At 34.8% G+C, this 138,454-nt stretch overlaps 9 protein-coding genes, 2 long non-coding RNA genes and 6 pseudogenes across 15 annotated transcripts; 6 read left to right on the top strand and 11 right to left on the bottom strand.

Moving 5' to 3' along the window:
- Positions 1 to 17,277: 17,277 nt before the first annotated feature.
- LOC146936518 (secreted RxLR effector protein 161 pseudogene) lies at positions 17,278 to 17,946 on the bottom strand (annotated as a pseudogene).
- Positions 17,947 to 20,112: 2,166 nt separating this feature from the next.
- On the bottom strand, positions 20,113 to 21,306 carry LOC146936517 (uncharacterized). The gene is made up of 2 exons (XM_085749230.1): positions 21,154 to 21,306; positions 20,113 to 21,060 (listed from the first exon to the last, which is right to left on the bottom strand). The coding sequence occupies exons 1-2, from the start codon at positions 21,304 to 21,306 to the stop codon at positions 20,113 to 20,115; spliced, it is 1,101 nt and encodes a 366-aa protein (XP_085605356.1).
- A 20,043-nt stretch (positions 21,307 to 41,349) lies between these two features.
- LOC146936516 (anthocyanin 5-aromatic acyltransferase-like) lies at positions 41,350 to 43,050 on the top strand. Its single transcript, XM_085751303.1, has one exon. It carries the CDS (start codon positions 41,586 to 41,588, stop codon positions 42,990 to 42,992), a length of 1,407 nt encoding a protein of 468 aa, XP_085607429.1. The 5' UTR covers positions 41,350 to 41,585; the 3' UTR covers positions 42,993 to 43,050.
- Positions 43,051 to 49,411: 6,361 nt separating this feature from the next.
- On the top strand, positions 49,412 to 49,756 carry LOC146936515 (uncharacterized). The gene has a single exon (XM_085749229.1). The coding sequence runs from the start codon at positions 49,412 to 49,414 to the stop codon at positions 49,754 to 49,756; it is 345 nt and encodes a 114-aa protein (XP_085605355.1).
- Positions 49,757 to 51,596: 1,840 nt separating this feature from the next.
- Positions 51,597 to 59,763, bottom strand: LOC146936514 (zinc finger (CCCH-type/C3HC4-type RING finger) family protein). Of its 3 annotated transcripts, none has more exons than XR_015030631.1 (8): positions 59,404 to 59,763; positions 58,313 to 58,400; positions 57,426 to 58,204; positions 56,761 to 56,830; positions 56,081 to 56,169; positions 55,944 to 56,004; positions 53,641 to 53,721; positions 51,597 to 52,031 (listed from the first exon to the last, which is right to left on the bottom strand). XR_015030631.1 is itself a non-coding variant. In XM_085751302.1 (8 exons), the coding sequence occupies exons 1-8, from the start codon at positions 59,412 to 59,414 to the stop codon at positions 54,899 to 54,901; spliced, it is 1,260 nt and encodes a 419-aa protein (XP_085607428.1). In that variant the 5' UTR covers positions 59,415 to 59,763; the 3' UTR covers positions 54,884 to 54,898. The 3 variants fall into 3 exon arrangements, 2 of the variants coding, with proteins under 2 accessions (XP_085607427.1, XP_085607428.1); XM_085751302.1 differs by lacking the exons at positions 51,597 to 52,031; positions 53,641 to 53,721 and adding exons at positions 54,884 to 54,960; positions 55,141 to 55,285 and having other exon boundaries at positions 55,989 to 56,004; XM_085751301.1 differs by lacking the exon at positions 53,641 to 53,721.
- Positions 59,764 to 62,925: 3,162 nt separating this feature from the next.
- LOC146936513 (putative protein FAR1-RELATED SEQUENCE 10) lies at positions 62,926 to 64,330 on the bottom strand (annotated as a pseudogene).
- A 1,564-nt stretch (positions 64,331 to 65,894) lies between these two features.
- Positions 65,895 to 71,534, bottom strand: LOC146936512 (putative RING-type E3 ubiquitin transferase C3H69). The gene is made up of 5 exons (XM_085751300.1): positions 71,433 to 71,534; positions 70,711 to 70,795; positions 69,722 to 70,458; positions 69,550 to 69,619; positions 65,895 to 66,724 (listed from the first exon to the last, which is right to left on the bottom strand). Exons 1-5 carry the CDS (start codon positions 71,441 to 71,443, stop codon positions 66,179 to 66,181), a joined length of 1,449 nt encoding a protein of 482 aa, XP_085607426.1. The 5' UTR covers positions 71,444 to 71,534; the 3' UTR covers positions 65,895 to 66,178.
- Positions 71,535 to 75,013: 3,479 nt separating this feature from the next.
- Positions 75,014 to 75,983, top strand: LOC146936511 (thylakoid lumenal 19 kDa protein, chloroplastic pseudogene; annotated as a pseudogene). Its single transcript, XR_015030630.1, has one exon. The product of XR_015030630.1 is annotated as a thylakoid lumenal 19 kDa protein, chloroplastic pseudogene (transcript).
- Positions 75,984 to 78,233: 2,250 nt separating this feature from the next.
- LOC146936510 (uncharacterized) lies at positions 78,234 to 85,760 on the bottom strand. The gene is made up of 9 exons (XM_085751298.1): positions 85,390 to 85,760; positions 83,605 to 83,705; positions 83,128 to 83,488; positions 81,350 to 82,183; positions 81,095 to 81,149; positions 80,779 to 80,840; positions 80,564 to 80,670; positions 80,391 to 80,478; positions 78,234 to 78,875 (listed from the first exon to the last, which is right to left on the bottom strand). Exons 1-9 carry the CDS (start codon positions 85,525 to 85,527, stop codon positions 78,561 to 78,563), a joined length of 2,061 nt encoding a protein of 686 aa, XP_085607424.1. The 5' UTR covers positions 85,528 to 85,760; the 3' UTR covers positions 78,234 to 78,560.
- Positions 85,725 to 86,263, top strand: LOC146936509 (thylakoid lumenal 19 kDa protein, chloroplastic-like; the record flags this gene model as incomplete). The annotated part of the gene is made up of 1 exon (XM_085751299.1): positions 85,725 to 86,263. A coding segment is annotated over one exon (426 nt), but the record flags the coding sequence as incomplete, so codon positions are not given.
- A 1,831-nt stretch (positions 86,264 to 88,094) lies between these two features.
- On the bottom strand, positions 88,095 to 95,754 carry LOC146936508 (uncharacterized). Its single transcript, XM_085751297.1, has 9 exons — positions 95,363 to 95,754; positions 93,647 to 93,747; positions 93,180 to 93,540; positions 91,449 to 92,282; positions 91,150 to 91,204; positions 90,861 to 90,922; positions 90,646 to 90,752; positions 90,472 to 90,559; positions 88,095 to 88,946 (listed from the first exon to the last, which is right to left on the bottom strand). The coding sequence occupies exons 1-9, from the start codon at positions 95,498 to 95,500 to the stop codon at positions 88,632 to 88,634; spliced, it is 2,061 nt and encodes a 686-aa protein (XP_085607423.1). The 5' UTR covers positions 95,501 to 95,754; the 3' UTR covers positions 88,095 to 88,631.
- Positions 95,755 to 99,977: 4,223 nt separating this feature from the next.
- LOC146936507 (uncharacterized) lies at positions 99,978 to 102,900 on the bottom strand. The gene is made up of 3 exons (XR_015030629.1): positions 102,341 to 102,900; positions 101,474 to 101,669; positions 99,978 to 100,164 (listed from the first exon to the last, which is right to left on the bottom strand). It is a non-coding gene; the product is annotated as an uncharacterized LOC146936507 (long non-coding RNA).
- Positions 102,901 to 109,136: 6,236 nt separating this feature from the next.
- LOC146936506 (uncharacterized) lies at positions 109,137 to 109,917 on the bottom strand. Its single transcript, XR_015033193.1, has 2 exons — positions 109,810 to 109,917; positions 109,137 to 109,665 (listed from the first exon to the last, which is right to left on the bottom strand). It is a non-coding gene; the product is annotated as an uncharacterized LOC146936506 (long non-coding RNA).
- Positions 109,918 to 111,767: 1,850 nt separating this feature from the next.
- LOC146936505 (zinc finger A20 and AN1 domain-containing stress-associated protein 5-like) lies at positions 111,768 to 112,587 on the top strand (annotated as a pseudogene).
- A 6,469-nt stretch (positions 112,588 to 119,056) lies between these two features.
- LOC146936504 (pentatricopeptide repeat-containing protein At5g40410, mitochondrial pseudogene) lies at positions 119,057 to 122,790 on the bottom strand (annotated as a pseudogene). The gene has a single exon (XR_015030628.1). The product of XR_015030628.1 is annotated as a pentatricopeptide repeat-containing protein At5g40410, mitochondrial pseudogene (transcript).
- Positions 122,791 to 124,147: 1,357 nt separating this feature from the next.
- LOC146936503 (pentatricopeptide repeat-containing protein At5g40410, mitochondrial pseudogene) lies at positions 124,148 to 124,810 on the bottom strand (annotated as a pseudogene).
- Positions 124,811 to 128,712: 3,902 nt separating this feature from the next.
- LOC146936502 (uncharacterized) lies at positions 128,713 to 132,300 on the top strand. Its single transcript, XM_085749226.1, has one exon. It carries the CDS (start codon positions 128,749 to 128,751, stop codon positions 132,253 to 132,255), a length of 3,507 nt encoding a protein of 1,168 aa, XP_085605352.1. The 5' UTR covers positions 128,713 to 128,748; the 3' UTR covers positions 132,256 to 132,300.
- Positions 132,301 to 138,454: the final 6,154 nt, after the last annotated feature.

The raw sequence follows: 138,454 nt of genomic DNA, 5'->3' as shown, positions 1-138,454 counted from the left end.
CAAACATTGACAGCACAATTGAAGCTCCAATCATAGCCACAGAACTTGCAACAGATCCGGCAGCTCCAGGATCAGGACCTGGTGCTGGAGCTAACGACGGACTAAGGTCTTGGGCCGAGACTACAGCGGCGAAGACGATGACAAAACCAAAGAACAACTTCATAGTGGTGGCTGATGATGATGATGCCATTGTAATTGTAAAACTACTTAATAGAGAAGAAAAAGTGCAAAGTGTTGTTGAAGAAGTTTTTGGTGTTGAAGATATTTTGATTATGGTAATGAAAGGGAGTGTGGGAAGTATTTTATATAGAGATTAAGGGAGGAATGTGGGACCCACAGAAAACGTGGACAGCTGGATTTGAGAAAGAGGTGTTTCGGTGTTGTTAACGTATGAATGGTTTTCTGGTTGGTGCCGTTGTGTTGGTTTACGTTACGTTATTTAGCTGTTTGTGCTTTTCGGTTATTTTAATTAAACAGCCTATCATCCTATGGTGATTTGGTAAAGATTTTTTAATTTATTTTTCCGTAATTAATTAAAGCTGCCGACAAGGAAAAAAAACCAGACATTTATAGTTTTCTTTCAAACATTTCAGAGTTTTTTTTTATAATTACTCAATTTTTATGTATAACTTTGAACTTTTTACTTTTATGTCTTGCTAACCATTGCCCTCAGGACAATGGTTAAGGTAGCCAAAAATAGCATGTTTGCATTGCTTTCAACAAAATTTTGACTTTTGGTAAGTTAAATTTATCACTTTTCACCATTTTCCAATGCTATATTTCTATTTTTATCCCCTTATCCAATGCCCCAAGGGCAATGGTCAGCATTCTCCTTTACTTTTAAACCAGAGAATGCTAGCAACACTCACTTTTCAACACTTTCTCTAACACTTACTATTTTATCGGATGAAACCAATGTATGTCCCACCACTTTGTGTGGGTTCAATTTTCAAAGTGTAGACCCACAATGATTTAAACCAATAAAAGAGTGAGTATTAGAGAGAGTGTTGCTAGCATTACTCTTTAAACAATACCTAAAGGTTTTTTTTAGCGTTACCGATTGTATTTTTTTAAAGAAATGTTAACTAGTGTCTTATAGACGTTAATTAAGAAAACTAATATAAAATTTTTGTAAGAAGTGGTGAAAAATGGAATATTTAACATTTTAAATGTAAAAAAATTGTTATTTTTAATTAAAAAAAAATCAATTTTTACCTTTTTAACTAGTGTCCCTTAGACACTAATTAGCATAACACATATTTTTATACACATATCATATTTCTCAACACAAAATCATCATAAAATATTTAAAAGTTGAAAGGATAACAAATATAATGTAAAGCACTAACAAATACCTTAGGGTATTATTTAAACATTCAAAACTAGAAACTTATACATTTTAATTTATCAATATCTCTCTCCTTATCTAATCACAAATCTATCATATTATTCTTGGTTTTTTTTTCTCCTTCTAATCATATTACCGATCTTTACTTTCAGGGGTGGAGCCAAGTTTTAACAATTGAGAGGACAAAGTATAATTTAGCAAATAAACACTAAATCTTCAAATGATATATATATATATATATATATATATATATATGAGAAGGGATCCATTAACTCCAAGAGTAAGTATAAAGACTTACTCCAAATCTTGACCATTAATTTTAATATTAATTGATGGTTATGATTAATCATTAGTATTCCTAGCATAAGATTTTACTACTCCTTCTTCTTAAACAACCCAACACCTACACAACAATCTGGCTTCTCAAATAAACAGCTTACTTTTTGGAACGTACCATATGCCTCTACCTCAAAGAATACTAGATCAACGCTTATATCACCACCAAAAAAAAGATCAACGCTTATAAGGTTTGGAAAATCATACAATTTAGTAATACCTTTATGATTTATTCAATGACTTTCTTGCATATTAAAATTCTGGGTTATATATATATGAATAAGTTAAAGATCTGATTCAATCAAAAACTGATTCAATTAAATGGCTGGTGGAGTTAAAAACTGGTTCAATTATATTGATCTTCTATCGAATAAACAAAAAAACTGATTCAATTAAATTCATATTTTTGTATCGGTTTAATAAAAGGTTGTATTCCTGCAAAGTTTACAATTGCAATAGTTCACAATTGAATCACATTTTTTCTTCATTTAATCTTCTATGGAATAAAATGGCTGGTGGGTTACGTTTTAATTTATTTAATAGCAATCAAAACTGCCATTTATTTGGATTGTTTAGGAAGAAGGAGTAGGAAACCTTATGCTAAGGATTTGTAGTGATTGATCACAACCATCAATTAATATTAAAATTAATGGCCAAGATTTGGAGTAAGTCTTTATACTTACTCTTGGAGTCAATGGATCCCTCCTCTATATATATATATATATATATATATATATATATATATATATTTCAATTTTTAAATTAAATTTAGAGAAAGTAGAATATTTCACAGAGTTTTCAATTTAAAAATAGTGCAAATAAATATAAATATATCAATCCAAAAGGAAAATTCTTTAAAGAAATCAATAAATGAATAAGTTATTAAATAATTATGATGAAGACAAGTTTAGGGGAACCACCAAGAAACACAACTAGTTTAAATGACAAGAACCTTAATCATCAACCACAAAATTGCTCTAAAGATTATATATGTTGATTAATAAAGAGGATTTATGTCGGATTTATCAAAAATAAAATCTATTGAACCAAAGAGACCACCTTTGGGCCGATTGTTCTTAACACAAAAGAGTAATAGATTAGAATCCTAGCTATTTATATCTAATCCCGACACAAAAGAGAATTTAGTTAGAGCATAACTAACAAAGAAAGGTTGATAGATGAAGGAAAAGAATGAATAAACTTGTTTCCAAGCTCCTTAGCTATCAAATAATGGAACCTTAACATTCATCTCTATGTTCTCTCTCTCTAAAGTGTGTTAAGTTACAAGTGAATACCCAAAAAAAATAGATTGCACTCCTATTTATAATGTTTCTACAAGCGTACTTTTGTTGGGCAAAAGTAATGCTCGCGGAGTGAATCAAGTTTTCTTCAATGGATGGAAAAACCATTCGTCCTTTGTCCTTTTCTTAAACCGTTTCGTTCGATGAGAAAACCAATTCTTGCCAAGCAAACATACTATAGTTTTTATCACTGGATTATCTGTTTTTGCTTGCTATTCATTTCACTGCAACTTGCCTAATGAATCGGGCTATTTCCATATCTTTAAGTTTCTCTGACTTGGCTTCCAACGATTGTACTTGCATGCCATTGTTTTGTTCTACTGTAATCACGTCAAAAACCTACGAAAAGGTGTGGGAAATAGAAAGTAATAGTTTTTTTTGGCATATTTTATAATTAAATTTATATTTACGTACATATAACTTCTATACTGGATTACTTGCAACAAGTCGATAAGTACTATTGAAAATAAATATATTTTGGCACTTACCAAATTTCCACAATTTATAACTTTGTTTGTCCTCAAACAAAAGTCCTAAAAAAATTTGACCCACTTGAGAATGAAAGAAAGAAGAATGAATTTATAGGTTTTTAGTGAATCAAGCAATTTGTTTTGAAAAGGATTTTGATGCATGACTCAAACTAAATCGCTTGTGCAAGTCTTTATATTTACGATTGTCCTAGAATTAGATTATGAATGTGAAACAAGTCCTAACTGCAAATTAAATTTCATTCATTCTAGATCAATAACATGTTTAAGTTTGAACACACTAATTAACACCCTTTTTACAAGTAAAATGTGGAATTTAAATTCATATGTAAAGTGGGACTCGCATCTAACGACTATGCTAGCATCCTGATCAATTTAGGCATACATCCAAGCATACTAGTTTGAAAGCATCAAACATTGAACATTAAGATCTTGTAAGGATTGTAGGCTACAAGAAAATATTATTTATCTGGGCATTGATTCAAAAAGGTTTTAGAACAGGGGATCATTACTTAAGTATTACAAGTGTACAAACTAATTATCTTTCCAGAGGGCTATATCTATAGCAGTCTGTTTCACCTTCTCAGCAGAATCAAACATATCTGAATCCATTGGAGACTTACTGTTATTATTCGATCTGATTGGAATCGAACTCTCCAGCATCAGATGTATGTCTTCCTTCAAGACTTTGGCAACCTTTTTCGTAGTTAAGAAAAATAACATCTTTAGTTGCTAGCGTTTGGAGTGACTGCCATGAAACCGAAATAGCTTATTGAAGTCAACAATTGTTCCAGACTTGGTAATTTCTTCGGTAGTCGTGGTGGTTTTATAAACGTCTTAAAATTGTTGTTTTCGGAATTAGAAAAGTACCATTAAAAAGGAAAATAACCACCGAAGAGATTATCGGGTTCACTCGCGATCAAATTGCTCTCTTTAAGACGTTTTGTGGCATTACCCGAGTTTGTGCAAGGTAGTATCAACCGCGCCACCTCCAGAATAAAACATCCTAGTTTAAACTGTATGATTACGTACTTCACCATAGATAATCATATGAAAAATAACACCCTCAATATGATATATATATATATATTGTACTTGCAAAAGTACGGTAAGGACTCTAGGATTAAGAATCGTATACTAGGGTTTTAGACTGATTATTGGATGCCTTGAGAATGCTCTCAAGAGTAGTATTTATAGCCTGCTATGGGCTTGGGTTTTGGTTGCTTGGTTCCCAAGCAACAGGGGTATTTGTGTATTTTAGGCGGTTTCTAGAGGTTTCTAGAAGCTTAGAAGGGCGGTGCCTTAAGATGAGCGCGCCAGAGGCTCGGGAGCCCTTCTGGAGGGCGCCCGAGCCCTTCTAGAGGTCTTTAGAGCCTTTCTGGAGGTCTTTAGAGCCTTTAGGAATATTATGACGGTTCACAGCCCCCCAAGCACGAGTCTTGGGACAAGTCGAAGTGATGATAGCATGGAGCTGGACCTTCTGGAGGTCATCTAGTCTTCTAGGAAGGTTTTGGTGGTTCATAGCCCCCCAAGCACAAGTCTTGGAACAAGGCGAAGTGATGATGATGTGAAATCCTGCCATATAGCTTTGTTATTTCGAAGGATTTTCCCAAGGCGATTTTGGAACGTTCTGGAGATCCCGAGGGTAGACCTGTGTCCTGAACTTTGGAGCATTGCTATCACGAAATGCTTTAACAGTCCCCGAAGGTGTATGTATTCGCGGTCTACTGGTCTCTATAGCCCCCTAAGCATGAGTCTTAGGACAAGGCGAGATGGTTTGTGACCTATGGGTGTCTTGGGTGTGTTTCGTTCAAAGGAGGACGCCTAGTGGCGGCTTTGTGTGCTTCTATTCGTTTGGGCGGGTTTATTAGGGCGCCTTCCGTGTAGCTACAAACTCCTTGTATTTCCACTACTCGTCGATGGCCGTCATGTTAACTTCGGCGGCTTTATGAAGCGCCTTTCCGAACACTAATTATGTGCTTGATAACTTAATTCCAATATTTTGAGCTGTTACTTTGAATTATGTGTGATGAAAAATTGCTTTGTTTAATATCATCATTTATTTGCTTAATTCGTATGCGTGATCGTGCGTAACTACTCCGATTGTCGCTTTAGTATTTTGGCGCCTAATTTGCGGGCGATGTTGATTTGGCGAGACCCTGTCAGAGCCTCTCCTTAGAGGTTGACGTTTTTCGACTTGGCGAGACCCTGTCAGAGCCTTGCTTGAAGTTTGACGAGCTCGCAGATCATTGGGATCTATCTTCGACTTGTCAGAGCCTTGCTTAAAGGTTGACGATTTTCGACTTGGCGAGACCCTGTCAGAGCCTTGCTTAAAGGTTGACGGGCTCGCAGATCCTTTGGATCTATCTTCAACTGGTCAGAGCCTTGCTTAAAGGTTGACTAGTCAGAGCCTTGCTTAAAGGTTGACTATTTTCGACTTGGCGAGACCCTGTCAGAGCCTTGCTTAAAGGTTGACGGGCTCGCAGATCCTTTGGATCTATCTTCAACTGGTCAGAGCCTTGCTTAAAGGTTGACTAGTCAGAGCCTTGCTTAAAGGTTGACTATTTTCGACTTGGCGAGACTCTGTCAGAGCCTTGCTTAAAGGTTGACGGGCTCGCAGATCCTTGGGATCTATCTTCAACTGGTCAGAGCCTTGCTTAAAGGTTGACTAGTCAGAGCCTTGCTTAAAGGTTGACTATTTTCGACTTGGCGAGACCCTGTCAGAGCCTTGCTTAAAGGTTGACGGGCTCGCAGATCCTTGGGATCTATCTTCAACTGGTCAGAGCCTTGCTTAAAGGTTGACTAGTCAGAGCCTTGCTTAAAGGTTGACTATTTTCGACTTGGCGAGACCCTGTCAGAGCCTTGCTTAAAGGTTGACGGGCTCGCAGATCCTTAGGATCTATCTTCTAATTCTTTGTTTGGCGCCCGAATTCTGCGTAGTGGAGTTATATCATCCTTATTTGGCGCCCAGTTGATTTGTAGATTTCCATGGGTAGTAGTAGCACCTGAACAAAATAACAAACAGAAACGGCAAAGTATTTGTAGAAATTAAGGTGCCTCGTTAAACAACCTGCAAGACAAATCTCAAAGGTTGAGAAAGGTTAGAATCTTCGTGTTTCATCTTTCGAGTTCTAAATGGTGCGATCAATGCTTTCTACATTTCATTTTTATTTGGCGAGTTCTTTCCTTTTGCTTAATCGTGCCTTTGGCTGGCTTGTTTTGCCTCCCAAACTTTATTTATCTGAAATATAACAATTCTTCCATACTTCCAAAGAAATCAAAATCAAAAATAAAGGGGCCTTTAATCATATGCAATCATACTTAATGAGGACTAACTATTTAACTCTTATTAACTCGCCCATATTTCTTACTCCTTTTCCTATTCTCTTTCGCTTTCCACAACTTGCTCTTAATATTTTTCTATCTTATTAAATTGGAATTAATTCTTCAATTCAACTTTGGTCGCTTCTCTTAAATCGAAACTCGCTTACTCCCTTCTTAGATTTGAACTAACTCGCCCAATTCATTTTGTTGTTTTTATGCTCATCTTGAAACTTATTAGTTTTGTTATACTATCTCCAATTTGTCCTATAAAGCTGGAAACTAGTTCTTCCATCCAATTCTATTCTTCTAACGTGGGTCGATTTTGTCTGGGTCTATTACTCCATTATCTATGTATCTACTAAGCAGTTAGTTCAGTTTGCAAAGTAAATGGTGCATAGAAGGGGTTCCCAGGAAAGAGAGGTGGGTCCTTGAACCTCTTAAATACCAAGGCTTTCCTTGCCAGAATCCCTCATATGTGACCTTTTAGCAATACTACACTTTACTTTCTGCCACGGGGTACCTAGAGCAGTCTTTCTTTTAATAACTTGGTCCTATGTCTTGTGTTTTACTCATTTTTCTCTCTTTATTACATTGTAACTAAATCGCCCAACGAAAATTAATACCAAGTGAAACGAAGTAAGTTAAAGCTAAATTATCTATAAGACATGTTATCCATATATGATGTATATGCACCAACAAATAATTACAAAATAAACAAAATCGATAAGAGCCTTCGAAATTAAGGTTGTAAAATATATTTTCTCAAAATATATTGGGCAAGAAATTTTCTTCTAATCAAAAAGTGGAATTATATTGTCTTATTTCTTCTACCTATCTTTTATTTTATTTTATGTGTTGTTCTCTTTTCTCTCATATTAGGTTGTGACTTAATCATCTAGTTAAATTGGAACTAACTCCCTCATTATCTTATTTTTTACTCTCCTTAAACTCACTCGCCCATCATAATAGATATGAAATATTGCTGCTGAAATGATATATTAGTGACGGATGATAACCAGATCGTCCATATTATATGCATCAGTTGTTCTATGTGTAATGATCATGAAGATAAAACCTGATTGTTAATTTTCTCTTGAGTCTGGAGTGACGTTGTTGCGTCCTTTTGGAGTGTTTCGACGAGTACCTGGTTCTTTGGAATTGACGTTTTTATACACTGATAAAGCTTGTTAGAGAACATTCAAATGTTAAGAAAAATAGATTGTCATCGATCTCTTGCTATATATAAAAAATTGACTATGCTAAACCTCATAAAGTAATTGGAGACTGATCGAATATAGAATTATACGCTAATGTGACAAGTTGTGGTGTCATCATTCCAAAGGTTTATGCACTTCTTATAATCGAAATTACGCCCAATTAAAGTTGACAATATGTGACAATAGCATATATCAATTCAGTTCCCATATATTCTTTGAAATACAAATAACAGCGCTTTAAACTTTAGTAGCCAATTACATAGAAATCTGACAACAGGGAACATATTACCAAACTTTAAATCTCATTGTCATGATTAAATATTTGGGTCTAGAAATTAGAGTGAAATTGACATGTATACTACATGATTTTATCAAACATAAAATAACTATGAGACACTAACGTGCTGTATTAATAAATTTCCGAATAAGAGTTGCAAAGCCCAAATCACCGATGAAGATAGAACAATTATAAAGTGAGAGGAAGTACCTTTCTTTTCAAAAGTAGTGCTCAGCAAATTTTGTATGATTAATCGAATAATAGTACATGATATATACACCGCCGCCAATTTTATCGCAATCTCGTGGTTGTTTTATTGCACCGCTGGAACTTATTCATAGCAATTATAGTAAAAGTTATTTGAAACTAATGTTATCGCAGAGAAGAGAAGCGGTCATGATATACATATAATGAACAAGATTAACAAAGGATAAAACGGTTGATATAGAGTAATTGTTATGTGGCGATTGAACCATAAATATTAGAACCTGATTATAAAACGATTCTGAGATGCGCTGTTGGGGGTCCCTAGCATATCACCATGAAAGGTTTCTATCTACGACTGCCATGCTTGAGAAATCTTGAGGCCGATGATGGTCTGGTCTTCGCCGGCTATTGTTTTCAAGGTCGCCGAGAAGGTTTTAGGTTTAGGGTTTCTAAATCACGATTTGTCATTTAGGAACGTGGTCAAGGTTAGTTTTACTTTTTCCCACAGACGGCGCCAACTGTACTTGCAAAAGTACGGTAAGGACTCTAGGATTAAGAATCGTATACTAGGGTTTTAGACTGATTATTGGATGCCTTGAGAATGCTCTCAAGAGTAGTATTTATAGCCTGCTATGGGCTTGGGTTTTGGTTGCTTGGTTCCCAAGCAACAGGGGTATTTGTGTATTTTAGGCGGTTTCTAGAGGTTTCTAGAAGCTTAGAAGGGCGGTGCCTTAAGATGAGCGCGCCAGAGGCTCGGGAGCCCTTCTGGAGGGCGCCCGAGCCCTTCTAGAGGTCTTTAGAGCCTTTCTGGAGGTCTTTAGAGCCTTTCTGAAGGGCTCCTAAGCCTTTAGGAATATTATGACGGTTCACAGCCCCCCAAGCACGAGTCTTGGGACAAGTCGAAGTGATGATAGCATGGAGCTGGACCTTCTGGAGGTCATCTAGTCTTCTAGGAAGGTTTTGGTGGTTCACTATGAGACACTAACGTGCTGTATTAATAAATTTCCGAATAAGAGTTGCAAAGCCCAAATCACCGATGAAGATAGAACAATTATAAAGTGAGAGGAAGTACCTTTCTTTTCAAAAGTAGTGCTCAGCAAATTTTGTATGATTAATCGAATAATAGTACATGATATATACACCGCCGCCAATTTTATCGCAATCTCGTGGTTGTTTTATTGCACCGCTGGAACTTATTCATAGCAATTATAGTAAAAGTTATTTGAAACTAATGTTATCGCAGAGAAGAGAAGCGGTCATGATATACATATAATGAACAAGATTAACAAAGGATAAAACGGTTGATATAGAGTAATTGTTATGTGGCGATTGAACCATAAATATTAGAACCTGATTATAAAACGATTCTGAGATGCGCTGTTGGGGGTCCCTAGCATATCACCATGAAAGGTTTCTATCTACGACTGCCATGCTTGAGAAATCTTGAGGCCGATGATGGTCTGGTCTTCGCCGGCTATTGTTTTCAAGGTCGCCGAGAAGGTTTTAGGTTTAGGGTTTCTAAATCACGATTTGTCATTTAGGAACGTGGTCAAGGTTAGTTTTACCTTTTCCCACAGACGGCGCCAACTGTACTTGCAAAAGTACGGTAAGGACTCTAGGATTAAGAATCGTATACTAGGGTTTTAGACTGATTATTGGATGCCTTGAGAATGCTCTCAAGAGTAGTATTTATAGCCTGCTATGGGCTTGGGTTTTGGTTGCTTGGTTCCCAAGCAACAGGGGTATTTGTGTATTTTAGGCGGTTTCTAGAGGTTTCTAGAAGCTTAGAAGGGCGGTGCCTTAAGATGAGCGCGCCAGAGGCTCGGGAGCCCTTCTGGAGGGCGCCCGAGCCCTTCTAGAGGTCTTTAGAGCCTTTCTGGAGGTCTTTAGAGCCTTTCTGAAGGGCTCCTAAGCCTTTAGGAATATTATGACGGTTCATATATATACCACTCTAATATGGTACAAATATCACTCAAAACCGATGGGACAGAAAGGGAGTAGAAGGAGAGGAATGACCCGTTAACACAAGTCAGAGAGAGAGAGAGAGAGAGAGAGAGAGAGAGAGAGAGAACTTGAAGTATCAGAGTGCGTTTTGGTGTGCGGAATGAGTTATGCGAGCTCTTCTTTCATAGAGAGAGTTCATACAAATCTGGACCCGCTTAAGGATTAAGCTAACTTGCGGATTAAACAAACTTAATAATTAAGCAATTTGCGGATCGGTTCACGTAGCAGATATATCTGGATATTTTGTTGGATCGGATTATAACGAAACTTATTTGTTAAGAAAGCGTTTTCAGATAATGATTAAATTAATAAAAATTAACATTTTTGGATAATAAATAAATATATTTATTTTGACCCAAGCCCACATATATTTACTTAAGAGCTTACTATGTACACAAAAGTGGGTAGAACAAGGGAACATCCTTTAGAGGTGACCCCATCTTGTTATTATAAAAGCTTATCTTACTTAATATTAATCTAAGGTGGTCTGATTGTCCATAATCCCTAACCCTAATTGAAGCTCTCATCCCACCTTTTGCATTTTGGCGCTAATCTTACAACCCTATCAGCCAACTAATCACCTTAAATGCTGAGTTTAGTTGCGCCTCCCATTATTAACACTGACCTTGCTTCTTGAGCCTTATAATTGCCTCAGCCGTAATTTTGCATTGACCTACTCCAAAGTTGTTGTTAAGACTAAGCTTCATTAATTAATTTAGTGGCTCTAGATAAATGGTACGTTTTTTCACCCTTTTTCAACCACTACTATATGATTTCATTAATTAATTTAGTGGCTCTAGATAAGCTATGTGTGCCTAAGATCTAATGTCTCATGTTTCTTCATAAATAAACAAGCATATTGTTGCACATTTTTCTCTTTTAGCAAGAAAATGGCATGCTTCATTATCAAATTTAGTTGCTCAAGAAGACCTATATCTGCCTATGATTAGAGACTTTGCAATGCCATTGATTGATAAACGTGTGCTCAATGTGACAATGTTCATGATATAAGTGCATATTTATACTCATTAATGAGTATTAGTCTATAGTTTGTGTGCTCAGTGTGATGATGTCCATAGAAATTGCAACTTCTCCAGCAAACATCATTTATTGAGTTGTTTTGGACGTGTTTGCCTATACTAATTTGGAAGTGTGGAGTGCTTTCTATAAACCTTTCCTATATATACATCCCTAGACTTAGTTATTTTTTGCCATTATTAACTCATAAATCTATAATCATTAGTCCATATTAGATATCAAACCATCTTCACTATCGCAAATGGCAAGCAAATGTATACTTTTTTTTACATGCATCATGACCTTTGTCCACACACATTCTATTTTTCTTCGTAAGAATTTTGATCCAACGCTCCAAAGATAACAAAAATCTCATACATTGTTGGTGGAAAGATTTATGCTTCATTGAACCATTGCTAAATTATGCTTCATTATATATATAGGTTGTAAGAAATATATTGATACTAATATATAACAGACCCGTGCGATAGCACGGGGCCAAAAGTCTAGTTATTATAAAAGCTTATAAGGTTAAGCTTTTGCTTAACCCTAATCATAAGCTTGATTTCCCTCCTAAACATCTTTACCTAGCTTCCTTAGTAAGTTTCGCATCCATTTAATGAGGTATATCATGCACATCTTGAAAATTGATAGAACTAATTGTGATATGTGAAGCTTTGAAACTCATCCCTATTTCTAAGCTTGATTTGAATTCAGCTACAATTTGTCTTATTATCGAGGCTAACTTATCTGAGCTAATGTAAACGAAAAAAATTAATTCAATCTATTTTCAAGGAGCTCGACCGTACCTTAGTGGTGTTGGAAACCTCTTATATTGCACACATGTAAAATAAGCCTTGCTCAAATACCTTTGCACCACATCTAAAACTAAAACATCTAAACTCTTTCATCCATAAACACAACAATTTTATTCACCCACGTTTCTAAACCCCGCCATCTCAAGACCATCGTCAATGGAGGTATGCAATTTGTTCATTCTTAATTTTTTATTCTATTTGTTCTTTCTCAATTTGATGTGGATTTCAATTTTAATTGATAGTTTCATGATTTCATAGACGATTCATTAATTATACTATTTCAACTCGGTTTTGATTTCGGTATGATTTTCGATTTTGATTCGTTGTTACTGCTGGTTTCAAATCACATCACACACCATGTTGCAATGGATGGAGGATCAAGGCTTATAGCGCGTTTTTTGGTGTGAAAGTTTTGGATTGAATGTGGTGCACGCCATATCTGGATATTTTTTGCATGCTGCAATGTAGCTGATTTCCTCCTTTCTTCAATCTTTTGGCTTGCTATCTACTTATGACTCATCACTTTTTTAATGGCCTTAGAACTTATCTTATGGTTCCACTGATTAAATAAAGCAGGTTTTTTTTTTTTTGAAACATAATAAAGCAGGATTATTCTACAATATTTTCCAAATGAAACCATTATTTATTATACTCTTTGGATTGTGAAGTTCATAAAAGATAAATTTAATGTTGCTAACTACTTTAAATATATGAATAGGTCTTCTATATTGTTGAGTTGATGAATTTAACTCTCAATTGATGAATTTAACTCTCAAATTTTATTTTGTTTATTTTATTTTAAAGTTTTAGTGTTGCTAATTAACTTCACTAAATATATGACAGGTACGTAATCATGCTTAAGTTTGTTTCTATGTTTATTTGTTTGTTTTTTTCAGCCGAGGTTTTGCATAATCACTTTCAAAATGACATAGTTTTATCGTTATTGTTTTTTCAGTCGATGATAAAGTTAACATAGTCATTGAGATAGTTTATTATGATTTCATTGTCGATGTTTTACATGTTGCTATTAGCCAGACTAATAGAAGTTGTATAGTTGTAAAGTTAACAAGTTCTGCTGCATTTGAAATTGATTCCCAATTTTAAGCCTCCTCCTCTAATCATTCCAATTTTTTTGAAAGCTTCGTGCCTTACTTGGTTAATGGCTAACACAAACAGTTCAGTTCTTGGCACCATGGCTCTTACGGAAGTATTTTTCAAAATATTTCAATTTTTAGTAATTTTTCTATCATGCACGGAGAGATTTTAGCCATTATTATAGCTATTGTCTAGGGGTGTATATAGGTTGGGTCAACAAAAAAAACCGGTCAAACCCACCAATTTTTTTTTAAAAAAAAGTGGGTTAGGTTAAGTCTTTGGGTGGATATGATTTTAAAAAATGTAAAACCCATAAAAAATAATGGGTTTCAGGTAAAATTAGACCCAGACCCAATAAACCCATTTATCCAATAATATTCATACTTTAATTATTATTTTCATTAGAAAGAAAGAGAATACCAAAAGTTTTGGTCATAAATTAAGTCTAATTTTAAAAATTGACACAAGGTATCATGTATATTGGAAATTAAAACCGTTAGAGTTACAAATTAGGATGTTGCAATATTTGGTTATTTTGATGCTAATGAAATTTTATGTTATTCAACTTTAGTTTGTTGCAAGTATTTTATTATGAAATTTATTATTTGATATTATCATTTATTATTTTATGACTCTAAAATGTAGTAAAAATAGGTTACATAAATTTTAAAAATAAATAAAAATAATAGAGTAATTTTTATGAGAAAATATGATGACTCGTCATTTAGTCATTTAATATTTAAAAAAAATAATAATTTGGGTAATCCATTACCCAACCAAACTAAAACCAGAAATTAGTGGGTTTGCCCAACCTAATCCAATAATGTAACAAGTGGTTACACTACCTCACCCAAACCGGAGTACCCTATATGGTTAGGGTCTTAGGTTTGGCCAAACCCAACCCAAACCGACCCATGTACTCCCATATAATTGTTGTTGATCAAAAGTTATTCCCAAATTGTGATAAAGGTGAAACTAGGAATGTCATACAGGTTGGAATGTCTTTTATTCTCTTTGATGTCATTATGCTCTTAATTTATCAGAAAAAAATATTTTGATAAAAGAATTTTATGTGGAATCAATTTGTTTATATTATTACCACTACTAATGTGTTTGTCTTTTCCGCTTTTATAGGCAAGTAATAGTTAAAAGGTAAAAATAATTAAGTAAAGATAAAATTGGAAGGAAAAATGTTACACCAAAACATATTTTTTTTACGTAAGTTTAAAATAATGTTTTCATAATGTCTAACATTGGTTTTCATACCCTATGTTGGGGTGGCTGAGTCTATTCACTTAAAATTTCGTTTCTTTGTTTATATTTTGTTTGTTTACCCGTTAGGGTTGGTTCACGGTTGTATTGCCTTTTAAGGATTGTTACACTTTTTTTTTTTTTTTGAAGGAACGATTGTTACACTTTTGTTTATTCTTATTTGGTTAGTCTCTTGTACTTTTATTTTTATTTAATCTATTCTCTCTTCGCTTAAAAAAATAATATCTAATATTATTCCTATTTTTGTGAATTGTTTCTTCTATTATTGTGGATTGTTGTTATTTTAATAAGATCCAACTAGTTTTAATAAATGGTAAAATTGAAAAGAAAAAATCCAACTCAAAATAGTGTGTACCCTTTATATATTAGTATGAGTATTTATTAAACGCACTAATATAAAAAAATAAAAAACAATTAGAGAAATAATAATACTCTTCCATTTAGAAATAAATGTATGATTTTATGGATGAAAAGTTTTAAATTTAATTTTACTTCAAAAAAAAAGTTTTAAATTTAATTTGGTTCCATGATATCAATTCCCAACAAAATTAAAATCGAGAAGATTATCACATTTTAATTGTTCGATTATCACTTCTAAAAATAAAATATAAATATCCAACAAAATTTCATGGCACCAAATAATAATAAATTAATAAAAGAATCCCTCAAAAAAAAAAATAATAGAAGAAGAAAACTAAAAAAGAATACAAAAATCCTATTTTTTTTTTTCTCTAACATATACAATAAATAATTAATTTGTAAAGATCACTCAATATATCCGATCCGCTATATATACAACCACATACATAGATGAACTCTATGTTAAGCAGTTCAATAATTGAAAAACAACAATAAGAATCATATGTGCTGATAAAGAATTAACAGTGTTCCCACAAAATGGACTATTCTCAGTTCTTGAAGAGAGCGATCATTGACAGCACAATTGAAGCTCCGATCATAGCCACAGAACTTGTAACAGTACCGGCAGCTCCAGCATCAGGACCTGGTGCTGGAGCCAACGACGGACTAAGGTCTTGGGCCGAGGCCACGGCGGCGAATACGATGACAAAAACGAAGAACTTCATTGTGGTAGATGATGATGATGCCATTGTAATTGCAAAATTCTGCAACAGATAATGAAAAAAGAGTGCAAAGTGTTGATTAAGAACAAGTTTTTGTGTTAAAGAGATTTTGATTGATATTTTGGTGATGAAAGGGAATGGGGAATATTTATATAACGTGTTAACGTGGACAGCCGTGTCGTGTCGGTGTTGTTAACGTATGGATGGTTGGTGCCGTTGTGTTGTTTACGTTACTTAGTTGTGTTACTTTGTGGGTGTGCGCTTTTCGGTTTTGTCAATTGTGATCATTGATGTTTTTGTAATCTAGCCGCAATTCGATTCTATTTTTAATAGAATATGCTTTGATTTGCTTTTTCCAAACGCAATCAATTTTTACGCCTCATATTTCACTACATTCTCTCTTCTTGCTACATGAAGAACTCATTTTTTTTTCTTCAATAAATTGTTTCTATTTATAGTATCCTTAACATGTATTCTAAAGAGTATATGATGCATATGTTAGCATGACCTTTAATATAAAAGTGAAAGGTGTGTAAAATTGCACTAAATATGGGATCCAGATTTCCTAACATTGAAGTGGGGAGACATGGTGCCTTTAGGCTAATCTTATTGTTTCATCAATCTCATGCAGTAAATCATGTCACGTGTTATGCTCTTAATTGTAAGTAGAAATATCTAAACCCAATAACAAAATAAAAAATGTGACCACCTCATCCCATCTGTGTTGATCAAGCCTGTGTATCTCCTTCAATTGTCGTGGTTCCTTCTTTTCGAAGACGTCGCGTCGACAACGTTTACGTCTCTACTTTGTCCATTGCCTCTGATTCGCCCTACTGACACCGACATCTACTCAATTGCAGACCCATATTTAACATCTGCTCAGTCACTCACAAACTAAGGATCTTGTGAGTTGTAAAAAGCCAAAATTTTCTCGGATTTTGTTTATTATATTTTCTATTTATATGTTAAATGAATAGTACAAGAAAACCAGGAACAAAGACCCATGAAATGAAGACACTATCAACATTTGAAATGGAGTGTTTGAAATTTGACTCAAACAAATTGTTTGAACAATCACTATGTTCTTTGCGCAGCAAAAGTGCTTATGAAGAATAAGCTGTTTTAAGCAAGATGAGAAATAACAGAATTATTTGTAAAACTGAAAGAGAGAAAACTAATGGAATTTTTTATTGATTCACACACATTCTCTCTTTAATATTTACAACATATGAGTGAGTATATATACAACTAGACGTTGTAACAAACTCCTCTGACAAACTAACTCCCTTGGTTAACAAGCTAACCAAAGTTTGTTACTAGACCCAGCTTCTGAACACATCAGAAGCTACACATCAGAAGCTAGCTGATGTACAGAGGCTGCACTTCAGAAGCTGCTGTTCAGAAGCTTCACTTCAGAAGCTACTGTTTCAGAAGCTGCACTTCAGAAACTGAACAACAATTATTGATTAATATCCTAATACTCCCCCTTAATCATAACTGCTGAATATTAAAAACACCTAATTTCTTCCTCAAGAATTCAAATCTGGCAAGCTTTACTGCTTTTGTAAAACCATCAGCAATTTGCAGTTCTGTGGGGAAGTAGTGCAGCTCAATCATTCCATTAGTCACCTGCTCCCAAATGAAGTGGAATCTGGTCTCAATGTGTTTACTCCTGCCATGTGAGATTGGATTCTTAGCAAGACTTATAGCTGATTTGTTATCAATCTTCAGTGTTAAAGGCTTCATCACTTCACACTTAAGTTCCTTCATCATTGAATCCAACCAAAGTGCTTGACAAGTAGCAAAAGTTTCAGCTATGTACTCTGCTTCACATGATGAAAGTGCAGTGACTGGTTGCTTCCTGGTGCACCATGAAATTGCAGCATCATTGAATTTGAACACATAGCCTGAAGTGCTCCTCCTATCAGTCAGATCCCCACACCAATCACTGTCAGAATATCCAATGAGCTCATTCACTTTTCTTTGAGCTCCATATGGAAATAACAAACCAAAATCTATGGTGCCCTTTATGTATCTGAGAATCCTCTTTGCTGTTATGAGATGAGATTTCCTTGGATCATGCATGAACCTGCTGATCACACTAACTAAGTAGCATGTGTCTGGCCTGCTATTACACAGATACCTCAGAGATCCCACCATTTGCCTGAACATTGTGGAATTCACTTTCTCCTCTTCAATGCATTCATCCAGCTTTGAGTTTGTTTCTGATGGATTTAAAAAATGTATTGCAGTTTTTCATTTCAAACTTATCAAGCAATTCACCAATGTATTTCTGCTGATACATCACTATTCCAGCTTTCAATTTCACAAATTCCATTCCTAAGAAGAATGAAAGTTCACCCAGATCAGTCATTTCAAACTCCTGCTTTCGTTTCTTCTTAACCTTCTCAATCTCTGATGTTGAGCTGCCAGTGATGAGTAAGTCATCAACATACAGACAAATTATAACAGTTCCTCCATCAGAAAGTTTCTGAACATAAACACCAAACTCAACTAAACACTTTTCAAAGCCTATTTGGGTTAAAACTTGGTCAATTTTTTTGTTCCATGCTCTAGGAGCCTGTTTTAATCCATATAGTGCTTTGTGCAGTTTATACACCATATTTTCTTTCCCAGCAATTTCAAAACCTGGTGGTTGTGATACATACACTATCTCTTCCAGTGGGCCATTTAGAAATGCTGACTTCACATCTAAATGGTAGAGTGACCACTCATTCTTACAAGCAATAGCAGTGACTAACCTCACAGTTTCAATTCTAGCAACTGGAGCAAACACTTCATTATAGTCTATGCCTTGCTTCTGAAGAAAACCTCTAGCCACCAATCTTGCTTTGTGCTTAGAGACTTGTCCATCAGGGTTCAACTTCACTTTGAATACCCATTTGACATCAATTTTCTTTTTCTTGTCCGGCAAGTCAACTAGCTCCCAGGTTTGATTCTTCACAATTGACTGCAGTTCTTCAACCATAGCTCTTTTCCATACATCAGTCTTCAAAGCTTCTTTATAATTAACTGGTTCAGCATCTGCTAATAATGCAAAGTGAATTAAATCACCTTCATCATTCACTGCATTATCAGAGGATACTTCACAATCAGTCAATCTGGCAGGTGGATTTTTGTTCCTTTGAGGCCTTGTCGGTACTATGATTTCCTCTTGATCATCTGCAGTCACTTCATGATCATCTTCACCTTCTGATTCATCACTTGAATCAGGGTATATGTAGCTTTGCTGGATTTCACTGTTGTACTCAGGTTCATTTTCCCATTTCCACTTCTCAGCTTCATTCACTATCACATCTCTGCTGAAATGAACCTTCTGATTCCAGGATTGTACAGTTTGTATGCACCAGTAGGATGATACCCTATGAGTATCATAATTTCACTTTTATCTTCTAGCTTGCTTCTTCTAGCATCTGGTACATGCTTATAACACAAGGAACCAAACACTTTGAAGTGTTTAACACTGGGCTTCCTTCCACACCAAGCTTCTTCTGGCACCTTCAGATTTAGCTTCTTAGTGGGACACTTGTTTAGAATGTAAGCAGCAGTAGTTACTGCTTCACCCCAAAACTTGTGTGGTAAATTCTTCTGCTTAAGCATGCTTCTGGTCATGTTTAGTAGAGTCATGTTTCGTCTTTCTGCCAGTCCATTATGCTGTGGAGTATATGGAGCAATCACTTCATGAACAACTCCTTGACTTGTGCAGAAAGCTTCAAATTCCTTTGATGTATATTCTCCTCCACCATCTGTCCTCAAAATCTTAATAGATTTATCACTTTCCTTTTCTACTAAGACTTTGAATCTTTTGAATGTTTCTAAAGCTTCACTCTTAAGCTTAATAATAAACAGCCAAATCATTCTTGTGAACTCATCAATAAAGGTAATGAAGTACTTACTACCACCAAGAGTAGGTACCTCAAATGGGCCACAAATATCTGAATGAACAACTTGCAGTGCTTCACTTGCTCTTTTAGGTGCATCGGATACAAATGGCAATCTACTTTGCTTGCTCTTCACACATATTTCACATATGGATTTCTTGGCATTCAACTTTGGCAAGCCATTCACTAAATCTTTAGAACTCAATTCACTAAGACTTCTAAAGTTTAGGTGCCCATACCTCAAATGCCACAATGCTTCAGCATCTTCAATGACAGCTGCAGACATACACATCATCTTGTTGCTTGATATGTTGCATCTATAGGTTCTGTTCTTTGACAAAGTAGATTTCAACACTAGATTCTTCTTTGGATCAAACAGTTTCAAAGATTCACCCTCCATTGAAACTGAGAATCCTTTCTTGACTTATTGACCTATGCTCATCAGATTACACTTCATATCTGGGACATAGAACACATCTTCAATTATCACTTTACCACCAAAATTGCTCCTCATCACTATGTTACCACTACCTTCTGATGCAAGCTTCCTATTGTCAGCCAATTTGATACTAGTTTTCTTGCTAGCATCAAAATTAGTTAACCACTCTCTATGAGTTGTCATATGATTAGAACACCCAGAGTCAAGGTACCACTCTTCACCTTTCATCCTATCTTCACATGTGGCAGCCATTAACAACACTGCATCAGGGTCACCTCCATGAGCAATATTGGCTTCTTCAGTATTCTGATCTTTCTTGAACCAACATTCATCAGCAAAATGTCCATACTTGTCACAATTATAACACTGAACCTTACTCTTGTCAAAATCCTTCTTCTTGTTCTGATTTTTTCCAAAACCTCCTCTTTTAGAAGATTCAGTTTTGTTATTAGTCTTGGATTTTGAATTGTTGGACCAATTTGATTTGCCCTTCCCTTTATTGGAGTTCTTATGATTTCCTTCTTTCTTTGTTGTTTGAGCTTGAAGGGCTTGCTGAGATGATCTTTCAGAACTTCTATCAATCACCAGAAGTTCATGTGCTTCAAGAGAACTCTGCAACTCTTCAATCTTCATAGTTTTCACATCCTTTGCTTCTTGGATTGCTACTACTATGAAGTCAAATTTTGGGCTTAAAGATCTCAACACCTTTTCAACTACCATCTGATCAGAGATGTTTTCACCACAGTTCTTCATCAAATTCACGATTTCAATCATCTTTGAGAAGTAATCACTCACCTTCTGGTCTTCTTCCATCTGCATCATTTCATACTTCCTTCTATATGATTGCAGCTTGACCTGTTTCACCTTTTCTCCCCCATTGTGATAATTCTCAAGAATATCCCATGCTTCATTTGATCTTGTTGCTTTGGCTATCTTCTCAAAGTGTTAATTATCAACATTCTGTTGAATGTAGAACAGAGTCGTGCAATCTTTCTTCTTGTTTTCTCTAAATGCAGCTCTCTGCACATCAGTAGCATTTGCAGGAGGTTCTTCAAACCCATTCTGAACAAGATCACTCACATCTTGCGCGCCAAAAAACGATCTCATCAAAGCGCTCCATCGTTCCCAATTCTTGCAATCAAGAATCAAGATATTTGATCCAAAACCATTTGTGTTCATCTTGCTAAATCTCAGAAAAACAGAGAAATCAATACACACACCTCACTCTTTGGTTCCCGATGATGATTCCCCTCACTTTCACTCGTGTTTCCCAAGATTCAACCAGGCTCTGATACCAATTGTTAGAACAATCACTGTGTTCTTTGCGCAGCAAAAGTGCTTATGAAGAATAAGCTGTTTTAAGCAAGATGAGAAATAACAGAATTATTTGTAAAACTGAAAGAGAGAAAACTAATGGAAATTTTTATTGATTCACACACATTCTCTCTTTAATATTTACAACATATGAGTGAGTATATATACAACTAGACGTTGTAACAAACTCCTCTAACAAACTAACTCCCTTGGTTAACAAGCTAACCAAAGTTGGTTACTAGACCCAGCTTCTGAACACATCAAAAGCTACACATCAGAAGCTACACATCAGAAGCTAGCTGATGTTCAGAGGCTGCACTTCAGAAGCTACTGTTCAGAAGCTGCACTTCAGAAGCTACTATTTCAGAAGCTGCACTTCAGAAACTGAACAACAGTTATTGATTAATATCCTAATACAAATAAGCTTTGCAACCATTTTAAAATTTGAGTTGTGATTAACACTACAAAACAACTTCATTTTATGCATATTTTAAGATAATATATCATTCAATGTAGAACTCTCAAAAATCTATTTATAAAGACTTGTAGTGGAACATGTTTTTCAACACCTATCAAATCGGTGATTCTTCATATAATTACACTATTAAATACTATTTTCATCCCTAAATACAAGACGCTCTTGAATTTTTATCAATCCTTTTTTATAATATCGTCTTTAAAATTTTAACCAAAATTTATCAATCCTTGCTAGAATACGGAGTGGAGTAAAAGTGTTTTTGTCCCTTGGCGCCATGGTACTTAGAGATCTTCTTGTTTTTTCGATTTAAAAATTATACCGAACGAAATTACTGGGTGAGTCACGACCAGGTCGCTTTCTTTAAGACGTTTCGCGGCACTACCCTAGTTTGTGCAAGGTAGACTAACAACCACGCCGTCTCCAGGATAAAACAGCCCAGATCACTGTTACGAGTATATACTGCACAGTATATAGTCGCTCGAGAATTACACCTTAAAATATGGTTCAATCGTTTGATCGAAGCCACTCGATACGGTACGTGACCGCTCTATTCGAAACCGTATGGTTCAATCGTTCGATCGAAGCCACTCGATACGGTACGTAACCGCTCTATTCAAAACCGACGGGACAGAAAGGAGTAGAAGCAGAAGAACGATTTGTTAAAATCGAAAGGGAGGAGAGAGAAAACCGCACAGGAAGCATCAACTGTGAGATTTTGGTGTAAAGAATGAGTGGGGCGAGCTCTCCTTTTATAGGCAGAGTTCGTGAGAATTACTTGGGGATTAAGTTTGCTTAATCCTTAAGCAAACGCGTTTTACGCGTGACTTGGGGATTAAGTTTGCTTAATCCTTAAGCAAAGCAAACGCATTTTCTTAATTGGAAATATCCGGAAGTTTCTTGGATCGGGTCGGAATGTAACACATCAATTTGTTACGTGTAACGCTTTCGTATAATGAAAAATTAATTAATTAATTTAACATTTCCAAGTGACAAAAAATATATCAATTTTCTGACCCACGACTCAAGCCCAAGCCCGGCCCGGCCGGTCGGACGGACGGCGGCGTCGTCGTCGCGCATGATATATATATTTTGTAAGCGTTCACCCGTTCACAAAAATGGGTACCCCAAGGGCACACCCTTGGAGGTCACCCCACCCTTATATAAACACTTACTAGTTGGGGTGACTCTCCAATGTGGGACATTTTTAAGTCACATACCTACACACTAGTTTCTCATAGTGTTTTTCTTTCTTTCCAATTTTCTCACTAGACTTTAACTAGTGTTCCAACAATCCCCCACTTGACTTCAAAATGGTTTCGAGAAATAACGTAAAACGTTTCCATAAGATTTGCTAATATACAAAGGTGTCGCCAATAACTTGAACCTTTGCATAGTGGAAGGTATTCTGATTTAACAAGAGTTGCTTACAGCATTGAACTCTATCTCAGACATAGAATCCACACACAAACCTTTTCATAGGTGTATTTTAAAAGCCCGTGCGTTTTAAGGCCCTGCACGTGTATCCCAGTTTTAACGAATGCTCTAGGAATTCTGCCTCAAAATTCCATAGGACCGGCCTAAGTTCCACATTCGTATAGGTGAGTCTATCAAGGGTACTCCTGTAGCTGTGTACCCCACTCAACATAGAGTATAGATCTCATTAAGAGTTACTATTACGTCATCCTTCTTGCGCTGCAGGATCATGCTTTCTATATTCTTTCTCTCATAGCATGTTCTACCACTTCATGACTTGTTTTTACCCATTGAACCTAAATCTTGGGATCTCCAGTCATATAGGTCGGGTTACCATCATTTAGTGGGCTATAGACATTAGTCCCATCCTACTGGATGTTTCTCGGACTTTCTCTCTATTAAGTCCTTTCGTCAAAGGATCAGCTAAGTTTTCATTCGTACGTACAAAATCAACTCTAACCGCTCCATTAGAGATACACTCTCTAATCGTGCCGTGTTTTCGCCTTATCTGTCGTCTCTTACCATTGTAATAACAATTCTTAATCTTTGCAATAGCCGCGGTACTATCGCAATGAATTAACACAGCTGGCAACGGTTTATCCCATAAAGGGATTTCAGCTAGCAAGGATCTTAGCCAACTTGCTTCTTCACTAGCAGTAGCTAGTGCTATCATCTCAGATTCCATTGTGGACTGAGCCAGAATGGTCTGCTTCTTAGACTTCCAAGAAACAGCTCCTCCAGCTATGCTAAATATATAGCCGCTGGTCGCTTTGGAATCATCCGACAAGGTGTTCCAATCTGCATCACTGTACCCTTCAAGTACAGCAGGATATTTTTGATAATGCAGTCCAAATGTCATAGTCCCTTTCAGGTATCTCATGACTCTCTCAATAGCATGCCAATGCTCCTTGCTTGGCCTACTTGTAAATCTGCATAAGAGTCCCACGACATAGGCAATGTCGGGTCTAGTACAATCAGTGCCATATCTGAGACTGCCAATGATGCTCGCATATTCAGTTTGTCTAACACCATCTCCAGTGTTCTTAAAAGGTTTTACATTTGGATCATAAGGTGTGCTTGCATGTTTACAATCAAAATAGTTATATTTCCTTAAGATCTTCTCAACGTAGTGAGATTGATCCAAGGAAATTCCCTTATCTGATCTAGTAATCTTGATGCCAAGAATTACGTCAGCTTCTCCTAGGTCTTTCATATCAAAGTTGTTACTCAACAGTGATTTCACAGAATTTATGGCAGGAATGTTTGACCCAAATATGAGTAGGTCGTCTACATATAAACATATGATAGTACAAATGTTTTTATCATACTTGTAGTAGATACATTTGTCACTTTCATTCACTTTGAACTCATTCGTAATTATTAAGTTGTCAAACTTTTCATGCCATTGCTTAGGGGCTTGTTTTAGACCATACAGAGATTTGTCTAACTTACATACTTTGCTTTCTTGTCCATTGACTACAAAACCTTCAGGTTGTTCCATATAGATTTCTTCTTCCAACTCACCATTCAAAAAAGCAGTTTTCACATCCATTTGGTGTACTATCAAGTTATAAACAGCAGCCAAGGAAATTAGTACCCTTATGGATGTGATTCGAGTAACTGGTGAGTAGGTATCGAAAAAATCTATATTTTCTCTTTGTCTGAAACCTTTGGCTACAAGGCGTGCCTTGTATTTGTCAACAGTTCCATCAGGTTTCAGTTTCTTTTTCAAAATCCATTTACAACCTATTGGTTTGCAGCCTGGAGGCAGTTCAGTCAAGTGTCAAGTATCGTTAGACTGTAGAGAATCCATTTCATCATTTATGGTTTCTTGCCATAAGTCTGCATCCAAGGAAGACAAAGCTTCTTTGAGATTTGATGGATCCTCTTCTAATGTATTGACCACATATTCAGGTCCATACTCTTTAGCAGTTCTTGCTCTCTTACTTCTTCGAAGTTCTGTAACATCAGTTATGATGTTTTCATCACTATTTCTGATTACTGGATTGTGATCAGGTGTAGTGTTCATGTTTGCGCCCCCACTATTACCCCCACTATCTTTTGATAGAAAGGGAAATTTCGTTTCATAGAAATCGGCGTCATTTGATTCTATGATCACTTTAGCCTTTAGGTCATAAAATCTATATGCTTTACTGTTCAAGGCATACCCAATGAATACACATTCATAGGCTCCACTGGCTAGTTTGACTCTCTTGGGATTAGGAATCCTTACATCGGCTAGACAGCCCCATGTTCGAATGTAAGACAAATTTGGTTGTCTTTTCTTCAAAATTTCATAAGGAGAAATTTTGTTCTTAGTTTTAGGTACTCTGTTTAGCACGTAGTTAACAGTTAATAAAATTTCCCCCCACCAATGAGGCGCTGCACCGGAATTAAGCATGATTGCAACTACTAACTCGGTAAAGGTTCTATTTTTTCTTTCCGCTTTACCGTTCATTTCAGGAGAGTAAGGTGCAGTAGTTTCATGAATGATTCCGAGCTCTTTATAATACTCATTGGATGTGTGTGATAAGTATTCGGTGCCTCTATCACTACGATAGCGCTTGATTCTTTTATTGAATTGAGTTTCAATTTCTTTGACAAAAATTTTAAACATATCAAGCGCATCACTTTTGTTTTTCATTAAATACACATAAGTGTAATCAGAGCAATCATAAATAGAAGTGATAAAGTATCTTTGCCCGTTTTTAGTCAGACTACCATCAAGTTCACATATATCAGAATGTACTAATTCAATTGGTTCGGTTTCTCTTATTACAGATTTATGAGATCCTTTTTGTTATTTTTGCTTGACTACAAAATTGACATTTTTCAAAATCATTTAAAGAAAAAACTGACATTCATTCAAAGATAACTTAGGAATTAAACAGATATTGCTCATATTAGAAATGATTCGTTTATTAATGTGACAGAGTTGTGCATGCCAAATAAGAACCAACCATCAGATTCACACACCATGTTGATCCACCAATCATCAGATCCATCCACCATGTTGACTTCAGTTGTCATTGCAGTATACGGCTGCTCCTCATTTGTTGTCAAGTGAGTCTGAGCTTGAGCCGGTCTAGTGGATGGGTTTCTACACTTTCGTGCCATATGACCTGGTTGTCCGCAATTGTAGCAATTAACCGGTTGAGCAGGGTCATTCTTTGATGGTTGAGCTCTTGGGACCTTTGGTGGGTTCCCATTCATATTCCGATTGGAATTCTTATTTGCAGGGCGGTTCTGATTCTTAAATTGTTTGCCATTAGGCTTCAGAACAACACCCACAGATTTCTTTTTAGTGTTGTTGTTCGAGACAGCAAACACCTCTTCATTCAATTTTTGTTTTCTTGCCTTTTCTTCAATACGAAGTCGAGTAATCAGACTTTCAAGCGACAGTTCCTTAGTCTTATGCCTAAGGGCATTCTTGAAGTCCTTCCAAGCAGGGGGCAGTTTATCAATTATCACAGCAATCTGAAACTGCTCAGGTAATTGAATCCCTTCAACAAAAATCTCATGAGCTATATTCTGAAGCTCCTGAGATTGTTTTTCGACAGATTTCTCATCGTTCATCTTATAGTTTAGGTACCGGCTCACAGCAAATTTCTTTGAGCCAGCCTCTTCAGTGTTATACTTATTCTGAAGAGAATCCCAAACATCCTTAGCTGTCTTATGAATAAGATGCAGATCATATAGATGATCCGCAAGACAGTTCAAAATATAATTCTTGCACATGCAATCATCATGTTGCCAGAGGAGTATATCCTTTTCAGCCTGTTTCACCTTTTCAGCATGTTCGGCAGTAAGCCTTTCCAACACAGCATTTGTCGCAGGTACAGAAGCATCTGTAGCCACTGCTGTCTTACCGTTACTAGTCGTTTCCATAGGAACTGACATCGATGGTATCACAGGTACGTTGTTCTTCAAGACGTGGGCAACCTTTTTAGTAGTTAGAAAAAACATCATCTTTGTTTGCCAACGCTTGAAGTTACTACCGTGAAACTTAAACGGTTTGTTGAAATCGACAGCTGTTCTAGATACAGTAATTTCGTTGTTGGTATTCATGGTTTCCGAAACGTCTTAAAATTGTTGTTTTTTTGATTTAAAAATTATACCGAACGAAATTACTGGGTGAGTCACGACCAGGTCGCTTTCTTTAAGACGTTTCGCGGCACTACCCTAGTTTGTGCAAGGTAGACTAACAACCACGCCGTCTCCAAGATAAAAGAGCCCAGATCACTGTTACGAGTATATACTGCACAGTATATAGTCGCTCGAGAATTACACCTCAAAATATGGTTCAATCGTTTGATCGAAGCCACTCGATACGGTACGTGACCGCTCTATTCGAAACCGTATGGTTCAATCGTTCGATCGAAGCCACTCGATACGGTACGTAACCGCTCTATTCAAAACCGACGGGCCAGAAAGGAGTAGAAGCAGAAGAACGATTTGTTAAAATCGAAAGGGAGAAGAGAGAAAACCGCACAGGAAGCATCAACTGTGAGATTTTGGTGTAAAGAATGAGTGGGGCGAGCTCTCCTTTTATAGGCAGAGTTCGTGAGAATTACTTGGGGATTAAGTTTGCTTAATCCTTAAGCAAACGCGTTTTACACGTGACTTGGGGATTAAGTTTGCTTAATCCTTAAGTAAAGCAAACGCGTTTTCTTAATTGGAAATATCCGGAAGTTTCTTGGATCGGGTCGGAATGTAACACATCAATTTGTTACGTGTAACGCTTTCGTATAATGAAAAATTAATTAATTAATTTAACATTTCCAAGTGACAAAAAATATATCAATTTTCTGACCCACGACCCACGACCGGTCGACGGCGTCGTCGTTGCGCGTGATATATATATTTTGTAAGCGTTCACCCGTTCACAAAAATGGGTACCCCAAGGGCACACCCTTGGAGGTCACCCCACCCTTATATAAACACTTACTAGTTAGGGTGACTCTCCAATGTGGGACATTTTTAAGTCACATACCCACACACTAGTTTCTCATAGTGTTTTTCTTTCTTTCCAATTTTCTCACTAGACTTTAACTAGTGTTCCAACAATCCCCCACTTGACTTCAAAATGGTTTCGAGAAATAACGTAAAACGTTTCCATAAGATTTGCTAATATACAAAGGTGTCGCCAATAACTTGAACCTTTGCATAGTGGAAGGTATTCTGATTTAACAAGAGTTGCTTACAGCATTGAACTCTATCTCAGACATAGAATCCACACACAAACCTTTTCATAGGTGTATTCTAAAAGCCCGTGCGTTTTAAGGCCCTGCACGTGTATCCCAGTTTTAACGAATGCTCTAGGAATTCTGCCTCAAAATTCCATAGGACCGGCCTAAGTTCCACATTCGTATAGGTGAGTCTATCAAGGGTACTCCTGTAGCTGTGTACCCCACTCAACATAGAGTATAGATCTCATTAAGAGTTACTATTACGTCATCCTTCTTGCGCTGCAGGATCATGCTTTCTATATTCTTTCTCTCATAGCATGTTCTACCACTTCATGACTTGTTTTTACCCATTGAACCTAAATCTTGGGATCTCCAGTCATATAGGTCGGGTTACCATCATTTAGTGGGCTATAGACATTAGTCCCATCCTACTGGATGTTTCTCGGACTTTCTCTCTATTAAGTCCTTTCGTCAAAGGATCAGCTAAGTTTTCATTCGTACGTACAAAATCAACTCTAACCGCTCCATTAGAGATACACTCTCTAATCGTGCCGTGTTTTCGCCTTATCTGTCGTCTCTTACCATTGTAATAACAATTCTTAATCTTTGCAATAGCCGCGGTACTATCGCAATGAATTAACACAGCTGGCAACGGTTTATCCCATAAAGGGATTTCAGCTAGCAAGGATCTTAGCCAACTTGCTTCTTCACTAGCAGTAGCTAGTGCTATCATCTCAGATTCCATTGTGGACTGAGCCAGAATGGTCTGCTTCTTAGACTTCCAAGAAACAGCTCCTCCAGCTATGCTAAATATATAGCCGCTGGTCGCTTTGGAATCATCCGACAAGGTGTTCCAATCTGCATCACTGTACCCTTCAAGTACAGCAGGATATTTTTGATAATGCAGTCCAAATGTCATAGTCCCTTTCAGGTATCTCATGACTCTCTCAATAGCATGCCAATGCTCCTTGCTTGGCCTACTTGTAAATCTGCATAAGAGTCCCACGACATAGGCAATGTCGGGTCTAGTACAATCAGTGCCATATCTGAGACTGCCAATGATGCTCGCATATTCAGTTTGTCTAACACCATCTCCAGTGTTCTTAAAAGGTTTTACATTTGGATCATAAGGTGTGCTTGCAGGTTTACAATCAAAATAGTTATATTTCCTTAAGATCTTCTCAACGTAGTGAGATTGATCCAAGGAAATTCCCTTATCTGATCTAGTAATCTTGATGCCAAGAATTACGTCAGCTTCTCCTAGGTCTTTCATATCAAAGTTGTTACTCAACAGTGATTTCACAGAATTTATGGCAGGAATGTTTGACCCAAATATGAGTAGGTCGTCTACATATAAACATATGATAGTACAAATGTTTTTATCATACTTGTAGTAGATACATTTGTCACTTTCATTCACTTTGAACTCATTCGTAATTATTAAGTTGTCAAACTTTTCATGCCATTGCTTAGGGGCTTGTTTTAGACCATACAGAGATTTGTCTAACTTACATACTTTGCTTTCTTGTCCATTGACTACAAAACCTTCAGGTTGTTCCATATAGATTTCTTCTTCCAACTCACCATTCAAAAAAGCAGTTTTCACATCCATTTGGTGTACTATCAAGTTATAAACAGCAGCCAAGGAAATTAGTACCCTTATGGATGTGATTCGAGTAACTGGTGAGTAGGTATCGAAAAAATCTATATTTTCTCTTTGTCTGAAACCTTTGGCTACAAGGCGTGCCTTGTATTTGTCAACAGTTCCATCAGGTTTCAGTTTCTTTTTCAAAATCCATTTACAACCTATTGGTTTGCAGCCTGGAGGCAGTTCAGTCAAGTGTCAAGTATCGTTAGACTGTAGAGAATCCATTTCATCATTTATGGTTTCTTGCCATAAGTCTGCATCCAAGGAAGACAAAGCTTCTTTGAGATTTGATGGATCCTCTTCTAATGTATTGACCACATATTCAGGTCCATACTCTTTAGCAGTTCTTGCTCTCTTACTTCTTCGAAGTTCTGTAACATCAGTTATGATGTTTTCATCACTATTTCTGATTACTGGATTGTGATCAGGTGTAGTGTTCATGTTTGCGCCCCCACTATTACCCCCACTATCTTTTGATAGAAAGGGAAATTTCGTTTCATAGAAATCGGCGTCATTTGATTCTATGATCACTTTAGCCTTTAGGTCATAAAATCTATATGCTTTACTGTTCAAGGCATACCCAATGAATACACATTCATAGGCTCCACTGGCTAGTTTGACTCTCTTGGGATTAGGAATCCTTACATCGGCTAGACAGCCCCATGTTCGAATGTAAGACAAATTTGGTTGTCTTTTCTTCAAAATTTCATAAGGAGAAATTTTGTTCTTAGTTTTAGGTACTCTGTTTAGCACGTAGTTAACAGTTAATAAAATTTCCCCCCACCAATGAGGCGCTGCACCGGAATTAAGCATGATTGCAACTACTAACTCGGTAAAGGTTCTATTTTTTCTTTCCGCTTTACCGTTCATTTCAGGAGAGTAAGGTGCAGTAGTTTCATGAATGATTCCGAGCTCTTTATAATACTCATTGGATGTGTGTGATAAGTATTCGGTGCCTCTATCACTACGATAGCGCTTGATTCTTTTATTGAATTGAGTTTCAATTTCTTTGACAAAAATTTTAAACATATCAAGCGCATCACTTTTGTTTTTCATTAAATACACATAAGTGTAATCAGAGCAATCATAAATAGAAGTGATAAAGTATCTTTGCCCGTTTTTAGTCAGACTACCATCAAGTTCACATATATCAGAATGTACTAATTCAATTGGTTCGGTTTCTCTTATTACAGATTTATGAGATCCTTTTTGTTATTTTTGCTTGACTACAAAATTGACATTTTTCAAAATCATTTAAAGAAAAAACTGACATTCATTCAAAGATAACTTAGGAATTAAACCGATATTGCTCATATTAGAAATGATTCGTTTATTAATGTGACAGAGTTGTGCATGCCAAATAAGAACCAACCATCAGATTCACACACCATGTTGATCCACCAATCATCAGATCCATCCACCATGTTGACTTCAGTTGTCATTGCAGTATACGGCTGCTCCTCATTTGTTGTCAAGTGAGTCTGAGCTTGAGCCGGTCTAGTGGATGGGTTTCTACACTTTTGTGCCATATGACCTGGTTGTCCGCAATTGTAGCAATTAACCGGTTGAGCAGGGTCATTCTTTGATGGTTGAGCTCTTGGGACCTTTGGTGGGTTCCCATTCATATTCCGATTGGAATTCTTATTTGCAGGGCGGTTCTGATTCTTAAATTGTTTGCCATTAGGCTTCAGAACAACACCCACAGATTTCTTTTTAGTGTTGTTGTTCGAGACAGCAAACACCTCTTCATTCAATTTTTGTTTTCTTGCCTTTTCTTCAATACGAAGTCGAGTAATCAGACTTTCAAGCGACAGTTCCTTAGTCTTATGCCTAAGGGCATTCTTGAAGTCCTTCCAAGCAGGGGGCAGTTTATCAATTATCACAGCAATCTGAAACTGCTCAGGTAATTGAATCCCTTCAACAAAAATCTCATGAGCTATATTCTGAAGCTCCTGAGATTGTTTTTCGACAGATTTCTCGTCGTTCATCTTATAGTTTAGGTACCGGCTCACAGCAAATTTCTTTGAGCCAGCCTCTTCAGTGTTATACTTATTCTGAAGAGAATCCCAAACATCCTTAGCTGTCTTATGAATAAGATGCAGATCATATAGATGATCCGCAAGACAGTTCAAAATATAATTCTTGCACATGCAATCATCATGTTGCCAGAGGAGTATATCCTTTTCAGCCTGTTTCACCTTTTCAGCATGTTCGGCAGTAAGCCTTTCCAACACAGCATTTGTCGCAGGTACAGAAGCATCTGTAGCCACTGCTGTCTTACCGTTACTAGTCGTTTCCATAGGAACTGACATCGATGGTATCACAGGTACGTTGTTCTTCAAGACGTGGGCAACCTTTTTAGTAGTTAGAAAAAACATCATCTTTGTTTGCCAACGCTTGAAGTTACTACCGTGAAACTTAAACGGTTTGTTGAAATCGACAGCTGTTCTAGATACAGTAATTTCGTTGTTGGTATTCATGGTTTCCGAAACGTCTTAAAATTGTTGTTTTTTTGATTTAAAAATTATACCGAACGAAATTACTGGGTGAGTCACGACCAGGTCGCTTTCTTTAAGACGTTTCGCGGCACTACCCTAGTTTGTGCAAGGTAGACTAACAACCACGCCGTCTCCAAGATAAAAGAGCCCAGATCACTGTTACGAGTATATACTGCACAGTATATAGTCGCTCGAGAATTACACCTCAAAATATGGTTCAATCGTTTGATCGAAGCCACTCGATACGGTACGTGACCGCTCTATTCGAAACCGTATGGTTCAATCGTTCGATCGAAGCCACTCGATACGGTACGTAACCGCTCTATTCAAAACCGACGGGCCAGAAAGGAGTAGAAGCAGAAGAACGATTTGTTAAAATCGAAAGGGAGAAGAGAGAAAACCGCACAGGAAGCATCAACTGTGAGATTTTGGTGTAAAGAATGAGTGGGGCGAGCTCTCCTTTTATAGGCAGAGTTCGTGAGAATTACTTGGGGATTAAGTTTGCTTAATCCTTAAGCAAACGCGTTTTACACGTGACTTGGGGATTAAGTTTGCTTAATCCTTAAGTAAAGCAAACGCGTTTTCTTAATTGGAAATATCCGGAAGTTTCTTGGATCGGGTCGGAATGTAACACATCAATTTGTTACGTGTAACGCTTTCGTATAATGAAAAATTAATTAATTAATTTAACATTTCCAAGTGACAAAAAATATATCAATTTTCTGACCCACGACCCACGACCGGTCGACGGCGTCGTAGTTGCGCGTGATATATATATTTTCTAAGCGTTCACCCGTTCACAAAAATGGGTACCCCAAGGGCACACCCTTGGAGGTCACCCCACCCTTATATAAACACTTACTAGTTAGGGTGACTCTCCAATGTGGGACATTTTTAAGTCACATACCCACACACTAGTTTCTCATAGTGTTTTTCTTTCTTTCCAATTTTCTCACTAGACTTTAACTAGTGTTCCAACAGATCTACTCCTTGATGGTGTCCTAGCATGGATCAGCACGAAATATCTAATGGTGATAAGATTGTCCCTTAAAATGGTGGTAATTTATATCCACTCTCGATGCTACTTATCGGGTAGAATATCTTTGCTCCGACTTCTTAAGCTTAGCAAACCGACATTATGAGCAAAGCAATTGTTTCGATGTGAGGCGGTATAGTTGTTTCTTCCTTTAACAATGATTGAATGTGTCGCTTGGATTACTTTTTCGTAGTGTGTATCATATATAACATAGGTTCCTTCACTTGTAATGTTATTTGAAGCATAGGTATAAATAAAAGATTACTCCTCCGGTCTCAAATATAAGAAACTTTTCACTTTTTAGATTCATTCAATAAATGATGTATGTGGTCTTTATTATAGACCACATACATCACTTATTGAATGAACCAAAAAAGTGAAAAGTTTCTTACATTTGAGACCGAAGGGAATACTCATAAATTCGAGGATTCCATATTCCCTTTATGATCTCATCATTGTAGGAGTATTCTAGCCTTTTAATGATTTCAAGTCTTTAAAAAGAGTATTCAAAGCTTCGTAAATTATATGAAGAAATTGTAGGACTATGCAACTCTTTATAAATAGCTTCGACTCGACTTGTAGTGGAACATTGTAGAAATTGTGTACAAACCTTAGATAATCATTAGGATGATAATTAGAATCAGTTTTGAGGTTAGAACCATGAGATTAGGTGAATTTTTGGAAATGAGATTATTAGTAATGAGATATTGTTATATATGCACTTTATGTATTGTTTACGATGCTTATGATGATGTGAATCATTCTTTAATGTTGATATGATATATAAGAATTGTTTATATGCTGTATATGTTGCTGTTTTGCTGTCGTTGACCATTAATGTCATAAAGTGATAAATGTCGGTCTAAGTTGTAAAGATGTAAGATGTCGTCCAAATTATTGGAGTCATATAAGATGTTCATGATGTTCAAGATGTTTAAGATGTAAGATGTTGAGTCCATGCATACTCATTCAAAGTTGAGGGCTTGATGCCCTAGAGCTTTTGCTCAATTATGTTGGGGGCTTGATGCTCTGGATTGGTACCACATGCATTTGCATTATTGAGATGATTTAAGATGATAAGAGTTGCATAGTCGAGTTGAAGTTGCGTGGTCGAGTCAAATTCTTCAAGTTGATTAAGTTGATTTATGAAGTTGATGTTGATGAATGATTATGAAGTTGTTTATGATGATGCTATGATGTTACATGATTATTATTATGATATTTCGATGATGTTTATGTTGTTAAATGTGACTGATGAATTATATGTTTAATATTGTTGTTTGTGAAATCTCACCCCTTCTGCTTGAAAATGTTGCTCTTCGTATTGGTAACTTGCAGGTAACCAAGATTAGTTGCGGTCGTGAGTGGACTCCTCACAAGTGTGTGTCTTAGGTGCTCTGATACGTAATGAGATGAGAATTTTGTCATTGTTTTCTATTCCTTACGTATTACCTTCTGAAACTTTTAAGAATTGTTGTTGAACTAAGATATTATGAGATTTTATGTTGAGGCCCTTGTGCCAAAGACTATTTAAGATGTTGAATTAATTCCGCTGTGGAGTTTTAATTATTATGTTGTTGGATTTTGAAGGATTAATATTTATTTATTCAGTTTATGATTTTTAAGAAAAGAATGTGACACTCCGTTTCTGATTGAGAAACTCTGATTTATTTTAAGAAATTTTAATGTTGGGAAAACGGGGTGTTACAAGTGTCGTCTAGGAGTCTTTGACTTCTCCATTTTGCTTGTTTCTAAAATGTCGGCTACAATTTTTTGAATTCTCTATGTTTGCTCGTGCGCAAAGTGTCGTCTAGGAGTGTTGTTAATGATTTTCTCCAAAGCCATCCTCTCATTTTCCCTTTTTGGCTCATTCTAGCCAAATAGGCCAAATTTCTTGACGTGTCATTCATAAATACTGACAGTGTGTTTGGTGAGATAAATTATTTATTTATTGATGTTTTCCATAAGAAGGTTGCAATGGAAGCTTTAATTTGAAGATAATGGAAGAAAAAAAAAGTAAACTGAGGACTAAGCTATATTGGGGTTCCTTGACTTTGTTGTGTGCCCAATGCTTTAAGGGTTGTGCCCTTCGAAGGGCTTATTGAAGTTGAGATATAGGGTTATGTTTTATGATTGTAATCTTAAACAGTTTTGTGATCTTTTTCCTTCGTGATTTTTAATCATGCTTGTCATGGTGTCGACTTGCAGAAGGATATCTCTTAGGTCTACCCCGAGTTAGGGGACTGTGAAAACTTCCTCCTTCGTTTGAGGAGTTTCTTGATTTCCTGAAGTTGGAAGAGTCTCTCCTTGGGTAACGAAAGAAAGAACAGTGGCACCGTGATCTCTACGAACCAGAGAGAGAACAGTGACGCTGCAATCTCTGCAATTTGGAGAGATTACGGTGTTCTTGTAGCCTTCAACCACCTGAGAGAGAGAGAACTGGATCAACGTGATCTTATAGAATCTACACCGCGGAACAGAGTCTCACACTAGTGATAGTTGCGCCTATGGCGGCATTCTTGGAATGAGAACAATTTTCGACCATCAGGAAAGAAAACGATTACGGGGATGAATTAGCAAAAATTCAGAGGAATCAATCAAGCGATTCCCCTCCTTCTAGCACAAATGATATATGGATTGAACTAGGTCGATAAGTAACGGGTCAGTTAGAGAAATGTGGAAGGAATGTGTGCAAAAAAGGTGTAAAATGTTATCATACCTTGGGTGTTGGGAGGAGCTACACTTAAATAGAGGAGCACACTTATATAGGAGATATTTCATTAAAGATTGTATGCATTGTCCCATATTGATGGAGTCGCACTCCTATGCGGTGAAGCGCAGATGAAATCTTTTGTCATGCTTTGAATGGCGAGGATTGTGGATTGTTGGCAAATATATATTGAGCCAGCGATATGGGCTAAGACCCAATCCAAAACACCATATATATATATATATATATATATATATATATATATATATATATATATATATATATATATATATATATAGGGAAAGAAGCTTATAACTTTTCATTATATATTGAGCCAGCGATAGGTCTTTCACCCATCACATAACATGTAGGAAACATGTAGCTTCCCCCATTTCCACATCAAGAAAAGGTGTGAAACACTCAATACAACATATAACATAATTTCCATTTGCCTCTCGAATACAAGCTCCAAAGCCGACTTTATTAAGAGAAGCGGAGAAAGAAGCATCAACATTGCACTAGAATCTCCCCACACTTGGTTTTGACCACCGACTTATGTCAGAATGCGAGTTTATTGGCGAGCTGTGAATGCTTGTCTCTTGCGCGCTTCTCCAACTATTTAGAAAAGCCACCGCTTGGTCACCAATCTGTTGGGTTGTTTCTACAATATTGTTCCACACTTTGTTATTCTCGTGCTTCCATATGCTCCAAAGGGTAACCATAAAAATCTGCTGCTAAGCGATATCTAGCTGTTGGAATAAAGAAAATATTAGATATGTACAAGAGGCAGTAAAAGACAAAACCTGTTGAATTGAAAACCAAAATCCCAGTCGTTGCCAACATCCAACACTCTTATTGCATGCAAAAAACAAATGTTTCCCATCCTCCTCATAGTTGTTGCATATGGCATATGTTGGAGGGCACTGGACTCCTTTTAGGATCAACTGCATACGAGTTCATAAACAGTTTCGACATATACGCCACAAAAAATTCTTAATTTTCGGTGGGAGTTTAAGGTTCCAAATTATATTCCAATTCCCTGGAACCCTATGTTGGAGCAAAGCATCATTACTGTTAATAATCTCTCGATATGCGATGCGCACCGAGTACAAACCTTTTTTTTTTCAAACCTCCAAGTTGCTTTGTCCGCATGAACTGGCTATAAAAGGGGAGTTTGTAGAATCTGATTCGATGTTTCTGCATTAAACACATACCAGATAAAGTTCTCATTCCACTCCTTTGTATTTGGCTTGAATACATGACCAACTCTGAGGGCATCCCACATGACATGTACTTCGGTAATAGGCTGAAGACAAAGAGGATCTTTTAGCCACAGTTGATTCCACACTGAAATGGTTTCTCCCGTTCCAATGCTCTATTTTAAACCACACTTAAGAGAATCTGTAGCAGACCATAAGCTCCTCCAAACATAATTTGGGTTATGTCTTATAGAAGCACTAAAGTAATCACTATGTGGAAAATGTTTAGCTTTGAGTAGCTTAGTGATTAGAGAATCTGGGTTGCTTATCAACTTCCAAGCCTGCTTTCCAATCATGGCCAAATTAAAAGCTCGAAGACTCTTGAATCCCATTCCTCCAAATGTCTTAGGAACAAAGAGGCGTTCCCAAGATAACCAGTGCATGCCTCGTGAATTTGTAGAGTTGTGACCCCACCAGAAAGCATTAAGCATCTTCTCCATTTCACTTATGAAAGTGCCCAGTAGTAGGAAAATGCTCATGACGTATGAGAGGATAGATTGTAGTACTGGTTTGATTAGAATCTCCCGCCTTGCCTGCGATAAACACCTGCTGCTCCAAGAGTTGATTCTATTCCAAATCCGATGTTTAACAAATTTGAAAGTCACTTTTTTACTCCTCCCTATCATTGATGGAAGACCAAGATACTTGCCTGTGCCGAAAACTTGCTTCACCCCAAGTATTGTTGCTATACGATCCTGACAATTTGTGGGAGTGTTTCTACTGCAATACATTTCTGACTTTTGCAAGTTAATCGCTTGACCAGAAACAACTTCATATGTAGTTAAAATACTCTTCATTGTCGTTGCTTCTTGTTCAGAAGCTCTGGAAAAGAGAAAATAGTCGTCTACAAAGAGAAGGTCCGAAACATCATATATATAAGAACAATCAATATTAACCATTAAATATAAATCTATGGTCCAGATTAAAAAATTCAATTGTAGTCACTCCAATCTCCTACATCTCGCCTCTTCTTCGTTTCTTATGTGTTCAATGCCCAATATATGAATCTACAACAATTTCTTTCTTAATATGATTGTTGTTATGTTTTTAATAGTTATGATTGCTCTCAAACTATGAACTACAACCCAAAAACAAAAACAAAAACAGATGCAAAATTTAGTTTCACATGGTGACTAAAACATAAAACAATAACAAGGCACAACATTGAAATTTCTTTCACATGACAATCAACAACAACATTCTCAAAACAAACAAAAAAGGTAAAACAGACATTGTGCAACAAGAGAAATATGAATACAAGTAACAATGATGATAAAGAACGTGACAATTAGTCAAATACATATATAACATATCCCAAATAGAGAACACCATTACTTATTCAACTGCAAAGAGATGAAATGGAGTATAAGCAACATAGAAATTAAGAATATGAAACAGAGTAATAGAGTATATATTATATTTTATAATTAGAAAAATCATGTTTCTTTCATGTGTTTTCTTTCATCTGCTTTCTAATAAATTAAAAAACAGAAAAAAAAATTAAAAAAAAAATCATATATTCCGTGCGTATCAGTTTTCCAATTAATGTCGTATCCATGATGTATATGAAACGTATTGGACATTTTTTTTTTAAATAAAATTTAATCACTTAATACTCTCTTGATACATATCGGAGCATATCGAACACGTATCGGTTTAGGATATGTACCGAATACTAATACGTTATCAATTTTAAAGTATTTGAGCTTTACAATTTGTGAGTAAATTGATGGATAAAAAGGTGGAGACATGGATCCTTCACATCAATGTATAAAAAGGAATAAAGGAGACGAATAAGAAAAACAAGCAATGAGATGTGAACAACAAATAAAAATGTGACGAAGGAGGTATAGTAAATTGTCGAGTGACGTGTCAAGTGACTACCATTGTGTTTTTTGATTTCAAAAGTAAAGTGTTCGGGGTTCGAATTTCGACCCCCTGCATATATTATGCATTGTCCTACCAAAAAAAATGCATTGTGTTTTCAATTTAGTCGTCATATATATATATATATATATATATATATATATATATATATATATATATATATATATATATATATATTGCTAGAAGCCACCCATGAATGTGTCTTTTAGCAATCCACACCTCAAGGTGTGATTTCCACTTTTTAGTTATAACTTTGCTAAAAGACACCTTCATAAAAGGTGTCTTCTAGCAAAACTCATATATATATATATATTGGCAACTTAACATGAACCAAGAAAATATTGCAAAGGTAGTGAAAACTGTGATGCGCAGTGAAATTGAGAGCGTTGAGGAGAACATCAGTCTATTTTTAAAATAAAAAAATAGAATATTGTTTCAAGAATTATCGCCAAATAATTGTACAAACATCATTACTCAAGTTTTAATATACTTTCGAGGTCATATATGTAGTTCTTTTTAATTCGAGGTGAAGTTTTTTAGGAGACAGGCGAACATGGTTGCTCATACTTTAGCTAGGGCGGCCTGTTTTTGGGCTAGTCACCATATTTTTAATTCTTATCCTTCTTGTATTGAACATTGGTTGATTAATGATAATAGTTAACTTTGTTTTGGTAAAAAAAAAATATGTAGTTCTTTTTATCCTAACTTAATCATCACGTGTTCTATATTTTAAATGAAGAGACAGCCGGTTCATTTTAAAGGAATAATAACAAGTGGTATTTTTTTAACAAATAATACAAGTGGATCTTTTCTGATTTGTTTAGTTTTTTTTTAAGGAAAGTGGATCTTTTCTGATTTAATAAATAGTAATTATGGGGGGACAAAAAATTGTTATACCAACTATTTATAATTAAGTAATAAAACGTGGTATTTTATATGAACAAAATAATGACGTGGTACCTACTCCCAAATGGTCTCTTGGTTAAAGGAATATGCCTTAATTTTATGACAATTATTTATAATTAAGAAATGATATTTGTGCAATTATAAAATATTAAAAGAATATGACTTATCATTTCAAATTTTAAATAAACGATTTGAAAATTGCTCTTTTCCCATCAAGATTTGTTCATTCTCAACCAAACTTCCTAAAATATACCCACGTGATTTAAATCATGTTAAATGCAACGCGACTTAAGTCACGCTAAAATACAACGTACATGACTTAAATCACGTTCCGAATATCAATGTGAGTTAACTTATGTTGGTTTTGTTTCATACGTATTCACAATGTTAACATTTCCGGTCTATTTCCAATTGTAATTAAATTTGCTTAGCCTCTGTTCCTTGCGTGTGACTTGGATATTGTGATTCTATGTTAGTCCAAAGGCATATCTTTACACATGGCTACCATGCAATGTTATGGAGCTGAATTTTAGATAACAAACTTATTACAAGTTCTTTTTTGTATTCCAATCATAAAACACAGAAAACATGAGAGGAATCAAAAACTCCTATTGTCAATGTACTTTTTTCATGACTGTGTTAACATTGGAAATATGCAAGGAAAAAAACCAAACGTGAGTTAATTTATGTTGGTGTTTGGAACCTGACTGAAGGTGACTTAAGTCACGTATGTTGTATTTCAGCGTGACTTAAGTCACTTGGGGGTATTTTAGAAAGTTTGGAAGTGAGCAAATCTTGATAAGAGAAGAGCAATTTTCAAATGATATTTAAACAACCATTTTATGACAATTTTATGCAAGTAAAAAAAAAAAAAAAAAGAGTTGTCATAAAATTGTTACAAAATAATTGTTCAAATATCATTTCTTTAAAATTTTGACGCAATCATATGTGATGATAGAGTCCCGTTATTTGCTCCCTTCAACATCAATATATCTTCACATCTATAAAACTATAGCACATTATACAATTACCCTCACGTTCTTAATTCCTCTTTCAAATCATGTCCACCATACCTTTCAGATTGAAGGTCATTGAGCATTGCAAAATCACTACCCCAATCAATACAAGTCCATCAACCTCTTCCCTCCCCCTAACATTCTTTGACATTCCTTGGCTTCTCTTCTCTCCAAGCCAACCACTATTTTTCTATGAATTTCCTCATTCAATTTCCCATTTCACAACCACCATTGCCCCAAAACTTGAACAATCTCTTTCTCTCACACTTCAACATTACTTCCCATTTGCCGGTACATTCATTCCCTCGCTTGATCTTACCGAACCTCAACTCAAATTTACTCGTAACAACTCGGTTTCTTTCACGGTCGCAGAGTCAAATAGCAACTTCGAACACTTGTGCTCTAATTACTCAAGAGATGTCAATGAATTCCACCCATTGGTACCAAAATTGCAACAAATCTTTTCATTGGAAGTAAAAGAGTTCCCTTTGTTAGCTATTCAAATAACATCATTCCCAAATTATGGCTTTTCCATTGGCCTAGCTTTTCATCATGTTGTTGCTGATGGAAGAACCTTCCACAATTTCATCAAAACATGGTCTTCATATTGTTCTTCTTCTACCTTTGAAGCCTCATCATCACTTATAAAATCCCTTCCCTTTTATGATCGAAGTGTGATTATCGACACAAATGACCTTCACGAAGTTTTCTTGGAAGATTGGAGAAAAAGAAGACTAGTACTCAATGCAAAAGATAGTAGAGAATCCAAAATAGATACCTCAAACATGACTAGAGGTACATTCTTAATGAGTTTAAATGTAATGGAGAAAATCAAAAAATTTATTGTTGAATCATGCAAAGAAAAGAAAATATCACAACCTTTGCACTTATCTTCATATGTGTTAACTAGTGCTTTTTTATGGGTTTGTTTGCTTAAAACCCAACAAGAGTTTGTTAATGAAAAAGTGGTTTGTGAAGATGTTACACATTTTGGATTCATTGCTGGTGGTATAACAAGATTGGAGTATCAAGTACCAAAGAATTATTTTGGTAATTGTGTTGGATTTGGAAGGGTGTCATTGACAAAAAAGGACTTACTAGGAGAAGATGGTATTGTTGTTGCAGCTAAGGAAATTGGAAACACAATTAAGAAACTCGATGCATCAATTTTTGGAGAGGGTAAGAAGTGGATTTTGGATTGGGAAATGTTACATGGGTCAGAGGAGCATGTTCATGTTACATGGTCTCCAAAATTGAAACTCTATGAATTGAATTTTGGGTGGGGGAGGCCGAAGAAAATAGAGGAGGTTTCAATTGATTTTACAAGAGGCGTGTCTTTTGTTGAGAGTAGAGATTTTGAGGGTGGAATTGAAATAGGGTTAGCTTTGCCTAAGAGTAAAATGGATATTTTCACCTTTTTCTTCAAGAATGGACTAGAGGATCTAGCATGATTGTCTAGTTTAACATTTTCTTGTTTAATGTATAGTTTTTACATGTTTTCATGCGTCATTTTTCTATGAGTGTTACTTTTCCCACCCTATGGCCTTCTCGCGCGCCCTGCAAAAATTCCAAAAATACCCCTGGTCCGGATTATGTTTTCCGGGCAAGATTGTTAGTAACTTCCGGAATATAAAATCCGGCCATATACGATATGCATATTTTGTGTCTTTCTTTGATATCAAGGGTCTCTGTTGACCGTTATACGACCCCCGCATAAGCTGCAATGCAATTGCAGGGGTCGTATGAGTGGTCAACAATGACCATGACACCACAAACATTCCTAAAAGCTACCTAAAAAACTTAAAATTTGAAGAAAATGTAAGAAAGGAGGTGAAGAAGAATGAAGGAAAATGTTGAAGATCCAAGCCTTTTTATAGCCTTATATAAGTCATAGGTCTTAATTACAGTCAAATAAAACGTGTTCCACATTCAAAACAGTAAAAAAAATGCATTCAAACTCCACTAACCGGCCTAGCCATTGTTGAAACGTCATCGGCCTAAATGTTACTGAGTGTTTCCGGATTATACAATCCGGAACGTATGCAGTTTGTCCGGAGTGTAAAGTCCGAACTGTACCAGACCCTTTATTTGGATCGTTTTCGTTGCGAATGCGTTGGAAAAATAGATCAAAGATACATAACATAAATAAAAGTAACATAAGACAAATAAACAGTTAAAAAAACCATAATAACATAAATGATGAATCTTTTGGGAAGGTGTTCGAAAAGGAGCTTTTGAACTCGATCCTGCCGGCCTGCCAACTGACATGTTACGATCGGCAGACCGACATTAACGAGTTCATAAGAACCTCTTCTTTGAAGTTAGATCTGCAACACAATGAAGAAAGGCAAGGTGTTTTCAAGAGGATTTCTTTGAGTTAGGTCCTGCTGCCTTGCCAAATGACATATTATCTGGCAGGAAGCAAGATCTAACTCATAGAAACCTCTTAATATTTTTGAGTTATCTATCTATCAAAGAGGCATCAAGGACTATCTATATATTTTTGACAGCATGCTGAGGATCTTCATAATGCCGTCAAATAGAGAGCTAACTCATCCATTCGCGACAGCATTAGAAAGATCCACAGCTTGATGACAAAAATTTGCATGGTTTGCTTTGGTGTGTTTGTGTGTTTTGCTGGTATTGAAGATCAAAACCGGAGAGGGTGTATTTATAGAGATCCTTGGATGTTTTGGACCACATAAAATCTTAGTGCAATGTGGTCCATACAAAAGAATCCTATGCTGAAGCATTCCGGATTACGTTCTCCGGAATACACTGACGCCCTATGTATTTCCGGATTTTGTAATCTGAAAAGCATATATTGGGTTATATGCTAACACACAATTAAAACAACATAAAACACGTAACTAAAACATAAAGCAATGACTTAATTCAACAACACATAACTAACACGCAATTAAAACAACATAAAACACGTGGTTCCTGTGCCGGTGCAAACTTTTTAGGATTTGTTCAGCAGATCTAACCAACGAAGCGTCCAACTCGATCAGCAGATCAAAGCCAGGGAATTCCATGATTTTTTTTTCTGGTGTAGTTTACTTGTAATGAAAACAGGGACCCCTATTTATAGAGGTATTTGGGCGTTGTGGACCATAAAAATTGTCGGTACAATGCAGGCCACACAGAACAATCCAATGCTGAATCAATCCGGATTATACAATCTGAACCAACCCTCACCATACACAACGTCCAAAGTTTCACTTTGGGACACCCCATTATCGTCTTTTTCCGGAATACGTAATCCGGAGTGCATGCGTAATCCGGATTATATCTTCCGGACTTCATCAGAAGTTTTGGCCGATGGTCTGCACCACAAAGAAAACGTTTTTCAAACGTTTTGGGCGGTGGTCAAGTGTAAAAACACGTTTTTTGACCGACATTGATGGCCTCCCACACGTTTTTAACCCCCCCTCCCCTATAAATATGGTTCATTTTCTCAAAAAATTTCACACCTTCTTCTTTCTTCTCTTCTCCTCTTCTACAACGATGTGTTTCCATCGTTGACCTTTCATAGAAAGAGGCCTCTTTGGAAATCCATCAGGGGTCATATGATCGGTCAATAGGGTAGGGGTTAGTCTGAATCTGAGGTGGGTTTGTCTGGGTGTCATGTTGACCATCATGGTCTCTTGTTCCCTAGAGGCCCATGTGCCCCCTCTGTCTCCCCACCAACAGATTTTCTTCTTCCCCGCCATCTTATTTCCTCCCACCCTCTTTCCTCTTCATCAGTGGCTGGAGTTAGAGCTGGAGCCACTGGTATAGCTTATGTAATAGGATAGGATTAGAAATAGATTTAGGATATTATGTAATAAGCTTAAAAAGCTTGAAAGCTTGAAAATTATTGCAATGTATTGTTCATATATTAATAAAATGAATTGTTTTTATGTTTGAGTCTTTTTATTTATGTTTTTTAGTTTATTTGCATTTTTTTTTACGAATTGTAGACCTTACAATTGCAAAAGTTCTGGTAAAACACTATTCCGGGTAATATAATCTGGATATATCTGCAAATTTCTAACAATGAAATCCGGAAAACAAAATCCAGACAAGGGGTAAAATTGGAAAAAAATAGGGCGCGCGAGGAAAGGCATAGGGTGGGAAAAATAACACTCTTTTTCTATATGTTTCTCTAAGAGATTCACCTTCATTAGTTTGAATCAAGTTAGGGATGTAAGAGGTGTAGGCCCCAATAATCGGTCTTTAAATGTATTCAAATTGCAAATATATTTCTTTTTTTTGAGCAAGCAAATATATTTCTAATGCTTATGTTTTTAATAATTTAATGATATAAATTGATGAACGAAAAAACACGGACAAAATAGACTATATAGAAACAGATTTGATGACTAAAATGACTAATAAAAGAGACATACATTGATGAGTTTACAATATTGATACATTCGGTGACTATGAATGTATTCAAATTGCAAACATATTTCTAATGCTTATACCTTTAATAATTTTACTACGTAAATTGATCAGCAAAAACACACGTGACTAAATAGACTATATAACTAAAATGACTAATAAAAGATACATGCATAGATGAGTTTACAATATTGATACATTATGAGACTATGAATGTATTCAAATTGCAAACATATTTCTAATGCTTATACCTTAAATATTTTTTTATCAGCGAAATAACACATGATTAGATAGACTATTTAAAAACAGATTTGATGACCAAAATGACTAATAAAAGAGACATGCATAGATGTGTTTACAATATTGATACATCTGGTGACTATCAATGTATTCAAATTGCAAACATATTTCTAATGCTTATACTTTTAAGGGTTAATTATGTTTTTGGTCCCTACAAAATTGCGACCTTCTATGTTTAGTCCTTACTTAATTTTAATAGCATTTTTAATCCCTACAAAAAAAAAATTACTTATAATTTTAGTCCCTGCTAAAATAAATTTTGTTTAATTATCCTTAAACTCTTAAATTTTTTAACGATTCTTTTTATACAAGTTTAGAACACTATGAAAGGTTCATTTACTAAAATCTATAATTTTTTAACATGAAATAAATTAAATATGAATTTTTTAAAACGACAAAAGTTTAAGATATAAGTGACAAAAATATGGACGTAGAAATCAAATTTTTGCGATATTTTTTTCGGAGGACCTTTTAATAACGTTCTTAACATGCATGTAAAAAATTGTTGAAAAACTTAAGAGTTTAAGCATAAATTAAACAAATTTGGATTGAGTAAGGACTAATATTGAGTGCCGAAATTTTTTGTAGGGATTAAAAATGCTATTAAAATTAAGTAAGGACTAAACTTACAAGGTCGCAATTTTGTAGGGACCAAAAACATAATTAACCCTACTTTTAATAATTTTATGATATAAATTGATCAACCAAAAAACACATAACTAAATAGGCTATATAACTAAAATGCCTAATAAAAGAGATATACATAGATGAGTTTATAATATTGATATATTAGGAGACCAATGTAATAGTGAGTTAAACTTTTTTATAAAAAAAAGCAGGTTAAATTTCTAATCATCAAAATGATACTAGTTTGTATGTATTTCTACTACCGACAAATCTATTATGTAGATTTAATTTCTTTTACTTATTAATTTAAATTAGTTTTTTAGTTCCTATACATTATTTGGGATAATACTTTGGTGACATAATGTCACCGTGACATTAAATCTGGGCCACACAAAAGGTTGTGTTGTGTGGCCCAGATGTGTTGTATGAGTGACATTAAATCTGGGCCACACAAAGGTGTGTGTTGTGTGGCCCAGATTTAATGTCACGGTGACATTATGTCACCAAAGTGCCACCCCATTATTTGGATACGGATTCCACCCTTGTATGGTTGATCATGTCACCATCACTCACCCTCAATTATTGTCAAACTTTGATTGATATTACTTGGGAAGTTCCCAATAAGAAATGCATATGATTAAAAGTTGTTGGCCGAAAACACATGCTTTAAACAACAGTGATAGCACAATTTTAACACGGTACTCCATCCGTTTCAAAATGAGTGTCGTTTTAGGTGTTTACACACATATTAAGAAATGCAATGATTAAGAGAAAGAGAATGGTTATTTTACCAAATTATCCTTATTAACTATTGATTAGTTTTAAAAGTAATACTTTGAAAGTAGTGTGCAGAGTATTAATTGGAGGGTACAATTGAAAAGAAAAAGTTATTATTGCATTGAAAACTGAAAGCGACCATCATTTCGAAACAAATTTTTTTGGTTAAAGCGAGACTCATTTTGAAACGGATGGAGTATAAAATATGCTCAGTTTTAGTGTAAGTGCGTAACAATTTAAGAAAATTGTTTTTTCACACATATGACCTTTTTAAAAATACATGAAAAATATGTTTTTACCTCAACGATAGTTAACTACCGTTTGATCGTTTCAACAATAGTTATTGTTCCATATACAACTTAAAAAAATAAAAATATCTAACAATATAGTTAGCTACCGTTGAGCTTGAAAATTGATTTTTCAACTAAGATATGATAAATGAATCATGAAACCCAAACTAATAATTGTTCTATGAGATAAAAAGTCCTGCATCTTGCACTAAGACCAAGAGTAAATTAATAAAATACAACTAATAATTGAGCACACTATAAAGTATTAAAAATCAATTTTCATGCACTGATAATTGAGCCAAGACATAAATACTAAATAAGTTTCATGCACTAATAATATTTATGATGACTAATTGGTCCCATCCTTAAAATAAATATTTGACCTGCTATGTCGATGTAAAGATTCCCATTCTTATACTCCCTCCGTCCCGGAATAACTGACCCATTTTCTAAAAAAAAAGTGTCCCAAAATAACTGACTCATTTCAATTTTCAATACAACTTTCATCATTCCCAATACAATATAACACTAAATAATACTACTTTTATCATTCCCAATACAATATATTTCACTTTCCCCTTTATTTATACACTTTTCTTAATCTGTGTGAAAAACCAAAGTAGGTCAATTATACCGGGACGGAGGTAGTAATAAATACTAATTGGTCCCATCCTACGTGTCCAGCCATATGGATGTAAGTTGCATACAAAGGCTATGTTGGGCTTTGACGTGAGTTAACTCGTGCAGCGTACGTTGATGATACCAAACGTAACTTAAGTCACGTAAGGGTTATTTTAGCTGGTTTATGTAGGAATGAGCAATTTTGTTTGGAAAAAGAGCAATTTTCTCCTTTGTATACAAACATAAATCCCTATGACTAGTCTACATGTACTATAAGTGTCTGCATTAATGGATAAGATTTGGAATTCTGCTCTTCTCCCAACACGTTTTGCTCATTCCTAATTAAAATTCTAAAATTACCCCTGCGTGAGTTAATTGATGCTAGTGTTAATTCTGCGTGACTTAACTCACGTTGCGTGAGTTAAGTCACGCTGCGTAAGTTAACTCACGCTACATGCTGTTTTAAAGGATGGCAGAACCTCATTTCCCATCTAAAATCTTCAAAATCTCACTCAAATCACTTAAATCCAAAATTCATTCAATTTCAAATCAAACAATACTCCAATAACAAATTTTCATAATCAAACATCATTAACCTTTTTATGTTTATATTGTTAGATTTTTCCTCTTAAATTAGAATTTCTTTAGTTTTAGGGTTTGTTTAAATTTTCCTTTTTTTTTTGCAATAAATGATACAATGTTACATGTAAATTATTTATATTGCTTAATTGTTTAGATGTTTGCATGTTTATGTTGTAGTTATGAGTTTTAGGGTTTATATATAATTTGCACTCCAAGTGTTTGATAAAATGTTTGAATGAGTTTTTCATTGATTGTTTACTTTTTTATGGTGTAGATTTGAAACAATGAACGGTCATTTGCTCAAAGCTCAAGTACGTTTCAACGGTGGAAACCGTCATTCGTTCAAGGTCTGCATCGATATCACGCTAAAGGATCTCAAGGATCAACTGAACGAAATCAATCAAGAACTCAACCCCGGAGACGCAAGGAGGGTCGAGGACCTTCAGTATGCACGTCCCGGTTATTTGCAGGGCCAAAAGATAATGTTGTCGGACGATGACTGCGTGAGAACCATGTTCTCCAGACATTATCGAGAACACATGTTCCCGGTAATTGAGTTTGAAGCTACGTTGCTGAGATTGCCTGAAGATATTATCAACAATTTGATTCTGTCAAAAAATTATGTTTAGGTAACATCATTATTTATTTTGTTATAATTTAAATTTAATTCTTGTTAGTTTGCTGAAGATGTTGGTATTGAAGTGTCTTATACTGAATGTAGTGATTTGCAAGCCCCTTTGAAAAGTCAAAAGATTAAGAGAACACAACATGTATTCTGCAGAAACAGCTATATAGGTTTTCACATCGAATTCCTTCATATAAGATGAGTGTCACGGTAGGGAATGCACCTCTAAGAGGTTTCTTTGAGTTTGATCGTGCTCCTCGGTCAATTGAAACTTGTTAGTTGGCAGGGCAGTAAGATTAAACTCAAAACAACCTTTTGGAATGCATTCTTTTCTGTGATGACAGGAATGCACGTATAAGGGGTTTCTTTGAACTGGATCATGCTCCTCTGTCAATTGAAACTTGTCAATTGGCAGGGTAGTAAGATTCAGTTCAAAGCAACCTCTTGAAATGCATTCCTTTCTGTGATGACTCATCTTATATGAGGGAATTCAATGTGATAACCTATAGAGTTGATTTTGTAGAATACATGTGTTGTGTTCTCTTCATTCTTTTGACATTTCAATGGGCGTTGCACATCACTACGCTAAGTATAAGACACTTCAATACAAACATTTTGAGCAAATTTCAAGAATTTAATTTAAATCCAACATCATGATGATACCATATATATTTAGGGAGAATGTAATGTAATGTAGATGAAATTAAAACTAAATAAAATTGTGTATTTTTTAATTGATTTTGTGTAATATTTTTATGGGAATTCACGCTGGGTTTAGTTAGTCTTTATTTGATACGCAACTTTTATTCGACTTTATTCTTTCGAATTTATTTATTTAATACGCAAATTTTATTCGACTTAACTTTATTCGAATTTATTTATTCAATACGCAATCATAAAATAAATGCAAATATAAACAAAAATAAAGGAACAAAAATAATAGACATAAAATCTAATTTTATTAATATAATTGATACATTTACAATGGGGTAAAACCACAAGAAAACCAACCTTCTTGGGGTAAAAGGAAATTAACCGTGTTGGGGTAAAACTAAATCTGCTTCTTTTTACCCCAAGAAGGTTGGTCCAACCTCCTTAGAGTAAAAAGAAATCAACCTAAAAAGAACTCTCATGGGTAAGGTATGTTTCTTGTCATATGTGAAAAGAAAAAAAAAATCGATGTCAACCTTCTTTGCAGTCCATTTACCGTTCATACAACCCCTGAAATTTTCAAAGAGGCCTCTTTCTATGAAAGGTCAAGGATGGAAAAACATTGTTGTTGTAGAAGGAAGAGGAGGAGAGAATGCGAGAAACAGTGTGAAAAAATGGTGAGGGATGGAAGGGTATTTATAGGGCGATTGTAAAACATAGGTTGTAACTACACTTAATGCAGTCAAAAGTGTGTAAAACCTTGTAAAAAATGTGTAAAATTCATTAAAAAAACCTTGACCACCGTCCAAAAAAACGTTAACTCACGCATCTTTGACTCATGCAGGGGTATTATAGTCTTTTTAGTTGGGAATGAGCATTTTTGGTTGGGTAAAGAGCATAATTCTAGGATTTGGATTCAATTTTCAACTGCTCCTATCGAAAATAGCATTGATTTGAAGTATAACACATGATTTTCCAGATCTATATAAAGACGGTTTTCTATGAACAAGATTTGGCTCAACGTTTTTATTCAGTACGCATAAGAAAAGAACCCTACTCAGTGTTCTTACAAAAATAGATAAATCAGAACAAAGCAGGATGATATGGATGAACCCTGCCAAACATCTTCCTGAAAGTATCCATTTCATTAAGATGCTTAAATCCCATATTTTAAATTCATATAAACAACTATATAAACCCCAAAAGTCTCCTGACAAATTCCTGTAAATAATAACAAAATTCATACATTGTTGATCATGTTCCCAAGATTCTTGGTGCAATGTCACCAAGCATAAAAATTAAGTTTACAAAATAAACAACTATATCTTAATCTTAAGTAACACAAAAACCTCATTGACCTAATTAACTTTTACACATATTTTTGAAATCCACAATACATAAAAGTAAATGTTTTCAAAGCCCCTCTCCCCATATGACCAAAATGGTGTACACTGTAGTTTATTATACCAATCATCAATCCATTCATTTTGTATGCTTCAAAAATTGGAGCTTATTGGAATTTATTCCATTGTACAAAAGCATATATATGTCCATCTACCATTTTACAATTTGCACTTTTATTACATGATGGAATGCACAGTGCAGCTTTTTCTCTGGTACCTTTGAAACTGATTAAACAAAACAAGAAAGAAATCATTGTTAGAAACTATTAGACATTTAGAAGATATATCACATAATATCATGATTGTACTTTATGATAATTTAGAGCATCTTAATCGCTAGGGAGGATAAATGTATGCCGTCTTGACCTTTTCAATTTTCTTAATTACTTTTTTCAATTGTGTCCTCTAATTAATATTGCTTGCATCAATCCCAATCCAGCATATTCTACTATGCATTTATTATACTCATAAATACACCAATACATATTAAGGGTACTATAGTAAAAATACTATTATCTCATTTATATATACACTTTTCTTAATATGTGTGAAATGACCAGATAGGTCAATTATTTTCGGACTGAGGGAGTAATTCATAACAGGTAATGCTGACTCAGCACCTTTTGCTATGTGTATAATGACAAACTCTAGATTCCTTCTTGTTTAGGACGACAAGTGAATAAGGGCCACAAGAATGACCTGACCATATCTCCCTTAAAGATATGCTATCATTGGGAGAGAAAGACACAGAAGAGCCAAAACAGTAAATGGAAAGGGCATTGCACAAAGGCAGAGAATAATCTGTACACAATGGTGTGACCATAAAAGCTGTCAAACACATGGCTCCAAGTTCAGTGTTAAGGCAAACCTTAAGGGCTCTTTCATCCGCACAAGGGCGCGCATGGTTTCGTAGTATTTGTGCTATTTGAGGAATGTATGTATTAGTTTGTTTAAGTATCTACAATAAATGAATAACTGTAATCGGGCACAATTGATGAAAGCCACCACCAGCGAGTTTCTCCATCAAATCCCGACCAAACCCATGATAGACAATTTCCCTTGCAAACAGTTTTCTTACTCACATAAAACTGAAGTAAACAGTTTTCCCAAATTTCTTCTCTATGGTGATAAGTTCGATTAGAAATTGTGAATATCAAAATATTAATGTCTGGCAATGCCAAGGACTATTTCATCAAGTTCTTACTTCCTTCAGTGAAAAAACTAGGGCATAATTCTCAGATCTTCTTATGTCACAACACCACATCACAATGGGATTGTGAAGAGAAAAATAGGCACCTTCTAAATCAAACCTAAGGTTAGTTGTAGTATGAGAAAAATGTTCTAAGAACTCCAGAGAGGAAGCTGTTCATACAGCAACCCCATGGATGTACTTTCTACCTTTTACCCAAATCTTTCCATTACAAAGTACAAACAATCTTAAACCTTGGATCTTAGGCGGTATTTAGATATTGTCGTACATTTAATGATGATTTCTCAAAATGTAATTGGATATTTTGCTAAAATATCGTCTTAAAGTATTCTACATCTTAAAAAAGAAAAAGCATTCTACATCTTCAAACCATGACATGAATAAAGCATGTCACGTACTCTCATATAAAGCTAGGTGAGGGGGTATTGATAAGACGCGGCCTAACTTTCTGAAACATAATCGACTAGTTTTCAAGAATTAATGCTTTTTGTGAGAACATTGTGTAAAATGAGTGGAAAAAAGAATTCATTCTTCTTGTGAATTGACATCAAGGCCAACAAAACTAATATTCCAACAAAAAAGCTTCGGTGCTGGTGCATCTTGTTTGGTAAAAAAAACACTTACCATAAAATTTGAAGAGGAGCTTCACTTGCAAAATAAATATAACTTTTCATATAGAAGCATTCCATTTTTTATGCAAGTATTCTGCAGAGACAACACAGGAAGCTATTAAGACAACTATGGTTGAGAGAGAAAAACAAATTAAAAAAAGACAACTATGGCTTAAAGATAATTGATTCAAACAGTTAGCTGTGAATAAAAGTGAAGAAGCAACCATTTGGGAATCAAAAAATTGTCAAAAAATAAAAGACTATTTGGAGGAAGAAGAGAGCGCATCGAATGTGTTTTTTTTATATAGACAATTTTAAAAAAGTATTTATTTTGTTGGATAGCAGCAATCTAAGTTTGGAAGTGAAATAATTAGGAATAAAATCTACAGAAAGAAATATCCCCAATGTTAAACCTAGTGTTGTCATTTGCCAAATAGCAGATATGGCGGCGCTAAGGCGCTATAGATAAGCGGAATTTGAACAAATTGCTACCTATTATTCCACAACACGCTATTTAGAACGAAGTGTTGTCCAATAATGGCTATAGTGGCGCTATAGCTTTACAGCGCAGTGGAATTTGAACAATTTGCAATTTTCCGCAATCTGTAATTTCACAACACTGATTAGACCATGGTCTCTTTCTTTGATCATTTAAGAGTGCATAAAGTTTTTTATGTCCAACATTCTTCATCTCATAAAGGCCATAAAAGATTGCTGAAAATGACCCCAAAGAAATGATGTGCTTCCTTCTACCTAGTCCGAATGTCCGATATCATACTAGCGAACCCCCATAATGTTGGAAATTCCGCCTTTGTTGCGGTCCTCCCCTATCCGTCTAATTACGGCATTTGGTTGCGTTCATTGCAACCTCCAACACCTTCACATTGCCTAGAGATGTGACCAGTGTAGTGCATATAAAGTTAGGGAAGCCCTCGCCTTACAAAAGCGGTTTTGTAAGATTGAGTTAGGCCAGACCCAGATTCTAAGGCATAATGTAACCCATTTATTCCATAATGTCTAACCATAAGAACTTGATGTAGGAGATCATATGATCAGATAACGGGTTGTAACAAGGTCACCACTAACAGGGTTATATCAAGTTGGGGTATCACAATTTCGGCCAAGACACTAAGATTATCTATAAGAGAACAGATGGTGAGGCTTCAACAATAGAAGTTAAAAACACAAACTGAAGTCAAAACAAGCTTCCAACACAGCTACACTCAACTAATATTTTTTTGGTTCAGCAGTTGTAAGTTGTTAACTTTTAGTTATTCCTTATTCTTGCTACGAACAAGTGTTCTCAATGATAGATGGCGGCGAGCCACAAGTCCTCCAATATAGCACATAAATACAGTAAAAGAATATTCAAGAACTAAATAAAAAACCAAAAAATCAAGAAAGTTAAACTTAAATTGATAGGAAAATTATTAGTCTGATAATCAAAATGTCATAAACTACTAAGTACTGACGTCATTTTCATCAAGTTCAAGGCAAAGTTAATGTCTCTAACCATCTTCTTCAACCGAAAAATAATCAACTTCATTGCCGTTATCAAGTGATGTATTTCCATCTACTTCTGCTTTGGACAACTCAACATTAACCAACACTTCTATGGATTTTTCACCATTCTCCTCAAATTCCTCATCATCAACCACCTATCATTTCCCTTTTTAGGGTGAAGTTGTATAATCTTGACTTCACTTAGAAGTTTTTAGAGTTGTAACACTACTTTATGGCTCCTTTATTTCCCTAGTATATTGTTTTAGGCTCTTTTACCCAATTTAGTGTGTCCTCATCATAAAAATCGACTCATTTTAGCATGATTATCATCACCATTCTCTCCCACTAGCCATTTGTTGCACTCATCAATGTAATTGAATGAAATAGGGTTAATTTCATCTCTAACATTACGTTTTGTTTGAGTTGCTTGTTGCATTTGTCATGAACCAAATTAAGCAACTTAAATTCTTATGGTCAAGCTTTTTTTTTTTTTTTCCTTGAGCGGTATGGTCAAGCTTATTTGTTTATTAAAAATAAATATGAAATATAAATATAATTATAAAAAAGAATTTATGAACTTTTTATAAATAATAATCCTACAACTAAGCTATTTCCCAAGGTGCAATTTATCTATGCCACTTGAAAAGTGGAGAAATAATTAAATTATATAAATATTTAAGACATACATCATTTCTAACGAGACCCAGGCACCATGTTGAAGCATTGGATACAAAATAATCATTATTATATATAATTCCATATACAAAAGAAATCATGAAATTAATGCAAACAAGACCCAAGTTTGAAACTTACATCACAAAATGTGAACACCGACCTTCAACTTAAATGCATGTTAGCAAGGAAATCCGACAACCTGATGGCATCATGTATTAAGTTAGCGAAATTGGAAAAAGGATAAAGATGAGAACCAGGATAAGGTAGAGAGAAACCTGATGTCTTTGGCAATTATGGTGTCGCCATCTGCAGCCCCAAGATGACGCAAAGCTACCTCCTCAAGACGGCCATCACGATATGCATGCTGCAATCAAGTATAACATAAACTAATTAGGCTCTAGTTGTTCTTTAAGGAAAAATTTTAAACACAGTTTAAAGCTTCACAGTTATCTAAACATCATAATTAAACGTTAGGTAGGGGAATAGAAATTGTATGCTTGCAAATTTTAAATATACTTGGGTACTAGTATTATCAATCGCGGATAGTAGAAAATAATGATTTGTTTAAATTCCCTTACACTATAGTGCTATACCGCTGCTATAGGCTATTGCCTCTATTTGACAACAATTTGCATTAATTTCGTATCGCAGAACAATAGCAGTTAATTAAAATTCTGCTACGCTATAGCTGCTAATAAACAACATTGTTGAATACCAGAAATAAGTTGCAGTCATTAGCTTCAGGACTGTATAAGTAATGAAAACAATTGAAATTTGTTCACGGCAAACTGAATTTAGTACTTTGGTCTCTATGTGAAAAAGGATTTACTAATGTCATAAAGCATCAATTGGGTGCAGCTAAGCTATACGATAAGTAAAGTTTTGGAAAGAAAAGTAAAATGGGTCAAACAGGGAGGGAGGGAGCTACAAATTGAATTAATATTCACATATTTACCTTGTAGAAGCAGCTGGTACCGAAAGGGCAGTTTCCTTCGCCAAAGTCAAAATGCTTGCAATCAATTGACCTACAAATGGTATTGAACAAATACCAAAATAAACATTTCAGCAAAAAGCTAGACACATTAGGGCTAGTTTGGACAGGCTTATATCTGAGTTTATATACTGGCATAAGCATGTGTGAGACTGTTTGGGAGAGCTTAAGGAAATAGCTTATGACATGTCCAAAAGTTGTTTTTAGTTTATTTTCATAAGCTCTCCAAGATAACTTATGAAAACACTCTAGAGCTTCTACAAAAATAGTTTGACTTTACTACATTTTTTGTTATCAAAATAACTTATACATAACTACTTATATGACAAGCATTTATGCAATAAGTGCTTAATTAAGTTGTTTATCCAAATAGGGCGTCACTCTGAACTATTATGTTGCTTATATTAGGAAATAGATGCTATCTGCATGTTTCGCCATCTGCAGCCCCTACACATGCATATCAATGCTATCATATGATTCATATCACCCCTTATAACAACTTATTCAGCATAGTATGGTGACAGAGACATACAACTATCTAAGGTTTCGTTTTTATTAGATCATGGATCAATTGGATTGAAAACGCAAAAGAAGACATAAATAGATGTTGTGGGTGATCAAGAAATTACTTGAGCTTTGCCTTGTAGGTATCAATGATTTCCATTTTTTCTTCACTTGTAGCATACCAAATAACACTTGGAACGACAAAGTAAGATAGCTTGCGACAGATAGGACAAGCCCGCAATGTGCTATTAACATCCATCCCTAATGTTGGGTTACTACTACGCCAATTTCTAATACACGATACGCAGAACGGATGATCGCATTCAGATAGCAGACCAAACTTACGCTCAGCTGCCGTAGGCTTTGAAAGAACACGCTCAAGGCAAACACTGCATTCAATTTCTTGACTTCTTTTCAATGCCTCGAGATGCTTTTGCTTATTTTTGCAACTCATCATATGTTCTTCTCTTTCTTCAGGCCGGAAAGGATGCAAGCATTGTCTTCCACATGAGGGGCATAAATCTCCGTGTACATGAGGACATTGTTCCCCTCGTGGACAGTTTCCAGCAGCAGCAAATGAACAAATCGGAAGCTCAGAAGGTGAAGTAATTACCGATTGAACAACATCATCTTCCCTTAGGAAGTCAAGTTGCGCAGATTCTTGATTCCAGGCTTGTTCACTGGGAAGAACAAAGGGAGTGCTGAAAAGAGAAAATTCTGCAGCTGTAGCAACACCATTCGATGTAACTCGGGTATTACCAAGTACAGCCGATTCTGAAACAAGGGGCTGGTGTTCGGTTATTGAAGAAGATGGAGTAGAGGACTGTGCTCGAGAAGCTTTGACATGATCATACCTGCAGCGACTACCATAAGCACAAACTCCTTTCTGATAAAATGTGCATATCTGCCACAACAAAACAACACAAGCACAAAAAAAAAAATCAGAAAAATGTAAAACTCAATAACCATAAATCGGTGAAATGTCCAACATAGAAGAGGTTGTATCACAAACATTATTCGGAGGGGCTTTCCAGTCATGAGAAAATTCACAATGCTCCCCTTTCAGACACGCTCCATGAGCAAAGAACTTACAAAGAACCCTGAAAGATTCAAAAGACAATAAATTACATAAATAAGAACAGTCTCCACACAAAGCAAATTTACAGCGAATGAAAAAGACCCGCACAAGGCACAACAGTTGTTTTGATTATCAAAAATCAAACTCACCATTAAAAACCTTCTAAACATGTTTCCGCAAACGAAAACACAAAGCATGATTAAAATGAATTCATGGTTACATAGAACTATCCACATTAAAAAGTCTCTAGAATAAAAAGGGGAACCGGGCTCCCACCAGGTGGAATCTGGGGAGGATAGACATACATAGCGAGTGTTTGGGAAAGCGGTGATTCACTGCCAACGTGCATTCAAGCAGCATTTAACCGTGAAAATTCAAAAGCTATAAAGAGTGGCATCGATTTCAACGCACGTTCAACCATCACCGCAAGTTTTTCACCGCTCAAATAAACATATGCATAGCCTTACCCCCGGGGAGAGATATTTCCAAGATTTAACACCCTGATTGTGTTCCTACTTCAATAAGCTATATCATAATCCAAATAACTATTTACCAAACTTGCAAAAAAAAAAAAAAAAAAAAAAACCTCCAATTTTCAACTTTCAATTCCTAATTTCTGAGCTCTAATCAAAAAGAAAAGAAAACCCAGATAGGAGAAATATCAAATTCATCATAACATATCAATAATACAAATATATTGAAGAAATAACAACAATTTAAATATTGAAAAAAATTCAACTTTCAACTTATGATTTCAACCTAATAGAATTCCAACTTCAAAAACTTATCCAATAATCCAAAAAAAAAATCTACTTTGCATCATTCAATTCCTAATTTCTGAGTTATAATCAAAAGAAAAAAAAAAAAAACACCACATGATTGAAGAAAAAAAAATCATCATAACATATCAACAATACAAATATATTGAATTAATAACAACAATCAAAAACACCCCATATAAAAAATAATCAAGAAACTGCATAAAATAACACAAATCAAAGAAAATTCAAGATAATCTATCTTACCTCTTTGACATGGCGAAATTATTGGAAAATTAATAATAATATTAACCAAGAGGCGTTAGGATCAAAGTTGAAAACCCTAAACCTCCTCAAAGTGCTTCTTGATTGAGAAAACAAAAAGGGCTATAATAAAAATAAAATTGAGGTAGCCAAAAAACGTGAGGTTTTTTTTGATTGAGAGAGAAAAAGCAAAAGAAAAAGAAATGGTGGTGGTGAAGATAGGAATTAAGAATAGAAAAGAAAAATATTATTACGAGGAAAGAAAGAAAGATTGGAAATTGGAAATTTGAATGAGACACAACACAGAGGTTAGGTTGGTTTCAGCTTGATTGTATTGTGTGTTCTTAGCCTACCAAAATCTATGCCGTTTTGGGAGGGTTGTTTGTCTTAAACACGTGACTTTGCTTGCTTTGTCATGTCACGTGATTCATCACGTGCCCTCCCTTCATTTTTAGGTTTACTAAATTTTTGTATCAAGCCATATACGAAAACGGACATAAGACACGACACAGACACTGATGATGAGTCAATAATTAGATAGTTTTAGTATAATATTTAGTATCGTTTTATTTAGATTTAAGTCTATTTTATTTTAATATTATTTCCTTTTTGAACTATTTTACTTCAATTGCATATTATTATATTTCATGAACGAATATTTGATGGATTGAATCTTGGAGCAAAAGAAAGGAGACTAGAGTTGATTCGGAGCAAAAATACGAAGATTCGGAGACAAAAATATACCTCCCCCAAGTCAAAAGCTTGGCACGGCTCGTGCCAATGTGTGGCACGGCCGTGCCACCCCCTAGAATGCCCTTTTGCTTAGGACTTAAGCTACTCTGATTTAGTTTTACCAAAAAGCTCATGTAGTTGCTTAGATTTTAAGTCGAATGTAAACTATAAATAGAGTAGCTTCCCATCACAAATATTCATCTTTATTTCTTGGAATTCAATACGTGACAATTGTCTTTCTCAATAAAGTTCTCCTTTTATTTCTTTACTTTCTTGTTATTTATTTTATGCTTCCTTTCTTCTTCTCTATGTCTACGATGAACATGAATGAGTAGACTTCTCTTGTCTTGGGATTGTTGGATAAGTCTAATGACATAATCCTAATTGAGCCAAGTTTTAACCCTAATTTCATGTAACCTTAATTTCTAATCTAAATTCACCGTTTTAACATGAATTAACAATTATCAAACTGTGGAAACGAAAGTGGAGGGTTTGATAATTGTTAATCCATCATCCCAAATATCAATTCATAATGCGAACACGGAGCTTTGATATTGGAACAAGTGAATTTAGACAAGAATTGCAAAGGCAGCTAAATAGTCTTTGCAATTCTTGAGACATGGGTAGTTTCAATCCTTATAAGCTTCTTCTAGTAATCAAGTCAGCTAAATAGGCTTGGTTGCTAGAGGTAAACTCTCACTGGACTTGGTCGGAAAGGTGAGGGGCTAAAGGGAAACAGGTCTTTAGAAATTAGGTCTAACATAAAGTTATAACTTAAGGTTTTGGTTTGTGAAGGACTTGTTATTATGATGAACCAATAATCTCAAGACTCTTTTATTTTTATTATTTTTCTTTTAATTAAAAATCCCAACTTTATAATCTCAAACTCTCATCGAATCATTATTTAAAGTTAATTGAATTCATAACTCCCTGTCAGAACGATATCTTTTTATTACTACAACGGTAAACCGTGCACTTGCAGTTTATCCCATCAACTGACATGCCAACACCGTTAATAATTTGAGAAAATCACATAATTCAATGTAGTTGTATGTGGCGGTGTCGTATCACACGTGTCCGGTACAGGAACATGTTTGATCCAATAAATGTTCGTGCTTCATAGGTATCAATTATATTTAAGTAAGAAGTTTGCAAATCGGGTTAGGTCCATTTTGACGAAACTTGTTAATCGATACAATCAAACTTCACTTTTTTTAAAGTAAAAGGAATGGTTTTAGTTATTTATGGAAAATTACAATAATTGTTGGGTTTTATATCCTTTTTTTATCAAGTTTCCTAAGTAGTAGTTATGGGAGTTTCATTTTAATCCTTAGAACAATGAATAAGCGATTCATAATCACACTCAAATATCACTTTCCGAAAGCAGCGGCTAATAGCTAGATTCATGGCTTTATATATAGTAACCGCTTCAGCAACAACCGGATCTGCAAAGTCTTCAGTCTTCCAAGTCGTTGCCACGTATATGGCCCAAATCATCTCTGACATATGCTCATAAGTCCATGTTCTCACCTCTTGTAAGTTCACATTGTTGTTTACTTTAATCCAACCATCTTCTGTTGTTATTTTGAGCATGTCTATTTGTTTCATTGAAGTTGTTGCTCTCTTTGACGGAACCACTTGCATGGCTTTCTGGATGTTTGAGACGCTTTGAGTAGCATTTCTGGTAATTGCTTCCTCAAGAAAATCCGTATTTTCTAAACTGATTTAATTACGAGCGAACCAACTTCCGTAAATAATGGATGCCCTTAGAGTAATACTGTTCTCATGCATAGACTGAATAGTTTGTAAAACCCACTCATCAAAGAGCACATAAGGTCTCCCCTGTAAATATAATACCTAAACTAGGGCTAAATTAGGACAATCTCTGAAGGCGTGATTTAGACTCTCTACTTCCTACTTGCACCTGGGGCATAAAAGGGTTAATCACTAAACCCTTTGTAAGGAGTTCTCTTTTTAAAGTTCAATGGATCAATAAGGAGATGTTTTTTAAACCTGAGAAAGGAGTTAGGATCCTCTCCATTTATGATATTTTTCATGTCTTCCCTTTGCAAAGATAAAGACACAAAATTTTGAAAAAAGTAAAAAGTAATTAATGATGGTGAGACCCATATAGTGATAGGACTCGCAACTTTGTGTATCTCTTTCTAAATGACATTTTCCATTTATTTTAATAAATGGAGAGGATCCCTACTCCTAAGAAAGAAGGTGGAGGATCCATTAGCAAGATAAGGGGAAAAAGAATCGACTTGTTCATTTGTTTGGGTTGGATGAAAATCCATAATTTTTACGTCAACTCAATTCAGTGACGTGAATTTGTAGGTTATGGATGGACCATCAAATTTTAAAAAAAAATAAAAAACTTACAAATATATATTTAGATGATATTATTTTTTATAAAAATTTCAATACCTAGACTTTATTTTTTTTACTCATTATTTAGATCAAATTTTACGATTTAAAATTTTGATAATTGAATCGAATTGGGGTAAACCACCTTATTAATCACTGACTTTGTGAGACGCTCTTAAATAGTTCCATAAGATTATGAATATTTCTAAAATGTTTTTAATTCTATTAAACTGTCAAGTTGATCTTTGTATTTAGTCACTCTAGTCTTTAACAAACTTTCAGATTGAATGATCTGAGCAAAACTTGAATTCAATTTTTCACTCATGTTATCTTCAATTTGATAGGGTTAGGGACCTTTTTGAAAAAAAAATTATTTCAATCATGGATAAGATCCATCTTCTTAACCTTCATCTTAGGCTCACATCAACTTTTTATTAGCATTAGGGAAAACGGTTTCCACACATTGATCAAAGCATTGTCCCGATCAGTGACAACTACTTTAGGATAGAGATCTTTGGAATGCAACAGCTCACGACACCTCTCAAGAGCCTAATTAACGTTGTCTTGCCTCTCAGACATCATATAAGCAAAAGCAATAGAGAACGTTTTCATGGTAGAGGTGTTACCGACAAACTCAAGCAATGTAAGACGATACTTGTTGGTCTTATAGGTGGAATCCAACACAAGCACCATGGAGAATGTGTTAAACAACTTGATAGAATTTGGATGTGCCCAAAAAACATCATTGACATCATCAGAATCATGGTACTCCCTACAATGATACACGTAATCGTGATCAACCAAAGACTTCAAGAGATGTTGCATGTCCGTCCTCGTACCCCTAATGGACCGCCTATACCTGTGACATGCATTATAAACGTCTTTGATAGTAGTTGAAGTGGTATGGTTCCTCTTCCGTAAGTTGGTAAGCATTTGCCTCGGAGGAACGTTTGAATCCACCATCTCATGAAGGTACACACGTTCATTTGGGTTTAGACGACCGGTGGTTTTATGACCTTTCAACACATCTCTCATGTCATGGTTGTGTACCATCACCAACTTTGAGGCTCCTATCACCAGCAATCAACAAATAACCTCTCAATCTAAACGGACACTCGCATTTAACCGAACCAGCTATCTCGCGCCGAGTCTTTCTCTTGTACTCAGTGTATAAACCTCCCCTTTCACATATCAAAGAAACAAATGTGCTTCTTCCATTGCCACCGTTATTGGATTTACCAATAACAATGGTAAAACCGAGCTTCCTTGCTTTCTCTCGAACCCACTCCAACAAATCATTCCGTGTTGCAAACTTTTGTGTAGTGGTAAAATGTTCTCGCTGATCAATGCAAACAACAACATCTGGAGGTACAACAAGAGGAATAGGAGGTGGAGCATCATCTACTATCGCATCGCCTAAAGAAATTTCAATTTTCGGTGGTGGTGGTGGGGGATTCTTGGATTTGGCATTTTCGGAATCAAGCACATCTTCAAGTAAAAGAACCGACAACACAATAGGAAGTTCAATCTCAGGTGGATCATCATTTGGGGCATCAACAGGAATAGCCACAACTGAAAACAGTGCGAAGCAGAGTTAGAAAATGAGCACAGTTTCTGTACTAGTGCTTTTCGGATTACTAAATCTGAAATGCATGAATGTAGTCTGGATTTTAATTTCTGTAATGCTCCAGTACAGATCATATGACGTGATCAAAATGAAAGCGCCTAAAAATCGAATGAGGGAAGGTTTATATACACATTACCTTTGCATTCAGACGAAAATGATGATGTTAACCCCCTCGATGGCCAGATTGCTGCTCCAAATCATATTTTCGCCCAAAATGGTGTGTTTCTAGAGGTGTAGGGAGTGTTTGTGATAAAGGTTGTGAGCTTCAGCTAGGTTCTGGGGAAGTATATGTAACTAAGCCGTTCGGATTTCATTTTTCGGAAAATAACGACATTTTTTCCCGCTCAATTCAAATACAGGGTGTTCGGATTTCATATTCCGGAAAACGTATATATAGTTTGGATTGTACTTTCTGAATCGTCTTACGCCCTTATCAAGTCCAAGTTTCAGAAAAGACATGGTGCAGCGTGATTTTTTGATCATTTCGGATTATATAATCCTAACTATGTCCGGATTATATAATCCGAACAAAGGTTATTTTGGTCAAAAACGCAGGGCGCGTGAGAAGGCAGCAGGCTGGGAAAAGTAATGCCCTAATTCTTAAATCCTATGTGACATCCTTGAGCCCACAAAAAATGGTTGAAGAACAAAATTTTGGTTCTAGCATTGTAGATGCTTCCCCAAAATTCCCTCCACGTAATTGAGACAAGATCCATTTACACTAAATCTCAACCATTAAAGTTAACAAATCTTACTGTTTATAAACAAACTTAAAACATGGGCATTTTTTTCTTTTCATTTTTGTGCACCTTTAATGGCTTGAGATCCGTATCATCGATGATCAAAGTCACCTCTCCAAATTGACCCAAAAAAAAACGTTTGCCTCTACAAACATTCCTTGCCTATCACATGTTTTTAGTGTTCGATAAATCTCTCAATTTGATAATCTAACATTCTTTTGGTGAAAAACAATGAGATGGATTCAATTTTATTTATATGATACCAAATAATATTAACTTTGTTATTTTCACTCTCACTTTTTGACACCTTTTAGGTTTCTTTTCATGGCCATGAATCGGTATTGTGCTAAAAAAAATTATAATCGTATTCTCCAATTTCATATTACAATCCATGGTTATTTGAATTTATTAATCTTTTCAATGATGTCTAATAAGCTTGATAAAATAATTTCCAAAAAACATGGATTTGAACTGTGATGGAAAGTCCAAATAGCGGTGCTGCTGCATCTAACAAGACAAGTATAGGCTACAGGGTTCATGAACGATTGAGATTTGATGTAAATCATTTAACTTACACCTAATATCAACAGATCCTAACTCATTATTAGTAAAAAAGTTTAGAATAACTCTTTTACCCTCCTCTCCTCAAACTCCTTCCCTCCCTCCTCTTTCAACGGTTAAACAATCCTATGTGGACCGATTTGAAGTTCACTAAAAAATATTGTTTACAAAGGAATAATTTGAATACAAGTTTTCAAGTACTGTATAAGATTGAACACAAGTTTTTAAGTACTTGAAAAACTATTTTTTTACACCATAGTTACAACAGACCCAACACAAATTTTCATTGAAAAATGTTGCTTACTTCGACTAAGTACACATAACTTTCAATTTTAAAATTGCTTCTAAATAACTTTAATTGAAACAAATGTTGATCAAATATTACTCAAAACACATGCAACAAAAATTCATCAGCAAACTTTTGAATTCAATCATGAGAAGTAAAGATGCTACTAAACTTTAACTAGGATCAAAACCAACCAATCTTTCCATAGGGTATTATGGGATTCACTGTTGCAAAATAACTACATGAGCCACAAAATCCAAAACAAAACCCTTAAGCCAAAACTCCTTAAAATGGCAACATGACCTTCAAAAATGGCATATGATCTATAGACATCACAAACTAGAATGATAATCTTAAAGTTCCTGCCAAATGATTTTCATAAGAAAAGAGAGGTGACACAACTTAGTTAAAGGAAACTTCAAAAACTGTTTAAAACTAGGGCATCATATGAACCAAGTAAATCTAATATTCATCATCAGTGTATTCTTCTTCATCCTCGTAATCTTCATCTTCTTCTTCGTCGTCCATATGAGAATGCATCATCATTGATATCAAAGCTGCATCCATAGGATCAATTCCATGAAAATCATCAGGGCCAAAATCATCTATCCCAGAAACCATGGCCTCTTGCATAGCAGCCATTCGAAAAACATTAAACTCTTCCTCGTCGTCATCGTCATCAGGGCCAAAAGCATCCATCCCAAGAGCCATGGCCTCTTGCATGGCAGCAATTTGAGAAACACGAAACCCATCATCCTCATCGTCTGAATCAAAAGGACCCAAACAAGGACCTGAACCGCCAGCCAGCGAATCTGATAATGCCATCATCTCAAATGGATCCATTCCCTCAAAAAAATCTGAGTCCCTCATGATGGAATAAAATTCTCCACTTGATAGATCAACCTCACCGAGCACATCCAACATGTCATGCATATCGAAATGGTTTTGTCTGCGTTGAGGTGGTGGCCTGCGGTGTCTCCATGTGTATGAGCCAGGCTTCACTGTATGCTGAAAGTAACAGATATCAAATCATTAAAAGAGAAACAAATCTAAACCATCTCAAAAACTAATATAAAATGGATATGCAAGGAACCAAAGACAATATTTACATTTACATGCATTATAAATACAAGTAGACTTTTCTCCCGATATTTCATAGTATTTTAGGATTTAGTTCAACTTTTGAACATAGACACTAAGGCCTAATTTGTTTTCCCCTTTTAATTAAATTTTTATAAAAAAAGTTTTAGAAAAAAATTACCAAGGGTGCTCCTTATCTAGTCCATGAGGTGTTTAACTGCCCTGTGTTTCGGGTGGACTAAATAATGGCAGGATATGATATCAATTACATATATATTATTACAAAGTTATGATTTTGTCAGGTGGAGGTGGTGGTGATGGAAGGTGTCTGGAAACAAGGGTGGCTGTGTTCAAGGGTTTCGGTAGGCTAGGACAATGGTGGAGAAAGACAAGCATCAACAACAGTGTAGGGGAGGGGCAAACAAGGTTGGGAATGAAAAATATTTCTAAACTATCTTGTTGGTTCATAATCCTGCCCTATCACCAAAAACACTACGTAATAAACACAATAGGATAGCTAATCCTAGCTAGCTGCTGAACAAGCAGTGTGAGTCAGATACTCATCCTCAGATCACTCATGGATACAAGCCATAGCTCTAGCCTCTAGTATCATTTTCAGCCAACCAACAACTCATGGATCACAAAAGCGCTCAATTAACACTGATTTCCCCTCTTTGGTCTTTTTTCTGTTCATGTCATGAAGTGAAGACAATAGGAAGGGTCTGGATATAGGTATGTCCATATGATAGTACTTGTTTCCATACTCACCCTTTGAAAAAATATATGTGCTCAATAACAACTTAGACACTTGTAGCTTTACACGTTGGCTACTAGCAATTTGTTAATCTGAATGTGGTCTTCAATGATGTATTCGTTTGACCAAATGGAAAAACAAGAGTGTCATTCCCAAGTAAGTAGCTCAGTTGGTGAGCTAAGGGACATCAAAGGAGTTTTAAGAAGTTCAAGGTTCAAACCCTAGAAACTACCATAACCTAACCACTACAATACTAAACGGTAATCTTAAACATTAAGTACCTACTTCCACTCTTACCCACTACCAGTATTATTTTAATCTGAAATTGGTTTCCACTACCAGCAGTCCAGCATTATTCCAATAATGTATTATGCTAGTAACCTATAGGGCCATACCTACAAATTTTGGGTGACTATAGGGCCATGCCTACAAAATTTTATGGCTGACTCCTCATTAACAAGTCTAGTAGACCCATATGGTGGGTAAAAGCTTAATCCTTTGAAGATAATTTTGATGGTTTCTTTGGATTTGGGTCTAGCTACCATCGCCAATGCAATGCGTCATAACTCAAAGAGGTCTCCTTTAGTTTTTTAGATGAGATTGCATGATAGAATGTTGTGTAAGTGGTAAAGGACAATGCTAGCAACTAGCGGCTCTGTATCAGGGAGTAAAAGTACAAACCTTAATCCTAATCACTGATTTGGACATTGTAAATATGGCTTTTACATTTCTCATGAACGTTGTATTATTATTCTTCTCCTAGTTACTACACATTGGAATACATGGAGCATAGAAAGTAGGGAATGTAATTGAGGATATAATTAGAGCACTAGTGCACTGTACTGAACTACTGATCACGAATATAAACCATATTGGTTGTGTTAACGCAACAAAATCCTTTAAACTCATTTTCCCTCTATTGATCAACTAGTATTTAGTGGTTTATAGGAGTAATGGGCAGAGGGGTGATGGAGAAGTTGAAGATCAAACATATTTTCAAAAATGGGTGAATTTGTTTCTTATGTAATTGACACTAATTAACTTGCAACATACACTAGCCAGTAGGCACCAACCAAGATTGAAGAAACTATTTCTAGGCATTCAAAAGCTCAAACAGATTGGGACATACAAAAGATGAAGATGAAATAAGAGATGCTGTGGAAATTAAATATGGGGAAGAGATCTATAGATTTAGTAAAATGGTGAATGTGACAAGGATGAAACTACTTGGAAGATCTTGGAGACGATGGTACCAATTAAAGACAAGTAGTAATAATAACAGTAGCACTATAGAAAACCAAAGTCCAAAATACCACTTGCCTACTACATGAGACAAAAAAATCTTAAAATTTTACTATAACTAATTAATATTAATATATAATACATATGTGTGTACGGTGAATGATTGTTGTTCAGTTGGTTATCTTAACGCCCATCCCCTGTAAGAAAAAAATGTAAACTAAAGCAAACTACTAGTTGTTTCATTTCGTCAAGTTCTTTTACAAATTTTAGGTAAAATCAAAGCATGCCTCTACATCATCTTCCTATGAGGTGAAAGATATTCACTTCAAATTTCAACATTCTGTATTGGCATTTATTGAAAGAAAGGACAAGTTGCTAAAGCTTGTGGTTGTGATTCGAATAGAGTGTGAATTTTAACCAATCCATATTCTAAATTAAAGCCCCCATAAAAGGGAAAGAAACCTACTTCTAAGAATAAGAAATATTAGTTATAGATAAGAAAAAATATATAGTTGTAGATTATTTAATCCAGATGCGTGGTTAGCGCGCTTAAGTCAACAACATCTACAAGGATTTGGGGAGAACGGATAATTTATATGGCTATATGGATGGATTTCAAGAACTAATCCAACAAAGAAAGGAAAAGCATGGCAGAAAGCAATCTATTGCATAAAAAACAATCATGTTACTCATATTTGTCAACAATCATGATAATCAAGCTTGACCAAGGAAAATATAAAAGAAAGAGAGATGGTACCTTGTAGAAACAGCTAGCCCCAAATGGACAATTTCCATTTCCAGAGTCAAAATGTTTGCAATCAATCAATCTGAAAGAGAAAAAAAATAGGTAGAGTCAAATTTCAAATACCAAACATTCACGCTTAATAATTCTTGCAAGCATACACAACGGTAAGTATATATGAAATTACCTGCAGTTTGCCTTGTAGTTATCAATAATTTCCTGTTTTTCTTCCTTTGTAGTAAACCAAATACCACTTGGAATGACAAAATATGATAGTTTGCGGCAAACAGGGCAGGTTCTCACTGTATTGGTGTTACTACCGATTTCCATTGCAGAGGTTGGGGCACTACTACGCCAATTGCGAATACATGACAAACAGAAAGCGTGATCACATTCTGGAAGCAACCCAAACTTACATTCTGATGGCTTGGGTTTCGAAAGGACACGCTCGAGACAAACATTGCATTCTATCTCTTCGCTGTTTTTCAAAGCCAGAAGGTACTTTTCCTTTTTGTCACAAGTCCTCAAATGATTTTCCTTTTCCTTTTTATCAGTAGGATGCAGGCAATATTTTCTACAGTACAAGCATTGATTTCCGTGAATACGAGAACATCCACCGGGGCAGTTGGCAGCAGCAAATTTACAAAACAAATTTTCATGTGGTCTAGCACTACCAGTACTGGATTCACCGACATCGGTAGAGTCCTGATGCTTGCGTTGTAAACCCTTTACACCACGCTTGTCAGGTGAAGGAACCTTTGTAACCTTCGGAACCCAATTTGATGCTACTTTAGCACTACGAGCCACAGGCGCAGCAGAATCTGAAATCATAGATGCTGAAGATGATGCTTGAGAAGCTCGGACGTGCTTATATCTGCACCGACTACCATAAGCACAAGACCCTTTCTGATAATAAGAGCAAATCTGTTTTTCATATAAGAAAACCAGTAAGAACAATATAAATACAAAGTAGAAAACACATTGGCGGTGAAACACTGACACCAGATAGGACACTGACAACGACACCGACACATCAACATCAGTGATAATTTGTGAAAATGAATTAATTGAATGTAATCACATGAGTCAATGTCGTGTTGTGTCGGTGATTAGAGGTATCCGTGCTACAAAGTACATTGGTCAGTAACAGTAAATGGAAATAAGAATTAAAGTTACATCAGATGCAGTGTCCTTTCTCTGATGAGAAAAATCACATTGGTCGCCTTTCAAACATACGCCTCGCGCATAAAACTTGCAAACCCTGAAACAATTCATAAATTTAAGTAAATAATTAATTCACAGAAAAAAGAAAAAATGAACAAGTTATCAACCAAGAAATAATCTTCAATTACTAAAGTGAATGAACAAAGAAAAAAATTACAAGTGCATTATACAAATTAAAAAAAAAAAAAAAAAAAAAACTAACATTTACAAACAGAATTTCTGAGTCACATACATTAGAATTTCAATTTTTGTGTTAAGTCACATATCATTAGAATTAAATAAAAAAATAAATAAAACCCTAAAAATTGAATTTCAAAAATTCATCTTTAATTTTTAGACTAAAAACCCTAAAATTAAATCAACCTAAAGAGAAAAAAGAACTGATTAAACTTTGATTTAATCTATTTTTCTGATTAATACAATGACAATTGACAAAACACAAAAAATAATAATCAGAAAATAGCTTAAAACAATCATCAAACGAATCTTTAATCACATCAAGAACAAAAACCATCAAACAACAAGATTAAGAACATAAATAATCAAATGGGTCATCGTTTATTCCTCTTTTGAAACCTAAATTGCAAAAACAACAACAAAAACAAAAACAAGAAAAACAACGAAATTGAAGAAATGTGAGAAACGATCGAAGAAAAAAGGTTGTTAAGATTTACCTGTTGGACATGGTGAGATTTTAGGAACGGAATGTGAAAAACAAAAACGAGAGAAGAGAAGAAGAAGAAAAGTTGAAGGTAATTTATATTTATAATGTTTTTAATTTAATTGATTGATTTATTGATTTATATAAACTAAAGTACTATACTATGTGACCTCATTTGAAAACAGGGTACGGTAAAAGAGGGTGCTTTGTTGGTGATTGATTGTTGTACGTTATGATGTAGTTATTATTGTTTCATTGGCCAATACACGTTCAACACTAATTTATGTGCATATATCATGTGATTAGGGCTGGACAGATGGGTTTGACCCGACCGGAACCGGCCGACCCGTAAGCAAAAAAAGGATGGCAGGATGGTCAAATCGAGTTACACGGGTTGAGATAAGCGGTTTGTGTTGGTTTACCGTGGATGGTTTTGGGTTGAGAAATTAGCACACCCTCGGTACCCGAGACCCGACTGTAGACAGTAACATGTGATGCATGCGGCTTTAATAAATATCTATACTCCTAAGTAACTAGTCTCATCCAATGAAAATTGTACATACTAATTACTTGAGACCCACAAAACAAGACACATGCCAATTTTATTTTATTTTCCTTCACTTCGCAAAGTAATTTTCTCTCTTTTCCGGTCATCAAAGTTCATACCCTTTCTTTCTCTCTCTCACGAGCCTTCTTCTTCTTCTCTTTTATGTTACCTTCTTCACTTTCATCTTCCAATGACAGAAACTCACATCAAACTTCAATCTAGTTTTTCATGATTCATTTAATACTTCCATTAAAAAAAAAGACAATCTTCAATGATGCTTCCTAGTTCCTTCACATCTCTAAGTAATAAAAGTTCTTTTTATAGATTCATGTAAATATCAACAAACAGAGAGCTATCAACGTTGCAAAGTTTCGCCAAGCACTCAGAAATCACAACATCCCAAGTTTGTTGAGTCTCCCACGAGAAGATAAGATTGCTACAAATGGAATATAGACATCTGTTAACTACTTCAAGTTTTCTAAACAAATTCATGTGTCTTCTCTTCTAAACAAATGAGTTTTAGTTTTTTTTCCTTCTTTAAACCTGCGTAAATCTGACCGAATGAACTGACAAAATCGATAAACCGCAACCGTGTAAACCGTTGTAATAGACGGTCGAGTTTGGGTGTGGATTTGTCACCCGCGGATTAGTTCGGATTTGGTTTTTGAGCCTGAACCCCGTCCGAACCCGTCTGTTGTCCACCCCTACATGTGATCATGCCATCATTCATGGGTAAAGATTTTATAGGTTAGTCTTACTATTTGGTTCATTAATTTGATTTAGGGTCTTGCTAACAAATAGGGGTGGACATTTTCGGGTCGAACCGAACCAACCCGTCCAAATCGAATGGTTTTTTAGTCTAAACTGAATCGTAAACCCGACAAATTTGAGAAAACATATGGTTTACAATGGGCATGTCAGTATAACCCGGGGTTGGCTCGATTTAGGGGTTAAGGCCCGAACCGAACTGAATTGAACCGATGTCTACTCCTACTAACAAGTGCTCTAAGGATATTGTTTAAGGAACCCACAAAAAGAAATTTTGTCTTGAAAATACAAGTCAAAGACATGTAAAAGTTATCACTACACAATTTTCAATGTAAAAGTTACTACTTTTAGATGTTTAAACAATGTCCCAAGAACATTTGTTATCATTTTCCTTTGATTTAACATAAAATGAATCTTTTAATGAAATTATCATTTCGGGTGTAATCATCGGACAAACTCGATGAAACCGCAAAAATCAAATCAAAAACTATCCAATTTCTCTTGATGTGGTGCGAAAATCTAACGGATCGCAGAAAACTGAAAAGGATTGTTTTAATGTTTGGTTTTTTATTTTGAAATTTAATGAACTGAATCGATATGTGGAATAAGCTTACAAAACTCACTTTGATTTAGCTTAGACCCAATATTTTAAGAAAACCCTAACACCAAACCAACAAACGACAAGTGCAAAGTCATTTCTCACACATACTCAACAATACGATATATTTCAATTCTCACACTCAACAGATAACGTACCTTAAATGTATGTTCATATTCACTATCGTTATACTCACTGTCGTTGTTCTTATCTTCATGCTTCAAGTCCTCTTGGTAAGTTTTCTATTTTTTGTTTTCATCTCTCTTCATTTCTTTTCTTCTCTTTCCATCTTTGTTCTTCACTGCACGATGTTATTTCCATCTCTATTAACTAGTACAATCATATTCTTCCCATTTCTGTTTTTTTAACACCAATGTCTTATTATTTTTCTTATTGTTCATTCTAGTAAACAAATTATGGTTGGAGGGTTGAATAACTCAATTTGTTTGAGCTAATGGATAAGGAGTTTGATGTCTTGGGTTCAAACCCAAACAAAGGAGAAAAACTAATTGGCCAACTAATTACTAACATTTGTCATTCAAATAAAAAACAAATTTTGGTTTAGGTTTTTCTTCAATTCACGATAATCGATTTCGTTCGCATTTTTTAATATGATGATATTCGAAACTCTAACTTTTTTCGTTAAATTATTGTATTTGATAGTATACATCTATTATTATTTTTTAATGAAGCTAAAATTTGTATGTTGGAATTTATCAGTTTGTTTTTCAATTATGTTAGTGTTTTGACTAGGCTTCACCGAATGAAGAAGAGAATGAAGACAAACATTATGCAGAATCTTTGGGTGGTTTTAGAGTTTGGAGGAGTTGATTTTCCCTATTTGGTTCTTCACCAGCTTAGAGATCAGATCATCCATGTCAACCTGAGCTTGTAAGTGTCAATCTTCATAAGGATATTGTTCACCAATATTTAATATTTTCAATACCTTGTTGAGAATATTAGTGGTGATCTTCATTCCAACCCCCTTAAGATTTGTTGTGAGATTGGTTCTTCCCTCATTAACGATTGCATTCTAAAAGAATGCTCTCATAAGTGTTGGATAACACCTTTCGTTGATTTGTATGACTTGATTCCAACTTATGTGTTTATCCTCAACATAGTAAGCATCATAGTAGGCTATAAGATAAAAATGAGACTCTTTGTTATACCAAAGGTCAAGATCACTAGTACCTATCAAGTACCTGAAAATTCTCTTCACTGCAATGTGATGAGATTCTTTTGAATACAATTGAATTTTGCACATAATGAAGATGAGAAAAACACAAGAAGAGGGGTTGTTCCTTCGACATACCTTTAGAGAGATAAATATAAGCCGACTTAACCAAATATCTTTAGTGATATGATAACTGTATTTGTTCCTCCGACTAATCTTCGTTTGGTGCTTCCAACAGATAGGATGGGTGTTGCTTATCAAGTACAACAATATTTTTCTTTCTTGTTTTTATGCTTTCTCTCTTTTCTTGCAACAAAAAAAACAAAAAAAAAACACATGACTACAAAATATGATTTAAAATTTAGAGATACACATGAAATATGATTTAAAATTTAGAGATACACATGAATTTGTTTAAAAGCATGGACTTATATCGTGACTAAAACCATTTGCATCAAATCTTGCTTAAAATTTCAAATCCAACTCCTACACATCATCATCCACGTAAGCCAAAACCTTCAATTGCTCTATCCTCACTAGATAAGAAAAAAATCCACACATTTTTTCCTTCAACTTTCAATGGACAACAAAACTTAACAAATACACACTCACAAAAACATATCAAAAAAACACCACAAAAAACAATGGCCACAATTTTCTCATCATCACCACCACCCATTTTCTCCTCCTCCTCCTCCACCAGCACCACCACCACCACAACCACCACAACCACCACCATATCAAAACCTCTTATCTCATTCAAACACAAACAACCTCTAACCACCACCTTAACAGCAGCAGCAGCTATAGCCACCATTCTGACAACATCACCACCTTCCATAGCAGCAGAATCATCTCCCTACAATCTCTACTACGGCACAGCAGCAAGTGCAGCAAACTACGGCGGCTACGGCGGAAACTCCAACAAGAAAGACTCAGCAGAATACATCTACGACGTTCCAGAAGGTTGGAAGGAACGTTTAATATCAAAAGTTGAAAAAGGTACAAATGGAACAGACAGTGAGTTCTACAATCCAAAGAAGAGAACAGAGAAAGAATATTTAACTTTCCTTTCTGGGTTTCGTCAGTTAGCACCAAAAGATGCTGTTTTGAACAACTTGGCACTTTCTGATGTGAATTTGCAAGATATTATTAGTGGTGCTGATAATGTGAGTTCTGAAGAAGTGAAAGATGATAAAGGTCAAGTTTATTATGTTTATGAGATTGATGGTGTTGCTTATCATAGCTTGATTTCTGTTACTTGTGCTAATAATAAGCTTTATGCTCATTTTGTTAATGCTCCTACTCCTGAGTGGAATAAAGATAAGGATCTTCTCACTCATGTTCATAAGTCTTTTAAGACTATTGTATAATTTTAGTTTGCTATGTGTTTTTGATATATAAATAATATGGTTTTGTTTAACAATGGATATTCTATGATAATGAGAATGGTGTCTTGTGATGGATTTGATATTGATATTGAAATTGAAGCTTTCTTTACTTGTATCTTTGGTATAATTTGCGGTTAAATTTAATTTGTGTTATGTTTTTTTAGGTAGACAATTGTTAGTGGTTATGTTAGTTTTCGGGGATCAAACCCTAGACCTCCCGTTTAAAACTCATTCGGCATTCTTAACTTTCTAACCGATCTACTTGCTTGCGCTCTAGTTATATGTTGTCTTTAATTGTTCTTTTTACTAATGCAACGGTAAAATTGTTATCATGTGAGTTGGAGGTTCTGATTTCAAGTCTTGGAAATCGTCTCTTTGATTGTAGGGGTACGGTTAGTGGCCTCTTGAGAGTTTCATTTTGATTAACCTATTGGTAGCAGCTAAACCAGTTTACCTTATAATTATCTTATTAATTCTTCTTTTTTGGGTTTCAGCCAAATTCTCTTAAATTTGTGCCTTTCTTTTATATGAGCTTTGTTTTTTGGGTTAATATGTGTTTACCCCCTGTAATATAGGTCATTTCCGGTTTTCCCCCCCTGTAAAATATTTTTTTTGAATTTCATCCTTGAAATTTGAAAATATTTTGGTTTTAGACCTTCATTGAAAATTTCACCCCCTGTAATTTGAGCAAATTTAGGTTTACCTCTCTTGTAATTTGAAAAAAATTTGGTTTACCCCCCCTGTTCATTTGAGCAAATTTCGGTTTACCCCCTGCCATATCTTTGATTTTGTACTGTCAAAGCTCATGAAGGTCCAAAACCAAAAATCTTCAAATTACGAGGACGAAATCCAAAAAAAATATTTTACAGGGGGTAAAACCGGAAATGGCCTATATTACAGGGGGGTAAACACATATTAACCCTTGTTTTTTTAGGGAAAAGATGAGCTTAATTTCACATACATAATGCAATTTGATCCATGAACACACAATGTGCCATCAATTATGGAAATGTTGTGGACGACAATATCAAGAGACAGAAAAAAGATGAAAACAAAAGAGTTTTTTGTTTAACAATGAAGTTAAGCTCATAATCAGTTGCCCTACAAACCAAATTCACAAAATCAGGGATCTTGATCAATGGTCAGCACGTATGAAGAGAAGCAAATAACTTCAAACTTTTTTAACATGTTTCGAGAAGTGAATCAATTGTATCATCCATTTAGCAGCATAGTATATGTTTGGTTTAGCTTTTGTAGTGTTAGACTACGTTTAACATGCCATTTTACTGCGGAGTTGTGAAACTAGAATTTCCAGCTTCTAGTAGCCGTGCGTCTATACCATTCCTACCATGGAAACAAACAATCCAATAGGTACGGACGAGGTTCTCTTCCGTATTTCGGCGTTGCAGGAGTGTTAATGTTGGTTTTTGTTCGTACTCAATCTATGTTCACTGGTTTCAATAAATATTATTGAGCATATTCTTCAACCTGAGTAATGTCTTGAATCTTAATAATTTTTCATCATTCAGTTTATAAGTAAAGATGGTTTATGATAATTTGATCGTGTGCAGCTTCCTCTACCTCGTCTATATTGAGTGAATCTGTAACTACATATGCCCTCTTAAAATTTGAATGGCATGCAGAGTTTAAAAATATGGAGAAATTAGCTAGTGAACATATTAAAATACTGCCATGTATGCAGTTTTTCTTTTTTTTGAAAGATGCTATGTATGGAGTTGAATTCTAGTTTTCATTTTTGTTGTAATATGTTAATATTTAGACGTAAACGAAAAATAGTTTGTTAACTTATTTGTCACTTTTCCTATAAATATAGATCTTTTGTTACAATATTGACATGCAAAATTTTCATGGTGGTTTCCCCCATCAAACCCTTAACCACTTAATTAAGAGAATCAATTCTCTATCCATTTGGATCAATGATAATTATCGACAATAAAAAATTAATGGAGAAAAAAGTGAAAAAAATGACGAGTAAAAACAATAGATGGATTTTTTTTTTTTTTTCCCGCTGAACTTGTAACTGGTAAGCATTTCGAGAAACGCAGCTTCACTGCTGGTTAGTATAAAAGTAAAAGAATAACATAGAACCATCAACAAAATCACACAACTATAACATTACAGAAAGAATAAAAATATATTGAGAATGAAGTAAATAAAGCCATCCAACGAAATTTTTCTTTTTTTCCTTTTCTTCCTTTTTTTTTGTTTGTTAATCTTTAACTAGTAGCACTTTCAACAAAAAAAAAAAGAGAAACTTGTTCTCCAGCAATAAAAAAGACCATATAAATCATCCCACTATACCCAAACACATCAACTGTGGATCATTCCCAGATACCTCCATTGCATTCTTCTCACCTTCAATCCAACAAAATCAAGATCCTCCTCTTCCGTAGCTTCAGCCGAAGACAAAAAATAGACATTATTAAACGTAGTCTACTGCTACCTAAATAGGCATCGTAGTCTCTAAATATTCAAATATCCTCCATGTACATACAAAAAATCCAGAAATTAAGCCAAGTGTCTCCTTACATTAATATTTTTTTTTACCATTTTTGTGCAATAAGATATGAAGACTCCGACGTGGCATTGGTTCACCGCCATCTCAATAATTCCATCGTGCTCTAAGCCTCTCAATATTTGAATTATGTCGTACCCAAGCCTTCTGGTTTAGATGGTGTTCTAATATAGGTGAGACCACGAGTAGCAGGCATGGCAATATTGCCCGTATTCACTGATGAACCACTGTCAGCTTGACTACCCTGAGCATCCCGCTTCCACTGCATGCTCCTTGCACCCAGTTTCATTGGGGGACGAGGTCTAAATGAACCAGGAATACCTCTTGCAAACGGAGGTCTGGGGAATCTAGCAGTAGGAAATGGAGATCCCCTAACAACGTGAGGCCATGTCGTGGTTGGAGCTGATTCTTGTTGGGCTGGGGCAGCACTTTTCTTTACAACCTGTAGTGGAAAAGTAATGCAAATAATTTAGTTCATGGATCTTGTCTTTTTCTTGAAATTTAAATAAAAATACAATGCACACATCACATACATCTTCATCATACGTGTATATCATTTACACAAGGTTGACTAATGTCATAGATTTTCAAACCGGCATTTTCTTTATACTGAATGACATATAAAGTGAGGGTATTTATTATAACCAACATCATGCATACTACAAAAAGAAAATTGAAAACTAACTACTCTAACAAAATCGCCAGAACCCACTACTTCATGGGATCAAGAGCAGTGTTAGCAGCCAACATTGCTTCCCAATCCCACGGGCTACTTTCTTTATTGGAGCAAGATCACACTGTTAAGCAAAAATATCTAAAATCACGCTCTTCTCAGCAATTTTATAGATGTAATCAAATGAGTTATGTATCTGCCCTTTGGAGAAGCTTGTTCAAAGAGAATAAAATGATTATTGAATTTTTTTTTTTTGAAGAAATAATTATTGAAATATTAAAAAATAAGTTATGAATAGAGAATAAAAAATGATTATCGACATCTTTATTATACTATGTACCACCAAACATGAGTTTTTATTTGCATATAATAAAAAAGACCAAAGGGAGTAAGCTAAATGTCAACTTGGAACTTGGAAGAGTCTCAACACAATTACAGGCAACTTCTAACACTGGCAGCATGCACGACAACACAATTGGAAGAGGAATTGTGGTGGCCACAAAGGAATTTGACTACACCAGTAACATAATTCCAGTGTTGGCACAAGAAACACCGGAATGATCTCACTAAGTGCAGAACATTGAAATACACCCAGCAAAGCACGATTTCAATCATCACAGTTCGGGAGCGAAAGAGGTTAATGTTTTCCTTCATCATATTCTCAAGAACTTATGTGAGAGAGAGCAGGGGAAGGACAACAGGAAACTAATAATGACAGCAAGAAAGATGTTGGAGCCACCCATGGTGTCATGAAAGAGATTGTAGAGGTTCGCGCAAGTCAAGTTGAATGATATGCCTCACTATATCACAATGAGAATAATTGGGAAGGGGAGAAAATGAATAGATTTTTTATCTTTTATGTTAAATATTTTTTTACTGTTTTCAGTAATCACTGGTCTGAATTGGTATTTTGAACCATTAGCTTGAGTTAATATTATGTCACTTTAAAGTTTACGTTTATGCAGCTTTTATTAGTATACAATATGCTTTTATTAATATATAAATAAATGATTGATACAATTGATTTTATTTAAACCACTATGCGGCTTCCACTACTTGCACGCCTCGCTATATGCTATTTCTTATAGTAAATTTCGTGTTTTGCCATTTTCAGCGATCCACGATTGATAACTTTAGGATAGAACTTCTAGATAATTGTGTTCATAGTTAAGGTTCCAAAGTTGTGTTACAGCAAAGGTAATAGAATGCATTTGTGAACACATGTTTATTCTTGTGGGAACATTAATCCAAACACAAGCTAAATTACCAAGCTAAGATCAATACCTTGAGAATCCGTGACATGAAAGAAGTACCATCCAGAGATAGTGCATTATCTGCTGCTTCTTTTAGCATGAACTCAACGTAGGAGGCCCTGTTCAAGTAAAAGCAAGTTAAAATAAGTTGCAAACAATGTGTAGCATATGTAGTGACCGATACAAATTATACAAACATCTTACCCTTTTGGCTGGCCAGTTGCAGCGTCAGTAACAATAATCACTTTCAACACTTCTCCAAATTTATTAAAATGCCGAGACAAAGCATCTTTGGTAGCAGCAAAATGAACCTATGATAAACAATACAATAAAACTTCAGAAATCAAACAAATCCAACCCAATACCCCATCTTTGAGGCCTCCCCTCACCCACCAAGAACAAGGAGCAAGAATTATTACATTGCTAACAAAAATGGTTCTGGAATCAACATCTTCTGTTGGACGACCAGCAACGCTAGAACCTGAGAATGCAAAATATGAAATCAATTTTATACCTGATAAGTGTCGGAAGTCTTCAAGTTTAAATTACAATAGTATAAGATTAAATATAGATACACCGTACATCAAAACGTTTAAATTAAAAACAGACCCTTCACCATTCAAAATAATTATTGAACCAGCAAAAAATAATATTTGTATGTGTCTCAGCAAAAAATAATATTTGCATGTGTCTCAGAGCAACAAGAATTTCCACCAGGGAAGATTTAAGACTCACCAGGAGTACAGTGTGCCTTGCTAGACTCTTTCTGAACATCAGGAGCAAGGTTTACCTACATATGTCATAATAGTCAATAATTAAACAACCAGGCATGTCATTATACTTTATAAAATTGGTCATCTAAAACAAATTCAAAAAGGTTAAGTGATGAAAAGAAAAGTTTAAGGAGTTAAGATGAACATTTCAAAGAGGAAAATTGTATACACTAATTTTAAACAGAATCTCAGAATGTAAGTATAATGAATATCTCACATTTCCGTTACTAATTTTCAGAGCGTTTGCATTCTCCTTCACCAGTTGCATGTTAGATCTGGAATCTCCAATTTCATTGTCTGAAATTTTATGACCATCTAATTCTACAACTTCTCTTGGTTCCTGGTATTGGGCTGGCTTCCAAGTATTTACATTAACAGAAATGTTCACTATTTTACGAGAAGGGTTACATGCAGCAGCAGGTTGCTCCTGTTCCCGGCTCTGTTTTAGACGCAGACTATCATCAGCTTTCTTTGCTACACTATACTGCACCATGAGTGAATCACTTCCCTTGTTTCCAACAGAGGAGCTGATCTCAGAAGTTCCAGTCACCCCACGACCTATGACATTTACATCATGACACCCTTCATTATCTGAATTTGAATCAGAGAGAAAAACAGTTTCACGTTCCACCATATTTGCATTGGCAGCATATTGCCCATTGTGATCAGTTCTTTGTAGATACAGTGATTGATTTTGCTCCTGATGTTGATAATCAAGTTGGCTGTTATCAGCAGATGAATCCATACCACAGCCAAGTCTATCAAATACACTTCCCGAGGATTTGGACTTCACATCCTCTGCAGCTTCTGCCACAGCCTTAATCACTCTAGCCATTGCATTTGGCGCCCGGGGAGTTGGCTGCACACGCTGATAATGTTCAACTACAGATGAATCAGCAGAGGATGTAGAAACTACAGAACGAAGACGTTTTAAGGAAGGCTCCACTGACGTGCCAGCACCGGATGTCCTTGGAGAACCCACTGCATCTCGAACTGCAAATTGAAGCAGCCGTCGAGGAGCAGCAATATTTACTTGTGAGACAACATCCCTCTGTTGAAATTACCCAATTAGATATTTGATAGCAACAAATCAATAAGTAGTTTGTAATTTTATTTAAAAACAATACACATAAATGAACAGGAAAATCGGCAGACAAAAAAAAAAAAAACTAGTGATTTTATATGCATAAGGATATCATTTGTTTTCTATCTGTTTAATAGCGATGGAAAGATACAATATAATCTATCTAAGCAAGTATATATGAAGTATAAGGGCTAAGATTCAGACAATTGATGCATTTCTCTTTGATGGAGTTCACCAATCTAATCAATTTACCAAAATACCAGACAGGAAAATCGGCAGACAAAAAATTGGTGATTTTATATCCATAAGGATATAATTTGTTTTCCATCAGTTATTTCTTAAAAAAAAAAAATGTTTTCCATCAGTTTAACAGTGATGGGAAGATACAATAGAATCTATCTAAGCGACACATGTGAAGTATAAGGGCTAAGATTCAGACAATTGATGCATTTGGCTCCGTTTGGATAAGGCTTATTTTGAGCTTACGCAAAACGGCTTATGCAAAAAAATGAGCTTTTTTCTATTATTTATAAGTTTGTCAATGCAGTTTATGAAAAAACTGGTTATGAAGATACAATTTTCACAAGTGAAAACTTATAAATTAACATAAAAGCTTATTTATTTGCATAAGCTAAAAATAAGCCTTATCCAAACGGGCACTTTTTCTTCGATGGACTTCACCAATGTGATCAATTTACCAAAATTCCAGAACAGGGTTGACAAAAGGTGATAAAATAGTTAAATCAACTATAACTCCACCGTTCAATTGGATAAAGTCACTCACTTATACAAACAAGCAGGATAAGCTCTCGATTAGTGTAGAAACTCCATTAAAAGAATTTAAGTTGAATAACAAAAATATGAGTATATATTAGATCAGGGCAGGAAAATATCGCAGCAGTAATTCAAACCTTTGGCCTCTGTTGTTCATCAGCTCGGCCCCTTTTCCTCTGATCTGCAGGTTTAGGAGATGGTGACCTTCGACTGCGATTGACATTTGATCGGACTTTTTCCACTAAATGAGCATTGTCAACCTCAGAGCTTCTAATAGTAGGTGCTTCAGCTTCTCCCTTCACCAGTCCTTTCCAATCTTTGTTATGCCGACTTCTAGAAAACTTATTAGAATTTCCTCTTTCTAACTCTGATTTGGAATGCTGAAGCCCATCATCCACAGCTTTAATTTCGGATATAAGCTTTCTTTTAGGAGCTTCGTCTTGCAGTTTTTCAGGTTTTACATACAAAGCTAAATTCAAATGTAGATGATCCCACAGCCTGATAACAGGATATGCATATAAATCAGCACATGAAATTATAGTGTGAATACTACATTTCTGACAATTAAATTAACCTAAATAATATCCATCAAGGTGAGACTAAAGCGAAATTACCAGGACACAAAAGAATCACTGTCATCCCCCAGAAAAACATTCAACTCGTTCTTTGCTTGTTCTTTGCTCTTACCATTCCTCAATATCACAATAACATATTCCTGTCAGAGCATACAAGGTCAAATTCAGTTTATATATATTTTTACAGTAAAGTCAATTTATCATAAGAAATTTTTAACATCTTATAGTTGCTCTGTTTATCTGCAAGATCAGATCACCTAGCATGATTTTTATTTCACAAATTAATCTCTGTTTATCCACAAAATCTGTTTATCCCTCTTAATTTTGGATGCATACTCACCTATCTGTATTTTACCGTGATCACATACCTAAGACAAATATATAACTTATAATAACAGTAAAGTTATCGATAATTTTTAAAATGATAGGGTCTATCATCTTTGTGTATAATTTAGTACACATTTCACTTTATATCATAATTGCAAGAAACTCATTCTGCATGTTGTGCATGCACATACAACTACCAAACATATATTGTGTATAATTTAGTAAACATTTCACTTTATATCATAATTGCAAGAAACTCATTCTGCATGTTGTGCATGCACATACAACTACCAAACATATATCCTGTGCATAAGCCATACTCATATTTGCATCAATATTCCATCAACCTATCAACCAACAGGGCCACAGCCAAACATATGAAAAGCAATTAGCATGCACTATAACCAGCAACACATTTTCAAATACATGATATCAAACACTAACACAGACACGGACACAAGACTCATATGTCGAGACCATAAGTAATTTAAGAAATGACATAATTGAATGCAATCACATGTTTCGGTGTCGTCACATGTCAGACACCAAACGCACCTTCCATCAAAAGTGTCGGTGCTACCGAGTTCTTCGGTGCTGATGTTACAAGTGTTGTTCACTTATTAATTATAACAAAATAAACCCATACATTTATCTAAGTATTACTCCACTTCAAACTCCCATAAACACAATCCCAAAACTTGCAGAAAAACCTAACCATGCTAACCACATTATACAGGAAAAGGGAAATTTCAACATAACTCCTCTTTTCATCATACAACATACCACAAATCATATCCCAAACATTAACACTTGAACAGATAACGACTAATTAATTCATCATTAACAAATCTCTAGAAGCCACAACAAAACTTAGCACTGAACCCTAAAAACCTTATAGCACCAAAACAATTGATCGAGGGCATATCCAGTGTCAGACATGAAGACACTGGCACATGGTCGTTACATTAAATTATGTCATTTTCTCAAATAATTACTGGTGTCAACGTGTCATTCAAGTCTGGTGTCCGTGCTTCATGGCTATGAAGCATGAACACTCCTCGGACACACATAGGTGTCCGACATCGACACGACACCTATAATTACACTAAATTATGTCATTTTCTCAAAATATTATCCATGTTGGCGTGTCGTGTCCGTGTCTGTCTCCGTAAACCATACATTTATATGAATATCTCCTCACTTCACACTCCGAAATACACAATCCCTTAACTTGTAGAAAAACCCTAACAACGCTAACCACAATTAAGAACATGAAATTTTCAACATTACTTATCCTTCCATCATAAAAATCACATCACACAAATCATATCCCAAAACATTAACACTATAACACAAAACAACGATTAATCCATCAAATCAAACCTCCAATAACAACAACATTACAACGAACCCTAACCCTAATTCACATCATGCATTCAACAATCCATAAACAAACAAACACTACACAATCCAAATCGTTAACATTGAGAATCATACCACAAGAGTATCATCAGTATATTCCCCCATAAACTCCTTCAACTTCTCCGTCACACTCTCTCTCAGCTTCGCCGCTCCATCCATCGTGAAATTCATCTTGATAATCCGATTATCATCTCGTTCAACAACACTCCCCATCTCAAATCACAATCAAATCACCAAAATCAAAAACCCTAACCAAAAAACAAAATCTCCCGATGCTAGCAAAATAGAAATCGGAACCGAAACCCTAACAATTTCTCAAATTTATCAAAATCAACTACGATAGAATCATAGAATCGCGATGAATTAACGGAAAATCGAATCGAGATTTTGATGGAAAATGAAGGAAAATTTCGAAAAATGATGGAAAAAGAGAAACCCCACAGTTAATATCAAAAGTTGAAAAAGGTACAAATGGAACAGACAGTGAATTCTACAATCCAAAGAAGAGAACAGAGAAAGAATATCTAACTTTCCTTTCTGGGTTTCGTCAGTTAGCACCAAAAGACGCTGTCTTGAACAACTTAGCACTTTCTGATGTGAATTTGCAAGATATTATTAGTGGTGCTGATAATGTGAGTTCTGAAGAAGTGAAAGATGATAAAGGTCAAGTTTATTATGTTTATGAGATTGATGGTGTTGCTTATCATAGCTTGATTTCTGTTACTTGTGCTAATAATAAGCTTTATGCTCATTTTGTTAATGCTCCTACTCCTGAGTGGAATAAAGATAAGGATCTTCTCACTCATGTTCATAAGTCTTTTAAGACTATTGTATAATTATTTATTTTAGTTTGCTATGTGTTTTTGTTATATAAATAATATGGTTTTGTTTAACAATGGATATTCTATGATAATGAGAATGCTGTCTTGTGATGGATTTGATATTGAAATTGCTTGCATCTTTGGTATAATTCGCGGTTAAATTTAATTTGTGTTATGTTTTTTAGGTAGACAAGTGTTAGTGGTTATGTTAGTTTTCAGGGATCAAACCCTGGACCTCCTGCTTAAAACTCATTCGACATTGTTAACTTACTAGTCGGTCTACTTACCTGTGTTCTATATGTTGCTTATAAAGTATGGGTCATGCTAACCGGTGCCTCTGAGCACCGGTTAGCATTTCCCATAAAATATTGTTGTCTTTAATTGTTCTTGTTACTAATGCAAAGATAAAATTGTTATCTCGTGAGTTGGAGGTTTTGGTTTCAAATCATGGAAATCATCTCTTTGATTCTAGCGGTCCGGTTAGTGGCTCTTGAGAGTTTCATTTTGATTATCCTACTGGTAGCAGCTAAACCAGTTTATTTACCTTATAATATGTATCTTATTAATTCGTATTTTTGGGTTTCAGCCAAATTCTCTTAAATTTGTGTGTTTCTTTTAGATGAGATTTGTTTTTTTAGGGAAAAGATGAGCTTAATTTCCCATACATAATGCAATTTGATCCATGGACACACAATGTGCCATCAATTATGGAAATGTTGTGGACGATAATATCAAGAGACAGAAAAAAGATGAAAACAAAAGAGTTTTTTCTTTAACAATGAAGTTAAGCTCATAATCAAAATCAGGGATCTTGATCAATGGTCAGCACATAATTAAAAGACTATATACAAATCTTGAAGTTTGGGTAGAAGCAAATAACTTCAAACTTTTTTAACATGTTTGGTATACATATGAAGAGAAGTGAATCAATTGTATCATCCATTTAGCAGCATAGTATGTGTTTGGTTTAGCTTTTGTAGTGTTAGACTACGTTTAACATGCCATTTTACTGCGGATTTGTGAAGCTAGAATTTCCGGCTTCTAGTAACCGCGCGTCTATACCATTCCTACCATGGAAACAAACAATCCATATTGTGTGCAGCTTCCTCTACCTTATCTATATTGACTGAATCTGTAACTACATGCACTCTTAAAATTTGAATAGCTTGCAGAGTTTGAAAATATGAAGGAGAAATTAGGCAGTGAACGATTTTTATTGGAGCAACTAGCTTTATATGTTGATATAATAATGACATGAATCCAAAATTATTTTTCTTCTCAGCTATATCAATGATTTCAGCTAGCAGAAAGTGTATTCACAAGTTTTTCCAATGATTTCGTTGGTATTGGCATTTCTATGACATCACGTGTTCAAATGAAATCAAACTGATTTCTATCTTTTCTCCTAGAATATTTATACTCTGAATTTGACTCGTACGATGTGTTGAGGATTTGCCAAGTTCTATAACAACTACATATTAAAGTACTGCTATATATGCAGTTTTTCTTTTTTGAAAGATGTCACGTATGGAGTTGAATTCTAGTTTTCATTTATGCTGTAATTTCAAGGTTACACGTAAATAAAAAATAGTTTGTTACTTATTTGTCACTTTTCCTATAAATATAGATCTTTTTGTTACAATATTGACATGCAAAATTTTCATGTGGTTTCCCCCATCAAATCGTTAACCACTTAATTAATAGAATCAATTCTCTATCCATTAGGATCAATGATAATTATCGACAATCAAAAATTAATGTTCCATTGAACTTTGAAATCAAGTAAATGGAGAAAAAAGACAAAAATGACAAGAAAAACAATAGATGTAATATTTTTTTTCCCGCTGAACTTGTAACTGGTAAGCATTTCGAGAAACGCAGCTTCACTGCTGGTTAGCTACAAAGTATAAAAGTAAAAGAATAACATAGTACCATCAACAGAATCACACAACTATAACATTACAGAAAGAATAAAATTATATTGAGAATGAAGTAAATAAAACCGTCCAACGAAATTCAACTTTTTTTTTTTTTCCTCCTTTTCTTCCTTTTTTTTCGTTTGTTAATCTTTAACTAGTAGCACTTTCAACAAAAAAAACAGAGAAACTTGTTCTCCAGCAATAAAAAAGACCATATAAATCATCCCACCCTACCCAAACACATCAACTGTGGATCATTCCCAAATACCTCCATTACATTCTTCTCACCTTCAATCCAACAAAATCAAGATCCTCCTCTTCCGTAGCTTCAGCCGAAGACAAAAAAATAGACATTATTAAACGTAGTCTACTGCTACCTAAATAGGCATCGTAGTCTCTAAATATTCAAATATCCTTCATGTACATACAAAAAATCCAGAAATTAAGCCAAGTGTCTCCTTACATTAATATTTTTTTTTTACCATTTTTGTGCAATAAGATATGAAGACTCTGACGTGGCATTGGTTCACCGCCATCTCAATAATTCCATCGTGCTCTAAACCTCTCAATATTTGAATTATGTCGTACCCAAGCCTTCTGGTTTAGATGGTGTTCTAATATAGGTGAGACCACGAGTAGCAGGCATGGCAATATTGCCCGTATTCACTGATGAACCACTGTCAGCTTGACTACCCTGAGCATCCCGCTTCCACTGCATACTCCTTGCACCCAGTTTCATTGGGGGACGAGGTCTAAATGAACCAGGAATACCTCTTGCAAACGGAGGTCTGGGGAATCTAGCAGTAGGAAATGGAGATCCCCTAACAACGTGTGGCCATGTCGTGGTTGGAGCTGATTCTTGTTGGGCTGGGGCAGCACTTTTCTTTACAACCTGTATTGGAAAAGTAATGCAAATAATTTAGTTCATGGATCTTGTCTTTTTCTTGAAATTTAAATAAAAATACAATGCACACATCACATACATCTTCATCATACGTGTATATCATTTATACAAGGTTGACTAATGACATAGATTTTCAAACCGGCATTTTCTTTATACTGAATGACATATAAAGTGAGGGTATTTATTATAACCAACATCATGCATACTGCAAAAAGAAAACTGAAAACTAACTACTCTAACAAAATCGCCAGAACCCACTACTTCATGGGATCAAGAGCAGTTAGCAGCCAACATTGCTTCCCAATCCCACGGGCACTACTTTCTTTATTAGAGCAAGATCACACTGTTAAGCAAAAATATCTAAAATCACGCTCTTCTCAGCAATTTTATAGATGTAATCAAATGAGTTATGTATCTGCCCTTTGGGGAAGCTTGTTCAAAGAGAATAAAATGATTATTGAATTTTTTTTTTGAAGAAATGATTATTGAAATACTAAAAAATAAGTTGTGGTTTAGAGAATAAAAAAATGATTATCGACATCTTTATTTATACTATGTACCACCAAACATGAGTTTTTATTTGCATATAATAAAAAAGACCAAAGGGAGTAAGCTAAATGTCAACTTGGAACTTGGAAGAGTCTCAACACAATTGCAGGCAAGTTCTAACACTGGCAGCATGCACGACAACACAATTGGAAGAGGAATTGTGGTGGCCACAAAGGAATTTGACTACACCAGTAACATAATTCCACAGTGTTGGCACAAGAAACACCGGAATGATCTCACTAAGTGCAGAACATTGAAATACACCCAGCAAAGCATGTCTTCAATCATCACAGTTCGGGAGCGAAAGAGGTTAATGTTTTCCTTCATCATATTCTCAAGAACTTATGTGAGAGAGAGGGCAGGGGAAGGACAACAGGAAACTAATAATGACAGCAACAAAGATGTTGGTGGAGCCACCCATGGTGTCATGAAAGAGATTGTAGGGGTTCGCGCAAGTCAAGTTGAATGATATGCCTCACTATATTACAATGAGAATAATTGGGAAGAGGAGAAAATGAATAGATCTTTTTATCTTTTATGTTAAATATTTTTTTACTGTTTTCAGTAATCACTAGTCTGAATTGGTATTTTGAACCATTAGCTTGAATTAATATTATGTCACTTTATAGTTTACGTTTATGCAGCTTTTTTTTAGTATACAACATGCTTTTATTAATATATAAATAAATGATTGATACAATTGATTTTATTTAAACCACTATGCGGCTTCCACTACTTGCACGCCTCGCCATATGCTATTTCTTATAGTAAATTTCGTGTTTTGCCATTTTCAGCGATCCACAATTGATAACTTTAGGATAGAACTTCTAGATAATTGTGTTTATAGTTAATGTTCCAAAGTTGTGTTACAGCAAAGGTAATAGAATGCATTTGTGAACACATGTTTATTCTTGTGGGAACACTAATCCAAACACATGCTAAATTACCAAGCTAAGATCAATACCTTGAGAATTCGTGACATGAAAGAAGTACCATCCAGAGATAGTGCATTATCTGCTGCTTCTTTTAGCATGAACTCAACGTAGGCGGCCCTGTTCAAGTAAAAGCAAGTTAAAATAAAGTTGCAAACAATGTGTAGCATATGTAGTGAGCAATACAAATTATACAAACATCTTACCCTTTTGGCTGGCCAGTTGCAGCGTCAGTAACAATAATCACTTTCAACACTTCTCCAAATTTATTGAAATGCCGAGACAAAGCATCTTTTGTAGCAGCAAAATGAACCTATGATAACCAATACAATAAAACTTCAGAAATCAAACAAATCCAACCCAATAACCCATCTTTGAGGCCTCCCCACACCCACCAAAAACAAGGAGCAAGAATTATTACATTGCTAACAAAAATGGTTCTGGAATCAACATCTTCTGTAGGATGACCAGCAACGCTAGAACCTGAGAATGCAAAATATGAAATCAATTTTTACACCTGATAAGTGTCGGAAGTCTTCAAGTTTAAATTACAATAGTATGAGATTAAATACAGATATACCATACACCAAAACGTTTAAATTAAAAATAGACCCTTCACCATTCAAAATAATTATTGAACCAGCAGAAAATAATATTTGCATGTGTCTCAGAGCAACAAGAATTTCCACCAGGGAAGATTTAAGACTCACCAGGAGTACAGTGTGCCTTGCTAGACTCTTTCTGAACATCAGGAGCAAGGTTTACCTAACATATGTCATAATACAATTGAAAAATAGTCAATAACTAAACAACCAGGCATGTCATTATACTTTATAAAATTGGTCATCTAAAACAAATTCAAAAAGGTTAAGTGATGAAAAGAAAAGTTTAAGGGGTAAAGTTATAAAAAGAAAAGTTTAAGGAGTTAAGATAAACATTTCAAAGAGGAAAATTCTATACACTAATTTTAAACAGTATCTCAGAATGTAAGCATAATGAATAATCTCACATTTCCGTTACTAATTTTCAGAGTGTTCGCATTCTCCTTCACCAGTTGCATGTTAGATCTGGAATCTCCAATTTCATTGTCTGAAATTTTATGACCATCTAATTCTACAACCTCTCTTGGTTCCTGGTATTGTGCTGGCTTCCAAGTATTTACATTAACAGAAATGTTCACTATTTTACGAGAAGGGTTACATGCAGCAGCAGGTTGCTCCTGTTCCCGGCTCTGTTTTAGACGCAAACTATCATCAGCTTTCTTTGCTACACTATACTGCACCATGAGTGAATCACTTCCCTTGTTTCCAACAGAGGAGCTGATCTCAGAAGTTCCAGTCACCCCATGACCAATGACATTTACATCATTACACCCTTCATTATCTGAATTTGAATCAGAGAGAAAAACAGTTTCACGTTCCACCATAGTTGTATTTGCAGCATATTGCCCATTGTAATCAGTTCTTTGTAGATACAGTGATTGATTTTGCTCCTGATGTTGATAATCAAGTTGGCTGTTATCAGCGGATGAATCCATACCACAGCCAAGTCTATCAAATACACTTCCCGAGGATTTGGACTTCACATCCTCTGCAGCTTCCGCCACAGCCTTAATCACTCTAGCCATTGCATTTGGCGCCCGGGAAGTTGGCTGCACACGCTGATAATGTTCAACTACAGATGAATCAGCAGAGGATGTAGAAACTACAGAACGAAGACGTTTTAAGGAAGGCTCCACTGACGTGCCAACACCGGATGTCCTTGGAGAACCCACTGCATCTCGAACTGCAAATTGAAGCAGCCGTCGAGGAGCAGCAATATTTACTTGTGAGACAACATCCCTCTGTTGAAATTACCCAATTAGATATTTGAAAGCAACAAATCAATAAGTAGTTTGTAATTTTATTTAAAAACAATACACATAAATGAACAGGAAAATCGGCAGACAAAAAAAACTAGTGATTTTATATGCATAAGGATATCATTTGTTTTCTATCAGTTTAATAGCGATGGAAAGATACAATATAATCTATCTAAGCAAGTACATATGAAGTATAAGGGCTAAGATTCAGACAATTGATGCATTTCTCTTTGATGGACTTCACCAATCTAATCAATTTACCAAAATACCAGACAGGAAAATCGGCAGACAAAAAATTGGTGATTTTATATCCATAAGGATATAATTTGTTTTCCATCAGTTATTTCATCAAAAAAAAAAAATTGTTTTCCATCAGTTTAATAGTGATGGGAAGATACAATAGAATCTATCTAAGCGACACATGTGAAGTATAAGGGCTAAGATTCAGACAATTGATGCATTTGGCTCCGTTTGGATAAGGCTTATTTTGAGCTTACGCAAAACAGCTTATGCAAATAAATGAGCTTTTTTCTATTATTTATAAGTTTGTCAATGCAGTTTATGAAAAAACTGGTTATGAAGATACAATTTTCATAAGTGAAAACTTATAAATTAACATAAAAGCTTATTTATTTGCATAAGCTAAAAATAAGCCTTATCCAAACGGGACTTCACCAATGTGATCAATTTACCAAAATTCCAGAACAGGGTTGACAAAAGGTGATAAAATAGTTAAATCAACTATAACTCCACCGTTCAATTGGATAAAGTCACTCACTTATACAAACAAGCATGATAAGCTCTCGATTAGTGTGGAAACTCCATTAAAAGAGTTTAAGTTGAATAACAAAAATATGAGTATATATTAGTAGTTCAAACCTTTGGCCTCTGTTGTTCATCAGCTCGGCCCCTTTTCCTCTGATCTGCAGGTTTAGGAGATGGTGACCTTCGACTGCGATTGACATTTGATCGGACTTTTTCCACTAAATGAGCATTGTCAACCTCAGAGCTTCTAATAGTAGGTGCTTCAGCTTCTCCCTTCACCAGTCCTTTCCAATCTTTGTTATGCCGACTTCTAGAAAACTTATTAGAATTTCCTCTTTCTAACTCTGATTTTGAATGCTGAAGCCCATCATCCACAGCTTTAATTTCGGATATAAGCTTTCTTTTAGGAGCTTCGTCTTGCAGTTTTTCAGGTTTTACATACAAAGCTAAATTCAAATGTAGATGATCCCACAGCCTGATAACAGGATATGCATATAAATCAGCACATGAAATCATAGTGTGAATTGACAATTAAATTAACCTAAATAATATCCATCAAGGTGAGACTAAAGCGAAATTACCAGGACACAAAAGAATCACTGTCATCCCCCAGAAAAACATTCAACTCGTTCTTTGCTTGTTCTTTGCTCTTACCATTCCTCAATATCACAATAACATATTCCTGTCAGAGCATACAAGGTCAAATTCAGTTTATATATATTTTTACAGTCAAAGTCAATTTATCATAAGAAATTTTTAATATCTTATGGTTGCTCTGTTTATCTGCAAGATCAGATCACCTAGCATGATTTTTATTTCACAAATTAATCTCTGTTTATCCACAAAATATGTTTATCCCTCTTAATTTTGGGTGCATACTCACCTATCTGTATTTTACCGTGATCACATACCTAAGACAAATATATAACTTATAATAACAGTAAAGTTATCGATAATTTTTAAAATGATAGGGTCTATCATCTTTGTGTATAATTTAGTACACATTTCACTTTATATCATAATTGCAAGAAACTCATTCTGCATGTTGTGCATGCACATACAACTACCAAACATATGTCCTGTGCATAAGCCATACTCATATTTGCATCAATATTCCATCAACCTATCAACCAACAGGGCCACAGCCAAACATATGAAAAGCAATTAGCATGCACTATAACCAGCAACCCATTTTCAAATACATGATATCAAGCACTAACACAGACACGGACACAAGACTCATATGTCGAGACCATAAGTAATTTAAGAAATGACATAATTGAATGCAATCACATGTTTCGGTGTCGTCACATGTCAGACACCAAACACACCTTCCATCAAAAATGTCGGTGCTACCAAGTTCTTCAGTGCTAATGTTACAAGTGTTGTTCACTTATTAATTATAACAAAATAAACCCATACATTTATCTAAGTATTACTCCACTTCAAACTCCAATATACACAATCCCAAAACTTGTAGAAAAACCTAACCATGCTAACCACATTATACAGGAACAGGGAAATTTCAACATAACTCCTCTTTCCATCATACAACAAACCACAAATCATATCCCAAAACATTAACACTTGAACAGAAAATGACAAATTAATTCATCATTAACAAATCTCTAGAAGCCACAACAACTTTGCATTGAACCTAAAAACCTTATAGCACCGACACAATTGATCGAGGGCGTATCAACGACATAACACCGGCACATGGTCATTACATTCAATTATGTCATTTTCTCAAATAATTACCGGTGTCAACATGTCAGTCATGTCTGGTGTTTGTGCTTCATAGCTATGAAGCACGAACACTCCTTGGATTGGGTGTGTCCCAGTGACGAACACACATAGGTGTCCGACATCGACACGACACATATAATTATAATTATAATTACACTAAATTATGTCATTTTCTCAAAATATTATCCATGTTGGCATGTCGTGTCCGTGTCTGTCTCCGTAAACCATACATTTATATGAATATCTCCTCACTTCACACTCCGAAATACACAATCCCTTAACTTGTAGAAAAACCCTAACAACGCTAACCACAATTAAGAACATGAAATTTTCAACATTACTTATCCTTCCATCATAAAAATCACATCACACAAATCATATCCCAAAACATTAACACTATAACACAAAACAACGATTAATCCATCAAATCAAACCTCCAATAACAACAACATTACAACGAACCCTAACCCTAATTCACATCATGCATTCAACAATCCATAAACAAACAAACACTACACAATCCAAATCGTTAACATTGAGAATCATACCACAAGAGTATCATCAGTATATTCCCCCATAAACTCCTTCAACTTCTCCGTCACACTCTCTCTCAGCTTCGCCGCTCCATCCATCGTGAAATTCATCTTGATAATCCGATTATCATCTCGTTCAACAACACTCCCCATCTCAAATCACAATCAAATCACCAAAATCAAAAACCCTAACCAAAAAACAAAATCTCCCGATGCTAGCAAAATAGAAATCGGAACCGAAACCCTAACAATTTCTCAAATTTATCAAAATCAACTACGATAGAATCATAGAATCGCGATGAATTAACGGAAAATCGAATCGAGATTTTGATGGAAAATGAAGGAAAATTTCGAAAAATGATGGAAAAAGAGAAACCCCACAGTTACGTGTTCGCGGGGGAGAGAGTGAGAAAATGAGGAAGGTTTGGTTTATTTATAGGAAGAGGAATGTGATTATGAATTTATGATTATGTTTAGAGGAAAATTAGAAGTTTCGGAGTCGGTTAGTGAAAGGGTGAGAAAAAGATGGCACAAAGGGAAGGTTTGTGATGTGGTGAAGATATCAGAGGGTACATGTTGGATGTTGTAATAAATAAAGTGAGGGTATAAATATTTTTGGTTTATGATAAAATAAATATTCCTTTTTGGTTTCTTATAAATAAATAAAAGAAAGCCATTGTTATAGTCTCCATGAGCCTAACTCAGTTAGCATGGACAATGCATTATTATATGCAGGGGTCACTTTAAAAAGTGAATTCTAGCCACTAGGCTTCGTGATCGGAACACATTATTATAAATTCTAGCATAATTGGTAAAAATATTCAGATTGTTACTTGAAATATTATGAACAAGAAAACACTCTGCTAGGGTCATCCTAGCATGAGCCCCGCCTAACTTTCTTCCATTGTATCTCCATAGATTCCAATCGATAATCGCCTTCCATTCGTTAGGTGATCAGCTTGAAATCGTCATTCATTTTTCCACCGTCCATCACTCTATCCACTCAATAATTTCTCATCGATCGGTGTTTCTTAATTGTTGTCATCGTAATTATTATATCACTGATCGTGTTTTTTTTTTTATCGAGTGGGTTAATTCACTTCTACGTGAGATTGTTTTAAAGTTGTTGATCTTTCTTTTGGTTCGATTGCTCAAATCAGTCTGGTTATTGCATCGCATGCCTCGCCATGTTTGATTGGCAGGTTGAACTTGCGACTCCGGTTTCTACTCTACCAACCGCGCATGCACTGATTTCCTCTTCTGCAGTGGTTGTTTCTTCAAAATCATTCATGCAGGCAACCCTTTCTCCTTTTGCAGTGGCTGCTATTACAAAATTGTCCTTTCCACGGCTGTCACAGGACCACAAGTACAATTCTCTAAACCACTTCCAATACCGTCAATTCGTGGAGACACACTTTCAATTCAGATTATTAATGAGGCTTATGTTTGAGGGTTAGAAGCGTGTAAGGTTAACCTTCGGGGCAGACTGGTATTGAACAAGGGGGATAAACCACACTCTTCCAAGGATATTGTTGCAAAGTTGCAGAAACTATGCAAAACTAATAGGCAGTGGCGCATGTTATCCCTGGGTCGGGGGGGTATTACGAGTTCTCTTTTGCTTATTATGATGACTTGGGATCAATATGGGCAGAGGGTACGGTCAATTTGAAGTGGGGTGTGCTACATTTATTTGAATGGGTGAAGGATTTTAATGCTCACACACAACGACAGACACATAGCCAGGTTTGGATTCGATTGTGGGAATTTCTACGGGAATATTGGATGGAGAAAACTTTGTATGAGATAGCAGGGACTGTCAGGACACTGTTATTAATTGATAATGTTACTAAGAACAGGTTGTTTGGACACTATGCCATGGTATTGATGGATTTAGATCTTTCCAAAGACATTTTTTTATGAAGTTACGGTGGAACGAGAAGGTTTCGCTTTCCCGATGGAGATTAAATACGGGGGCTGCCAAATTTTTGCACTCATTGTCAAAGTGTTGGCCATAATGTAACATCTTGTCGATGGTTACATTCGAAAAAAGCAAACAAAGAAGATAATCCAGTTGAGAAAGGGAAGAAGCTGGTAAACTCGCAGAAACAGTACACGCAAGGGTCGGAGCCACAAGATAATCCAGAAGGCATTAGATCATCTAAGGCTTTTGAAGTTGCGTCTCCCCAAGCAACAACAGTATGCACACATAGAGAAGGTCCTTCTGATTGCCGCCATTCAGCACGAAAGCGTGGAGGTACATAGCACTCAGCTTGCGCAGCTAGTAGAGAAGGTGCAGGTTGTTCATGCAGATAATTTAGATGCACATTTAGAGAGTCAACTTGTTGAGTAAGCCCCACGACATATGGAAAAGTCTGAGACTACCTTTCATATGTCGTTGCATAATGTTTCTAGTGAAATAGTGAGGCCACGGTCCCCATTTCTTAATGTTTAACCGATCTTCACGTTGCCTTCTGAATTTATGCCAGATATTCAGAAGATAATGGCAAGTCCTGACGACCCGGTGGTTCCAGTATTACTTAAAGAAATGAATTTGGTGAAATTTATTAGCAAACAGTACCATAGCTCAAGTTCCATTTACTCTTTATTTGACGAAGGCATGGAAGAAAAAAGCAATTAAGATGGCATACTAACCCGTTCTCAGGGTCCACCCCTGTCACATCCCAAACGAAGATTATTTACTGGAATATTTGGGGAGTCTGCAACCATGATTCCCGTCTTAATGAATTGTGTCGTCCCTCTTTGATTTTCCTGGCCAAACCAATGGTTATTTTTTGCACTATTTCGAGTTGGTTTTAGAATAATATTCGGGTCTTTGTTATGGTTGAATCTATTTGATTTGACACGATATCGGTTTTTTTGTCTTTAGATTTTTTTGGATAGGAATAGCTTGCATAACTATCGTTTTCCTTAGGATTTCCGTTATTTTCTTTCTGTTCTATTCATCTTTTTCTGAGGGTTTTGGTATAGTCCCCCCTCTTGTAAACATATTTTTCCCTTTTTTAATAAGATATATGGAGTAGGCGATTATGGATGGGAGCTCCGGTTGGGTGCCAACCTAGTTGACATGTTTCTGGCGCTCCTTGATGCCTAACCTACTTCTTGTCTTATAAAAGGAAATATTTTTATTTTCACCATCTGATATTACCACAATTCAGTCGTATAATCTCATATTTGATATGTCATCTTATTATCCAATATAAGGTTACTGTTAGACCCCTTATTACTGTGTTTACTACATCTTCTTTGATATAAATACAAGAAAGTGCTTCGGCGGAGAAAGAGATTGTAGAATACACTTGAAATGGTCACAGTGGCTAACCTTTATAGCTTAAGAGACAAAATTCGAACGAAAAAACTTGAGTAAAAACAAAAATCTAAAAATGAAAGGACTAAAGTAAAACCTAAAAATGACTTAAGAGATCAAAAGTGTAATTTAGTTTTAAATATATATATATATTTCTCAATAACAGGAGTAGAGGAACTGAGTTTAAAACATACTCCCTCCGTTTCTAAATATAAGCAAAATTGACTTTTTAGGTTCATTCATTTAATGATGAATGTAGTTTATAATGTGGACCACATTCATCATTAAATGAATGAACCTAAAACGTCAATTTTGCTTATATTTAAAAACGGATGGAGTACTCAACTAAACAATGTATTGGAGTAAAAGTTTGAACAATTTAGCACCCCAATGATTTTTTTTTATTTTTTCTAGCGGGTCTAACGGAATATGTTTAAGGCCCTTTCCAGCGTGCGCAAGCGTCACAAGTCGCTCATGGTGCGCGAGTTCATTTAAAGGTGTGATTGTGAAAGTCCATAAATCCTTATGATGTTCTACACACAATATAACTCTCTCTCTCTCTCTCTCTCTCTCTCTCTCTCTCTCTCTCAAATTCTCCCCCCTCTCTTTCCGTCTCCTTTGTTCACCAACTCAGTCAAGGCATTGTCGGTCATACTCCTTTGCACTCCAATCGGAAAATCTTCATTAATCCAGAAAGGGTCTTGTTAACGAGTGCCCCCGGGGCACTCTTTAAGCTTTCTAAATTGAGTAATATTTCTTTAAAAATGTCAAAATGTTCAATTTCCAATGCACTTTATTACACAAACTTTTATAAAAGGTTACCATTTAGAGTGCTTAACCAGTGCCCCCGGGGCACTAGTTAACATTTCCTATCCAGAAAAATCACACAGAGTACACACAACTAGTCGAGCAGCATCTTTGTAACATGAAAAAGAAACCCAAACAAAAAATATTATGATGCCATTGTCGACATCCTCCTCGTCGTCGACAAACACTTCAATCTTCCTCGTCTCCGACAATCACTTCAATAGAAACCCACATCAGAAGGATCCAAATCCAAAAATTTTGTATTATATTTTTCTTCATTTCTTTTCTTCCATTTTATCCTTTTTAGTTTTGTAGATCATGATTTCGTTTCTCAACGAGAAACTGATTACATATTCACACCAAATTAGAAAAACAAATATTGATACCCCATGCATTTTCATATCTATAAGCCTCATAAAAAAAAGTTTGTGATTATCTGTAACGCCCAAACTAAACTTATCTAGAATATTTAGAATGTGCGTTAAAATTAGTAATGGATACATTAAAATTACAATAATAAAAATTTCGACTGAATAAATATATACATCACTGCATGGTCGTACATTTGCTATCTGATCACATGTATGAAACCATAATAAATAATCTGAACTGATACGACACGAGCTTGTGGAAATATATCATTCAGCCTCCTGTATTGTCTCTTTGCCATGTACAACCTGCTGATCTGAAATAAAATAAAAGGGATTGGGGTGAGACGGGATGTCTCAGTGAGTTCCACCTATCCTAGGTTGTAGGCAATCACAGGGAACCTAGGATCGCCATCTGTCTCTAAACTTAACCCAGTCCGGGTTTATACTGTTTTATCATGCATAACTGAGCGATCGGGGGATAACTAGGATCGCTATCTGAATTACTAATATAATTCTAATACTAATGACAAAATCATAAACATAATCATAATGTCTGTCATATTATGTTAGAAATGTTAGCGTTGAACAAACAATATTATCTGAGTTGATTTTACGGAATAAACCCAGGTGGAGTAACCCCGGAATTTATTCCACTCTGACCGGTATTAATTTCCAACTGGCGGGAATCCAACTGACGGGGATACCGGACTCCTCTGATTATTGTGGGGTCATCCTCACGGATAGTGCCCGTTCCAACTGGCGGGAACCTTTCGTATCCAACTGGCGGGATAGCGAAAGCCACATTTTAAACATGTTTTAATATTGTAACTTGAACTAATTTTCTGATAACTGAGTTAATTCTCAACTCCACTACTGACGGGGAGATAGAGAGGAATAACTTATCTTAACTGATTTTCTTATAATAACAACATCCTGAAACTGATAATAAAGACGTAGTGATTCTGTCTTTATTCTGAAATTAATTCTGATACTAACCTATTTAGGTTCTAGGCATATCGTTGTCATATGCCATTCCTAAAAGGTTATGAAATTTCCCCATATCCTGATAAATTAAATCCGACTAATTAAGCCGAACTTTCATACTTAGAATTCTTTACTTTCCAATGATTGGAAATCTACCCATGAATAATTTGTTTCAATGACTATTTTACTCTAAATATTCCTTTACACAAATAAATATACACTATGGTTGTGTATGGTTAGAGGATATGCATAATACAATTTCGGCTACATATTCGGCAATAATGAGAATTGGAGTCTTAGCCAAGCTAAACCATTATATTACCTTAAAAGTGTAATTTATATTAGCCAAGAGTCGAAATGAAGTAATAAAATCAAACAATTCTCACTTTACGTAACGTTAGCCGAAATTGCATATTTATTCATTCTCACGTAAAACTTATCATAATATTTTTCCTCTAACTTCTGCATTACCATAATCATATTTATCAACATAAAAGTTATTTTAGAGTACTCTAGCAAGGGTATAAATCTTAATCATATTGTCACTAAATTATGTACTAATGTACTAAATCATATTTTATTATTCTAAAGGCATAATTTAACTACCCGAAGGGAAGTTTTCTAACTAAAGGAACTCACCGTGAATCATTCCTGAAAATTGCAAGCAGCTTATCCCAAAATATGCAGCTCTGCTATCTCCAAAACTCTATAATCACTTTCCCAAAATAGCTTATGCCTTAGCTTATAGGTCTTGCCCCTTCTAAAACAATTCAAATCAATCGTGACATAGCCTTACTTCATCAACCAGCTTACACAAAAATTTTCATTTCAGTCCCTGCACCAGAAGTTCGCCGTTTGGCTATTTAAGCACTTCTAAAACAGCTTAATTATCATTTAAGCACTTTTAACATTACTAAAACAGCTTATCATTTTTCCATTACTCATATGTCAATTAAACATATTTCTCATAAGCTGTTCTTCAGAAAATAATACTTGAAACAACTTAACTTTCAACTTAAGCTATTCTTCAATGACTTAACTAGCAACTTATAACTTCTATCACATAAATTTCGACCGAACCTTTAACACAGCAGTTCCAACATGTATTATTAGCCCTATGAACCACTTATACAGTAGTTTGAACTCACAACTTAGTCATTTAAGGCATTTTGCTCAAAACAGCTTAACTGTCAGCTTATGACCTCTAAACAATTCAATTTCTGCTCAAATTTTCCAGAAGCAATCCCAACATGTTTAAACACCTCCTAAACCAATTATACAAAATTCCAACATGTTACAATCAATAATCACTTGAAATAGCTTATGGGAATAACTTGCACACTTTAAGTTCTAAGTTCTCACACCAATGCTCCTAGCTTATTATCATTCTTCATACCATATTTCTAAATACCATTACCACACATAATCCTCTTCCAATTACACATAAAACATATATCAAATCTTGGATTAAATAAATTCCCATGAAAAGGTGATTATGCCACTTACCTTGTGATTAATCCATTCTTTGGTGCTCTAATGCAAACTCATAAGCTAATTCCCATGAGGCTTGAATGAAAATGAAGGTTATGGAGAATTAAGAGGAGGGGCGGTTTTGTGAGCAATGGAGGGAAAGAGAGATTTTTGAAACTTGGCTCTTGGCTAGAACTCCACATAGAACCCATTGGTAGCTTAATTATAGTGATTCCATGGAAGATTAGTTGAATTTTGGTGGCTAAAGTTGCATGGAAGTGAAGGCCGATTTCTTGGTCTTAGAAAGGAGGGAGAGAATTTGCTTTCTAGTGCAAGAAAGAAGTGGGTAGAAAGAACTAGAAAGTGGTTCCAACTTTCTTAAAAAAAATCTCAAGTCCAAGTTACCAAATTGCCCTTCAAAGGAAAAGACATAATTATCCTCCGTTAATTCGTAACCATTTAATTTCTCATGTCCGTTGGAATAGTAATACGAGAAACTTACCAAATATCGTCGATTTCTCAACAAGTAATTAATCCTTGAAAATTATTTCCGTTCTAACATGTAACTGATACGACAATTTATTTAAAATTACGTGGGATATTACATTATCTTTGTGCTCATCCATCCCATCCTTTTTCATGGCTCCCAAACTTCAGATGCAGCTCACTTTTCCAACTTGTTCTTACAAACTAGGATTTATCACCGAAATGGGTAAATTGGGGGAGAAGAATTCATGGAAGTTCAACGAAAAGGAGTCCGGATGTGGCGGAGGAGGAGGAAATGCCGATGGTGACACATGTTGAGACACTTAGTCTTTGTTTGCGAGTTTGGAAGGGAAAGGAATGAAATGCTTGGAAAAAAAGGTAGAAGTAAGCGGAAGAAATAGATGACATTGGAAGGAGAGGCTTTGGGGGATTTATTTATTTTTTTTCAAAATAATAAAACTCTCCTCATTTTGGGAAACTACAAAATTGTATTGGATGAGGGTTTTGGGAGGTTTTAGAAGATTTATATGAATTCTTCAATTTTTTTTTTTGAATAGCAAATTTTATTCACGACGAGAAAACGCAAGAAGCATTAAACTTGCGGATAACAGAAAAATACAATAGAGATGCCGCATATATACGGGACACCTTAGAAACCTCCCAAACCCATAAAGATAAAAACCAGTGTTGATGCCGACATATACATATGCAATAATCAAACGCATACCCCTGCCTCACTACCTTAACACCTAAAAGCAAAAACCACCACCAAAAACTGCAAAAGGCTGCTGCTGTTAAGAATAGCGCCCAAACCCAGTAGTAGAAAGATAGCAGAAAATTCTGCACCCCAACAACAAAGGCACGCAGCAAATTCTTCAAATTTATTATATGTTGTTATAATAATCTTAAAATTAAAAATATATTAATCATAAGCATTCATTTATCATTCTTTAAAAAAATACTCTTTTAAAAAATGTGAAAGATTTCTCAATTTTTCCCTATATTTCTCTCTCCCCGAAGTCTTTCCTTCCCCTCCCCGCCAAACTCCCAAACAAAGCCTTGGATTCCAATTCCTCTCTTCTTCTTCTTTAATTTTTTTGGTTCTAATTTAAACATCATCATTATTATGAGACTCAAGGTTTTGCAATCATAGTTTGACCCACATACCAAATTTTCATTGTCTTTTTTTGTTTGATGAATTTGAGAACCACCCCACAAAGAAAAAATATTAAATTTGATGGGAAAATGAAATTTGGGTGTAGATGGAAAAAAATCCTTTGATTGTTCAGAAGGTGCAGTAGAAAGAGGTCCCGAGAGAGAGGAAGACAATGGTGAAGCAAGCGTTGGCGGTCATGAGATGGAAAGAGAAAGCAGAGGGGGAGAGAGAGAGAGATAGAGAGAGAGAGAGAGAGAGAGAGAGAGAGGGAGATTTTTTTATTAATTAAAAAGAAATATTGTGCACCAGTCCAGGATGGTATACTGTAATTTGATGAATCGTGTTAGTCTCACACGGTGCGCAATGTTAGTTGCTCATGTTTAAGGTGATAACTTTGTTTCATTGTCATGATTCTTTCTTTACTAAAAGTAAAAAGTAATGTATTAAAACATAAGGGAACACAAAAATTTCATTTATTGTAAAAACATTGATTCAAAAGTTTACTAGACTTGGTGAAATCTTTCAGAAAGTTTCTACAAATTTTGCAAATACAGATTCGGATTGTCGAGTAAGAAGTTTTGCTGAACTTCATCCATTGTGAGAGCCAATAATTGATGAATTCTGGCTTAGGACTTCGTCCACAAAGAAGGTATAAACTATATAGATATGAACATATGTTTAATTGAAAACTTTTTTTTTGAGAGAATTGAAAACATTTCTATGTAATATGTATATAACTAGTTTTCAACCCGTGCGATGCACGGTTAATCATATCTCTAATTGATTGTTTTTGGTGTGATATTCGAAAACTCTAAAGTTGGGTAAGGTGTCAAACAAACTCATATCATCATGATTTCTCTACATGCAAGGAAATATCTGCATCAAAATAGAAAAGGGAAATATCTACATCAAAAAGAGAAAGGGGAAATATCTACATCAACTCCAGACTCTCCTAGTATGGCTGAATTTCAACCAAAGAATACTCACCCTTGTTATGTTGCAAGAAAGTATGACATCACTAAAATGAGATGATTTAATCGGATACTTGTGATAGCTTGATAGGAAAATGTTTGAGTTTCTCAATCGCTCTTAACCTGGTGTTCAGGACACACTACATGACCTTCTTGTGTTGGGGAACCAAGCAGGGCATAACTAAGTATTCATCCCCACACACTACATACCTTTTTAGGCTAAAGTGAGTTTATCACATTGACTTTTAATGACTTTAGCGTGTTTAATTAATAAATGAATGATTAAAATAAAGATTCATGTTAACATGTGCCCGAACAACACATGTTAGAGAATTTATAAAGAGCAAGTTTTTTTAGAGATAAATTGGCACAATTTCAAATACATAATTTCTATCTATGGACCCTTAACATGTGCTCTGAGAGCACGTGTTAGCATCTCCTTAAAATAAATTATTTTCATGAAAGATAATGATTAGTTAGAAGAGAGATAAATACAAAGTCATCAGAGTCACCAAAATCAAAGTCATCAAAATGTAACCCAACACAAGCTCTTCTAAGAAAAGTGAATGGTTCTCAATTTTTTATTTTCATATATCATAAACGAACTCTTAATATTTCAATGACACATATTTACAATTGAAAAATTGTTTCCCGCATTTTTTTATATATTTATCAGTGATAAAATTTCTCCCATGTTTTTTATATTAATCCGTGATAAATATTGCTCCCGTGTTTAGTAGCGATAAATATTTATCTGCGACAAAATCTTGTCCAATGTATTTTTATATATTTTTTAGTGACAAATATTTTGTATTATATTTATTAGTGAAAAATGTGTGTTGTAACGCCCTCCTTGTTATTTAATTATTTTTCTTGAGATAGAGTCGAATTATTTAATTTAATTAATATGTTTGATAAGTGATATTTTTATTATTATGTGTTGATATTTATTTTTAACCCCTATTTTATTATTTAGTGGAGAAATATATTTAGTGGAAGAATATATTTGGTGGAAGTATATATTTAGTGGAGAAATATATTTAGTGGAAGAATATATTTAGTGGAAGTATATATTTAGTGGAGAAATATAATTATTTAGAATAATGAGGCTTTGGGGCAGAATTTTTAAGAGAAAATAAATAGGTTAAGGTTTATATAAAGAGAAGAGTCAGAGTTAGAAAAAAGGGATTACATGCAAACTGTTTTTGGGAGAAAGAGGAGAAACCTAGAGAAGAGAAGAACCAGAGAAGAGAAGTCTGTACAATCCTTGCAATCAATCAATCTAAGGTAAGGGTTCAATAATCTTGAGTCTATGATTCTGAAATTTCATTTAACATATTGTAGGTTTAGTTTTTGAGAATTGGAGAATTAGGGTTAAGAGTGATAATTGATGATTTATGTTATGTTGTTGTTGATTTGTGGTTGTTGATGATTGTTGTTGTTAATGTCATATTATGAATTGGGTATGAATTATGTTGAGTTGTTGTTGTTGATTGTGATGATTTTTGAATGAATGTGAAGTTTGAATAATATAAGTTGTTTTTCCTGATTTTTTTCTTATCTCTGTCCCGAATTTTGAAATAGAAACTGGTATTGATCGGTAATTGGTCTTAGGTGTAAACACGAAAGTTGTAGGTATGGATGTTAGTTTTCTAATGTCGTTGGTCTGACGTCAAAACGATTTATAGAACTTGAGTTAAGTCAAATTACTGCACGTAGGTTACAGTGAATTTTTATGGACTTTCTGCACAACTTTTTCGAATTTTGCACAACTTTTTCGAATTTGAAACAAAAACTGGTATTGATCGGTACAGAATTGGTCTTAGGCGTAAACACAAAAGTTGTAGGTATGAATGTTAGTTTTTTAATGTCGTTGGTCTGATGTCAAAATGATTTATAGAACTTGAGTTATGGTCAAATTACTGCACGTAGGTCACAGTGAATTTTTATGGACTTTCTGCACAAGTTTTTCGATTTCGAAACGTAAATTGGTATTGATCGGTACAGAATTGACGTTGGGTGTAAACATGAAAGTTTTAGATAATTTTGTTAGCTTTCCAGTGGCTTTGGTTTGACGTGAAAATGACTTTTAGTTTTTGAGTTATGATGAAAATACTCCAAGGAGGTCTTAGCGAAATTGTACGGTAACAACATTCTCTGTTTCATGTTTTTGCGTCTTTTTCACACATCTCTGTTTTAAATTGGTCTTTTGTATAAACATGAAAGTTGTTGATAATTGTGATATATTTCTAGTATCCTTGGTTTGACATGGAAATATGTTATGTATAATTGTTTTTACAAAGATGCATGATGAATTATTGATGTTTGAATACGATGTTATATGATGAATTGTTGATGTTTAGATACGATGTTATATGACGTTGTTTATGATTGATGAATATGAAATTATGATGTGAAGTCGTTGTCGTTACCACAGTTGTCGTCAATGTCTTCAAAGTTGTTGTAGTTTGTCAATGTCGTTTAAGTTGTAAGTTGTCTGTCGATGTCGTTGAAGTTGTTGGTCATCAAAGTATTGTTGTTGAGTCCCTGCATCATCATTAAAGAAGAGGGCTTATGCCCTGGAATGCTTGTCATTCACCCTAAAGACGAGGGCTCATGCCCTAGGAGCTTTTGCTCAATAAAGACGAGGGCTCATGCCCTAGGAGTATATTTATGCTCAAAGGCGACGAGGGCTTATGCCCTAGAATGGTACCACATGCATGAGTAAAATGATAGAGTTGCATAGTCGAGTTAAGTTGCATAGTCGAGTTAAGTTGCATTGTCGAGTCAAGTTGTTAAGTTGATTTATGAAGTTGATATTGATGTTGATTATGAAGTTGATTATGATGATGATGATAATGATGCTACATGACCATTGTTATGATATGTTGATGATGTTTATGTTGTTAAATATAATTGTTGAATTATATGCTTAACATTATTCTTTGTGAATCTCACCCCTTCTACTTGGAAATGTTGCTCTTCGTATGAGTAACTTGCAGGTGATCGAGAATAAGTAGCTATTGATTGTTGTCGTGAGTGGCTATCTCTCATTGTGTCTTTAGGTGCTCTGATACATAACGGGATGGGAACTTTTGTGGCTATTTTCTATTCCTTACGTACTGCTTATGATTTTACATGACTATGATTTAGTTTTTTGGATTATTACGAGATGTTTTGATGAGGCCTTCGTGCCAAGACTAATTATGTTGTTGAATTAAAATCCGCTGCGAAGTTTTTGAATATTTATGTTGACCAATTTATGAAGGATGAATTGTTATTTATTCCATTTATGATTTTATGAAAAGAAGTGTGACATTTCGTTTATGTTGAAAAACTCTGATTATTTGTTATGAAATTTTTATGTTGGAAAAACGGGGTGTTACATGTGTCACATATTTTTTTCTCCTATTTATTAGTGTTAAATATTTTGCCATGTTTTTTTTATTATATTTATCATTGACAAATATTTCCCCCATATTTCTTTTACATTTAATAGTAAAAAAATACTTTTGTTGTGTTTTTTTATTTATCAATGACAAATAATGGTATCGTTTTTATATTATATTTATTAGTCATAAATATTTGTCTTATGTATTTTTATATTTATTGATGACAAATATTTATTCTGTAATTATTTTATTTGTTTATCACTGATGAATATGAAAGTTATGTATACTTTGTTGAAGTAAGCAACATTTTTCAATAAAAAATTGTGTTGGGTCTGTTGTAATTATAGTGTAAAAAAATAGTTTTTCTAATACTTGAAAACTTGTTTTCAAATTATTCCTTGGTAAACCATTTTTTTTAGTGAAACTTCAAATTGGACCACATAGGATTGTTTGAGCGTTGAAAGAGGAGGAGGAGTTTGAGGAGAAAAGGAAAAGAGAAGAGTTGTTGCAAGAGCTATTTCTACAAATAACGAGTTAGGATATGTTGATATTAGGTGAAAGTCAAATAATTTACATCAAATCTCAATCGTTCATGAACTCTGTAGCCTATACTTGTCTTGTTAGACGCAGCAGCACCGCTATTCTGACTTTCCATCACAATTTAAATCCATGTTTTTTGAAATTATTTTATCAGGCTTATTAGACATCAAGCCTAGGTTTCAAAGAAATAGAAAACAACCAATTTATGTGCGTAAGTAGAAGATCTTAGTATCAGTCCTACAATCTGGAAGTGGTCTACCTCCCAAGGTATCATGATGACAAGGAAATTATTTAAAATAAAATGATATTCATCCATTAATCAAATCCATTTTGATACCAAACCAAAGTTGTAAAGAAAGATACTAATTGCAAATACTTGAATAGCAAAAAAAAAAAAAAATTAATAACGGACTACAACTATAATGTTACTAAATATTGTCCAACAAAGATATTAATAACCAAGACCTTTTGTTAAGGTTTCTTCATAACCAAAGGATGAGTGTATATCCTTAGGAATCCTCCTTAGAAAGCTTTCGCCAAAGTTGTTTCCAAAAGGTTGCAAAATCATCGCAAGGTCTGCATCCGTCCTCTTTGTAAGTTCTGATCTTTCTTGGAGAGTGCACAAATTTCACAAAATAGTTCCTGAGTTTGTTAAATTCCATGGCAGAAAATTCTTTCCCAATACCTAGGAGCCACCTCTCATAAATGGGAATGCATTTCTCATATACATATTTTTCCCTAGCTAAAAGAGAAAGCATCACAGCGGAAGCAAGCTGCGGATACGTGATCAGAGCAGTAGTACGAAATGATGTATAGCTGAGTGATTGGAAAAAAGAAAGAAAAAAGAATTCATTCAGTGATTGAAGATCCTAAACAGAACAATGCGCTTAAGAAATAACATAACCTCCGTAGTCCAAAAACACAGATATGAAAACAAAGCAAAACGTGAGAGTGAAATACCTATGGTTGCTGGTAGTATAGGTATCGACCAAGCTTGTTGAGTTGATGCATTGGAGTTGCTCTGTAGGAAGCGATAGTGAAGCTGCGAGCAAAGCGAGGGGATTTCAGTAGGTGAGAAAGAGACATTACTGTGTGAATCAAAAAGAGTATCAACATATCAAAGCCTAAGGTATGAACAAAATGGAAAAACAAAACCACGACATGGGTCACTTAATTTCTCGATGTTTGTTAATAATTCTCAAACCAAAACACTTCATGTTACAACAAGTAACTACATATTAAACCAAAGGTATGAACAAAATGGAAAACAAAACCACAATATGGGTCACTTAATTTATCGTTGTTTGTTAATGACTCTCAAACCAAAACACTTCATGCAACAACAGATTAAAATCAAAGGTATGAACAAAATGGAAAACAAAACCACAACATGGGTCACTTAATTTCTCGATGTTTGTTAACGACTCTCAAACCAAAACACTTCATGTTATAACAAGTAACAATGGATTAAAACCTAAGGAATGAACAAAATGGAAAAACAAAATCACAACATGGATCACTTAATTTATCATTGTTTGTTAATGACTCTCAAACCAAAACACTTCATGTAACAAAACCACTTCATGTAACAACAGATTAAAACCAAATGTATGAACAAAAATGGAAAAACAAAACCACAACATGGGTCACTTAATTTATCGTTGTTTGTTAATGACTCTCAAACCAAAACACTTCATGCAACAACAGATTAAAACCAAAGGTATGAACAAAATGGAAAACAAAACCACAACATGGGTCACTCAATTTCTCGATGTTTGCTAACAACTCTCAAACCAAAACACTTCATGTTACAACAAGTAACAATGGATTAAAACCTAAGAAATGAACAAAATGGAAAAACAAAACCACAACATGGGTCACTTAATTTATCATTGTTTGTTAATGACTCTCAAACCAAAACACTTCATGTGACAAAAACACTTCATGTAACGACAGATTAAAACCAAAGGTATGAACAAAAATGGAAAAACAAAATCACAACATGGGTCACTTAATTTATCGTTGTTTGTTAATGATTCTCAAATCAAAACACTTCATGTTACAATGTATAAAGAAAAGAGTAACAACAGATCAGAACTTGCTTTGACTCAAAGGTATGAACAAAATGGAAAAACAAAACTACAACATGTGTCACTTAATTTATCGTTGTTTGTTAATGATTCTCAAACCAAAACACTTCATGCAACAACAGATTAAAATCAAAGGTATGAACAAAATGGAAAACAAAACCACAACATGGGTCACTCAATTTCTCGATGTTTGTTAACGACTCTCAAACCAAAACACTTCATGTTACAACAAGTAACAATGGATTAAAACCTAAGAAATGAACAAAATGGAAAAACAAAACCACAACATGGGTCACTTAATTTATCATTGTTTGTTAATGACTCTCAAACCAAAACACTTCATGTGACAAAAACACTTCATGTAACGACAGATTAAAACCAAAGGTATGAACAAAAATGGAAAAACAAAATCATAACATGGGTCACTTAATTTATCGTTGTTTGTTAATGATTCTCAAATCAAAACACTTCATGTTACAATGTATAAAGAAAAGAGTAACAACAGATCAAAACTTGCTTTGACTCAAAGGTATGAACAAAATGGAAAAACAAAACCACAACATGTGTCACTTAATTTATCGTTGTTTGTTAATGATTCTCAAATCAAAACACTTCATGTTACAATGTATAGAGAAAAGAGTAACAACAGATCAAAACTTGCTTTGACTCAAAGGTATGAACAAAATGGAAAAACAAAACCACAACATGGGTCACTTAAATTATCGTTGTTTGTTAATGATTCAAAAAATAAAACAACAAAGAAATGTTTTATACGCTTTCTCTACTTGGCCCATATTCCATTTCCATTATCATCCTCACAACACCACAAACACAAACATAACAACTCAACAAACAACACCTCTTTCTTCATATCTTCTTCTATTCCTTTCTCTCTCTCTTTCATTTTCTCTTCATAAATAAAAAAATCCTTAAAATCATATAAATTTTCATGGCTCAGAGAACAGAAAATGAAGAAACCGAATTTAAGGTAGTTCCAGAAACCCTTCAACAAACAACGATAATAAACCTTTGTATCAAAAACTGTGGCGTTGTCGGAAACCCTTCAACAAACAACATGTGTCAAAATTGTTCCACAGCTTCAACGACAATCTTACCATTATCACCTTCATCTTCTAGATCTGTTCGGTCTCCGAAGAGATCTCATCAAGAGGGTTGTGAGTAGATGTTCCAGTTGTCGAAAAAAGGTTGGGTTGGCTGGATTTCGTTGTAGATGTGGGGAGTTGTTTTGTGCGGATCATCGGTATTCTGATCGACATGATTGTGGGTATGATTATAAGAAGCTTGGTAGAGAAGCGATTGCGAGGGAGAATCCCGTTACCAGAGCTGCGAAAATCGTTAAGGTGTGAAAATTGAAGAAGAAGATGAAGAAGAAATGGTTCAAAATGTGAAATTTGAAAATGGATGTGTTTGACCCGGTTCTTGTTGATCGAGTTCGGGTTACACGTGTTTGTTTTATTTTTACTTTATTTACTTTTTCCAGATTTTATTTTATATAAATATAAATAGGAAATTGTTAGTTTTAAGATAGATTTTAAGAGGTTGTGTGTAATGTTTTAGAGAGAGAGAGAGGGATTGTTATTTGTAAAAGAAAAAGAATGAAGAAGGTGAATTGTTATGTGTTTGATCATATGCTTTGATCATTTCAGATTTTTGTCTTTTTTAGTATGAATTTTGAAATGATTATTTGTTGTTGTTGTTTCTGATATTTCTTATGTTGATTAAGAAAAATATTAGGTTCATTGGATATCCTAGCCTATGGTACTATAATGGTAGAGACTAATTAGGTGGAAGTACATTGAACCGTGAAACTCTTGATTATTTCCTTCATTAAGTACATCGAATAGAATCAAGGACATTTAGAAAACTTGTAAAAAAAAAATAGTATCTCATTCAAATGCTATTTTTTAACGTTAAAGATAAATTTAATTAATGAAAGTTTCATAAATCAATATAAGTGGACTCTTGAAATGCTATTTTTTAACGTTAAAGATAAATTTAATTAATGAAAGTTTCATAAGTCAATATAGGAGGACTCTTGAAATATAAGAGGGAGTCTAGTCGATTTATATGCAATCTAGATTTTGTAAAGCATATTTAGTAAAAAGGAAATGTTAATTGATGCTTTCGAAACTTATGCAATCAACTTCTCAAAAGTCTAAAAAGTGTTATTTTTAATTTAAAACTTTCTTTTTTTGATATCCTTAATTAGTGTCCTAGAGACACCGGTTACATGACTCTTAATAAAATAAAGGGTTATGCTAACTTGTGCCTTGAGGACACAAGTTAAGGAGCTTAAAATAGAATTAAGTAATAAATTTTATATTGAAAAAGTAACTTTTGAAACTTTTAAGACATTGAATGAACAATTTTCAATAAAAATCTTTCACATTTGGTTTCTTAACTTATGCCCTTGGAGCATAAGTTAACATTTCCCTAAAATAATGAGTAGTTTGGTTAAACTATGAAAACAAACATTAAAATTAATACAATTCCTAATAACAAAGTTGAGATAGGTGGAAGACTGCTAATGAATATTCAACGTCAATAACACAAAATATATATAATATTTTTTTTAAACACTGAACAAATTTTGGACATGCTTCAAATAAATAAATAAAAGGATCCCGTTAATTTTTTTTTTCAAGAACATCTCATTAAAATTTTGTAATTTAAAGAATGATTTTCAAATTTTGATGATATTAATAATTTAATATAGTTCATTGAAAAGAAAAATCTTGAAAGGATTTTATTTTCTATGCATTTCGGTCATGCGGTGTTTCTGAGAAATGAGACAAAGTGGGGCCAACACTGGCATCGTTGGGTAAATTTGGTAGCTATTTAGGGGTATAATTGTCATTTAGGGTGTGATTGAAAATGATTTTTTTGGGTATAACGATCATTGAAAGTGGAAGGTGGGCCAAATGATTTGATGTATGCCGATAAATTAGGGGGTGACGATATCGTATCGTATGGTGAGTTCGTGTACGAGATAATGATTTCTTATTGGACACTGTTTTTGCTTTTGTGAATGTGACTTGTGACTTATGTGGACCAATGATATTCCGCCACTTTTATTTGCATGAAGGTTTATGAGACATGACATGTAAGCCAGACAAATTAAAAACAGGAAAATTATGGATTACAGCCATACACTTCATTAACACAATCAAAGAGATAGAAATAAAAGAATAATGTTATTTGTAGAATTATTTTATGATAATTTTATAAATAATATTTGTACAAAAGTTATAAAGATAGAGCGGAAGAATACAATGATGGTATCTGGAAGAGTTGTTCAAATATTGCATTAAAATAGTTGTACAAATATCATTTTTTTAAAATTAAAATATAGCGATATATTGATATTAGCTATACTCATACTATATATAAAGAAAAGGGAAATTCTAACCAGATACATTGGTTAAGGAAACAAATATAATATATATTGCAATGGGTTGTCAAACTTTTTAGGATTATTTTTGTGAGTTTAGTTCTTAATGTTTTTTCGGAAAATTGTGTTGAAGGTATGGACGAATATAGAAAAATAAAAAGAGTAGGGATGAGAAAATGCACACAACTTATTATAGTAGTTTTCCTTCTAACATAAGGATACATGCACTCCCTCCATACATCATGCAAAAATTCCACTATGATCGAATTTTTGTTACAAACAACCTTACCCCTAGCCCCCCTAAAAATCTTTATATATAAAACCAAAATAGCACCCCACTATCTTTACAACAAGAATCTTCACCACGCATTATGATGAAATTCTTACAAACAAACAAGATAACACCCCACTATCCTTAACAAAAATCCTCAACAAAAATCCTCAACAAACAATGATGTTAATCCAAATATTGTTGATGCTTCTGTTGATGTCAAACCTTCTATTGAAACTTTCATTAATTTGTAACATTCTATTGAAGCTTCCATTGATATGAAACCTTCAATTGAAGCTTCCATTTAAGTGAAAGCTTATGTTGTTTCCATGCTTCCTGACAATCAAGTAAACATTGCACCTGTTTTATACGAAAGATGGATGGAAAGTCCGTGATGATATGATTAATTGGGTTTATCGACAAACAACAAATGCAGGATTTACTATAACTATAAAGAGACCCAATCTCCAAAAACCAATGTTAATGTTGCTTTGTGAAATGATCGATGAATACAAACCACCGAAGATGAAGACGAAATCCAAGCTTGAAGACACATGTTCAAGGAAATGTGGATGTGACTTTAGGTTGTGTGGTTACATATTAAAAAAACAAATGAGTTGTGTTGGCTATTTTTAATGGAGCTCACAACCATATGATGGAGTCAAAGTTAGACAGTCACCTTCTTGTTGGTAGATTAAGACAGAAGGACAATAAGAAAATTGGTGACTTGACAAAGAGATTGGTGCATCCTAGTCATAACTTGTTGGATTTTAAGGCTAAAAATAAGAGTAAATAGGCAATTACACCCCCCCCCCCCCCCCCCCCCCCCCCCCCGAAATTGTAAGTTTCGTCAATTACCCCCCTGAAATTAACAAAACTTCAATTACCCCCCTGAAATTGCACAACGTTAATCAATTTACCCTCTCCGTCAAATTCTTTTGTTAGTCAACATGACGTTTTGCAAATACCTCCATGAAGTTTTGCACTTATATGCAAAATGCCCCCCGAACTTGAAAATTTATATATATATATTTTTCTTATCCTTGACTCAAAAGATATTAAAGGTAAACACTTAACAGTTAACTTAGAGTATACACTACATATGGACCTTAGAATTTTCAGTTTTGTAAGATTTGTATACTTTCTGTTGAAGTGGGAATTGCTATTTTGTTTTTTATTTCAAAATAATTGAGTTATGAACAATTAATTTTAAAACAAAAAATTATTTTATTTGAAACTAAATAACATCAACAAATGAATTCAAAGTTTGATATGATCAATTACTTTTTTGATAAGATATATTATTAAAAAGAATGGATAAAATATGTCCAAAAAATCAATATAAATAGTTATGTTTTGTTTTTCTTTATGAATAAATTTTATTCAATTTTAGTGTCTTTTTACTTTTAAAGAGATTATTTAGTTTGAGGGACAAAAAACACACATATTTTGTAAAAAATGGTTTCAAAACAAGGACTTAAATTGAAATGTATGTAGGGACCAAATTTAAAAAAAAAATTATTTTATAAGGATTAAAAACTAACCCTAATATAAAACAAAGAATGATTGAAAAGAAGAGATTATTGAAATACCTGCATAGTTGATAATCAGCCACTTTGTACCTTGAGATAACATGCACAAGGATATATAAGTGTCTCTCATGCAAAGAAGAATATGTAAACCAATCTGCTTTCATGATTTATTTTACATTTACATGATAATAAAAGTAAACTTGAAGAGAGAACTTACAACTAGCATTGACTAAAAGTTGAATTTATTCATAAAGAAAAAAAAAACTATTTTTATTGATTTCTGGGTATCTAATTTCTGGGTATGCATATAAATCCAATGGATGGATTATAGTAGTATTGATATTTCTTCATCTCCTCTTCCACATTTGTCAAGAATAAGAAAAAAAATATATAAATTTTTAAGTTCGGGGGGTATTTTGCAAAACGTCATGTTGACTAACATAATAATTTGACGGAGAGGGTAAATTGATTAACGTTGTGCAATTTCGGGGGGGGGGGGGGGGGGGGGGGGGGGTAATTGACGAAACTTACAATTCCAAGGGGGGTAATTGCCTATTTACTCCTAAAAATAAAGAGAGTTTGACAAATATAAAACAACTGCACAACGCACGTTGTAGATGCAAAAAGGCTGAAAGAGATGACAAAACATAGCTACAATATCTAGTCATAAACTTGAAGGAGCACAAATATGTTCATTTTAACTGATCAAATTGTGAGGTTACTACTCTTCATACCATATTTTTGGCTCATCCCAAATATATTTTCGTAATTTATTAAGTGGTTTAACACTTTTCTGACTCTTTTGATCATGGACTCCACCTATAAAATCAACTTGTACAAAATACATTTGTTTGAGATATGTGTCACCTCTATCGAGAAGACACACACACACATGCGCGCACGCGCGCGCGCACACACACACACATATCTGTGTAGGTAGGAATACATTTGTATAATTCTCTCATCGAACACTCTCTTTTTTAACACTTTCTCTGACCCTCACTTTTCTATAGAATGGAACCCACCACTTTATGTGGGATGCATTTCCAAAGTGTGGTACTCACGTTAGTTTCACCTAATGAAATAGTGTGTGTGTTAGAGAAAGTGTTACAAAGAGTGTCTATAACACTCCTCATCTCTCACCTTACATTTATAAGATTTAAAAATCGACCAAATCAACAATGTTTCATCTTGTTTAGTTAAAACTTTGAATCGACTTTTACTATGGTTTGGTTATTTTGGTGGTTCAATAATCGATTTTTAAATTCTTACTTTACACACATTCTTTGTTTAATTTTTTTTTACACATTCTAGGAATTAAATAAAATTTAGTTGCTTATTATTTAATAGTATACTTCATGATATATACGGGCAACATTGTTGTTGGTACAAACACTGCAGACGCAAACAACGTAAGTGGAAGAAAATGAAGCTTTCAAAGAGAAAAGGATGGTGGAGAAGTAAAGAAAACTTTGTAGATCCCACGTGTAATAATGGAACTTGTAGCTTCAGATTTGTTTATCAATTGAAAAAAAGAAAGCAAAGGTAGAAAAAAAAAAAGGTAATGAGCTACTTTACCTAATGTTCAAAAGGATCTTAATCTGATTTGGAAAATTCTAATGAACAATTTACACCTTACTTAACCAAGAAGTAGAAAAAAGAATTCTATCGAATTTTCTACAAAACCCGGTCTAAGGGTGCCATTACTCTTCCGGCTCAATGAAGGTTTTCTATTGGAATATTCAAGGCTTCGAAGCTTGTGCTGATAAGCTAACTAAGTTATAGTCATGTTATTACATAAGCTGTCTGGTGGGATTCTTTATCTTTTTTTTAGGCAGGATTTTTACAAGGAAAGACATGGTCTTTTGAATTTTGGAATCCATTAGTTCTCACTTTTGTTGTTATTTCCAAGCGTTTTGGCATAGTTCTCTTTCTTGTACAGTTTTCCCTTTTTTAATAAAATTTCAGAGAAAATGGTAGAGAATGGGAGGAGCCACAGGGTGCCTATCTAGTTGATATGTCTAACTTCTCCTTGATACCTTCCTTGCTCTCTTGATTCATAAAAAAAAAAAAAAAAAAAACCACTTTAATGGAAGGAAACTGTTAGCAATTACAAGTACTTGACTAAGTTGAAAAAAACAGCATATCTGCTGGTCAAATTAGACATCTTTTTTATACTTCAAGAGAAAGCAAATTTTAGTGTAGTTTTTGTTTGTTCTAAACTTGTTATTATAAATAAATTTACCACTTATGTTCAGCTATCTACAAAAATAGGTAATTAGTAGCACACGTTAAATAACCCACTTGGGTTGGCGTGGTGGTATTGACTTGGGACCTGAAAGTGTGCTCATCCTCTTCGATTATGTGCCAATTTAAGTGGATTAATTTAGTTTCTAAAAAAAAAACGTTAAATTAATACATAATTATATAACAACAGAAAAGGCAAAAGTCAGCTAGTGTTGTACTAAAACATGATTTTTGATTCAAATCATATCCTCATAATCCATTATTACACTTCCATCGAAAGTTAGTCACATAAAATCTGATTGGAGGCACTTTGTCTATATACCATTTTCATTGCTTTAGCACCTCATCAACCTGCCATACCAAACATTTCTTGAGGAGAGCACACCAAGTAACCAACCAGTAAACGAGCTTCTCCCAAGTGCATCAAATTGCCTCTTGCAAATATGTATGTGGTGTTAAACAAAATGGTATAAGAAAGGGATGGAAATACACACACATAACATACAAAAATGGAGCATGTTACAAGAAAAAGTTACATATCAGAGCAGATATCATTAGAAATAAAAAAATTTCTTCAACTCATACCCCAAAAAAAGAGTGCATTGCATGAGGGAGGAACAACAAGGGAGTACCAGAAACACCATGAGCATCATTATTTGATTTTGTAACATATGGTATACTCAAATTAGATTTGTGATAATAATGTTAATAATGACTTCTAAATAAAATCATGTTCTAAGTTCTAACATACTGAGAAGTCAGAAGTATGTCATGGTATACTGTCAAGTCAAAATCATCAATTCAAACTAGGGTGTTTAGTCCTGCCATATACAAGCTATTTTTCCCCTTATTTAAACCCACAATACAAAACTAACTGATTATCTTCACTTTGTTTTTTGTCTTTGCCGGTGGAAAGAGATCCTGATAATTCGGAGTTCGGATGACAAGTGAATAAAGTCTAACCAATTATTGTTTTATTCCATCCAGGTTCAAACATGAGTACTGTCGATCAATTCGACCTTCACTGAAGGCTGAAGCTTATTAATCACTGAAGCTTATTAATGATTAATGACTTGAGCTCGACCACTTGATCATATTTTATCTTCACTCATTTGATTGGCAAAACTATTTTTCGGATGTCTTCAATTTCAATGAATGAGACATCAGCCTTGATGAACATATGTAACTAAGACTATCTTCATATATCAAAGAAGGGATACTGACACTCTCAGTTTGTCCAGTAACTCAACTTACCAAGCTGGCAAAATGTCCAATCAGAATAAGCCCCAAATTTTAGCAAACAAGAACACTAATCAGAGAGATTTTGAGAATCATCAAGATAATCATTGGACCAGTGAGAATATTTATAAATGTTCTGCAATTTTAAAAATCTTTGGATTTACCATCCAAACAATGAATTTTAACCCAAATCATTTGAATTACTTCCTAAAAATACACCAAGTCCTAAAGTTACTCTATCCAAACAAACACTAAAAGGTACTGTCTCTCAACCCATGTTCTTTATCCTGCTAATATGATATGCCCCTTAATGTTTCATGCCTACACCTTCTGTGTCGTGCTTATTGGCCAAAACAGTCAATAAGATAGACGATCCATCTATCGTTCTTACATTTTCCTCGGCCCAAACACTGAATCTTAGTGCTCTAAGAAACAATCATTGTAGCTCGTTCTAGCACCGAGATTGAACATCAAAGCTTGACTCCTTCTGCAGCGAAATCACGTTGAGTGTAATCCTTCCTTTATGAACTCCAGGTTTCAATTGCTACACCTTCTGTATAATATTTTGTGATATTTTTAGCGACTGTGTTGGCTCCACTTCACAGAACCAAGTATGTGTATGTGTGTGTGTGTATATATATATATATATATAAAGCATGATCTCTTCTGTTAGAAAGAAATCGTCTCTTTACACTTCATCATGTGAGCCAAAGACTTCACCCTATGTAATTCTTCATATACTCTTGTTTCAGAGTAACACATTCAGTTATCTCTTAAACTCTCTCTCTCTCTAATGATGAACACTACCAATAATCACCACAAGAACATAACCCATCTGAGAATTGGTGAAATCGCTTTGTATCTCGGATAATGATAGTACGCTTTTCTACCATCGACACAAATTTTACAGTGTTGTGACAGTCACGACATATTCTGAGGTTTTTTATTATAACTAACGGCATATCTGCATTGGTGACCAAAAGTCCATATGCAAGAGCTATCTTCTCACTATGTTTGGTGATCATATCTATTTTCACCTCCTGATCAACATCATGGAGAATCGATTCTGTTTCATGCATAAATCCAACATCTTGAATTTTTTTCATAACCTCGTCCAACTTTTTGTGTATTCTGCGCGAATCAGGGTGAGTGTAATCATCGACAACAAAACGGTGGATTTTATTCCCATGTTCAATAAAACTACATCCCGGATTTCTAGTAAGAACCTTATTCTTCATTAAAGTCCTCACTTTTGATGCATCATTCCACAAACCTGCAGCAGAATACATGTTAGACAGCAAAATATAGTTTCTAGGGTCTGATGGATCTAATGCTATCAAATTATCGGCAGCTTCCTTCCCTAGATCAATGTTCCGATGAACCCTACAAGCACCAAGAAGGGCACCCCAGACTCCAGAATTTGGCTCGAATGGCATGTTCTTAATCAGCTCATGAGCATCATTGAGTAGACCACATCGACCGAGAAGATCAACCATACACGAATAATGATCCAATCGTGGTTGAACTTTGTAAACATCAGACATAACTCGGAAGTAGTATTTTCCTTCCTTGACAAGCCCTGAGTGGCTACAAGCACTTAACAAATGAGTAAAAGTAACATGATCAGGCTCCATGCCTTCTTCCCTTACAATCCTTTCGAAGAACTCAATTGCTTCTTTCCCACGCCCATGCATCGCATATCCTGCAAGCATTGCAGTCCATGCCACTTTATCAGGCTTACTTATCTCTTCAAATACCTTACGAGAATTATTCAATCTCCCTAACTTTGAATACAAGTTCAAAAGGGTAGTCACAATTGTTATATTTTCATCAAGACCACAGGTAAAGATTACGCAGTGCAAAGCCTCTACCATTCTTCCCAAAGGAAAATTCTCACAAGCTTGAAGCAAACTCACCATTGTAGCATCATCAGGAAAAAAACCATTAACCCTCATCATATCAAAACAATTAAAAGCCTCATTAGGCATTCCATTTTGGGCACAAACAGCAACAATAGAATTCCAGGACACAATACTCTTATCACTCTCAGGCATTTCCGAAAACAAGCTAAAAGCCGATTCAACAAAGCCAAACTTCCCATACATACTAACAAGAGCATTAACAACCTTCACCTCAAACACCAAACCCAATTTCATTGCACAACAATGAACATAACAACCTTCATCACGCGCTTTCGCATATATGCAAGCCGAGATAACCGATAAAAAAGTAAACTCATTTAATTTCAATCCTAAATCAGATTTCATCTTACAAAACACACTCAAACACTCACCAAGCTGTCCAATTTTCGACAACCCAGAAACCAAAGAATTCCATGAGACAGAATCCTTCTTTGGCATTTCATCAAACAGCAAATATGCATCTTGGGTTGCACCCATTTTAAGGTAACAAGATACCAATTGATCACCAATGAACCCATCACGGTAATCGAGAGATTTGATCACATGGGCATGAATGATTCTGCAAATGGAGACAGATGATGAAGATTTCAGATGAAGAAGTAGAGTAGATAGAAAAGGGTCAAAATGGTGTGTGGAAATGGCGTGGAATTGGAGAGAGGTTTGAGAGAGAAGTGAACAATACGTTAAAGGCTTTGGTTGATGTTGTAGGAGCATGCAAGTTTTCAATGTTGCATGGAATAACCTAAACATATCTAGTTTGAGTAATCCATGAAACCATTGAAATGAACTTTGTTACTTAAATAAACAAACTAGCAAAATTTGTATATATTTTGTTTTTGTTAAAAAAGATATCTTATGCGGTAGAGATTCATCCTCAAGTCGGATAGAAATTCGATGATGACAACGGCCTCACTTAAAGATATTTAACATTGTTGTATTCAAATGTTATTGAGTATGTTATTGAGTAATGACTGAATACCTTTCTAGTCATGAATTTCCACCGATAGATCAATTCCATCATCAAAATTATATTTAAGTAACGTGAATTTCCTAGTTGCAACTACAACTCAAGTGAATGTGATACTCTACTTACACTTTACTACTTGGTAAAGGATTTGCTACATTTGCCTAAATCCGACCATCAAGTTTTTGGCGCCGTTGAAGGGGATTGTTGATATTTTGACAAGGAAATTTAAATTATTTACTCGTAACTGTTATTTAATTTTTCGCTAATTTATTTTTCTATCATTTTATTTTCGTTCAAAAATAAAAATAAAAAAATAGTATAATTCCAATTGACTATATCCTACTAAGAACTTTGTTTAGTTTGTTTCATGCGTGATACTAAAACAGGTTTTCTCCCGCTAGATCCAGACATATACAAAACTAAACGAGCACTTCAGAAAGTAGCCTGAATTGTAATAGAAAGCAAAAATCAAATAGAGATCATCATAATTAACGACTATTCATTAGATGAGTCAGAAATGCGAGACGCAAATTCTCGCATAACTCTAGGAGACTATGGGAGGCTGGATAACTTGGATGAAGTATCTCTTGTGTTCCAACCAGCAACCCGGTGGTGTTTGACATTAAGAACAGTGTCATGATTAATTTGAAATCTAATCAATTTTAGGGTAAGGAGTCGGAAGATTGCAATGCTCACTTGACACACTTTCTGGATACTTGCAGCACCATCAATCCACCAGGGTTTCAGAATCAGACAAGCGAATTAGGTTGTTTGGTTATTCTTGTTAGAACAAGAATGATTCATACAAGTCCTCTAGGGGTTTAATGATAACAAAGTATTGAAGAACAATTGGAATACTAACATATGTTCAAGTGTGGAGAATCTATCTATTATGAAGAAAGGACATATGAAGAGCATCAGAAGGGTGTGGGAAGCTTAGAAGATTATGGTGGAAGAACTAAAGGAAGGTCAACTAGAAGTCAACGTCCTTAGAAGAAGGATGCCTCACAGAAGCTGGAAAGTGATCTCAACAGATTAGTGAAATCTGATTCAAACAAAAAGGACCTATTTGAAACTTTTGAAACTTAAAGGACTAACTTGGGAATTTTGTCAAACTAAAAGGACCTAATTGAAACTTTCAAAACTTAAAGGACTAACTTGGGAATTCTGTCAAACTAAGGACCAAAAGTTGTATTTGACCTATTATTTAAAGAGTAATTTTGACTATAAATTATTAAATAATATGAAAAAAGTTATATTTGCTTTTATTTGATACCAAACAATATGAGTTTTGTTTGCTTATATTGACCATCGAAGAGAGTATAATGCTGTAATAAATTTAATTTAATATAATATATTAAAATTAATATAAATATTAATTATATTTCATTAAATTTTAATTTTAAAATATATATTTGATACTTTGAAGAAAGAAAAACTTTGACTCTTTATTTTTTTATAATTTATACTTACTTTGTAAAAAATATAATAAGTACTCATTAAAGAACATCAAATGTAAGTTAGTGGTGACCATCTATAAAGTAAACTTTACAATGCTACTCAAATTATTATATACTCTTCTTTCTCTCTTAGGATATTAGTCATGTTCTTAATCAGCTCATGAGCATTGAGCATCATTGAGTAGACCACAACGACCGAGAAGATCAACCATACACGAATAATGATCCAATCGTGGTTGAACTTTGTAAACATCAGACATAACTCGGAAGTAGTATTTTCCTTCCTTGACAAGCCCTGAGTGGCTACAAGCACTTAACAAATGAGTAAAAGTAACATGATCAGGCTCCATGCCTTCTTCCCTTACAATCCTTTCGAAGAACTCAATTGCTTCTTTCCCACGCCCATGCATCGCATATCCTGCAAGCATTGCAGCCCGTGCCACTTTATCAGGTTTACTTATCTCTTCAAATACCTTACGAGAATTATTCAATCTCCCTAATTTCGAATACAAGTTCAAAAGGGTAGTCACAATTGTTATATTTTCATCAATACCACAGGTAAAGATTACGCCGTGCAAAGCCTCTACCGTTCTTCCCAAAGGAAAATTTTCACAAGCTTGAAGCAAACTCACCATTGTGGCATCATCCGGAAAAAAACCACTAACCCTCATCATATCAAAATAATCAAAAGCCTCATTAGGCATTCCATTTTGGGCACAAACAGCAACAATTGAATTCCAGGACACAATACTCTTCTCACTCTCCGACATTTCCAAAAACAAGCTAAAAGCCGATTCAACAAATCCAAGCTTCCCATACATATTAACAAGAGCATTCGCATATAACCGATTTCATCGCACAACTGGTGAATTTCCTAGTTGGAACTACAACCCATGTGAATGCGATACTCTACTTACACTTTAATACTTGGTAAACGATTTGCTACACTTGCCTAAATCTGACCATCAAGTTTTTGGCGCCGTTGTAGGGGATTGTTGATATTTTTGACAAGGAAATTTAAATTATTTACTCGTAACTGTTATTTAATTTTCCGCTAATTTATTTTTCTATCATTTTATTTTCGTTCAAAAATAAAAATAAAAAATAATATAATTCCAATTGACTCTATCCTACTAAGAACTTTGTTTAGTTTGTTTCATGCATGATACTAAAATAGGTATTCTCCCGCTAGATCCTGACATAGACAAGTACTAAACGAGCACTTCAAAAAGTAGGCTGAATTGCAAGAGAAAGGAAAAATCAAATAGAGATCATCCTCATTAACGACTATTCATTAGAAGAGTTAGAAATGCAAGACGAAAATTCTAGCATAACTCTAGGAGACTATGGGAGGCTGGATAACTTGGATGAAGTATCTCTTGTGTTCCAACCAGCAACCCAGTGGTGTTTGACATTAAGAACAATGTCATGATTAATTTGAAATCTAATCAATTTTCAGGTAAGGAGTCGGAAGATTGTAATGCTCACTTGACAAACTTTCTGGATGCTTGCAGCACCGTTAATTCACCAGGGGTTTCAGAATCAGACAAGCATCTTAGGTTGTTTGGTTATTCTTGTTAGAATAAGAATGATTCATACAAGTCATCTAGGGTTTTGATGATAACAAAGTATTGAAGAACAATTCGAATACTAACATATGTTTAAGTGTACGTAGAATCTATCTATCATGAAAAGGACATATGAAGAGCATCAGAAGGGTGTGGGAAGCTTAGAAGATTATGGTAGAAGAACTAAAGGAAGGTCAACCAGAAGTCAACATCGTTAGAAGAAGGATGCCTCACCGAAGTTGGAGAGTGATCTCAACAGATTATGTGAAGGACATCAGATAAAGAATCTGACTGGCATACTTGGATCTAAGGGACCCAAAATCTACGTAAGTTTTTGTCTTATTATGTGAGTTGTATCTCTCTAATTATAAACAACTTCAAATGTTAAATGTTTCAACAATATCTTATGATTTAAGTTTAATAAGTCAAATGTAATTATTCTAAAATTTAGACTAAATGTAATTAAAATTGAAGTTATAATAAGTTTTAATAATTCCAAAAAATCAAATGTAATTGTTCTAAAATTTAGACTAAATACATTTGACTTTAAATTTAGACGAAATACATTTATATATTTTTTTAAAATGAGTATTCTAAAATTTTCTGCAAAAAGAGTATTCTCATGGATCATTTTTTTATGAAAATCAATATAAATTGTCGAGAAGTTTATTACAATATGTTAGTTTATGAAAAATAGTCAAATGGAATGAATCTTTGGGGACAAAATTATACAGAGTAGTTTAAATGTTGTCATTATCATATTAATTTCATATATATATATATATATATATATATATATATATATATATATATATATATATATATATACACACACTTAAATCTATAAAATATATTTATAAATATATTATTAAATATGATTCATAGAGTCACTGCTATTAGGGATTATTACACCCTATTAAAGATAAAATCAGATGTCTCACGTTAACTAGAAGATTAGTCTCATAATACTAAAAAAACAAAAAAAAAACAAATGTATGTTGATAGCTTGAGGATTATTCTCATAACACGTTCAAAAGTCCAAATTCTTGACGATACCTTAGGATGCCAAATGAGTTTAAACGATCTTAATCATGGTTGTATAGAAAAAAGATACTATAAAATAATCTTATTGTATACGAACTCATGTCTTCGTTATAAAAAGGGTCATGTTAACTTGTGTCCTTAGGGCACAAGTTAAGAAACTAAAAAAGGAAATAATAAATAATTTTTGCATTGAAAATATAAATTATTAAACATTTACAACAATAAATACACAAGTTCCAAGAAAATATTTCTATCTTTAACTTTTTAACTTGTGCCTTGAGGGCACAAGTTAACATTAACTAATTTAAAAATTATTGAGAAATTCGGATAAATTTAATTCATTTTCTTGATCTCATAAAAATATAAGATTATTTTTTTTTTTTTGAAGGAAAAAATATAAGATTATTGAAAATTATCATTCATGGGAACTCGTTCCATAGGAGTAAATATGTGATTGAAAGAAAAACCTATATTATTTAAAGAGTAATTTTGACTATAAATTATTAAATAATGTGAAAAAAGTTATATTTGCTTTTATTTGATACCAAAAAATATGAGATTTGTTTGCTTATATTGACCATCGAAGAGAGAATAATGTTGTAATAAATTTAATTTAATATAATATATTAAAATTAATATAAATATTAATTATATTTCATTAAATTTTAATTTTAAAATATATATTTGATACTTTGAAGAAAGAAAAATTTTGACTCTTTATTTTTTTTATAATTTATATTTACTTTGTAAAAAATATAATAAGTGCTCATTAAAGAATATCAATTGTAAGATACTAGTGACCATCTATAAAGTAAACTTACAATGCTACACAAATTATTATATACTCTTCTTTCTCTCTTCTTCGTGGATATCTTCATGTTATACTAGAAACATTTCACCATTTCCTCCCAATAAATTATCATTAATATTGTGGTAGAGGAATCTCACACACACACACAAACAACAAATAAGCTTCTTGCGAAACACTTTCATTGATCCATGCTACCATGTTTGAGAAGATGCATGTTCTTCATATTTTTTGTGAAAAAATATTGTTTTCCTCAAACACCTTACATGTACCATTTTCAAATAGGCTTAAATATGTTATTCGTCCCTGCAAATAGGGGTCGCTTAAAATTTCATCCCTGCAATCGCTAATCCTTTTTTTTTTGCCCCTGCAAAGTTTCATCAGTTAAAAATTCGTTCCTTGACCAAGTTAATGACTGCCTGTTAGCCAATATATTTTACTAGCTGTAATAAATGTGGTCAAAGTATAGTTGACCTAGATTTAAAGAAGATTCGAACAGAGTGTTGTATTCAAAGCAAATATGGGTTCGAAGATGGTAGAAGACTTCGATAGAGCAGTTTTCGAAAGTGGTTATCAACAGTTATTCTTTAAGTCAGTTTGTATTTTAAGTTTGTTTTCAAATAAGTAAAACTGTCGACTTGTGGCAGTTGTAGTTTGAATTTCAAAGAAGTGTAGTTATTTCTAGACTTAGTATAAATAGTAGTTTTTCATAGGAAAAACGGGTCACAATTCCATCATACAAACTTACACTCAAAGTATCCGTATGGAAGCGAGAAACGAGTCACAAGTTGCAATGTATGAATCTGTGTACCAACTTTTATTTAATCAATACAATTTACCCTTTTTTCTTTAAGTGTTCTTGCACTTTACTTTGTTAAGTTCGATTGAGTTCAAGTGGATTGAATTTGATTGTTTTTATTGTATTTCTTATATTTTCGACACCAAAAAACACAGAATTTCTAACAACAAGAACAAACACAATATGTCCTAAGATTTACTGGTTGATCTTGCAAGTTACCATGTGTAAACCAGCGGTTGTTTACGAAAATCCAACGTAAACAAATTGGCACGCCCAGTGGGACGGTTTGTGCTTTTTGTTTATAGTTTTTGTTAGAATTTCTTTTAATTCTGGTTTGTTTTGTTGTGTATGCAATTAAGAAACAAGAAATTGCTTCTTAATATGACACGCGCTAACAACCAAAAGAAAACAAATCCAACATCTTCAAATGAAGATGTGGATCAAGTGACGGTTGAAGATGATGTTTCATCTCCAGGGAATGTTAGAACATCACAGGCTGTTCCAACTAGTAATACAGTCACTCAAACATCGTCTCAGGCCATGCCTTCGATGGCCACAGTAATTTCTCAAGCCATGCCTTCGATGGTTACCCAAACTTCCCATGATTATCCAAATAATACTTCTATTCAAGGAGTTTGGGATCATAGATCAATGCCATATGGTATGCCATCATCATTGATGCAAGGCTTACAAACTAGTGGTAATATGTTTTCAGAGAATTTAAATGTTTCATTACCACAACTTTTTGGTCCTGGGGTATCTACAACATATAGAAGTCCCCAACAAAATTTAACCAACGCTTCTATGGCTGCCATTAGGCAAACTATGGAAGAAACTAATCATGATATGGTTAATATGATGACCCAACAAATTGGTACTGTCATAAATCCTTTAATTCGAGACACCAACACTAGTTATCAACGGTTGTCTGATCAAATGGAAAGAATTGCCAATTTCTTTGGCGCTCCACCAATCCAAAATAACCCATTGCCTCAAAATCGAAATTTGAGGGCAATTGAAATAATTGCTGATGAACCAGTGGTTCGAAATCATGAAAATATTGTCCAACCACAAGTAGTACAACCACAAGTTCAGGCAGAACCTGAAAGACAACCCATTTTGGTTAACAGAAACCAAGATGCCGATCAAGTGGTTTTACAAGCCCGTCGGAACAATTTCGATGGTCAGAATAATATAGCGGGTATTGTCGAGGCTTTGTTAGCCCAAAATGGTTTTAATATGGGTTTACATAGACCAAATTTTGTGTCTCCTTTGTCTGAGTATGTTTTAGACGCTGAATTGCCTAGAAATTGGAAAATTCCGAAGTTTACCAAATTTGCTGGAGAAACTAATGAATCTACTGTCGAACACATTGCTAGGTTTCTCATGGAAGCAGGAAATATTGCAGAAAATGAAAATTTGAGAATGAAATATTTCCCAAGTTCTTTGACAAAAAATGCTTTTACTTGGTTTACAACTTTACCTCCTCATTCAATTTATAGTTGGAACCAATTAGAAAAAGCCTTTCATGAACAATTTTACATGGGTCAATCTAAGATTAGTTTGAAAGAATTGGCCAGTGTTCGACGTAAAAGTCATGAGTCAATCGATGATTATCTCAATAGGTTTCGTCTCCTTAAGGCTAGATGTTTTACTTCTGTTCCAGAATATGAATTGGTCGAAATGGCTGCTGGTGGCCTCGATTATTCTGTTCGAAAGAAATTAGATACCCAGTACTTAAGAGACATGGCCCAATTGGCAGACAGAGTTCGACAAGTTGAAAGACTTAAAGCTGAAAAAGCTAGAACTCATAACAAATTTCCTAAAAAGGAAAAAATTGCCTATATAGAAACAGGAGATAGTGAACCTGAATTCGATTGGGGTTTAGATATCGTTGAAGACAATGATATAAACCTAGCAGAATTAAAAGATGGACCTCCATATGCTTGTAAAATGTTGAGGCCATCCAATGGAAAAAATCCTGAAGATCCCAAGAGTGACAAATATCCTTCTAAAACTTATACTTTTGATATTACTAAAAGTGAAGAAATTTTTGATCTTTTAGTTAATGATGGCATAATATTAGTGCCACCTAATATGAAGTTACCTCCTTTGGAACAAAGGAAGAAAAGAGGATTTTGTAAATTCCATGGTTTTTTAGGTCATAACCTATCTCGATGTACTCATTTCAGGGATTCTGTACAAAAAGCTCTTGATGAAGGGAGGCTGAAATTCGGAGAGAAACCAAAACAGCAAGTGGATGGAGATCCTATGAAAAAGGCAGAATCCATGTTTGCTGATGTTTCTGCCAATGTGGCAGAATCCATGTTTGCTGGTATTTCTATCAATATGGTGGAAATTTCAGATAATATTGATGTAGAAATGGTTACTGAGGACCATCAAATTGAAGAGCCAGTGGTTACTGAAGATCAATTGGCCAAGGAAATGGAGAAAGCATATCCAAAGGCTGAAGAAGATTTGGTTGATTTCTTAAACCGATGTAAAATATCTAACACCAATGCTATGCTTTGTCCTCGATGCAGTGCAGTGTTCGATAAAGAAGCTGCGAAATCTGTTGAAGGATATCAACCTCAAACAAAACGTAAAGGAGGGTGGTTCGAGAACCGTTCTAAATTTGGCTTTAACAAAAGAGGTGTTCCTTACAAGATGAAAACTTCAGAGAAGTATCAAGTGAAGAACCATAAGAAGACTTTCATTCCTTCATCGAAGTCTCCTATTGATACTTGGGTTTTCTCTGGGGGCAAGAAAACTGGTCATTCTGCGCCTCCAGCACCACCAACAAAATGGGTAAAAAGAGCTGTCAAAGTTCCAGACCAACCAGAGAGTTCTAATCCTAACAAGTATGCTTACAAAAATAACTATAAAGGTAAGAATCCTATGACTAGAACTCAATGGCGCCGTTTTCAACGCCAGAAAAAGGAAGGAGTTTTGAAAGATGTCACTAATGGTGACAAAGGTAAGGGAAAACAACCAATAGTTTTCGAAATGGTTAAAAAACCAGCTACTGAAAGAATTTTCCCTCCATTATCTTCTGCTTTAAACATCCCCAAAGGGGATGATGATATTCTAACTTCTACTTTTTCAGATTCTGAACCAAGTCTTGACATTATATGTGTGGTTTCTGTACTACCAATTGAATATGCGTATGATGTATCTTCGAAGGCCAATCATGATGATGAATGTGATTTCACTGAGGAAATGGCTCGTCATAGGCCTCTGTGTTATTATGTTATGAATAATGGCTGCATCGAAGATCAACATGCAGTGTTCGAGAAACCTGATGATAACATGAAGCTTCATTTAAAGCCTTTGTTTATTCAAGCTAAATTAAATGGTGTTGGAATTAACAAAGTGTTAGTAGATGGTGGTGCAATTGTTAATCTCCTGCCACAATCTTTTCTAAGAAAACTTGGTATTTCTGAATGTGATTTGAAACCACATAATGTAGTGCTCACTAATTATGAGGGATCTACTGGACAATCTCTTGGTGCTATCGAACTAGAATTGGTAGTAGGAAGCATAACTAGAGCAACTGTGTTTTTGGTAGTTCCTTCTAAAGCCAATTTCAATGCATTATTAGGAAGGGAATGGATCCATGCTGTAGGTGCAGTTCCTTCTACAATGCATCAAAGGATTGTGATTTGGAGGAAAGATGGTTTGGTAGAGAATATTGAGGCTGATCAGAGTTATTATTTCAAAGCTGAAGTTGATAATCAAGATATCAACAAAAAGAACTTTGACAAACAGCTTCAATTTATTGCACCATTCATGGAAAATGATGCATCAAGTTCTATGACTAAAGAAGAGAAATTCTTTGTAAAACTTGCACCAGAATGGGGTTTTCGTTGGAAAACTGCATTTGACAATGACTTCGTAGTGGTGAACAATGAAGATTGCCATGAGAAGATGCCTGTAAAGGAAACAGATTTGCTGAAGACAAGAAGTACTTCGTACAAGAGGGTTACTGATGACCAAGTATATTCAGCAAATAGAATCTCACCAACTGGGTGGGATATCAATAATTGATCAATGGTCGAGCCCAGCATATGGGAAAAGATTACGGCTTATGTAGCCGAGAAAAACTTCGATTTGGCTGAAACAGCCAAAGAAGAAGAGGTCTTCGATGCTTCAGTAGAAAATAATTCTGATGACCTCATTGATGATAAAAAATTAGACTGTATCTACGATGATGAACCTTTGGGTTTTGAAGAAGATCCAATGGGATCTACAATAAAAATGAAGGCCCAAGATCCTCTTGAAGAAGTGGATATAGGAGATGGTTCTGTAAAAAGACCAACATACATAAGTTCAAAGATTCCTAAGAGCTTCAAAGATCGAATTGTGGCGCTTTTGAAAAATTACAAGGATTGCTTTGCTTGGGATTATCATGAAATGCCTGGTTTGAGTAGAAAGGTAGTAGAGTTGCAATTACCAATCAGGACAGACAAGAAACCAGTGAAGCAAATTCCAAGAAGGTTTGCACCAGAGATTCTACCAAAAATAAAAGAAGAAATCGAAAGACTCCTCAAATGTGGCTTCATCAGACCTGCGAGGTATGTTGAATGGTTAGCTAATGTAGTTCCTGTTAAAAAGAAAAATGGTAGTATAAGAGTTTGTATTGATTTTAGAGATTTAAATCTCGCCACTCCCAAAGATGAATATCCTATGCCAGTAGCAGAAATGTTGGTAGATTCTGCAGCAGGTTTCGAATATTTGAGTATGCTTGATGGTTATTCAGGTTATAATCAAATATTTATTGCTGAAGAAGATATTTCTAAAACAGCATTTCGATGCCCAGGGGCATTAGGATGTTATGAGTGGATAGTAATGCCATTTGGTCTTAAAAATGCTGGTGCTACATATCAAAGAGCAATGAATTCAATGTTTCATGATTTTATTGAAGATTTTATGCAAATTTACATTGATGATATTGTTGTGAAGTCATCTTCTGAAAACAAACACTTAGAACATTTACGTTTATCATTCGAAAGGATGAGACAATATGGATTAAAAATGAATCCATTAAAATGTGCGTTTGGTGTTTGTGCAGGTGATTTTTTAGGATTTGTTGTCCATAAAAAGGGCATCGAAATCAATCAAAATAAGACTAAAGCTATAATGGAGGCTAAAGCACCCTCTACCAAAAAAGAGTTGCAGTCTTTATTAGGCAAAATAAATTTCCTCAGAAGATTTATCTCTAATCTAAGTGGCAGAGCACAAGCATTCTCGTCATTACTTCGATTAAAGAAAGAGGAAATTTTTAGATGGGAGCCTGAACACCAAAAGGCATTTGAAGACATAAAGTCATATTTATCTAATCCTCCCATTCTTTCACCTTTGTTGAAAGACAAAAAGATGAAGTTATATATAGCATCATCTGAAAGAACTATAGGGAGTATGTTAGCACAAGAGGATGAAAATGGTGTAGAAAGAGCCATTTATTATCTTAGTAGAGTTTTAAGTGATGTTGAAACAAGATATCATCCTAGTGAAAAATTATGTCTTTGTTTATATTTCTCATGTATGAAACTTAAGCATTATATAAAGCCTTTTGATGTTTATGTTTATTCCCATTTCGACATTATTAAGCACATGTTATCTAAACCTATTCTGCATAGTAGAGTTGGTAAATGGGCTTTGGCACTCACAGAATATTCTTTAACTTATCAATCTTTGAAAACTGTGAAAGGCCAAATAGTGGCTGATTTTATTGCTGATCATTCCATTGAAGAACCTGTGACTGGGGGCATCGAAACATTTCCATGGACATTATATTTCGACGGGTCTAGTCATAAAAATGGTTCTGGAATAGGTATAGTTATTGTTTCACCAACAAATGAAGTAACCAAATATAAATTTCGAATTAGCCAATATTGTTCGAATAATGAGGCAGAATATGAAGCCTTAATAAATGGTTTAGAGATTTTGCTCGAACTGGGGGCAAAATGTTTAATTATTAGAGGTGATTCTGAATTAGTAATAAAGCAAATAACAAAAGAATATAAATGCCTCAAAGAAACTTTGATAATGTATTACACTATAGTTAATGCATTACTTAAACATTTTGTTCAAATTGAAGTTCAACATGTTCCTAGAGCAGAAAATCAAGAAGCTAATGATTTAGCTCAATTAGCTTCTGGGTACAAACTTTCGAAGGAACAAGAGCAAGAGGTTATTGAAATTAAAACAAAGCGTAATTCGATAGACATTGTGCCTAACAAATTGTTAAGACCAAAACTTGGGGGCATGGAAGCATCTCAAGGATACCTTCAGAGTGCAAAATTTTCTGAAATTTTGGTCATTAACAATTTGGATGATGATGATTGGCGAAAACCCATAGTCAATTTTTTGGAAGATCCAGATGGCACAACTTGTAGAAAAGTCAAATATAGAGCCTTGAGTTATGTGATAATAGGCAATGAATTATTTAAAAAGACTCCAGAAGGAGTTTTACTTAAATGCCTCAGTGAAACAGAAGCATATTTGGCTGTATCGAATACTCATAGTGGTGCTTGTGGTACACATCAAGCAGGCCATAAAATAAAATGGCTTTTGTTTCGACAAGGTGTTTATTGGCCAACCATGTTAAAAGATTGCATAAATTTTGCTAAAGGTTGTAAAGAATGTCAAGAACATGCTGGAATTCAAAAAGTACCAGCTAGTGAATTACATTCAATAGTGAAACCTTGGCCATTCAGAGGATGGGCTTTAGATGTAATTGGGGAAATCAAACCTAAGTCATCCAAAGGCTACAAATATATTTTGGTTGGAATAGATTATTTCACTAAATGGATAGAAGCTGTTCCACTAAAAGATGTTACTCAAGATGAAGTTATAAACTTCATTCAAAAATTTATTATTTATAGATTTGGCATACCAGAAACCATTACTACAGATCAAGGATCTGTATTTACTGGTCGAAAGATGGTAAAATTTGCTGAAGAAATAGGATATAAATTGTTGACTTCAACACCATATTATGCTCAGGCAAATGGTCAGGTAGAAGCAGCAAATAAGAATTTGATTACTATAATCAAAAGAAAAGCTAGCCAAAAGAAAAAACCCAAAGAATGGCATGAGTTTCTTTATGAAGCTTTATGGGCAGTTCGAACTTCTCCTAAAGAATCTATAAATACTACTCCTTTTCGATTAACATTTGGCCATGATGCTGTATTGCCAACAGAAATCTTACTTCAATCTACTCGAATTCAAAGACAAATCGAAATTCCAACAAATCAATATTTGGATATGATGTTGGATGAATTAGTAGATATTGATGAAGAAAGATTAATGGCTTTAGAAGTGCTTACAAAGCAAAAAGAAAGAATAGCAAAAGCCTATAACAAAAGAGTTAAATCGAAATTATTCCTGCAAGGGGACTTAGTTTGGAAAGTTATCTTGCCGATGGATAAAAAGGATCGATGTTTAGGAAAATGGTCTCCTAGTTGGGAAGGACCATGGAAAATTCTAAGAGTTTTTTCGAATAATGCGTATGAGATCGAAGAACTACAAGAAGATCAGAGAATTATACGCATAAACGGTAAATATTTGAAAAAATATAAACCGATGTTACAAGAAATTAAAATTACACAAGAGTAATTTGATTCGAAATAAAAACTTGGCATTAATTTAAAAATGCCAACTGATGGGCAGGTTACATTGAAATGCTTAAAATGGAAAAACCATTACAAAAGAAAACACAAAGTACTTAAAGACTAAAAAGCATTTAAAGATGGTTTTCACCATTCAGTTACAATCCCAAAACGATCGAGAAACCAGCAAATTTCTGTATCGAGACGACACCTGAAGCAAGCATTGACCAAGTAATATTCATGATCTGGCCCAGGTAGAAGTGCATACCAGCCTCCAATTCTCCCATCCCCTGCACAGTTGTGGTAGTTGTTGCAAAAACGACGCCTAGTAAGCCAAATAGGCATGGGCCTATTCCACCAAGGACAGCGAAATCGATAAGTTGAAGTCCCTCCCAAAATGTCGCTTCGAAATTCTGCCAATCGATGTGTCCATGCAAGATCTTTGAAGTCTTCGAGGATGTTTTCTGGCATAGGCATGGAGAGCGCATTAATGAGAAGACGGTAGTACCTTGCACTCAGAGAGCCAGTGGCGTTGATAGCAGTAGTAAGGAGGCGTTTCATTTCTTCAATGTTTGGATTAGCATCCAACATGTGTTGAGTGCTTCGAAGAATACAGAACATGGCGTTGCCATGATTCCAGAGTCTAAGTTTAAAAGCAAACTTAGAATGAGCCACCATAGCATTGTTGTACCATTCATTGGGGTCGTAGAGGAAGTAGAGGACATCATTTCCAAAAGCCCTAGAAACTTCAGAATCCTCACTGACACGCCAATGCCTGCTATTGGTATGGCGAAAGGCGAAAAGATCTTTCCTGCTTTGAGCAGCAATCTTTGCAGCAATCTTGACTAAAAGATCATCACTCAGATTATCAATGGTGGTCATGATGATTTAAGAAAGAAAAAGCTTTGAGTAAGAAGGATTTTTCAGACGAAGACGAAACAAAGAAAAGAGTGATTTTTATAAAAAAGGAAAATCATATTTATAGTGGAGGGAAGTTGAAAGAAGTGGCTCAATCAGACGGTTCTTCTTGCTTTGAAGATGATGACACGTGGGAACAGTTATTCCAATGGCCAATGGTTACTTAACTTTGTAACCTGAGGGAAGTTTTAAAGGTTTTCTTTTAAAAAGGATTTATCTGTGTTAAAAGGTCATTTATTGGTTTTATTTCTTTTCAACTTCCTAGACAAGTTTAACTTGTTGGGTTAAACAAAAAAGTTACTTTTTTGTTTCCTCATCATTAAAATGTCTTGGAAATTGTGCCAATCTTATTTGGATTTAAATAAAATTTGAATTCGATATAAGAGAATAAGAAAGGATTTTCGATGATTGAAAAGAAATTGTCGTTCAAAATAGAAAATGGTCCACAGATTGTTATAAAGACATTACAGACCAAGATATTCGATAAGGCTGAAATAAAATAAAAGTCTTAGAGAATAAAATAGAAACAGAACTAAATCTCAAATGATGAGATGAGTTTCTCGATTTGGCTTTTGTATTCAGCCAGTTGAGTATCGAGAGCATGGTTGTCACTTGCAAGTTGAGCAATGGTAGACTCTAGTTCCTTGGAGAGCTTGAATTTGTTAACAGCTTCATTGGCTTCTTGATTTCTGGCTTCATCCTTAGCCAAAATTTCAGCTTTCTGAGCTTCCAACTCTTTAATCTTGGCATCGATGTCAACCATTTGCTGCTTTGCATTGTTTCTCTCTTGCTGAAGAGTTTTAAATTTCTCTTGGAAAGATGACAGTTCGATCACAATTTGATCATGATGCGCTTTCTTCTCTTCCATTTGAGCTTGATCAATTTTTCTCTTCTGGAAGTTTTGATTAGCACTCTCCAACATTGGTTCAAGATAATTAAACAGGTTTCGAAATTTCCAACCAGTTGGGAGAGCACCAAGCTTTTCGAATAAACTCCTGATTTCAGCAAGAGCTCCAGCATCCTTTTCAATCAACTCTAATAAGTTGGCTTCGATGATCCTCTTTTGAAATTCTGCTAGCAGGTTGTTCTTTGAAGTCTCAGAGGGATTTCCCTTGGATGAATCAGAAGTTTGGCCAGTACTAGTTGAGAAAAGAGTATTACTCTTAGCTATCAAAGCAAAAGCATTGAAAGGATCATCTTTGGCCAATCGATCGATTTCTTCCAGATCGATCATAGGAGTATCTTGTTGAGCAATCATCTCTGCATCACCAGGAGCATCTTGTCGAGTAGTTATTTTTGTATCTTCAGTAGCAAAGTTTGATACATTATCTCCAAGGGTGGGTGCAGAATGAGATTGGTCATTGTTGAGTGATTCATCATTTACCAAGTCATCAGTGGGTGTTTCTGTTTGTTGTTGTTGAGGAAGGTCCACTTTAAGACCTTCTGGACTGCTAGCATCATCATGCTCATCTTCTTTGTCTTCAGCAATTGGTGAAGTGGTTTTCGAAGAAGGAAGAACTTGCCCATGTTGTGATGGATTAGCTTGTTCTTGTTCGATACCCTAAAAAGAATAAGATAAATGCTTAAAACAAGACATTTAGAAATATTTCGTATAAAATATGGTTTCGATAAAATACCTTCGAACCATTATCACCAACATGTGAATGAGCACTAGAATGAGAAGTCTTTCGAAGACGTTTGAATGGTTTAGATGG

Source organism: Medicago sativa, chromosome 3 (assembly GCF_051527215.1).
Source record: "Medicago sativa cultivar Bolivia chromosome 3, Bolivia_mono, whole genome shotgun sequence".
In the NCBI taxonomy this organism is placed as follows: domain Eukaryota; kingdom Viridiplantae; phylum Streptophyta; class Magnoliopsida; order Fabales; family Fabaceae; genus Medicago; species Medicago sativa.
This window is presented reverse-complemented; position numbering and strand designations above follow the sequence as displayed.

What these genes read in the sequence shown, in the direction of transcription:
- LOC146936517 (XM_085749230.1), bottom strand. Translation starts at nt 21,306, where the DNA reads ATGAACACAAATGGTTTTGGATCAAATATCTTGATTCTTGATTGCAAG. An exon ending in CTCCTGCAAATGCTACTGAT is followed by an intron (nt 21,061 to 21,153) that starts GTGCAGAGAGCT and finishes CACTTTGAGAAG; the next exon opens with ATAGCCAAAGCAACAAGATC.
- LOC146936516 (XM_085751303.1), top strand. Translation starts at nt 41,586, where the DNA reads ATGTCCACCATACCTTTCAGATTGAAGGTCATTGAGCATTGCAAAATC.
- LOC146936515 (XM_085749229.1), top strand. Translation starts at nt 49,412, where the DNA reads ATGAACGGTCATTTGCTCAAAGCTCAAGTACGTTTCAACGGTGGAAAC.
- LOC146936514 (XM_085751302.1), bottom strand. An exon ending in ACCTACAAGGCAAAGCTCAA is followed by an intron (nt 56,831 to 57,425) that starts GTAATTTCTTGA and finishes TACCATTTGTAG; the next exon opens with GTCAATTGATTGCAAGCATT. An exon ending in TTTTTCGGTTGAAGAAGATG is followed by an intron (nt 54,961 to 55,140) that starts GTTAGAGACATT and finishes GCTATATTGGAG; the next exon opens with GACTTGTGGCTCGCCGCCAT.
- LOC146936512 (XM_085751300.1), bottom strand. An exon ending in GAAAGGACACTGCATCTGAT is followed by an intron (nt 70,459 to 70,710) that starts GTAACTTTAATT and finishes TATGAAAAACAG; the next exon opens with ATTTGCTCTTATTATCAGAA. An exon ending in GGGCTAGCTGTTTCTACAAG is followed by an intron (nt 66,725 to 69,549) that starts GTACCATCTCTC and finishes TGTTACTTTCAG; the next exon opens with CATACAGTGAAGCCTGGCTC.
- LOC146936510 (XM_085751298.1), bottom strand. Translation starts at nt 85,527, where the DNA reads ATGGGGAGTGTTGTTGAACGAGATGATAATCGGATTATCAAGATGAAT. An exon ending in AGTGATTCTTTTGTGTCCTG is followed by an intron (nt 83,489 to 83,604) that starts GTAATTTCGCTT and finishes TCCTGTTATCAG; the next exon opens with GCTGTGGGATCATCTACATT. An exon ending in CAAGGCACACTGTACTCCTG is followed by an intron (nt 80,841 to 81,094) that starts GTGAGTCTTAAA and finishes TTGCATTCTCAG; the next exon opens with GTTCTAGCGTTGCTGGTCGT.
- LOC146936508 (XM_085751297.1), bottom strand. Translation starts at nt 95,500, where the DNA reads ATGGGGAGTGTTGTTGAACGAGATGATAATCGGATTATCAAGATGAAT. An exon ending in GAACCATTTTTGTTAGCAAT is followed by an intron (nt 90,753 to 90,860) that starts GTAATAATTCTT and finishes TGGTTATCATAG; the next exon opens with GTTCATTTTGCTGCTACAAA. An exon ending in TCATGTCACGAATTCTCAAG is followed by an intron (nt 88,947 to 90,471) that starts GTATTGATCTTA and finishes TTTCCAATACAG; the next exon opens with GTTGTAAAGAAAAGTGCTGC.
- LOC146936502 (XM_085749226.1), top strand. Translation starts at nt 128,749, where the DNA reads ATGCCTTCGATGGCCACAGTAATTTCTCAAGCCATGCCTTCGATGGTT.